This window comes from Ambystoma mexicanum, chromosome 11, assembly GCF_040938575.1.
Source record: "Ambystoma mexicanum isolate Mex_15411 chromosome 11, UKY_AmexF1_1, whole genome shotgun sequence".
In the NCBI taxonomy this organism is placed as follows: Eukaryota; Metazoa; Chordata; class Amphibia; order Caudata; family Ambystomatidae; genus Ambystoma; species Ambystoma mexicanum.
Genome location: NC_090934.1, coordinates 327,759,510 through 327,903,688, shown reverse-complemented (window position 1 = coordinate 327,903,688; position 144,179 = coordinate 327,759,510).

The window sequence follows — 144,179 nt, the reverse complement described above, 5'->3', positions numbered from 1 at the left end:
CCCTCCTGTCGCCCGTCATTCAAGGAAGACCTCAAAGAGGTCTGTCGGCCTCATGGGCAGATGTAAAGGGGGTCCAGATTTAGATTTGTCGAGCAGTCACTTGGGTTTTGCTTTCAACATTTTGATTCCATTATGAACTAATTGTTGAGGGAGCTTAACATTGTAGTTCATGAGTACTTGAAACTCTACATGAATTAATGCCTATGGTTTTTCCATTAAAGGACATATATCAGCATCATTGAGGGTGTGTTTGAGTCTCCTGAAAATCTGTGGCTTGCTATGTCCTGTGGGATACATTTACCCACTTAATAGAATTACCCTCCATCTCCAAGCTGCACTTCAGAAGTTACCAGCAGAATGGCTGCACTGGCTCCTTTGAGCACCATTGCCTGGCATCAAAACTGTGTTTTGCAGCTACAAAATGATGGCTGCACTGTCTTGACAAACACCTATTGGGCAAGAGGAAACCAGTAACACACCGAGAATGGCTGCCAGTGTGTTTCCTTATGTGCACCAAAGAAGAGAATCAAAAAGCGGCACTACTTTGCTGCTAGCTAAAACTTTCCCTTTGAAAAAGGAAATATTTTACATTTAAAATGATGGCGCCCTGATGCTCTTTTCATCTGTTAAACAATATACAATTCTGATCCAGATTAAAGACCAAAGAAATATTGAGGCTTTGTACCACAAAATGAAGTACGCCAATCACAGGTCATACAGAATTCAAAGCAAAACAGATAGCTATCTGGCTCCCAAAACCTCACAGTGGGTACCAGCAGACATAGTGAGGGGTGAGAGTGCTGGACATCTTAACACAGGTTCTTTTATACATTTTTCCAATCATTGTCCAGCCCCTCTCCAGACTAATAATTTGCATGCTAGGGTTCGTACCCAGTTCATATGACAAATATGACAATATTATTTGACAGATTTAACAAGTTTGCTTGGCCATGAAGATACAATGGTAGTATGTGGTCTCTGGCTCATAGTAACCCTAGTTTCAAGAAAGGACACAATATACTACAACCAAAGCACACGGTGTGAGTTTGCTCTACATTGTTCCGTTGTTTAGATGAGGATGAGGCTTGTGAGTGCAGACAACACTTGGATTGTTGTTCATACAAGTCACACGGTTTCTTTGCATAGAACAGTCTGCTTTTGTTCAGCCTAAATGTTGACACAACTCAAAGGTCGTTCGGCTCGGCTGTAGTTGAAAACACAGTCCACCATTTTAGGACACAAAGCAAGAGTTAAAATCAAAATGGTGAATGATTCTTAAAATGGCAGCAAAGTCGATTAGAAATCGGAGCATTTCAAATGCAGATTTCTGTGCAACACAAATGGGCTTAGGCCAATATTCATATCAAGGAGGTATTATACGAATACAGTTTAACAAACCCTTCTTTTGGTCTAAGCCAAGAGCATTACTCAAACATTTGCTTTATTCAAAACCCCACGCCTCAATGTCCGTACATCCTGAATCACATTCTTCAGAGATATCAATCGCCATAAATTCCTTGATAGTAATATCCTTCATTACTAAAACATTAGTAGTTTCCTTGGGCGTATGTACCTTTGGTCCTAGTGTACCTATCATTTGTGCACAACATCCTCCTAACATCGAACATGTTGCAGGGAGACACTGTACACAACAACAAAACAATAGAACACCAAGAACTATCATTAGGACTGCAAAGAGCTTCCAACCCCATGATCATAACAAGTCCCAGAACCAAGCACTAAGATTCCAGTTCCCCACGGAATAATAGAAGCAACATTGAGTTTTCTTCGATTGGCAAAGAGAGAACATCCCAAAGGTGTTAGGACTCATTTTTCAAATTCATTTAGATTTGTCCCATCGAAGTTCCCAGAAATACTATCTTTCAAATGACCAAAGAATAATGCCCTGAGTGAGGCGTAGCATGCAGTAGTTAAAGGAAGAGGATGAATATACCAGCCCAGTCCATTTTCCCCATGTTGTGCAACGTGTGAACACACCCAGCAATTTGTTCTGTTCAGAATCGCATGGGTCGCATTCACGATCATTAGGAGGGTCTTATTATGATAAACCTGTCTATGTTGGGAGTTTCAAGGAGGAAAAGTGGGCAGATGCACAAAAGGTGGAGACACAGTGGAGATAATTTCAGTGGGTAACAAAGTCTCAAGTGGACGCACCCTTTCCATGTAACAGAACCCAAGCGCAAATATGATTATTAAACAAACCAGCATTGTGATTAAAAAACAGTGGGTCCTCATGGACCATGATCTCTGAAGAACAGATTCTTTGTCAGCGACAAGACCAATAGCTTGCTCCACATGAGTGGATATAGGAAAGGACATTGTTTCACAGAGTCCGTTTAGAAACCTCTCCATTAGGCTCTTTTAGTTCATCCGTCGGTGGCTCCTGACCAAGTGGCCTATCTTGCTTGAAGGTTACTTTGCCGGTCCCTACCTCTTATTTATTTTTCAGTGAAAGAGTGAAAAGGGACTGGCTGAACGATGATTCCTTGTGGGCACAGCCGATGCTGTGCTGTGAGTCCGGTGTCTCAATGCAGATCGTACCTCAAGACTCCAGGTACGGTGTGATCTGTGAACAGAGTGTCATTACTTCCTGAAGGAAGTGATGAAGCAGAAGCGAGAGTGCTCAATGGTGAAGAAAGATTGAAAGAAGAACTTGAAGGCAAAGCAGCAGTCTTCCAAGGCCCCACGGGCTCAGGAAGGATTTCCGCTGACAAAACAGGCTTGTGATGAGTATCAAAGTGAACAATCTCCTTCTCTTCCCCTTTGTCGTTGGGCAGAGGAAAAAGAATCTTCTTGATGTGCGTTGCGTGGATCCAGTGTTGTTTCCCTTCCACTCGTACAGTGGTCAGTGTGGCCAAGAGGACTTGGTACGGTCCTCACCAGTGAGGTGCGAGACAGGAGGCTTTTTCAAACAATTTTACAAGCACCCAATCGCCAGGTCGGAGTCAATGACCTGGACCCTCCTATTTTACGGGGAGGGCTTCTCACACCTGTTGATAAATAAAATACATGTTTTAAGTTAACTGGTCACAGTACTCAGAAAGGAGCAAATGCTCTACATCTTTAAGTAGCTTGGGTTTAGGTACATACCAAATATTGGCTGGTCTCCCCATGATTATCTCATGGGGAGAGAGCCCTGTGCTTGACTGTGTGGTCATCCGCATGGACACTAATGCTATTGGTAAGGCATCTGTCCATATCAAATTGCTATTCGCACAGATTGTCGCCATCTTATTCGTCAATATAGCATTATGGCGTTCTACAAGTCTAGCACTCTGGGAGTGTCTGGTCAAATGGAACCATTTACTGATCTGTAATCCAGTGCATACTTGCAGGATAACAGCAGCGATACAATGTGGACCATAGTCCGACCAAATGACTCTCAGCAAACAAAACCTAGGAAAATATTCCTTCAGCATGGTTTTCGCCGTTGTCATTGCTGTGGCATCGTTTAAAGGAAAAGCTTCGACCCATTTACTGAAAGCACAAATAACTACCAGAACATACTTATAATTCTGACAACTCTCCATTTCAATAAAAGCAAAGTGTATGGCGTCAAAAGGCATAGAGCGGGGACCAAAACTACCCATCGTTGTCGATGTACCTTTTCCTAACATTATGCTGTAAGCATGCCATGCAGTTTTGGACTATACGCTCAGCATTTTCGAGATATTTACATCCACCCAGACAGGTTCTAATAGTTAACAAATCTTTTTGGCGCAATTGTGAGTTGGACCATGAGCCATCGTAACCACAGCGGTGACATAAGCATCGGGCAGCATCCATTTTTGCTTTTCATTATCTAGCCAACAACCTTCATCATCTAAACTCGCCAAACACTCAGCCCACTGTTTCAGCTTGTCTGAAGTGGCATCAGCCTGAACTTCTTTCATGCAACCAATCCCTAGGTCTGTCACACAAATGTTAGTGACCTCTCTCATTATATACATTTTGGAATGCAAATCGGTGGCATCTGTTTGGCTATTCTGTCAGCAAAAGCGTTTCCTCTCCTCATATCATCTGTTACATTCTGGTGTGCTGTGCACTTCATTGTCGCTAACTGAGTAGGAAGCGCAAGTGCTGAAAGGAGCCGATCTATCAAAGTGCTATATTGCATCTTAGTTCCATGTGAGGTCAAGAAACCTCTCTCTGCCCATAATCGACTGAAGTTGTGAACCACCCCAAAGGCATAATGACTGTCTGCAAATATATTCACACTAAGCCCTTTGGAAAGTTCACAAGCTTGTGTCAATGCAATAATCTCTGCGGCCTGCGCAGAGTTATGGGGAATTCTTTTGGTTTCCACAATAGTGCTTAATGTAGTGATTACGTAAGCAGCAGTGGATGTACAATCCGGAAATGTGAAGCAGGAACCATCACAAAACATCTCCCATTATGGATATGTTTACAGTGTATCACATAAATCAATTCTGCCCTTAGTCTCTTGTTCTGCTGTATAGAGGCAGTCATGTGACATCTTGTCACTGCAAGCAATTTCTTGCGGAAGAGGCAATAGTTTGGCCGAATTTAGTGAGCAACAGCTCTTAATATGGATATGCGGTGCAAATAGAATCAGCTTGTACCTTGTTAGTCATGCTGATGTGAGATGTTGCATCTGCGTTCTGTTTAATAGAATGTCTACAGAGTGAGGTACCATCACGGTTAAGGAGTGACCCAGAACCATACCCTCACTTTGTTTTACAGATGCAGCGGCAGCAGCAACAGCTCTCAAACATCTCAGCAAAGTGCATGCAACAGGGTCAAGCGTGAAGGAAAAAAAAACTCACAGTCTATTCTTTCCTCCATGATCCTGCATTAACACAGCCAAAGTGCATCCATCACATTCATGCACATACAAAATAAAGGCCTTGTCGTAATTTAGTGTGCCGAAAACTGGTCATGAACACAATGCAGCCTTAAGCAGATCAAAAGCTGTCTGCCAATCCATGTTCCACGGTAAAGGCAAAGAAATGTCCTTTTTTGTCAATGCCAACATTGGTTTTATCATTAATGAGAAGTTAGGGATCCACTGTCTACAGAATGAAGCCATGCCTAGCAAGGCTCTGACCTCTTTCTGTGTATTTGGGAGAGACATGCTAGAGATGCTTTGTATCCATTCAGAGGTCAGTTTTCTCCCATCCTTTGACAGTCGATAGCCTAAAAAGGCGACCTCCTGTCGACAATATTGAAACTTTTTTTAATGAAGCTTTATGCCCATGTTCCACTAGATGGATAAGCAGCAACACAGTGCCCTCCTTGCAAGCAACTTCTGAATCTGCAGCTAAAAGAAGATCGTCAACATACTGCAACAACGTGCAGGTGGAAGGCAACTCAAGCATATCAATCTGTTCCTTCAAAGCTCTACTATAAATGCTTGGACTCTCAGTGTACCCTGGTGGCACACAAATAAATGTAAACGAGCGTCCCCCTAGGGTGAACGTGTACAAATATCTACTGTCAACATGTACAGGAATACTAAAGAAAGCATTCTTTAGATCCACAACACTAAAATGAGTAGCTGAAGCTAGAATCATTGTTCATATAATGGTCGCATCAGGCACAATCGAAAATTGTGGAACAACAATCTTATTGATAGCGCGCAAATCAATAATAAAACGGAAAGGAATTGCATTATCCCCTTTCTTATACACCAGTAATATCGAACTATTAAACAAACTTCCTGAAATGTCCTCAATCACTCCTTGATGTACAAAATCAGAAACAATACTCTTTAAAGCTTGTTCACTGTCAACTGAAATCATATACTGTGGAATACGGGGTAGTTTAACACCTGGTTTCAACACAATTTTAACAGGCTCAATTTGCAAAATAACAACGTCATTATCATCAACCGCCCATAAACACGCAGGAACCTTATCCAATTCATTTGGTAAAGGCCTAGTCAAGAATTGTGAAGCAGAAGTTCATTGAGGTAAAATCGTTAAATGCATTCCATCTGGAAACAGTAAATTACAGAATTAAATTCTTTCAACAGATTGAACTCCAGCACATTTTCGCCACAATTCGTTGTCAAAAGAAATGGACATGAATCGGTGAATGGCCCCAGTGAAATCGGTACCGGCTGAGAAACCGGACTAACCACTGGTGTACCAGAGAACCCTACAGAGATGTTGTTCTGCCCTGACAGTGGAATATCTGGAACCCGCGAATGATCAACGGAATACTTCTGTGCTCCTGTATCTATCAAAAATAGATGCTTCCTATTCCCCACCTTCATTTCAATGCAGGGCCCTTTCTGATCGACGGGAATAGCTACGGGTTCCAGACTCTTCTTCGGGCTGTCCTAATGGAACAGTACATCATCAAATGCAAGATCCTCAGAAAAATAGACAGTCAAAGGTTTATCAAAAATGTTCCCATTATTAACACTATGCTGCTCACTATCCTGTGAAAATGACTGTTGATTCTGAGCGAACTGACTTCTAACAGGACCCCCATCACAGCGCGGCCTCTGGATCATCTACCCCTGGTACCATACGTGTTATTCAATCGCTGCTGAAGGATCAGGCATTGTGCTCGCCAATGACCTTGTTGTCTGCAATAGGCACTTTGGTTCATGTGTACAGGACCCATTTCCGCATTATTCTGTGGTACAAACTGGCCTCTAAACTGTGCATTCCCACCTCTGGTTCTTCTTACTATTTGCTGCAACAATACTTTTGTCTTCAAGTCTCCCTTCTTCTTTTCTATCTTCTCTTTTTCAGTATGGACTCTATTTTCATAATACTAAATACTGAGCCATGTGCAATACTTCAGACTTCAATTTAGCTTGCCAGGCACTTTCGGAAGTCATCATTTGTGATTGGATATCAGGCAATATTCCATGCACAAATTTGTCTACAAACAGCCTTTTTCCTGACTCGGTACTTAAGTCCTGACCGCTGAAATCTGAAAACACTTCTTCGAACCGATTCAAAAATTCCGTAGCACCTTCAGATTTCCCCTGGTTGCAAGCTGTAAGCTTGTCCCAAACTATTCTTCTCTCTGGAACCAAAGTGTTCAATTTAGTTACTATTCTGTCTGGCAGTGTCAATATCACCTGTGGTGGTTTCTCACCAGCATTCCTTTCCCCATCTATCCGTATCAAGTTAACCCATGTGTCACCCAGTCCTGCCTGATCATCTACAGTTCTAATCTGTTTCCATAAATCGGCAGGTGGGATCACAGGGAAAATCAAATCTATAGCACTCACTGTGAAAACGGACAAATTCAAGACAGATTAAATTTCTTTATAAAATCCTGTTGGATTTTTCCTGATATCTGGAATTGTTTGTCTAATAGTATTCACTTTCTGTCTAGAAAATGGGACATGAACAAACTGTGAGACAGAATGAGCTTCAATAGTAGTGGCTGCTGCACCTGTTGTGGCATTAGCTGGAATTTCTACTTTCGGAACAAATGTCGGAGGAACCTCCCTCATTGGCAATTGAGAAGTAGGCAATTCTGAATGCTCATTAAGCAACAAAGCTAAATCAAGTGACAAAGTAACCAAAGCAGTATCAGGTGAAAATCTTCTCTTTTAAATGACCATCAAATCTGCAGGACAACAAACCTTTTTCTTCATATACTCATCCTGTAGGTACTCTACCATTACCTGTAACACTTTCCTTTGCATAGCTAGAGCATACTGACTAAACGTGTCATATACTTCAATGGGAGAAATTGAAACATCCGAAATCCATCGAAGTACATCTCTTGTGGAAATACGCGTCTCTTTACTCATTGATTTACATGAAGGAAGAAATTGTTCCTACATATATGAGGCTTCCAATCTATTACCATGGATTTCATCATTCCGTAACCGATCTAACTCCCTCTTAAACTCAAATACCCTCTCAACATGCTCATGTACTTTCTCTGCAGTGTCCCTTGAGCAAGCTAAAACATTCAAATCCCTCAACTCCTGTGGGACATTCATGTCCGTCAAATCACTCCAAATATCTGCCAAATGCATTCCCATCCCCTCTATCAAAACATTCTTTTCGGGAATACTTTCTTGGTCAGAAATCGCAGTTAAGACAGCTGAATTTTCTCCTTCTATATATTTCTTAGCCCATGCATACAATTCTCTTTTTCTAGCTTTTGATACTGTAATACGAGTCACTATTATTGAATCATCACTTGCCCCTTGAATCTCTACAAGTGGAGCAGAACCACTGGAAAAAGAAAGTTCAGACATTTCTTGTTCAATAGGCAGTGGAGACACTACCGCTGGCGGTAAAGAAGGAATTAAGGGAACAGCAACTGTCAGTAAGGGCGAGGATGCAGAAGGGGTAACAACAACAGGAAGAGGAGGAACAACGGGAGGAGGAGCAACAACAGGAAGAAAAGGAACAACAACGGTAATAGGTAAAAGAGCTGGGAGAGTCACATAAGGAGCTGGTGCAGTAGCAATAGTCCAATGCTCATTGAAAAGCTTATTGATTAGCTCGTCTGAGTTATGAAAATCCTTAGACGGATATATTTTATGTACTCCAAGTTGAAAAGCCCTATCCATACTTCTAATAGATTCCAACTGTTTCTGTTGATCATACAATAATGCTTTTTCAGTATTAGACATATGTCGACATGCATGTTTGTCATTACACTTAAGATGCTGCAAAGCTTCCTTTCTCCAATCCTTAAGTACATAAAAATGCTGCAAGCCTAGCCTTTTCTTTAACAATATAGACTCTCAATACTCTATATGGGCACTTTCAAAACAACCATGAACTGGCCACTGAAATTAGGAACCATGTCTCGTCAGTCTGTGTCAAATATCATTAACTACAATACTATTGGGGCCCTTCTTACAGTACATTAACCAAGCCGGTGAACAAACAGGTGGGGCCGGTTGACCTCATCCCAAAGATTGTCTGTCTCTGCGGAATAAACCCCTGAAACAGACAAACAATTTCTCAGGCATGTCAGATTACTGGTGTTACCTGGCGTTGTTTGTACTCGTGAGTGCAAATCTGCAACCAATATCAGGATTCTTAGGAATCGGGGCATGACTCACCTGATTTCATAGTCTAAGGAGGTGCGATCGGATTACAAAGGATCCTCGTGGTTGTCGATTTCAGTAAAGAGCCTGCCTCGATATGGGGACCCTCATCAAGATGCCTTCTCAAACCGCATGCTCTCCATTCAGGATTCGGATCGTGCAGTACTGTTGAGGTATCGCGTCTCATACAAAGGGGCCTCCTTTTTCTCATTCTTCGATCCCGGTCCGATAGCTGCGTCTTCTTTTCAGCGAGATGACATCATTCTTGAGGGTCCCTATTTGGGCGCCATCTGAAAGACCAAAGAAATATCGATAGTGAAGCAAATAACAAGTGTGGATTTCGAAAATGAAGATCTGTGCGCTGGTAGTCACTACTAGATTATGGTATAATGGTAATTTAAGAGGAGGTGTAAGCAGCACTTCAACTCCCACCAACCAATCCACCCTGGTTGGGATAGAGTTAGGATATTGAAAGAGGAGAGGGGGTGATTGTGCGCTTTTCACCAATACAATGAGAACAACTTGATAAGTAGTTAGATATTTAATTCACAACAGCTGACACGTGTTTCGACACACAGGTCGTCTTCAAGGCTAATAAATAGGTGATGGTACAAAATAAAAAAATAAAAACAACACAAAATTGTAAGGCATACACATAAACACAAATAGACAACCAATGATAATTTAAAATATAAAAAACATGATGTCACATAGATGTTGAAGTGGTCAAAAGAAACAATGAATTGGTTACATTGGATAATTAAACAAATAAAAATAAGGAAGAGATATACCAATATGCGTAACAGTCCAAAAAATGTGGGCAAATAAATAATGAAACGTATACCACATGTCCAGTTGAAAGGGAGGGACAAAAGCAGCAGGGGAGATTGTCGGGAGAGAAATATAATTTGTTGAAACAAAATAAAGATGAGCATAAGCATCATGATCAAATATGTAGGTCTAGGATTATATATCAGTACACATGGAATATTAATATCAGTGATGGTAGGTTAAACATCAAGTAGATAGTGAACTAGGATTTAGTCCAAAGATGTCATGGCAACTGTTACTTTCCAAAAAACGACTGTCAAAGCACCAGACACCAGCAGAAAAGGGTTCATAAAAAACAGAATGAATAATAAGAATTAGCGATAGTGCCTTATTAGCTAAGGACAAGTTAATAATGGCGTCAGTGTGCCATAAAACATTAAGATATCCAAAAAGATGTGGAGTAGAATAAAGTGCGAGAATGCTAACCAAAATGGTGATGTACAAGTGCAAGTTGGGATAATATAAACACTGGAGATCCTTACCGCACTTCATATTCAAACGGATATCATATGGAGCTCCTATATAGATACAAGCAAACAACCATGGTCGGTACTAATGACATGGAGAGGGTGGGTGAAATATCAAGGACAGAAGAGCAATCTGTATTGGTGAAAAGCGCACAATCACCCCCTCTCCTCTTTCAATATTCAAAGAAATATCGAGGCTTACAAGCCATATTCCAGTTGTGCTTTAGCAAAATAAAGCATCTTTCACTGAACGACAGGCTGCGTCAGGCATGATCTGGGAAATCAGCAGAAACTTTACCCTCAGCCGTAGAGAAAAATTCTTGACTTTTGCTACAAAGGGGGTCATTACAAGTGAGGCGGTAAGGGGTTAACGGCGCTGGTTAAGGTGCCATAGCCATCAACCCCTTACCACCTCATTACGAGTCTGCTCGCGGGAACCCGCTAAGGACGCTTGGTTTTACAGTTATTAACAGGCTCGTTGTTAGCACCCTCCCCATTCCCATTGAGCCCTATGGGGGCTCGACTGGGAATGGGGAAGGGTTCCTCGAATGAGGAATTACCGGGTCCTCGAAGGTCAGAATGGCCTGGTAATTCCTCATTTGAAGAACCCGGACCCGGTAGCCGGTAAGGGGGTAGCCAAGCCGCTAATAGCGGCATGGCTACCTCCAAACTTGTAATGACCCCCAAAGTGTCAAAAATAAATGCTTCAAAAGAAACCCTAGCTCTCTGTGCATATGTCAATTTTAGTGGACCTGTGCCTTGAACAGATTGCTGTGTAAGAGAAAGTGACTAGGGCTGCAAACAATGTTTGGAATCCAGAGGGAAGAGAACACCGAATTTGAAAGAATTCACAGCAGAATTCACCATGTGTCAAAATGGGCTTTTGCAAACAAGAAAGATATCTGTTTTAAAAGTGTAATGTTGAATAAGGCCCTGTCCATGTCTAAAATGGTTAAAATATAACATAACATTTTATTCTAACAGCCTTGCCTTGCCTTTTGGGCTCAGGAAACTAAATAAATACGTAAATAGATGCATTGGCTGTACTGGAGAACCAGCGAAACATGTTTCCTGCATGGCTTCAAAGGACAATTGTGTGCTGGCAACAGGAGTGGCCTACCCCCCAAAAGGAGCCACAATACATTTCTGGGACACCAATGTGTTACTTTCTGCCATTGGAAACGTTGAATGACCAAGAGGATGCTGGCAACAGGAGTGGCCTACCCCCCAAAAGGAGCCACAATACATTTCTGGGACACCAATGTGTTACTTTCTGCCATTGGAAACGTTGAATGACCAAGAGGATGCACCTCACATGCTAGTCAGATTTGTGTATGTGCTCCAGCTTGAGGCAATAGATTCTGGGACATCTACGTGTTACTTTTGGAAGTGACACCTACCATTCACTCAAACTGAGAAGCTCCATGGCAGCTCTGGGCTAAACTGACATTTGGTTGTAGCCTGGAGAGACATGACCATATTTGGAGGACAAAGGGCCAGCCCATCTGGCTTAAAAGGCTGTTTTTATTAATAGACTGTAAGACTGTTATTTCTATAACCGGGCAATGCAGTAATGTAAATGTTTTACAATATAAAGGTACTTTTGGTGGCTTTAAAATAAGATATCATGGCTGTCCATAGCATGTATGTGTAACGCTCACCTGGTATCCACGGGGACGTCACTCAGCCTGTTCTGACCTCTTACGACTTCAAACCCTTCCCTGGAGGCTATTTGACTGGAGACTGGGCCTGAAACACAGGATTGGTAGAGTTTAACTCCCTATTGTCTCTGTGTGCTTGAACCCCTTCATCCCCGGGGTCCAACCCTTCCCTTTGATCCACAGCTCACATTCTTTTCTTGGATAGTGTGCTCTCCATCCTGCCTTCAGCTCAGGGGCGCGTTGATTGATGCAGGCTCGTTGCTGCCTAGTTACTTCACTGGCAAGAGTCCGACAGGTAAGTATAATGAGTCTTTTGAACAGTTCTCTAACTGTGTTCCTTTCCTTCCTTAGATGATGGCCGGCGTCCAGGGATGGCAGCATGTTGGTGAGATGAATAGCGCTGAAGGTGAGTGAGAGCCCGATGCTCGATGCACCCTTTTCGTATTTGCATTGAACTGAGTTGTTTTTCTTTTTTCTGTGTCTTTTAGGTGCCGCGACGTTTTCAGCGTGGATGCCGGTTATGAAGAACAAATGCTGTGGGTAAGCGCGGTATGCGGCTCCTCTAGATGTTTCCACGCTTACCTGGAGTGTCTTTTCCCTCTTGCAGATGGATGAGAAGTTCTGGGGACAGAGTTCCCCCAGAGTGGCTGGGATTCAGGTAAGCGTTTGAAGCTTGTACAGTATTTAAAAATAAGCAAAGATTTGCAGAATGTTTACTAATGCCTTTTTTTGTTCTTTTGCCTTTTCCTTAGGAAGCGGCGTGCCGGGATGGGAATGACACCGCCGAAGATGCCCGCACAACAGAAGGAGCGATGACTGATGGGCAGAAGCGCTGCAAGGTAAGGCTGTTCCTAATGGTTCCTAACAGTGTTCTTGTTCTTGCAGGAGCTGAGCGTAGAAGAAAGATGCAGGCCTACTGGAGACCGATCCAAACACGGTGAGTGTCACGCTGCACGTGCAGAAAACGCAAAGCATGTTTCTCAGCCTGGGTGTGGTTTAAATAGTCTCTGGGTATCCCAGGTGCCTCTGGGCTGAACCACACCCAAAAGACTAGACCGCACATGCAGTTCTGTGAACCGAAATATGTGGGGGCATCCATCTTGTCCCCATCAATACACTACAAGTCCAATCCCCAATGTTATCCTATGAGAGTGAGTGAGTCTGGTGCCACAAACGCCAAGTCTGACTCCAAGTGGGTCTTTGGAGGGATGGAGAGGCCCTTGAGGGCCATGTAGGTGATCGTGGCCTGGCTCCAGCCTGACATCTTGGAGGGCTGGGGACATGAGGGGCAGGAATCATGACAGTATGGTACGGAAATGACAGGAACATTTGAATCATGGGACAAGTACATATGGTGGAACGTTAAAAATTAATGGAAATATGCTCTATAATGATATGTACACATACCTAAAATTGTGGGATGTTTGGTGAAGTGTTTCCCACTAAATAGTGTAAAAAATTATTAGAAGGGCGAAACAAAGTACTGCAAACTTGGGAGCTGGACTACCATGTTCTGTCTGAAATATGCAATTTGCCTATGTAATTTGCAAAAAGGACACAACTGTAAAAAGGAGCAATTTATGTCTAATTGATTTGTGGCAAAAATGACTGCAGAATGGCTTTTGCATCTCATAAAAACACAACCCTATAAACTGAGTCTCCTCCTTGAGGAGGCGACCAACATCGGCTTACCTATCTGGTTCGGAGGGGTAGGTCTAGCTTAGTTCTGCCCAACAATAAATCCTGTGATGTCACCCGCCTTATAAATAAAGGGGGGCAGCTCACAGGAAACACTTGCTTCTGAATGTTCCAGCACCTGCGTTTCCAGATATTCCACCTTCACTCTGCATGAATCCAGACCCCACTGCCAGAGATAATTGATCCAGGCCTTCCTATCCAGACAGAACCACCCTTCAGCACTAAACCCATAACAAAATCCCACTAACTTCAGGGAGAAAGGGGGAAGGTGGCTGATCCTGCTTTGGGATTCTCCAGTGCCGCCTGCTTTCCCTGCTTACCTATTCCATCCAGCTGAGGCGTCGCGGTGTCATGACCAGATCTTTGCCCAGCTGTCTTTTGCCAGGAGGGTCCGCCGTGCAGTGACCAGAGCGTTGAGTCCAGAACGCGGTTGGCTGTCCCAAATCCCCAACTTAAGCGCTGATTGTGAGTATTTCCCCATCCCATAACAACACATAGCCTACCCTATCTTGATACGTTTTCTTTGTTCTACTCTCTAAGTTATCCCATCCATACCCTGATAATTTGGTTAAGATAAGTATGAATTCTCTGTGCATCCTTTCCTTGATTTTCTAGTGTTAGCACAATTCTTCCATTCATTTTAGTCTTGAATAGATCCTTAGGCATATTTTGAATTATTTAAGTAATTCCCACATAGAGCTGAATGCGGGGTGAAAAGGTTAATTTGCAAATTAACCTTGGAGCATACCGCGTCTTTCTTTAACAATCTAGTATTGATAATCTAGTATAAGTAAAACGTGTCCTTTTCTTTCGCAACAGATTTTCTCTTTTAAATGTGTTTATTTTCCCAAAATGGAATCTCCTTCCACATTGATAATCTCATCCAGTTATTCAGTCACTCTTCCACTTCTATATTATCTCTCTGATGCGCATCTATCACCCAGCCTAAAAACCACATTCTGATTCTGTCTATTTCACCCATTTTTTTAAAAAAGGTTTTGATATTTAAAACTGCAAAAGAGAGAAATGCAACCTTTCAACGTGTGATTTTTGGCTGCGCTGTGTTTTTACTTTCAAGTTGCTTTTTGAACTGTATGTCCTTTGTTGATACCTTGCCTTGTAGTTGCTAGTGATATTACATCCCTGATACTGTGATAAATCATATTTACCTCATTTTCTGCAACTAGACACGCCTAGCACGTGTGTAGGCGGGTAGCTGTTTTTGTGGCATTTTTCTAAATGTATTATCTATGAAATGGCAGCTGCACTGCACCCGACTAATGCAGGTATGTTGTGTATCCCACAGGCAGGGAAGACAAGTCTTATGTTGAGAATAACCAGGAAGTCTTGATGAGAACTATACGGGTCAAGAGAGTCATGAGACGGGGAACCAACATAGCAATCCCAGATCATGGTTCCCCTATGATCGTGAGGAAGCATTTCCCTGCAGTCTAGGAGGGGCAATGGGACAGTCCCAGAATAAATTATCCTTAGACCTACAATACATGCATAGACCCAAAGATCGTCTGAGGGTTCATTCTTTGGCGGACAAGGGACCTGTGGTCACCCCTAACTGCATGGGCTCCTCAGGGCCCGTAACCCTAGTAGTAGAATAATAAGGAAGCTCCCCCAGTGGTTTAGAAGATCTGCCACTCTTCCTTTCCGAATTACATTCCTGAGACAGTAGTCGAGCTGCATAGTTGGTGAAATCATCTCTGTCAAATTGGCTAATCAAGGAAGTCTAGAAACGTAATCTTTTAATTCTTCTGAAAGACCTTTCCGTAATAGGGTAATTACAGCATTGTCTGGCCAAGCAGTATCTGCAGGCATCTGTTTGAACCTGGTGATGTATGTCAAAATGTCTTGAGATCCCTGTTTAAAGTCCAGGAGAGGCTCCTGTGAAGACACAGGTATCCCCTGTTTTCGAAACATTGCCTTTAAACTATGAACACACCCTGGATAGGAATCTAAAATTTCATCATTTGTGGTTACCAAGGGGCTAGCCCATGCCAGGGCTGACCCTGTTAAATGTGAAATCATGTAGCCTACCCTGTCTATCTGTAACAGTAGGCATTTTTGAATGCACACTGTACATTGCAAGCATCCAAGTATTATTTCAGCTTATGAGGATTATCATTGAATTTACCGCCAGAAAGGGGTCCTGGAGGTAACTCAGAACCTTTTGAAAAATGCCCTACTTGTTGTCATAAATCAACATTACCTTGCTTCAGGATTTGCACCTCTTGAGTAAGAGACTGAACTACTGCAACTAATTGCTGCATCTGATCCATAACCACACTCTGTAACAGGCGTTGCTAACTGTCAACTGCTATGTTTGAATATAATCAATGTGACTGTTACAATATAAATGACAGAATGTGACTGACCTGATCAGAGGCAGAATTGTGGACTGTGACACGCTTTCCCATGACCTTTACAACTCACCCTCCTGGAATATGCAGGAAGAGGAAAGCAGAATTTGAAGGAAAACCCCCTGAGGGAAAATTTCCTATAGCCAGGTTCAGCGATGCTTCAGAAGAATGGTCAGCCTTTTTCTTTCTCTTCCCTGAATGCCAAGGTCAGATCTGTGCCTTCCAATGTAAATAGTGAGAGCCTTGGTGCCCCAGTGGAGCGTGGAAGCTCTAAACAGAGAGAAAGATAGGTAAGTCTGAAGCTGCCAAATAATGGGCTGTCAGTGTGTGGAGTGTAGCGTACCAGGAGTCTCTAAGCAGATGGTGTGTGTGCGTGAGAGAAGCAAGCAGTTCCAATGGCATTCTGATGGCATTCCGTTCTGACACTTAAGAGAATAAACAAGGTAAGAGCGAAGAATGGGCTAGAAATACATAAAGTCTGTTGGCAAAAAGGATAGAAGAGAAATGAACATACGATGCATCTTGGACAGGAGTAGCGACACACCAAGAACATCCCACCAGTAGCATATAACTTGTTCTGCCACAGGGGGAATGCAGAAACCGGAAGGAGGGAGCACCAGTACCAGAAGTTAGACCGGTACACAGCACAGCAGGTGCCATATTGGAAAGGGGACTGAATACCCCACAAATCCCTTTCCATCTGTCCTAAACAGAGCACCGGCAATGCCAGGGTATGACACTTACTCTCTGGTATAGTACTATGACAAAGAGCAAGAGTCGAAGTAATGTAGATTACCAAAAAGTAGTTTGGTAATTAGCATCGCAATCCAGATTCCGCAAGCCTAAATTGTAGTTATCCATTCATGTAAGAAAGTATGCAAACTCAAATTACTCCATGTTCATAATATGTTCAGGAAATTCTGCTCCATCAGGTGTCTCGGAGTCTTGTGCCTGGTAGAGTCATTCTGAGTTAGACAGTAATGGCAAAAAGCAGCAATGGTTTAAATAAGTCCTGTTTTATCTACTCCCCCTTACCCTGAGGTGGATATTGAATGTGTTATGTACTGAATTTGGAGTGGAGAAAACAATGCATGAAGAATTCAATAAACAACAAAAGTGGTACACTTACCTTCTCTACTATATGATTAAGAATTGAAAAACCACCTTGAAACCTCCAAAAATATTCCTGAAATATAGCTCCACCCAGAAATGTGAAGGTAACGGCAGGCGGGTGAGCACAGATCATGCACAATAGCATCCCAGCACCTGCAAAAGGGAACAACTGGCCCACAGAATGTTTAAGAGCACCAAAGATTGATATGCATCCAATAATTATGTTGAAATATGATGCCTATGAACTCACCCAGGACTTCCAAGTACTTCCAAACCACCAACTCCTGGCACTTAGCATAGAAGAAAATGACGAAGGGCAAATCTGATTGGCTTCAGGTGATTTTTATTCTTACTCTGGAGTAATTATTTTAGTTCATGGTAGCACCCTCAGTAGTGCCCCGGTCCCCCCTGTTCTCTGATTCCTTCTGACACAGGTGAAAGCTGTCACCCACCAGTTTCAGTCTCCTTTCTGGACAAGACTCTTCATTTCCAGCTATTCCCAATTTGGCACCCTTCGGGTTGGGCAGACAGCTTGTTGTTAATCATAAAAAGGTGTTTCTTTTCCAGAAACATTTTCCAATTAATCCTATCTACCCTGTGTGAGCAGTTTTTAAAGTGTCAGAAATGATCACTCTTATGTCATAACTATGTCATACTATTTGATTGGTCTGATACTTCCATTGGCATTATACTCACATCCAATCTTCATTGGATGATTATAATTTCTATATTTTTTACATGAACAAGGGGGGGACGTAATTCACTCCTACACTGGTGGATGCCATTTCATATTTCTTCTATAATTCATACCAGCAATATGCAAATTCAATTAAAACAATAATATTAGAATCTGTGCTTGCAGGCACACACCAGTGAATCCAACATGACTATTTGGCATACTCCTTCATAAAGTTATGAATGTTTTTCATTTTAATAAAATGATTACTGTATAAAATTAGAACTTGCTCTCAAAGCAGCTAGGAGTTCCCGATATTCAAAATGCACTAGCTGTTATGTTCCTAGGTCTTGTATTCTTGGGATTATTAATTATATTCACTTTTGCATATAGAGTTAATGATAAATAACGTGACTGGACAAGCCATGTAACTCAACTTGGGTGCTGTACTCAGCAAATTAATTATGTAAACAGCTATTTGTGAAGCCACACTTAATGACTGATCGGCCATTTCTGACAGGTCCCATTCATCTCATTGCAGTAGTACCAGCAAATGGCTGATTATTATTAGAGAGTAGGGTAAAAAGGTGTCATCTAAAGGAAACATTTGCTTTAAGGCTGGCTCACAAAAATAAAACATCTGGTTACACTAGATCTTAATCTTCTGCGGAACCCACAGATTTCATATTCTTGGAATTTTAAAGTATTTTATAACATTCGCCACTGGAAGATTTCCAAAAGTGGGACAGCTAGCTGGCTCTTAGTTGGAAATTAGGTACATTTTATGTCATCACTATACCAGGCTGAATTAAATGTTATTCAAGCGAGTACATAATAATTACTGCTTTTCTAGATATGTACACTGTAGTATATTATTTAAGGCATGCTATCAAGCAGTGGACACATCACAATGTAGACATGTTTCAAAAACCTTTATTTAATATTTTTGTTGGGTTGGTAGAACTGCTAACTCCTAGCTCTAAAATCAGAGTAATCTCGACCATTAAACAAATAACAAATACGTCCACGTCAGTTTGGTAAAAAATAAAAAGGTCTATACTAAGAAAACCTAACCTTGCCCTCCTTCTTAAAATGACACATGTTAAGGGAATACAAAGGAAAATAGTGCCTCCACAAGAAATTTCAGAATGGCTTCAGCATCAACTCCCCTCCTCAGGTTCAACCCCTCAGATTCTAAAGAGTCTCTTAAAAAAACAAAGGATAAGTGGATGGCACAATTCTATCAGTCTTGAACACTTTGGCTTACTGGAACAATTCAACAGTTCAATCGTAGGCTTCCATCTTCTGGTAGTTCAATCACTTAATTTAGGCTTTGCCCACCTTGCCATCAATATTTAGCTCGCATTAATTTTTTTGATTTCTCACAGATCTACAGATGCTTACCTCTGCCGGGCTTGAGCTTGTCTCATTTTCATTTTATCACACAGTTCTGCACAGGCTTCCCTCTGCCAGTCTCAAGCCTGTCTCTCCTTCATGGGGCTCCCTTCGCCATGTTTTATCTGAAGTATATTTTCACCGTCAAAGACTTTTGAAACTGCAAGGAATTCACAGAGACCTCTGCATGACCTCTTTGACGTCTCTTGCAACAATCCTGCAATTCACAATCTTCTCTTGCAGCACTAATACCTCTTGGTACTTGTAGTTCTTATTTTCTTCAACTTGCCTTCTTGGCCTTTTCCAAATTCCTTATATTTTACCCTCTTGGCATATTCACAGTTCATAAAATTCACTTTCCTCTTATTCAGCTTTATTTCTTTGTAAATGTAATTGTAATTGTTTATTTGTAAAGCGCACACGTGAAGTGCTTAAAAGCGCTTCAAATGGGAAGGGAACAAGGGGATATTCTGAATTATCTAACAGCAATAACTAGCATACTAGGCCAGGGTATTTCTACTAGTTTACATGACAACGAGTGGGGGGAGAAGTAGGGGAGGAAGGCATATGCATGCCGGAACAGCCAACAAGGGAGGGGATGTAGAGGAGGACATGACAAACAAACATGCTAAGCCTCGTACATGCAGGTCATGCAAGTGTGCAAACAAAAGTGTGAGGAAAGGGGACAAATGTGCCCAATCCAGCACGGTCCTGGATTAAGTGCAGAGTGGGTGCCACTCTCATGGAATGTATTCCAAGTGCAGTAATGCAAGGCAGAGTGCAGAGGCCCGGAGGCAAGTGCAAGACTGGTGGGGGAGCCAGGGACCTGTGAGGCTCATGAGGTGTTCCAGGTGAGCAGCCAGCTGACTGAACAAGTTGGTGATGAGAACGAAGGAGAGAAGAGAAAGAGGTTAGCATGGCAGAATGAGAGAGAAAGAGGAAGAGAAGAGGAATGTTTTGAGGATTTTCTGGAACTCAAGGAAGTCCGGCTCAAGACAGAGAGAGGTAGGTAGGCTGTTCCAGAGGGAGGCACTTGCAAAGGATAAGGATCTACCACCAAATATCTGTTTGGAAAAGTGCCAAACCGGCAGGGAGTTGGAGGTGGCCGAGCAGAGGCCTCTGGAAGGAGAGTATTTAGGAAGAGAGCGTTGAAGATAGTAAGGGCCCTGGTCCCAGAAAGCCTTCTGGACTATGCAGAGGGACTTGAACTTGATCCTCACAGCCACGGGAGCCAGTGAAGGGACTTTAGAGCTGGAGAGAGGTGATCACTTGCTCTGAGGCCAAGGATAAGTCTTGCAGTTGTGTTCTGGATAAGTCAAAGAGGTCAAAGTGTAGAGGTAGGAAGATTGAGAAAGAGACTGTTGCAGTTGTCCATTCTGGAGAGAACCAGGGCTCTGGAGAAAGGAAACCTCTGGGGGAAGATGAGAAAAGCTAGAATACCTCTGAGGAGGTGCAGCTGATAATGGGACATTTAGGACATGTCTGAGATGTGAGAAGAGAAGGAAGGAGTATTGTCGAAGATGACCCCCCGGTTCTTTGCCTTACTAGTGGGTGAGGGTGCAGGACCAAGGGTGGTCGGCCAGAGTGAGAGTGGTAAAACAGGAACAGGGGTCCCAATGAGGATGATCTCTGTCTTACTGGCATTAAGGCAGAGATCATTAGCAGCACAACAGGACTGAATTGCGGACAGACAGTCCGGGCTGAGTGAGGAGGAGGAAGATGCTGAAGGTACCCTGAAAAAGAGCTGTGTGTCATCCGCATAACACTGAAAGTTGGAGGTGAAGGCAGAGATCATGTAGGCTTAAGGGGCATGTAGAAATTTTGAAAAACTAGGGGGATAGATTAGATCGCTTTGGGACAGTACAAGTAGAGAGAGTGATAGCCGAGAGAAAGGAACCAAGTTCTACTAGGGAAGCATGGTCAGAAAGAAAGGATGTTAGCCACTCTAGGGCTTGATCAGTTATGCCCAGGGTCTCACAGAGATGGGAGATCAGGATGTTGTGGTTTACTGTATTTAAAGCAGAGGAGAGGTCAAGAAGAATGAGGACAGAGGCAGAGTTAGAGTTAAGGTTTGAGAGCAGGTCTTCACGGGTATTCAGAAGACCAGTGTTTGTATTTGTATTTGTATTTTGTTTATTTGTATAGCGTGCTAGGCCCGAGGGCAACCAGGTGCATATCTTAGAGGCACAGGGTACAATACTGGCATTGATACAGTTACAGATTAAATTTGCAGGAGCATAACTTAGGTCACGAGGTACACATTAGGCATAAGAGCATAAAAGCAGGTGCAGGCAGAGTTAACTATTCATGCAAACAATACCAGTAGTTCAAGGGTAGTGAAACATGTGGCTAGGCTGGTAGTGGGTGAGAAGTAGAGGATAGCCAGAGCTTGGCTTTGTGTTTGAAGAGCGTGGCGGACGGGATAGTTCTGATGGACAGTGGCACGGAGTTCCAAAGTTTGGAAGCGAGGACTGGGAAGCTAATGCCTCCAGCAGTCTTTAAGTTGTATTTAGGAATGGTGAGCGATTGTGCTTGGGCAGATCTTAGAGTCCGGGCAGGAATGTACTGAGAAAAGCAGGAAGTTAAGTAGATAGGAGCCTGATGGTTGACACATTTGTGGGTGAGAGTCAGTGATTTGAGTGATATTCTTTGGGCTACCGAGAGCCAATGTAAGCTCTTCCTAGTGTCGGATATGTGCGCTGACCTAGGAATATTGAGGGCTGCTCTGATAGCATTGTTTTGGGAGATCTGCAATTTGTTGAGGTTACGTTGGTTGGTGCCTTGATAAAGTGCGTTGCAATAGTCGAGTTTTGACATCACCAGCCTTCTGGCAAGGGTGATGCAGTTCTGGGTAGAGAGGAATGGGCGACAGGCTGTAATCAACTTACAAGTGTAAGCCGAGGCTGCGGCGACTGCATTAGTTTGTCAATTTAGGGATAGGGTGGCATCAAGGTAGATACCTAAAGTTTTGGTCTCTTTAGCCACTTTGATGGAGTTACCATCAATGCTGAAGGTGCTGAAGGATGGGTCTAGTTTGCTAAGTTTTTGTTGGGTGCCAAGGATGAGGAGCTCTGTCTTGTCGTCATTAAGACAGAGCTCGTGGTGAGCCATCCAAGCTTGTACAACTTGGTATACGCCGTTCAGAGCTTTGGCATCTGCAATGTAGTCACCAGTGATGGGGATGAGTATCTGGGTGTCGTCCGCATAGTTGGTATAGGTGACACCCAGATAGTCAAGCACATCAAACAATGGTTTGGTGAAAACATTGTAGAGCGTAGGAGAGAGATACGCACGACCCTTGAGGGACTCCGCATGGGACCGGCGATGGGGTCGCAGATGCAGTGGGTGAGAATACTCTCATTAGTCTATTGTCCAGGAAGGATCTGATCCAGTTAGTGGCGTTTTCTGAAAAATGGGCAGCCGATTTCAGGTGTTGGCATAGGATCTGGTGATTGACCAGATCGAAGGCTGCAGAGAGGTCCAAGAGTAGTAGTAGGGCTAGTTTGCCATTATCTTTTAAGTCCTCTATTTGAGTTTTCAGATCTAATAGAGCTGTTTCTGTCCCGTGCCTGGGTCTGAAACCAGATTGTCTTGTGCCAAGTAAGTTGTTAGTCTCCAGATACTTCTGTATCTGGAGGTAGGCCGCTCTATCTAAGATTTTAAGGAGGAACGGGACCGTGGTGATCGGTCTGAAGTTGGTCGGTATAGATGGATCAAGTGTGGTTTCTTCAGCAGTGGGATGACCCATGCGTCCTTCAGATTGTTGGGAACAGTTCTGGATTGAAATGAAGAGTTGATGAATGTGGTAATGAAGGGAGCAAGGTCGTGTGCGGATTCCTTGATGATAGGTGCCGGACAGGAGTCCCCTTGGCAGTTGGAAGGTTTGAGATTACTGATTATTTTTTCAACCTCCGGGATAGTAAGAGGATGAAAGCTGAATGGAGGCTGGGAGAAAGTGGTGGACGTTTGAGGTGCAAGTGGTTTGGAGAGGAGAGAGTTTTGTTTGGCATTGATTTTGACTTGTAGGGTGGTTATTTTAGAGAGGAGAGCATTTTGGATACTATTGCACCGGGTGCTATCTTTGTTGCAGGTATCTGGTATAGGTGAAGGGGATTCTAATTCTTTGAGAATTTTGAATGCCTCTGGATGCTCTAAAGCCAGACTGATGGTCATGGAGACAACAAACAGATTCAGTGTGGAGGGTAATGGAGAGATAGTCACCTTCTCCAGCAGTTTTCCCATGAAAGGAGTGATGGAGATCTGGCGATAGTTAGCCAGAATAGTAGGGTCGGCAGAGGGTTTTATGAGAAGACGGTGCACAATAGAGTGCTTGAGGGAAGTGGGAAGACTCCAGTGGCAAAAGAGAGGTCATCGAGGTCTGCCATGGCTGGAGGTTGCGAGTCAATGTTGTCCTTGATGTTTTTGGAGGGGCAGAGATCCACCTGTTTGGAAGAAGCTTTCATAGACTGGACCTCTCTAGAGACCTCCTTGGGTGTGACAGGGGAGAGGGAGGGGAGAAGGGGAATGGTGGGGCAGCCAAGGTGGACCCAGGAGGTGTTGGTGCATGAGTGGGTGCAGAGGAGAGAAAAGACAGGATGTCCTGTGTTTTGGTAGTGAAGTGTACGCCCAGGGTGGTTATTTTCTTTCCTTTGATCTCTGATGCAATTCCTTTCAAAACTCATAACATTTCACAGAGACTTCTGAATGTTCACCTCGTAGGACCACTGTGTTATGTTCTATCCTTTCCTTCCCACAATTGGTCTCTTCATTTGCTCTTTATTGGCAAATGCGCAACCTTCAACTTTCAAATTACAATCCCTTTCCCTTTAACATCAACCCGACTTTTGTTCCCTTCGACAACTCACCAGTCAGGTTAATTGAATTTCTTTCATCTTTTTCCTGCAGCTCGATGCCATTACCAATGCCTCCTCTGTTCCTCTCCAACTCTGCCATTTACCCAGGAGGATCCAGGGGTGCTTTCTGGCAACTTGAAGGTTTCTTTGATCTGCTCACTAGGCTTTGCTCTTCGAACATTCATGGCTTTCTGAAAGCATGGAAATCTAACCTAGCTTTCTCTTGATGCTCTCAACTGCCAATCAGCCCATTGGCCTTCCGAATTCCAAGCCTAGTTTAAATCAGCCTTGGAAGAGCGGTTCCTTCTTGTAAACTGCCTCACTCAAAGTGTGCTTGTGTGCGCCATTTTATATCTTCACGGGGAATGTTAATAAGTGGCAGGTGTAAATTGTTAGACCTAAGTGCCTGACTCTGCCTGGCCTCATTACAGGGACAGGGCCAATGCAAGTCAGGGTAGTTAATATTTCTGGCCTCATTCCTCATGTTCCTTGGTGCAGTACTGTTGTTAAGATAAAGTGGTTAGGAATTATGGGAGTTGTAGTTTCGCATAAAATAAGGATGTATGGGGGTTAAATTAGTTGTGGAAAAAGAGGGATACCATTTCACACCGCTGGGTGCTTCTCCCCCACTCCATGAGGACCCCATACCCAGGTGATCCTCTCTTGCTTGTCCACCCTCAGGGTAACGATCCAAAAACAATGGCCTATCCCTGACCACCTGAGTATGGATTCCCTGAGGACTAGATTGAGAAATACCCTCTAGTTTTTCACAAAGTCCTCTATATCATTATAAGCTTTGAACAATAATCGGACAACTATTTGAGAAATAAAACATTCAGTTAAAAGACTCTGAATGAATAATTATCCATTTCCTTCATTTGATGTACAGTAGGATAACAGCATGAGCAGGCCCCACAGAACATTTGACAACATCCTACCACTGGGCATTTATCATTTTAAAATGTTTGAAACACAGTCAATGTTCTCCAGTTAACAGGGTGTTTTTGACATATTCAGGGATCTTCACACTTTTACAAATGAAGTTCAAATTTAAACTGGTACCCTCTGTATATCCTGTTTTCACTTGACATAGGTAAAAAAAAAAATAGTCTCTGGATGGAATGTACTCAAAGGCCCAATATATCAAATGCTATCTCTCAGGTGTCCAGGTGTTAACACGCATCCCGCATGTGCACCATTGTTTTAGTAGTGAGTAGAAGGTTTATTATGCATTTTTCTGGTGCCCCTCTCACTTAAACTTGAAATAGTCTCCTTATGTCTTTGAGTCTCTCTACACTAAAATAATCAGCCTCACACGTGAAAGAAGCAGTGTGGTTCATAATTAGTTGGCATCAGTTTTCTTTAGGCAAACAGTCTTGGGTTCCTTTTACATTTACAAAATCTCATCATCACTCAATGCTGCACACAGCTTCCTAGATCAATACACACTACTGTGACATGGATGAGAAGTACTCTGCCAAGCTACATGGTGAACCACAAGGGCAATGCTTCATGTGACAAATCTCCGTCATTTGTGGCAGTATCAAAACCCTTGAGACTAGCACAGTTACAATGTTTTGCCAGTTCATCTCCTGTACTCAAGTTGTGGGTGTGTTGGACCAAATGTTTTATTTGATCGCAGCAAATTGACAGCAATTTATCTGTTCAGGACCCAATTTAAACGCAAATGCATTTTTGTGTGTCCCCGCCTCCAATTTTAAGGAAAAGGCGGATACCCCTGCAAACCCAAAATTGCGAAATATCAATCATGGGGCACGGGGACACCACCACAACCCCCTCTCTCCAGGGTTGGTATTTTGCAATATATGTGATCAAATTGCCCCGTGGGCCAAATCCTCCATGCACAATTCGATCAAATTGGTCATTAGGCCAATTGTTTTAGGTCATATAGGCTAATACCATACTTAACTGAAAAAGAAAGAATATGCATACAGATGATGTTGTTAGGGCAAGATAGCAACCCATACTATGTATGTCATGTTTCAACATTCTGCAAGTAAATAAGACAAACTCATATGGCCCGTGTTCATGACACTGGTGTGGCATACACAGAGCCAACTGGTATATTGCTACAATGAAGCACATCAGAGCAAAATTGAGATGACATATGGATCTCTGAGGACATCATATAGGTGCTTGACCAGTTAAGTGGGGTGGATTTGTAAAGAAGGAGCTAAGTAATCCCACCTCAACCACCTCGCGGGGACACCACCACAACCCCCTCTCTCCAGGGTTGGTATTTTGCAATATATGTGATCAAATTGCCCCGTGGGCCAAATCCTCCATGCACAATTCGATCAAATTGGTCATTAGGCCAATTGTTTTAGGTCATATAGGCTAATACCATACTTAACTGAAAAAGAAAGAATATGCATACAGATGATGTTGTTAGGGCAAGATAGCAACCCATACTATGTATGTCATGTTTCAACATTCTGCAAGTAAATAAGACCAACTCATATGGCCCGGGTTCATGACACTGGTGTGGCACACACAGAGCCAACTGGTATATTGCTACAATGAAGCACATCAGAGCAAAATTGAGATGACATATGGATCTCTGAGGACATCATATAGGTGCTTGACCAGTAAAGTGGGGTGGATTTGTAAAGAAGGAGCTAAGTAATCCCACCTCAACCACCTCGCCCATATTGCCTTTATGTTGGATACCAGAATGTGAAACTCAATCAGTACCAGGGGAAGTGCCTATTTCCAAGAGAATCCTTGATGAAAGGTTTCCGTTTAGAACACTGTACCTGCATCCAAGACAGTGTGATGGTTATTTGAATGAAAACTCAGAAGGAAAAGGTTGAATGCAGAAGAGAACAGACTGGTGACGTCATGCGAGAGTCGAGCTAAAGTACAATAGAAGAGATGCAGACACAAGAGGATGCGGATAGTCTATGAGGTAGCAAGAAAGTTTTAAAGATAAGCAACATCTTGGGCTCAAGATAAAGGTGTTTATGCTACAGAAATGATGACATTGTTAAAGCTAGTTCACACATGTAAAGATGCAAAGTAACGCAAGCAGACAAAGTTTTCAAGAGGCTAGCTTTATAGTAAAATAGATTGCAGCAAGCGCCAATTTATACATATGTATAAAGTACGAGTGAGAAATGGAGTTTTCCACCATTCATTATAAGCAGATCCGGACCAAAAGAAGGAAGAAAGATGTTCCTTTAAACGTGTGTCGGAGTAAGAAAATAAGTGAAATGCAGCCGAGTTTCAGAAAGGCGAGGTTGAATGGGCCAAGAAGCCAAGGACGTTTCCAGCTGGCAGGAACAGGAATTAGTTGCAGTTTGTGAAGGAATGAACCACCTGTTCTGAAGGCGTGCATAAGAAAAAAAAAGACGTCCGAGGCTCATTGGAAAATAGAATTTTTAATATGCCTTTGCTCAATTTTGCGGTCCTCAGTCACATGGGGAGAAGGAGTTGGACGAGCAGGATGGTCACACCCATGCACGAGGGCAGAGCGTGCCTCTACTCCCCTGTATCTTCCCGAGCAAAAGAACATTTTCAAGGAAAAGTTCAAAAAGGGCTAATTGACAACAGACCACTGAGGTGATGATGGATGATGTTCAAATTGATGAGGAGCTACAATTATGACCATCTTACCAAGCAGCTGCTCTTTGTGCTGCTAGCGTGGGTAGAAGAGGGCTGATGAAAGTTAGAAATCAGCCAATGATAGAGGGCCGCATTATTAGGAGCCATTTAGTTAAGTAGCCAATAGGACGTCTTATATTTAGTGACATTCATAGTGACCTGTTCTGACGGAAGGGCTTAGTTGCCCCACCTGATGTTAAGAAACCTATTTCCTATGTTACACCCATTAGACTACTATGGATTATATACTTAGATGTTCCTTTGGACCCAACCACACTTTCTAGTAGATTATGTAGTTTGCCACGTAGGATGACGTTAGAGATATGCAGGTTGTATGTCACCTATGATGAGATATTTGTATAAAAGAGTGCTTTTTTGTGACATTCATAGAGACTTTGCTATGATACGTCCGAATGACCTTCGTTGTACTCCCTGTTTTAGATAATTGACATTAAAACAGTTATCTTTTTGCCATTTTTATTATTTATGTTTTGAGCAATCTCTGCATCCTCATTCATCTCAAAGTATTGCGACATTGTCTTAAAGTGCTAGAAGTTCTCCCGTTCACGTGGTAGCAGAGAGAGGATGGTTTAAAGTCTATAAACCTAAGTAAGGTTTAAGGTTGCCGGCAATATCGGACATCCTCTGCAATTTGGCTGAAAGGACATGAGGCTCCCTATAGATAGAGGATAAGAATAAATGCAATGGCTTGCAAGCTAGGGTAGACGGGTTCCCCGGTTTGAACGATAACCCCTCCCAGCATCTATGGGAAGCTGATCAGATGATACTTTGAAGAGTCGAATGAAAGAGACAGACGATCCCGAGGGTCGAGAGCTGAAAAAGAAATAACACGATGGTGAGTACAAACTGAGTGAGTTGGCAAAAAGTGTGAATGGGCAATAAGGGAAGACAGTGAAAAGAGACAGATAAGTAACAATGGCTTGGAAGGGATGGACAACCTGAGAAGATGAACGTTGAGTTTTATTGGGGATAATTAACATAAGACTATGAGCATCGAGTAATTTAAGAAGGATGACTTGAGACAACGAACGTCAAGCTATTAACCCTGTGAGACGAGGAGCATCACAGTGGGATAAACCCAGTTTCCTGAGTTTTAAAGAACGCCAGCAGGATCTATTCACTAAAGTTCTTTTACGGGTGACGTAGAAGACAAACTTGTTTTAAAGAACAGTTTAAAGAGGGATGATCACACTCAACCGGAGTATTTTTAGGGGTGAAGGGGTTGCGTCTTGAAATATAGACTGATATGTGTGACTGGTTGAGTATGCCCGTTTGTCTTTTTGTGTTATGTGATTGTATAATGGTGATGAAAATATAGAGGAATTGGTAAACGTCGAATGGAAAGATGAGAGTTGGAAAAGTTGATTATTTATTTGTTTGAGTTTAATTGATGGTGTTTAGTGAAAACAGAGTAAAATAAGGAAAACGTGATATAGAGGGTTTGGAGCCTGCAACGATTGATGCAAGCTCATATTGTATTCTTTTTCTGAAAAAGTATCTGCTTGAATAAAATTGCAAAGAGTAAAGGGTGAGTATTGACCGTCAAGTCTGATGAGTCAAAAATGCAGGATATTACTCCACTTATGCACCTGTGTAAACAGCTTCTGAAGCAATCACCCAAGCTTAGAAAGTATAGTGTGAAAGGGGTTAAGGTCACGGCAGATAAAATGTTTATGCCGTAGCCATAAGGGGGATCATTATGGAAGGCAGTTTTGCAGCATATAACAACATATTTGCACGCTGCGTACATGAGGAAAAAGTTAGACAAACGACTAGCGAGCTTAAAGATCTGGAAAATGTATCAGGAGGAGAGAGAAGAGCCACCTCCTATAGATTGGATACTTAATGTATGCACAGAGGGGGGTGAAGAGCCTTCTGCTCCACCCGCCACACCTGAAGCAGACAGTGATACTAAGAAAGATGACGGGCTGTTCCCACTAAGGGAGCTCAAGGCAACAACAGGGTATGATAACCCGGCTATGAGTCACCTGCGCAAAGCAGTGATGAGGGTCCAGAGAAAAATACTGAGAGAGATGTAATCTCTAAACTGCTGAGGGACAAGGAGAGACGGTACAAGGAGAGAAGTGATAGACCAAGTAGATCTCTAGATATAGGAAGAGAGATAAAAAAGATGGAAAGGGGAAAAGGATAAGGCTGATGAGGTAGCACTTTTACAAAATGAATGCATCAGAGTACAAATTTTGCTCAAACTCGATGGTAAGAGCATCGATGACGTAATGCAAAGGAAAGATCGTGATGAGCAAGACAAAATAAATAGAGAAAGAGAAGAGCAGCTCATAGAGGAAAGGTTACAAAGAAAAGGTAAACAAAGATGGAAACAACTGTACCAAGATGAGCAACAGTGAAAAAGGGAAAAGGCAGAAGAACAGAGGAGATATGATAACAGACAGAGGGCAATTACAGAATGAGAAAAGATAGAAAGGAAAAGAGAGGAACAAGAGGAACAAAAATTAAGGGAGAAAAGAATACAGACGCAGAGAGATGAGAAGATACGAAGGGCGTATGAGAGACCAGAATTGAAAAGGAAAGAGGAGGCAAAATTAAGAGAGGTAGCAAGGAAAAGTAAAGAAATTGATGATGATTTAAAATGAAAGAGAAGGCAGAGAGCACCCGATATTGATCTCCTGGAAAAGTTGTATCCTGGGAAGATTTAGAAGAGTTCTTCCCAACACGAGAACCATTACCAGGTCCATCTGGAGTAAATCTGGAGTTTGACTCTAGGAGTCTTGGGGACGCAATGGATAAAGTCTATTATGAGATGAGGGTGAAGAAGGATTTAAATGGGAAGGGAAAGAATGATCGACTTGAAAGTACGCAGCTGTACGACAAAGAGGGAGGCTCATGTAGTTTTGAGCCTAAAGAGCTTTCTTTAGACAGACTGACTCAATAGCGATGAAGAGGAAAGATGTTATACGAGTTGGGGACAGGAGATGTCATATGAAGATGCGGACGCCATCCGTGGGGGAAAATAAGTTATAACAGGTGGTTCTGAAGGATGTTTTTCTATGGATAAGGAAGTTAGATGTTGGATCCAGGCCTCCATATCTCTCGGGCATCAAAGTCCTTAATGCGGCTGGGTCAACCTAGAGGGTGTTCCCATGGTGAGAGGGGGGATTCACCACCTTATGTGAGCAGGTTACGATCGCTGCCAGGAAGAAGGAAATGCGGAACCACTGTCCCCATTTTGGAAAGATTAACTGAAGGGGACGAATGCGAGTTTGGGATTCCTCCATTTCATTTACTAGAAAAGGGTGGGGCTAGGCCGCAGTATATACCATGGCTAAAAATGGATAAGAATAATGTGAGGTGCAAACTCCCGAGTTTAACTTCTGGTGCTGGGAAATACATACATGAGTTAGAGAAAATGACTGGAGGAACACGTTAGCTATAGGGGACGGGTCTTCAGATTGCCATTCTTGGAGAAAGAGCTGATGATGTTTGGTCGAGAGCAGGGTATTCTGGTGTAACTACAGTTAGCACTGCCCATGATGGAGCACCGTTCAATAACTGTAGGGCGGCAGTCTAGAAAGTGCTTAGAGTACTGTATCCAGACACGTCCGATATGGGACCTATAATGACAAAGAAGATGCAGGAAGGGGACGATCCTTTTGTTTACGTTCAAAATGTCCAAGAGGCATGGCCCTTGGAGACACGAGAAGCTTGGGGGAAAGCTATACCTGTGTTTGATCATATATTTTGCCAAGGGCTGCCAGAAGCAGTACAAAAGCAGCTCAAGAAGTTAGCGGGCATAGAGGCTGAACCATGCTCGGAAATACAGCATTCATTACTGTAGGCTTCTGTAAGAGAATAACCGAAAGAAGGTTGATGCTAGAAAGGGTGAAGTAGCTAAATTAGTGCAGAAAAAATGATCTAAGTATGCCATTGAAGGGGCAATGTTGACCAGTGGGATGGATCAAGCAGCAAACATGCCGCAGATGAATAATCAAAGGCATTTTGACAAAGGAAATAGTGGATTTAGTCCACGAGGAAGGGGAGGCTTTTGAGGCAGAGCCTTTGTGAATAATCAGGAAAACTTCCAGAATAACCAAGGTGGGATTCAAAACTTTCAGAATAATGTTCAGAACATGCAGGAGGGTCCAGTTAGGAGACTTCCTCCTATATATTGGACATGTGGTATATCAGGACATGTCTCACATGTGTAATAGTCAGGGATGTGTGCAAAATGTGCAAAATGGGCCATTTTCAAGAGGGGGACTTCAAACCCGCATGCATATTCACATCAGAATGGAAATGTGTTTGTTCAGGATCAGACAGCACAGCAACCACAAGCGCCAAGAGTGCAACAAGGCTTTCAAACAAGGAGATATCAGTTCATCCGCCACACGTGCAGTCACAGCAGTCACCCATGCAGATACAGCAGAGCACATATACAGGACAGTTAATGACTCCTAGAATAGGGGCTGTCACTGTCAATGAGGGGAATCCCTTCACAGCCACAAGGATGAAACTTTATCCACAATAGGATAGCTCACTGGGAGTCTTAATGTGTTTAGTACTATCTTTGATGCCAAATCCTCAAGAGGAACATAGGGTTGTTTTTAGTAGACACGGGGCAATACGATTGTGTATACGAGAGGGGACATTTTCTATGTCTGGAAATGCCATGAATACTCAAGGTATTTCACAGGAGCTACAAGTAGAGTTCCTTTTACTGAAAACTTGCCAATCTCTATAGGAGAGTGTGACATGTCTGCACCGTTGTGTCTGCACCGTTGTTATACTCAAGGTTGACACTTATCAATATTTTGGGTAGAGATTTAATGACTAAATTGAATATGACAATTTTGTTTACTGAAGAGGGCATAGTGTGTTCAACACCAGGAATGCATTATTTATACTTATGCGAAATGATCAAGGCATTTACAGAGTGAATGGCCATGTGAGCCATACCACTAAAACCAGAAGTTTTCCTCTATTTAGTGTGCATTCTGTTAATATGGTTGCCAGGATTAGTGGGAAAGACTGTAAGAATTCCTGGTGAAATTCTATTCAGGCCCTTGATACCTATAGAGGAAGAGGAAGGACAAGGCTTTCTTTTAAATATTGAAGCAGCTATAGTAAGGGGAGAACTAGCTATGCCCGATGCAGTTGACCATGATGGCAGACAATGATGCGCTGTAATTGCCATAGAGGAAGGTTACAGATTAACCAATGTCACTGATGAGAATGTGTTTGGTGACCACCCGGCAAATGACAAAGTATCAGATGAGAGGTCCTTCAGAAAATGATGGTAGTGCGGAAACCTCCCGAGTATTTTGAGGAAGACATGGCAAAAGTGCCAATTTCATTATGGACCACAGGCCCGTATGACATAGGTCTGTTGAAGGGGGTTGGAAAAGTAAAGATTAAATTGAAACCAGGAGCAATTTTGCCTCGAGCACGACAGTATCCTATGTCTCGAGAGGCGGACAAAGTTATTTTTAAGACATTGGGCCCCATTATGACCCTGGCGGTAGCCGTGCACTTATTAAGGGCACGTCTGCTGCCGGTAATGCATTTTACTGGAGCCCAGAAAAGGGCAATAACCGGGTCATACCGACCTTGGCAGACCCGGTAATTGCCCTTTCCTGGACTCTGGTCAAAGTTAATCCCCATTCCCATTTGAGTCCAATAGGGCTCAATGAGCATGGGTAGGATGCTAACAACGGGCCTTACCGGCACTGTTCATTCCGCAACCGCCAGGGTCGTAATGAGGCCCAATATCTGCCATGTTGGAACAAGGTATTTTAGGGACATCAGAGTCACTGTATAATACAACAGTTTATCTGAATAAGAAATCAAAAGGAGGGTTGTGGCATCTAACTCAAGTTTTAAGACCAATTAATCAGATTGTAGAGGCTGAGATCCCTCCAGTTCTTAATCCTGCCATGATTTTATGTAATATCCCTGCTGAGGCACAGTATTTCACTGTGTTTGACTTGATAGAGGTGTTTCTCTCAATCCCATCGCATAAAGACTCACAGGGTCTAACGTCATTTACATTACGACAGGCTAAACTGAAAAGTACTCGCTTGCCTCAGGGGTACTGTGAGTCTCCGTCAATTTTCAATAAAGTCCTGCAGATGTACTAGAGCAATATTGACTTAGAAAGTGTTGTATTGCAGTACGTGGATGACATATTGGTCTGTAGCCTCACAGAGGAAGGGTGTCAACATGATTCAATACAACTAAAGATTATTCTAGCAGAGAAAGGATATAAAGTAGACAAGGAGAAATTACAGTTCTGTCAGGAGGAAGTACTGTATATAGGGCAGTAAATCTTGCATGATGGTAAGAGCATTACTCCATAGAGAGCTGAGGCTATTTTATAAACAGCAAAGCCACACACAAATAAGCACATGCAGACATTTCTGGGACTGTGTAATTATGTCAGAGCTTGGTTTTTTATTACAGTACATACACAGGGCCCTTGTTGCAAGCTTTAAAGAAAGCACAAGCAAATGGGGATAGAATTATCTGGACTGGGGAAATGGAAGAAGGGGTTGATGAGTTAAAAAAGGCAATCTGCACAGCACCAGTTTTAGGGATTCCGAACTATGCAGAGGAATTCTTTTTATTCTTGCATACAAGGGGTACAGTGATGATAGCTGTGCTCACGCAGAGAACCATGTTGTGGTACAAGCCACTGCCCAACTACAGTGATCCAGTAATGAGGGGACATTTTCTGTGAGAACAATCTTTGGCGGCCACCGCTTTTGCCATTGAAAAGGCTGCCAGCGTGGTAATGGGATGTTCTATGACATTATTTGTTAAACATGCATTGTTTGCTATTTTGGAAAAACCTAAGGATACGTTGACGTCCCAAAAGGCTTCAGCCTATGAGGTGGTCATATCGAATCCAGCAATAAAACTAGTTATATGTGAACCCTGCCATGTGTGTAGCAGAACCACTGGCAGAAGGTGAGCAGGTACATGATTGCTCAAATTATGAAGAATTCTATGATGAGCTCCCGAGGATAAAAGAGAATGCATTGGCTGCTGGGGAGATTCACTATATTGACGGTTCTTCATGAATCGATCAAAATGATGGGCAAAGATATACAGGTACCTCTGTGGTAAGGCACACGGCCAATGGAGAATTTGAAGTATTGGTAAGTGTAAAACTACCGTCTCACTTTTCGACATAGGCTGCAGAATGAATGGCGCCGATTCTCGTGCGTGAGAAACATGCAGAACAGGAAATAACAGTGTACAGTGACTATGGGCCTCATTATGACTCAGGCGGTAAGGGGTTTACGGCGGCGTAAACAGCGCCGACCCTTACCGCCTGATTCCGAGGTCCCTTAGCGCCATGGAGGTTTTAACACCTGCTTTTAGCAGGTGTTAAAATCCATGGCGCTAAGGGACCTTGATGTTAATTACGCCAACGTAATTTACGGTGGCGTAATTAACGCCTTCCCCACTCTCATTATGCCCTATGGGGCAAAAATGGGAATGGGGAAGGGTAAATGGGGATTGGGGCCTTACCGCCCCGCCAACCTCGGAATGGGGCGGTAAGTCCGCCAACCACCATGGCGTAAACGTAGTTTACGCCATGGTGGTAAAGGTTCGACCCAGGCGGTAACTTACCGCCTGGGTCGTAATGAGGCCCTATGCCTATGTGACGTCGACAGTGCATGCAGGGCTAGCACATTGGAATTGGAGGGGCTACCTCCAAGTGGACGGCACTCCAGTGCAACACGCAGCTTTATTGGATAGACTCATTAAAGCGATGCAACTGCCAGTAGCTATCGCAGTGGTTAAATGTGCCACACATACTAATGGAGCAGATTTTATTTCATGAGGAAACAAAAAGCAGATGAGGAAGCTAAATGTATTGCATGTACAGATGATGTAATGACTTTTGAAACACCTGATGTGAATGAAATAACTGTGGTAAAGATGAGTGTGACTGAGTGCTATAGTAATTTGTCTAAAACTCAGCTTATGGAGGCCCAAGGGGAAGCGTCTCAGGATGAGAAAGACCTGTCGACGCAGAGGTAGTGTTCTTTATCCCCTTCCAAAGCACTGTGGCGACAGAACAGCACAGGTAAACCGGTGGTGCCTGTAGCCTTATTGAGCTTAGCGTTGGAACAGCTGCACTACCCTACGCACATCACTAGAGAGGGCCTCGCCGCAACTATTGCAGAGGAATGGTTTGTTCCAAAAATTTGGTAGAACACGTTGCATTTTATACAGTAAACTGCATTGTTTGTCAAAAGTTTACCGCTGGGCACACACTGCACATTAGAGGAGTTATTCCAAGGCCTCATGGCCCCTTTCAGCATTTACATATCGACTATATCGACATGCTGCAAGTCTGTAATGCATAAAGATACATGATTGTAGTAGTTTGTCCCTTTTCAAGGTAGATCGAAGCTGAACCGTGTGCTCACCCCGACGCCACCTGTGCTGCTAAATCTTTTTGTGTGAGAAATGTTTCATAGATGGGGAATATGTGAAGTATTAAGATCAGATAATGGCCCTCATTTTGTTAATGATGTTTTTGAGCAGATAAGCTTGTTACCTAGCATAAAGCATAAGATCTCGTCTGCTTATCACCCACAGGCAAATGGAATCTGTGAGAGACTCAACAGCTTGCTTAAGGAGAGAATAGCTAAATTGAAGCTCATGCTGAAGTAAGGATGGTTGCATTGTCTACCACTGGCATTGTATGCATTGAGAAATCAACCAGGGCCAGACCACCATCTTACCACCCATGAGATAGTGACAGGGTGGTGAATGACGACACCCATCACACCTCCATCTAGCACCAGAAGTGATGCTCAGTCAACCGCAGAATTGTTAGGAAAGTAGCTATGTGAGTATCTTACATTCATGACTGCAAGTATCACTGTAATTTCAGATCAGCTCGAGCGACAGGGGTGTAGGGCAGTGCAGAACACCGACAAAGATGATCCAATGATCGAAGTTAAAGGACTGTGTCTTCCAAAACTCTTTCCTGAAGCCGAAATTCTAATTCGTAACTTCACAAGGACGTTGCATGAACCGCGCTTCAACGGGCCTTTCATTGTGGAAGACCTCACACCGTCTGCAGTTAAAGTACAGGTCAGACGTGCTTGGATCTTCCTTGGCGACACAAAGATCTATGCTGGAGAACTCCCGTCATCCGAACCCCCAACGAAAGTAAGCAGCATGTGCAGACTAGGTCTATGATGAGGAAGTAGGATGCAGAAGCAGCAAAATAAAAAAAGCAGTACATTGGACTGTGGCTTGTTGCAGGACTCTCTTTTAAGTTACAAAAGAAAAGAGTTAAGGAAAGTTATTCGTTCTTGAGCCATAGGAGCTTGATGACATTGGACTAAGCCATGTTTACGTCTTGATCGAGAAGGAGAGTTTGCTAAATTCGAAAAGCTCCCTATCTCCTTTCCCATTGAAACTCTCTTTGGAGGTGCCCATGGTGGTACCCAATGACAATGCACATCAGATGGGTCTTGCTCTATTTATCTACATTTTGCGCTCTTATCCTTCACTCATGGAAGAACTTTTGACATACTAAATTTTCTGCAAGATTCTAAAAATGGCCCAATCGTGAGGAGACTGCTCACGGCAATTGTAAGAGTAAGTAATCCAGCTTCCTGAATATCGTTTGAAAAACAGTGCAGGTGCCCCTATCTGAGGACAATGCACAGATACTGGTTGGTATGGTCCTCTATTATCTTATAGAGGAATGCCCACATCTCGTTGGACGATCGACTGATGTCCAGATGTTTCTGAGAGACCCCAACCATAATGCATCGCTGAATCAATTGCTAAGGGACATTGTTGTAAAGGTGAATCATTACTACGAGAGAACACTGAGATTCGAATGAAGCTTCTGAGTGTGGACACGGAGAACATACTTTCTTTTGTCTTCTACTATCTGATGGAGAAATATCCACATTACGTTTGGCAAAAAGATGATGCTTTTGTGTATATTACAGATCATCCAGCAATCAGCCAGCTCATCGAAGGAGCTTGTAGAAAAGATTGAAGAGCTTCTTGAGTACTGTACGATGTTGCCCCAATAAATGTCATTTTTTCCTCACATAAAAAGAGTAAGAATGGGCCGCAGCAATAGTACCTACATAGTGACCGACATCAACAGACGACCATGATGGGCAAGAGACCATTGCTGCAAGAAGTGGACCTAATGTATTTGATTTATTCATGCATTTTGTTTGCTGTGGCACTTCTTTCACTTACAGTACGCATTGCATATTATTTTGATTCCAATAAAGCAAAAGGTCTTGTTCGTCTTTTGCCCAAGGAAGTTACAAGTGTGGCAACTACTAGACAACCAAGACTGTATGTGATTAATCCTACTGTAAAGGCACATGTGCAGGGGGTTAAGCCTGAGATAAGAAAGCCATGGCTTCCTTTTAAGGAAAGGTTGCGTACAGAGCCTTTAATAGACTATATATGGTCATCATTTGCTGATGCCTGGAGAAGGCATCAAAGTAGGCAGGGGCTTCTAGAACTCTCTCCTACATAGGTAGCACATGTAGGCGCACCCAGTTTTCTGACAAATAGTAGTAGAATTTGTCCAGTAAGAAGAACAAATACTGAAATACTTCATGATTTGATTACCGAGGCTCATGAGAGAAAAATGAGACCTAAAAGAAGCATCAGGGGGATGATCATGAGTTAAATTATTACCTGGACAGTACAGCACATTTGGGGAATAACATATTGTATCAGCGTATGAAAGAAGTGGGAAGCCGGGAATAACATATGGTATCAGCATATGAAAGAAGTGGGAAGAAGTGCTCGAAGTACGAATGCTTTGGATGTGCACTCCTAGCTTATGGTATGGGAAAGTCTAAAATCCTCATAGCCATAGAGGTAGACGTTCCGACTGCACATTGTCTATCAGACCTTGCATTCTGTCGTACAAGAGGCCAGTTCATGGGTCGAGTTGGCAACTGAAAAGACAGATCCAGATGAAGATGATTATGTCCAGCATACGAAGACAAGAAATAGGGTGCACACCAAGAATCATGTAATCAGGTATGAAGATCCTGGAGTGAAAGGTGCAGGAATCAGTTGGGAAGTAAACCGAAGACTTGAGAGTCAGGAAAGACTGCTGAAGACATTCTGATATGGAAAATCAGAGGCCAACTGCAGGTCTGGGGATCAGTGTTATCGCCAGATAGCTGGGAAGAAGAAGTGGTTATCTACAGAGCCTTGATGATAACTAATCTCCCTGAATCGACTGTTTGGAATGCAAAAGTGGCATTTAAGTTACTGTAGCCAAGACTTGCTAAATTACTGACCTGGGTCGAAGACAGAGGAGGACCCTTGCAGATAGTGCCTCTGGAAAAGTCAAAACTATGCTTCAGGAATAATGGCACCAGAAAAATTGGAGCAAATCAGAACTGTGGGCGAATCTTTGAAGCAACAGGAATGAATGTTGGAACAGCAGTGATCATGGATCACTATTGGGTTTATGGAGCCAAGGCTTCCATAAAGCTACCCGAGGATTGGGGAGGATTGTGCACACTGGCGAATGTTCATGTTCCAGCATTAGTGATTCCAAAACGTGGTTTGAACATTGACAGCTTCCTGACAGCAGACACTCACCTGAGGAAGAAAAGATCTGTGGGCTGATAAATCTAATGAAGAGTGAGAACTATTTCTCAGCCAAATCAATAGAAGCTTTTGACTCTATTCCTTATGAGCACAAGTTGTTCAGCCAGACTTTGTCAGTATTCACGATGATCTTCATGCTGAGAATCCAGGTTGGAGCAAATACCAAATGGCTGCAGATCACCAGATGGGAATTGCTGCAGATGATCAATACGACCATAAAGGGATTCAATGCTATCAAGGAAGAATTGAGAGCTGTAAGACTGATGACTCTTCAGAACAGGTACATCCTGGATATGATTACAGCTATGGATGGAGGTGTTTGTTCAAAAATTGGAGAATCATGTTGCACATTCATACCTTCTCATGATGACGAGAATGGCAATGTTCAAGTTTCTTGGAGCACTGATCTTGTTAGTGTTGTTAGGATTCTGTGTGATCGAGATAATAATCACACAATGCAAGAAGACAACAAATAAAGCCATAGGGATGAAGATTATGATCAATGTTGAGTCAGGATGGAAAGTCAATGACTTGACAGATGAAGAAATCAGAGACTTCGTAACGTCCAGTATTCATGCACCAGAGGGAACGAAATTCCTGTATCCAAAGGACCATAAGAAGTATGTGGTAAAATTGACCTACGCAGTCCAAGAGCACAGTGCATGCTTATGACCTGGAATAAGGATGAGCATGTGAAGACAGCTGGATGCCTAAGAGTAGTCATAAAGATATAGGTCCCAAAGAAGCAGTTCTTTAAAAAAGGATGTCTGGATATGAAGGATGAGGGAAGATTGGTTGATGAATTGCCCATGAATTGAGGGGGAGTCGAGAGAAGAAGCTAAGTACCCCCACCTCAACCACCTTGCTCATTTTGCCTATATGTTGGATACCAGAGTGTGAAACTCGAGCAGTATCAGGGGAAGTGCCTATATCCAAGAGAATCCTGGAGGCAAGGTTCCCATTGAGAAAACCGTACCTGCATCCAAGACAGTATGATGGTTATTTGAATGAAAACCGAGAAGAAAAAGGACAAATGCACAAGAAAACAGATTGGTGACATCATGCGAGAGTCGAGCTGACATACAATAGAGGACATGCAGAAACGAGAGGATGCGGATAGTCTATGAGGCAGCAAGAAAGTATCAAAGATAAGCAACATCTTGGCTCAAGATGAAGAGGTTTATGCTACAGAAATATTGAAATTGTTAAAGCCAGTTCACATGTGTACAGATGCAAAGTAGTGCAAGCAGACAAAGTTTTCATGAGGCTAGCTTTATAGTAAAATAGATTGCGGCAAGCGCCAATATATATATATATATATATATAAATATATATGTATATATTAATGGAGTCTTCCACCACACATTATAACCAGAGTCGGACAAAAAAAGGAAGAAAGACGTTCTTTTCAAAATGTGCCGCAGTAAGAAAATAAGTGAAATACAGACGAGTTTCAGAAAGGCGAGGTTGAATGAGCCAAGAAGCCAAGGTTGTTACCGGCTGGCAGGAACAGGAATTAGTTGCCGTTTGTGAAGGAATGAAACACCTGTTCTGAAGGCATGGATAAGAACAAAAAAGACGTCAGAGGCTCATTGGAAAATAGTCTTTTTAATATGCCTTACCTCGATTTTTTGGTCTTCAGTCACGTGGGGAGAAGGAGTTGGACAAGCAGGATTGTCACACCTACGCACGAGGGCAGAGCATGCCTCTACTCCCCTGTATCCTCCAGAGCAAAAGAACATTTTCAAGGACAAGTTCAAAAGTCCTAATTGACAGCAGACCACTGAGGTGATGATGGATGATATTCTAATTAGTGAGAAGCTATGGTTATGCCACGCTCGTCAAGCACCTGGCAGTCTGGCCTGCTTGCTGCTAGTGTGGGTGGAAGAGGGCTGACGGAGGTTAGAAATCAGCCAATGATAGAGGGCCACATGATTAGGAGCCCTATAGTTAAGTAGCCAATAGGACGTGTATATTTAGTGAGGTTCATAGTGACCTGTTTTGAGGGAAGTGCTTAATTGCACCACCTCATGTTAAGAAACCTATCACCTCTTTTATGCCCATTACACTAGTATGGAATATATACTTAGATATTCCCTTAGACCCAATCACACTTTCTAGTAGGTTTTGTAGTTTGTCACGCAGGATGACGTTAGTGATACGCAGGTTGTACGTCACCTATGACAATATATTAGTATAAAAGAGTGCTTTTTTGTGAAGTTTATTGAGACCTTGCTATGATACGTCTGAATGACGTTAGTTGTACTCCCTGTTTTAGATAATTGACATTAAACCAGTTATCTTTTTGCCTACTTCCTGAGTCGTTTTTAATATTGATGTTTTGAGTAATCTCTGCCTCCCCATTCATCTCAGAGTATTGCTACCTTGTCTTAAAGGGCAGGAAGTTCTCCAGTTCAGATTCATATACAGTCAAGAAAGGCTGGGCAAGATTATCCCTGTACACTGCATGCTTAATATCATGTGCATAAGTCTGGTGCAAAAACAATTCAGTGTTACATTCTGAAAGGCAGTGGTGATGAGAATGGAGGAGGCCACTAAAGACATGCAATCAAACTGAAATGCTGAATGACTCAACTAGCATGAATTGATGTAACTTGATTGCTAAGGCCATTGATACTTATGTCAACTACTCTGCTTCCATCACCTTGAATGGCAAAATATGATTGTGGGCTTTATTCAAAGAAACAATGTCACTTGAGTGACTACAAATTATCTTCTAACAATAATCTAACACCCTATATGGTCTTGTAACCTGAAAAAGCATCCCCCAAACAAGCCCCTTAACACATCCCTTACACTTTACACAGCACAACAACAAGAATAATAACACTCCCTTCCATTCACCACCAACTAAAAGAAAATCCATAAAATAGCCTCTCCAGCTTGAATCCCTACCCCAGCAAAGACATTAACTGACCTGTTCGATCATGAACCCCAACCTTAATTAGAACCATAAAATACCCACTGAACTCTCCACCCTCATCACGACAAGACCCTAACATCCCCTCCACCATTCACCTTCGAACACAATAAGAAAACAAACACACTCCGCATTCTATACCACCACCCCAATAAGACACTTAAGGGGCTCAATCCAACATCCGCCTCATCCCAGCAAGACCACTAACATGCCCTGACCCTCACTGCAACACAACTCTCACCCTCAGGGGCTTCTGATGACCAAGTCCTCAGTGAGCGCCACAGATGAAGAGGCTGTGGATTTCCCATGGTCACCTTGTAGGTCATAGTGAGGGCTTATCAAATCCATCCAACTCTGTAGGGTAATTTCCACTACCTATTTTATTAGACACTGCCTTAATCTCTGCCTGCTTGACTTCTTTACTATCTGTACTAGGGCCCCCCAAAACCCCAACCATTCCAAGGTATATCTTTTCCAGGACAAATTAGTACTGATCCATGGTACACAGTTCAACGTAACAGGAGAGAGGGCGGTGCTGGCAGAAAAACCGCCATCTGCTCCATGAACCCATGCCATTTTCCCTTCTGGTGGGTGGTGCTGGCAGTAGGAGGATCACACACCCCTGCAACATTACAAGGTTACTGGCACCACCATCATCAGGGCTGGTGGTAATGCAGTACTGAGTAGGATGATGGTGATCTTCTGTGCCCTGCCACTTTAGATGGCTCTGGCCTCCTGCCACAACTGCAATGTGTGCCTCCTCCTCCACCTTCCTTCCCACTTCCACAATCTTCCCAGGCATCAGGCAGCTCAGGGCCTTATTTCTGATGAATAGTGGGGTTTGTGCAACCACATTGTTGTGGGTGGTCATGACCAGATAATCCATGAGGGGGATTCTGATATAACAGATGCTGAGGCCACACAACAGTGGTTGCTGCAGCAGACATGGAAAGGGGGAAGGATGGGTATGGTTATCATGGCAGTGCTGGAAGCACATCAGATGGCAGTTCTGACCATGGTAAAGTGGGATGTGTTGGAGGTGCCAGTTACAGAGGTTGGGGAACTATAGGGGTACAAGGGTACGCAACATGTCTAATAGCTTAATCTGTAAAGGTGGATAGAATGGCATTGGGGAATTAAAGAGTTGTACAAATAAATAGATCCACTCGGATACCAGCCGATGCCATTAGCAATGCAGTGCCAACAGCATTGCTGCTGCATTGTTGATGGTATCAAGTGGTTTCTGTTGCCTGGCAGTCGTGTTGCTGTCACTGGTCCCTCAGCATTACTTCCACTGGATTGGATACCTGTTATAAATGCAAATGTTATTGAGTAACTAGATATACAATAATTGCTCAGTGAGCAAGATGCTAACGCCATTTGGTGGCCTTCACATGGCTGTTCATTTCCTTTGATACACATGCTGCTAGCATGTTTCAATAAGAGGCCATTTCTTTGTCGTAGCTACACATGCATCATCACTACATGATGGAGATATCCAATTGTCAAGCGATAAAACACTAAATGCTATACTTATAGTATTGCATAGTATCGCAGCATGTTGTACCAGTGTACTAATAGTGTATTTTTCTCAAGATGAGAAATGGAGTGATAACCATTTCTGAACCCGAGAAAAAATGAGATAAAAAGATGGCCACCATTGATTAGGGAGAAAAAAGGGAACTACAGATAGTCCCGTCTCCATTTCCATGGTGGCCATTCGGGAGTCGAAGATGTTCCCAGCGAGGAAGAGGGAACTACAAGATAAGTTGGGAAGGGATGGGTAGGCTGAAATATGTGGAAAAGGGGGGTAGGGACATGGGCACACTTACCTGCTTCCCACCGAGGGAAGATTGTAGGATCAAAAGAAATATCGAGGTTTAGTATAACCAAAGATGAAATACGCCATTCACGAGTTCAAAAGTACATGTACAGTTTTATTGGATAGATAGCTAGCTGGCTCTCAGCGCCTCGCAGTGTGTACCAGCAGACACCATGAGGGGGGAGAGTGCTGGACATTACAAAGTCATGGGTTCATATAAACTTGGCCACAATCCCGGTTACATCATCCAGCCCATCTTCGAGTTACATATTAATTAAGGGTTCGTAGCCAGTTCACATAACTAATACAGAATCAATGTTTTCCTCAAACACTAAACATGTTTTTCTGCACACATAGTACAATCGTAACATTTGTTTTCAAGCTTAAAGTAAGTCCAGTTTCAAGGAAGGATCACAAAGATTTCTGCAAAGGTACACGGTTTTAGCTATTCACCATTCTGTTTACTGGGCCTCATTACGACCCAGGCGCTAAGTGGTTAACGGCGCCATAAAAAGGCTGCGGCGCCGTTAACCACTTAGCGCCTTACTACGAGGTCCCTTTGCAGGACCCGACCTGAACGGCTGGTCTGGACCAGCCATTAAAGTAGGCACCTGCAAAGGGACCTTGCAGGCAATTACGGTACCGCAATTTGCGATACCGTAATTGCCGCCTTCCCCATTCCCATTGAGCCCTATGGAGCGAAAATGGGAATGGGGAAGGACCATGGTGAAATGGGGAAATACCGGCCCGCCAACCTTGGAATGGGGTGGTATTTCCCCATTTCACCATGGCGGACTTGTTACAACACCAGAACCAACCATGGTGCTAATAGCGCCATGGTTTAGCGCCGGTGTTGTAATGAAGGCCACTATTTGCACGAGGATGATGCTATTGGTAGAGACAACATCTAAATTACTGTTCAGTTCAACTTTAGTTTAGCTCCAAGGTTTCTTAGTTCAGGACAACCAATCCACTCTCAGCAGCCACAACATGTTTATCTGTGTTGACACAGTGCAAAGTTAATGTTTCCCTGCTGCAACTGAAAACGCAAAGTTTAACATGAGGCAAAAACAGGAGTTAAACAAAATGGTGGATGATTCTAATATGGCGGAATAGTCAGCCTTATTTAGGTTCATTTTAATGTGATTTCCAGAACGATGCGAATGCGCTTAGGTCAATGTTCATTATCCGGCGGTATTATGTGAAATATACTTTAACAAACCCTCCTTTTGGCCTAATCCAAGAGCATTAAACATTAGCATCATCCGAAGACCATGAATTTATCGTCTGAACATCCCGAATCACTATTTTCAGAGACATTAATCACCATTAACTCCTTGATGGTAATATCCTGCATTACTAAGGCATTAAAAATTTTCCCGGGCATATGTGTCTTGGGTTCTAGTCCAACTATTGTCTGTGTACAACTTCCTCCTATCATAGAAAAAATGACAGGCAGACATTGTATGCAATAACAGCAAAACAATATAAGGCCAAGGATTACCATTAAGACTGCAAAGCTTTTTCAACCCCAAGATTGCAACACGTCCCAGAACCATGAACTAATATCCCTGTTTCCCTCTGGAACGTGTACTTCAGTACTGAAGACATGAAAATTCTTAATCGCCTTAAACATGGTGGGGGAGGAATCAGGTACAAAAACGCAACATGCATATCCCACCATTTTGCATACCCCACCACACTCAGCTAGAATTATGTCTAGCACCGTCTATTTTGGAGAGCCACTAATCTAATAGCCTTTTGCTCTAGCATCATGTTATTCAAAATGTCAATGTTCTAATTGATGGTTTTCTCCAGTACCCTTGCCAATCGCCTAATATCTTCAGAAATCATTATCAATCCTCAGAATGGCACAAAGGATTTGGCAACATCACCCAAGAATTGTGAAGGAGTATCACCATCCCCATCCCGCCTGGGACGTGTTTTAGAGATTTCAGCGGTATTAACGCCTTGAAACACTTGTGTATAGACTGGTTATTAATGTCATATCATGTCATATCATATCCTACTCCTGGTAACAATATACCCAAATAACAAGTATCTTCCCAGTCCCTGGGTAACCACGGATATGCCTCATTGCCGCAACCAAAGTAAACAGGATCTCCTACATACAAAGGTCTATCCTCACCAGTTAAAACGGAAATATTTGTACATCGCTAAAATATACCCATTGGTTGAGAACCTTCCCTTTGTATGCAGAATGGAACAGAGTTTGGACTATGATTGATGGTATAGGAAGGAGGCATTGCACCCATGTTGCCTACGAGAGCCATCTTGAAGGAAATCAACGATTGAAAAGTTCTAGAGCGTCGGTCAGACGGCCTAATAGAAGCAACATTTAGCTTTCAAAATGGGCATTGTTGAACTGGCCACCAGGGGGCGCACGGATGAACACCACCTGTGCGTGAGCTCCAGCACCCATGGTCTCTGAGGCGACCTGAGCCCCTGTCTCATGACCCCCCCACCAGTTGAGTGCTGAGGAGCTGTAGGAGGGTCCCCCCTCACCTGGGAGCAAACGCGATCAAAATCGGATCGGTAGAAGCAGAGTTACCACCGTGTGAACATCTAGGCCCGAAGACGGCCCAGCAGTGACAGTGAGACCGCACCCTCGCATCACGACAATCCGGCGGAAGACATCCTGCGCCCACTAATCGTGTGGGCGGAGCTTGGAAGGCGAATCTCCCAGCCCCCGCTGAATGTGGATGGATGTGCCCCTCAGGTACGGAATGTAGTAATTAAGGAGGGTCCAGCCACTTTAGCGCGCTCGTTCCCCAGGAACACCATGCCGTCAGAATCCCGAGCGGAAAGCCTCGTTCTTGCCGGCCATAGACTGTGGCCCAACCCTAACATCAGGCTACAGGGTGAGGATCCGAGTTAGTAGTTGGCACCCTGCCTTGCCGCCTAGAAGCACAGCCTTGTACCAGTGTATGAACGCCCCCGGAACTTAATTGCCAGTGACACACTGGAGAGGGTAAGGCCCCCGACTCAGGTGCGTGTGCCTCCTCTCACCCCGGACCCAAGCCCCGATCGAGGAGCATGAAGATCTAGTGCACCACACTACAATCGTGCCTTAGACCCCCGAACCCAGACACTATTAGGCCCCACATTGAATACGCGTTGGGAGCGCCCTTGCGCTTGAGTCAACAGCCTGAGAAAGAGGAACCGCGGCATGGTGATAAGTAGTACCCAAGCCGCACTGAAAACCATCCCGACATCACAAGCGAAGCATCCAAATTTGTCCTGTTCTTAGGACCCCACGCGACCCCGCAGAGGGCAAGGCCCCCGATCCAGGGGCGTGTGCCTCCTCTGACGGTGGGTTCATCTTATGAACGTGCAACATAGACTTTCCGGATTCGCATACACCCCATCCTCTCCGACTGTTCGACACATCTCCACCATGTCGCTGGAGGCCTCGGAGGCGGGAGCCGCGGCCACTAGGGGGGACATTGCGGCACTACTAAGTGAGATCAAAAGAATGGGCTCCAACCTTGGTGGCAAAATCGATAAGATCACCCAGAGAATGGACAGCTTCGAAGAAAGATTGGAGGGTGTTGAAAACAATCAGGCGTCGATCGATACACTCGAGATACAGATGGACATGAGGATACGGAACATTGAGAAAAAGGAAGAGGAGATGCGCCTTAAAATGGAAGATTTAGAAAATAGGGAAAGAAGGAATAACCTGTGCTTCTTTGGAATCCCGGAACGTGAAGGGGAAACCGAAAAGGATCTCAAGGACACGATCCACGATATCATAAAAATTCTAACGGCCGATGAAGAAATCGATGAGCCCAAAACTGAAAGAATACACCGAGCTGGTGGACCCCCCGGTGGCCCCCGCTCGGTCCTGACCAAATTTCATAGATACCAGGACAGGACTAGGATTCTTGAGAAGGCCAGAGCCGGAGGCCCACTCACGATGGGAGGGGCTCAAATTACGATCTTTCAGGACCTATCTGCGCTTACGTTAGCACTTAGATGCCTTTGTAGCCCCCTGACAAAATGGCTCAAGGACCAGGGCATACGATACAGATGGGCTACCCGTTCGCACTAACTTTTGAACTCGGAAGTAGGAAAATCGTCCTTAGATCAGAGAATGACATAAAAGAATGCATCACCGACCTTCTGAATACAGGCCCGAAAGACAACGAAAATGGGGATGAAGGACGAGACGGAATGCAATGGGAACAACAGGGACCTAGGCGCAAAAGAGTAAAAGGATCCAGAAAATACCGACGCCCCAATAACACACCTGATAACGAAAAGTGAGGATGTTCCTCCTGAATGCCATGACCAGAAGCATTAGTGCTCATGGTTGAAGCACGAGACGCTGGTCGTATGGAGACCGAGAGCTGGGACGTCAAGTGCTTGGGGGACGTTGGAAGTAGACCACCCCTCTGAAGTAAGAGGGGGTAGGAACCCGAGTGAGACGACCCAGGGAATGCACGTAACGTTATATTGTTATATCTTTGTATGATTATTGCTGTTACCACTGTTGTATTACATGAAGCGAGGGGGGGGGGAGTGGGAAGGGGGCTCACCCTTATGTTGTGATGGAAAATTTGAATGGGACCGTGAGGTAACGGTCCCCACTGATGGTCCGACAATGGATGGAACACTGTCACCAAGTCTGTTTCGGACGCCGCCAAAAGCTGCTGATCCAGCCCCCTCAGTTCTTGGGCTTCCTTGAGCCTCAACAACTTATGAGGGAAAGGGATGTGGGAATAATGAAAGCACCATTTGGATTCGTTTGCAACACCAACGTTGATATGGGCCTTGAGAAGTGAGCAATTGCCTGGCCAACAGTCTTGAGAGACACCTCAGAGACACTCGATGATGGCGTCTTTTGATAACCCAAAAAAGAAAGACTCAGCCAGAGTGGCGTCCATTAATGTAAAAGGGCTGAACTCTCCAACTAAGAGGTCATTAGTAGCAAGGGAATTCCGCAGATCCAACATTGACATAATGCTCGTGCAAGAGACCAAGTTTGCCAAGCGGAGTAGAGAAGCATCATCGGGAAGCGAGGGGGTCTGGAATTCTGGGGCTCAGGCCCGCCGAGGAAAGGTGGGGTTGGCATCCTGCTCAAGAGGGGCATCCAATTTGAGGTAGAAAAGACATGGTCTGATGTGGCAGGTCAGGCCCTTCTGATCACGGGGAAAATAGCCAGAGTAAAAGTGACTATTGCCACTGTATATGCCCCAAACATTGGTCAGACTGCATTCCTACAGAGAGTAATCCCAAAAATAATGATGGAGGCAACGGGGCACGTAATTCTGGGGGGTTACTTAAACCAATGGCCAGACCAAGGTATTAATTGGAAACCGGGGAATCCAGACACAAGGAGTCAGATTAAAGAGGGACGTACCGACCTTGTCGAGATAATGGACCTGTAAAACATGGGGGACATATGGAGAATAATGCATCCCGGTGTAGCCGGATACACCTTCTATTCAAATCCCCACCACACTTTTACGCGCATTGACTATATATACATGTCGAACGACCTCATACCAACCACATAGCACTCAGATATTATTCCAATAACCTGGTCGGACCACGACATGGTGCAGGCTGACATTGCTTGGGAGGACCTACCCACCATGGGAGGGAAATGGCGGTGCAATGAAACCCTCTGGAAGGACCCGGTTTTCAAAGCGACTATGGAGACCGAAATCGAAGAGTACTTTATAATTAATGACGATGAGGAGGTTTCCAAACAAGTGATCTGGGAGGCAGGGAAGGCCACATGGCGAGGGACTCTAAGACGGCAGGGGGCTGCAAAGAAAAGGGAACGGAAAATTATAGAGCTAAAGTTGAGGGCCGATATAGGTCTGTTAGAAGCAGAGATGAAAAAAGAACATAGAGTTGACCCGGACAAATTGAAAACTGCGCAGTTGAAAAGGGAAGAATTGAGGCTCTTGGAGCACAATCAAGTGGTGCATAAATTGCAATTTTTAAAACAGAAATTTTATGAAAAAGGCGATAAGGCCGGCGCCTTATTGGCCGCCAGACTTAGGGAACAGAGAGCTGATCGTAGAGTGAACGAAATCATCGAGGACCCTGTCCCCCGTCCCCATACCCCGCCCAATATCCCAGAATCCTTTGCCAAATTTTATGAGAAACTACACCTCTGAGATAATTCCCGGCCAACCTGACCCATCAGCCTACCTATCTTCAATCCCTATGCCCACGATAACGAACGCAGAAACTGAGTGTCTGGATTCCCCGATTAATGAACAGGAAGTGCACGAAGCGGTCAAAAGGCTAACACTAGGTAAATCCCCGGGTGAAGATGGCTATACCGCCGGTTTCTATAAGTCCTTTGCCAAACAGCTCTCGGTTCTATTTAATGTAATATTAGAGACAGGGCAGGCCCCGGACTCCTTTAAAAAAGCCTTGATAACGGTGATTCCCAAAGAGGGTAGGGACCCCAAAAGCTGCGGATCTTATCGCCCTGTTTCCCTTCTCAACCTTGATGCCAAAATTTACTCCAGGGTATTGGAGGATAGATTAGAAACGCTAGTGCCCCGCCTGGTCCATTCAGATCAAGTTGGGTTCATACTCGGGAGACAGGGAGCCGACTCCATGCACAAAACATTGCACCTCATTCATGTGGCCAGCAACCTCCCTGGGGACCTCGTCCTGCTATCAATTGATGCCGAAAAGGAGTTTGACAGAGTCGAGTGGGATTTTCTGGGAGCCGTTCTGCAGAAGGTTGGAATAGGCCCCAAAACTAGGAGGGGCATACGGGCGATATATACATCTCCTACAGCATCGATAGCCGTAAATGGGGAATATTCCCGTTGGTTTGAATTACAACGAGGGACTAGACAGGGATGTCCCCTCTCCGCGATCCTCTTCGCCCTTTCATTAGAACCCCTAGCACAAAGGATAAGATCTGACCCTGCGATAGAAGGAATCCGACTAGGCCCAGTGGCATATAAAATAGCGCTATATGCGGACGACATTCTCTTACACATGACCAATCCCACAGAGTCAATTCCCCAAATCCTTAGACTAATGGACGAATATGGCCAATTCTCCGGCTTTAGAGCAAACAAGGCAAAATCCATTCTCTTCCCCCTTCAGGGAACCAGGACGGAAAATGACCCTATGTTTCGCCCGCTAGGTCTAAAGCTAGAACACCTCACACTACAATACTTGGGTATACAGATCACTAGGAACCTGAATGACTTATTTGAAGCTAACTTCCCTCCATTCCTCCAGCGGTTCACTGCGGGCCTTACGAAATGGGGAAAACTTACGATCTCTTGGCTTGGCCGCATCAACGCGGTTAAGATGACATGCCTCCCACGCTTCCTGTACCCATTCCAAATGCTACCAATCGAAATACCCAAAGCGTTCTTCAGGGAAGCTAAGAAGATCTTGATGAGAATTATATGGCAGGGTAAGAAACCTAGAATTGCATACACCACATTGATACTCCCCAAGGACAGAGGAGGGGTCGGGCTCCCGGACTTGAGATCATATTACATCGCCTCCCAATTACGAGTCATGATTCCCCACCTCAGAGAACACAATGACCTCCAATGGGTCCAAATGGACAATCATTACTTTGCACCGGCCACAGTATCAGAATGGCTATGGACCCCGCACAAAAGGATACTACGGAAAATCAAGGGCCATCCTATACTGAGCACGATCTGGAGTGTATGGCGTGCGAATCGGGAGTGCGCGGGATCACCACCTGGCCATCCCCTCTCAGCCATCTATGGTCTCCTGGCATGAACGATCGCATACCAGAGGTTGGCAGATACCAATCCTGGTACGAGGCTGGCTTAGAGAGAGTGGGCCAGCTCCAGAGGAAGGACTCCTATATCTCCCTCCCGGAACTGATGGAAGCATTGGGCATAGGTACACTATCCGCATTCCAATACATCCAACTGAAAGGGGTCCTGACGAAGGCTGAATGTAAGGGCAAACTGAACAGAGAATTGACCCCATTCGAGAAAATATTGGACTCTAGAGTGGAGAGGAAAGGTCTCATATCAATAATGTACAAGGAACTAATAGCAGCGGGAGACGGCTCCACGGAGCCTCTGAAGGCTAGGTGGGAAAAGGAATTTGGGGAAGAAATAGACCTCCAGCAATGGAATGTAATGTGCAGGGCTGCCTCCAGAACATCGCTATCGTGTCAGTACAAATCGCATACCATCAAACTTCTGCATAGGTGGCAATACGACCCCCTCAGACTATCCAAAAGGTCTCAGTCAATGAGTCTGACATGCTGGAGGAAATGTGGGCAAATGGTTAATTATTGGCATATGTGGTGGGGTTGCCCGCGCATCAAAGTTTTTTGGAACGAAGTACTGGGGTGGATCAAGGAAATCGATGGTATTCAGAGAGATGCTGACCCCTACCTGGTGCTCTTTGCCTTGGAACGAGATGCGGACAAGTGGAACAGAGTGACAGGCCTGACCCCCAACTACTCCTGGCCGCCAGGGCCCTCCTGGTGATCAAATGGAAATCCGGTATAGTCCCTAGGAGAAGTGAATGGATTGCCCTAGCCACCAACATCTACCTGATGGAAACCATAACGGCCGCTCTGCATGGAAGGGCAGCCCAATGTGAAACTCTATGGATGGACTTTAAAAGTCGACACCTAACGCCAGATAATGAGTCCCTATCAGATGAACCTAATGGAGACCTAATGGAAATCCAATGCCCAGGTAGCAGTGACTGGAAAAAAAGAAAAGAAAAAAAGGGAAAATCTCTTGATACAAGCGAGCACTGTGTGGTCAGACATTGGAGTCAGAAACATTGCCCTATCAACGTTTCGACGCTCTAATTGCGAAAAACGAACTGGTGCCAAGTTAAGTGAGGAGGTGAGGGGGGAAAGGGGAGTTGTTTTTTCTTTTTCTTTTTGAGTATTAGGAAATGCACCTGCGTTGAGAACTGAGATAAATGTATGACACTGTGAGCTGACATTAAGCTTTTCTTTTTTTTTTCTCTCTTTCTTTTCCATACCTAATTGTGTCAACCGGTGCATTATTTCGTATGTATCTTGATGTTTCTTCATTATTCCTTCTTGTTTCTTTTCTTTGTTGTATATGATAAAACCAATAAAAGCAAATTTAAAAATAAAAAAAAATAGGCATTGTTTCTCAGTGTCCTTTAAGAAGACTCACTGTTAGGCTTTTTTAGTTCATCCATCAGGGGCCCTTGACCACGTGGCCTATGTTGATTGAAGGTAACTTTGTCGGTCGCCGCCTCTTATTTGATTCAGCAGAGGAATGACAAGGGACTGGCTCAACAGGGGTTTCTTGTGGGTTTCTTGTGAGTATAGCATAGCTGCACTTTCCTATCCTATTTACATTAAGGTAAATGTCAGCAACTCTAAATCTAAATCTGATTCCGTGGTCGCAAATCGTACCTTGAGACTCCAGGTACGGAATGGTCGGTAAACAAAGTGTTGTTGTTTCCTGAAGAAAGTGAAGAAGCAGAAGCAAGATCAATCGACGGGGGAAGAAGAAGTTGAAGAATAAACAACAATCTCTCCAGGCCCCATGGGCTCAGGAAGGATTTTCGAAGACAAAACAGAAGTCTCCCGAGGCCCCATGGGCTCCTTGACACACTGGGTGTCGATTGTGTGCTCGTTTTGAGCGTCAGGATCATCAATTCCCTTCTCCTCACCTTTGTCGTAGGGCAGAGGAAAAGGAATCCTCTTCCAATGTGTCGCATGGATCCAATGCTTCTTGCCGGACACTCATACGGCGGTCTGCGTGGCCAAAAGGATTTGATGCAGTCCTCTCCAGTGAGATGCAAGATGGGAGCCCCTTTCAAAATTCTTAAGTAGGACCCACTAGCCAGGTCGGAGTCGATGGCATGGGCCCTCATATTTTACTGGGAGGGCTGCTCATACCTGTTGCTGAATCAAATACAAGTTTTGAGTTAACCGGTCACAGTAGTCAAACAGAAGCGGATATTCAACATTTTTCAACTGTTTGGGTTATGGAATGTTCCATATATTGGCTGGTCTCCCCATGTTAATCTCATAGGGGGAGAGCCCTGTCTTTGATTGTGCAGTCATCCGCATTGATAATAAAGCTATTTGTAAAGTGTCAGGCCATTTCAAATTACTATGTGCACACACCTTTGCTATCTTATTCTTTAGTATTCCGTTGTGGCGTTCTACAAGTCCGGCAATCTGAGCTTGCCTGGCCACATGGAACCGTTTATCGATCTGTCATCTTGTGCATACTTGCAGGATAACAGCAGCGATAAAATGTGGACCGTTATCAGACCAAATGACTCTCGGCAAGCCAAACCTAGGAAAATATTCCTTAAGCATGGTTTTCGACGTTGACATTGCTGTGGCATCTTTTAGTGGAAAAGCTTCAGCCCATTTACTGAAAGCACAGATGAATACTAAAACATATTTATAGTTCTGACAACGCGCCATCTCAATAAAGTTATGTATAAGCTCAAAAGGCATGGATGGGGGACCAAAACTACCCTTCGGTGTCAGTGTTCCTTTTCCAATATTATGTTGCAAGCATATCATGCAATTTTGGACACAATGCTCAGCAGTTTTCTGAATATTAGTATTGTACCAGACAGGATCTAACTGTTTGCAAATCTTTTTGGCACATATATGTGTTGGACCATGAGCCATGGTAACCATACCAGTAACATAGGCATTGGGTAGCATCCATATATGCTTTGCACTATCCACCCAACAAGCCTCATCATCTAGACCCACTGGACCCTCAGCCCACTGTTTGATTTCTTCTGGAGTAGCGTCAGCCTGAATTTCTTTTATACAACCAATTCCTTCATCTATCATACAAGTGTCAGTGACCACTTTTGTTGGATCTAACAAATGCATCTTTGAATACAAATCAGTGGCAGTCTGTTTAGCTATACTGTCAGCAAAAGCATTTCCTTTCCCTACATCATCTGTCACTTTCTCATGTGCGCATTTCTTTATTGCTAACAGTGTAGGAAGCACAAGTGTTGAAAGTAACCAAACTATTAAGGTGCCATGCGAATCTTTGTACCATGCAAGGTCAAGAAACCTCTCTCAGCACATAGTCTACCAAAATTGTGAACTACCCTGAAGGCATATTGGCTGTCTGTGTATATATTCACACTAAACCCTTCAAAAAGTTCACAAGCTCTGGTTAACGCTAAAATCTCTGTGGCCTTTGCAGAATTATGCAGAATTTGTTTGGTTTCCACAATAGTGCTTAATGTGGTGATTGTGTAAGCAGCAGTGGATGTACCATCTGGAAGTTTTAAGCAGGAGCATTACAGAACAGCTAGCCTTGTGGATTATTTAAGGGTGTATCACTTGAATCAATTCTGCCCTTAATTTCTTGTTCTGTGGTACAGAGGCAATCAAGTGAAATCTTGTCACTAAAGTCTGTTTCTGGCGGAAGAGGCAATAGTTCCGCCGGATTTAATGAGCAACATATCTTAATTTGGATATGCGGAGCAAATAGAATCAGCTCATACCTTGTTAGTCGTGCTGATGTTAGATGTTGCATCTGCAATCTTTTAATAGAAAGTCTATGGAGTGGGCCTAAAACCATACCCTAACTTTGTTTTATGGATACAGCAGGTGAAGCTACAGCTCTCACACATCTCAGCAAAGAGCATGCAACAGGGTCTAACGTGGAGGAAAAATAACCGCACAGTCTATTCTTGCCCCCATGTTCCTGTGTTAAGACAGCCAAAGCACATCCTTCACATTCATGCACATACAACACAAAGATTTTTTCTTAATTTGCTGTGCCCAAAACTGGTGCTGAACACAACGCAGCCTTGAGCAGATCAAAAGCATTCTGGCAATCCATGTTCCATGGAAAAGGCAAAGAAATGTCCTTCTTTGTCAGTGCCAACACAGTATCATGAATGAAAAATTTGAGATCCACTGCGTACAGTATGAAGCCATGCCTATTAAAGCTCTAACCTCTTTCTGTGTTTTTGAGACAGACATAGTAGAGATGTTTTGTATCCGTTCAGGTGTCAGTTTTCATCCCTCCTTTGACAGGAGATAGCCTAAATAGGTGACATCCTTTTGACAATACTGAAACTTTTTCAATGAAGCCTTATGCCCATGTTCCGCAAAATGAATAAGCAGCAACACGGTGCCCTACTTCAGAATCAGCAGCTAGAAGTAGATCGTCGACATATTGCAATAACATGCAAGTAGATGGTAACTCAAGCGTATCAAGCTGTTCCTTCAACGGTCTACTACAAAATGCTTGGACTCTCAGTGTGCCCTTGTGGCACACGATTGAATGTAAACGAGCATCCCCCTAGAGTGAATGCTGATACATATCTACTTTCAACATGTACAGGAATACTGAAAAAAGCTTTTTTAAATTTTTAAAACAAAAATGTGTAGCTGAGGCTGGAATCATTGTCAATATTGTAGTAACATCAGCAAAAACCTTATTAATGGTGCGTAAGTCAATAATGAAACAAAAAGGAATCGCATTAACCCCTTTCTTATAAACTGGTAGAATCAGACTATTACACACGCTCCCTGCAATGTCCTCAATCACACCTACGTGTACAAAATCAAAAATAATACTCTTCAAAGCCTGCTCACCTTCAACCGAAATCTTACATTGCGGAATATGCAGCAATTTAACACCTGGTTTCAACACAATTTTAACTGGTTCAATTTGTAAAATGCCGACGTCATTATCATTAACTGCCCATAAACATGTTGGAACCTTATTCAATTCAGTTGGTAAAGGTCTAGACAAAAATTATGAAAACAGAAGATTGCTGAGGCGAAATCGTTACATGCACTCCATCCGGAGAACAGTAAATTACAGCATTCAATTCTTTTACATTTACATTCATATTAAGTTTACTCGGAAACAAATTATCCATAAACCATTCACAAAATAGAACTGCATAGTAATACAAAATCCAATTCAACATTTTTTTTAAAAGTCCAGGGTATAAACTTACAAAAATATATATATATATATATATATATATATATATATATATATATATATATATATATATATATATATATATATGTATGTATATATATATATATATATATATATATATATATATATATATATATATATATATACTATATATATATATATATGTATATATATATATAAGTTAAAAAAAACTTTGTTAAAGGGACATTGTGGTTAAGTTGCCTACTAAAAACCCATAAAATTCAATAAAAAAAAAAACTTTGTTAAGGGGACGTTATGGTTAGGTTGTTCTAGCAAACCTGTGCACTTCACTAAAAAAACTTTTCAAACGTGCCATTATGGTTCAAAGTAAAACCGAAAAACCCGTGAAATTCCCCAGTTATGGTAGGCTAAGCGACCATAACTGCCCCCACCACTGTCCTCTGCTAACACTAACACCCAGGACATGAAAGATTGCATCACAAATGTCATTAATAACATCATTGATAATACCACATGTTATGGTAAGCTAAGCAACCATAACTCGCACCACCACCGTGCACTGCTAAGACTAACATCCAGGAAATCAAAGATGACATCAAAAAAGAAAACTGTAACATTTTAGAATGTGGAAGAGTGTAGATGTGCAAAGTATTAAAGTTTTCTACGGAAAAATAGGATCTCTGGATAAACAAAATCCTTTTTCAAGATGGCCACCATCGAAAGGAAAGGCGGTTGTTCTATAAATAGCCCCTATTCCCTTTCCATGACAGCAAAGAAAAAGCAACAGTATGTACCATGATGCAGAACCTGTAAATAAACGTATAGCGACGTATAACGTGGTACTTTCCATTTCAAAATGATACACGTGATTTTAAAAGAAAACAGTTACATTTTTGAATTTTGAAAGTACTTTTATATAACAAACAACTGTCAGAGATGAACGGACTAATTGCATTTGGAAATAGTTTGTAGCAATGACTCCAAGGGCCAACAGTGAAAATGTTCATGGAGAGACACATGCAGTTAATTTTGTATACACAAATTATGCGTTTCTGTTGAAGCACTCCATCTGTTTGCACAGGTATTTCCAACACGGCGGCATCACTGTTGCTTTACACCACCATAAATGATAATAAGTCGCTCCTTGTCGCTAGTTCAGCGTAGGGACAGAGCGGCCCTGGCCTTTCATCCCATAACATTATAATGGACAGGCACCCGGTCACCAGCAGTTGCATCTGGAGTGGAAGGAAGCCTTCACTCGCCATCTGGAAACCGTGGCACTCACAGTACGGCAAAATATGGCTATATGGAAAACGTAAGACAAAATGTGTGTCAATACCCAACCTTTAGACAGACACAAAGATTGTGGAAAATACTACACAAATGTAAGTGGCCAAACATGACATTTTAAAGAAGTATTAGAGTTCACCATGGGGACATATAATGACACCCTAAAAATGCAGATAAACAGCACTCGCCGTAAGGGTTAAAAAAAGGACAACTACACAGTGACATGGTAATTTGGCTATGGATGCAGCATGAATGGACAAGCAAGACAAATTACATGTCATAATGTTACACAAGACCAAAAGAATGTGCAAACTGTAACAAGACCAAAAGAACATTTCAAAGAAAAAGAAATAACGTTCACCAACGGTGTCTCTAGTCTTAGCTTGCAAACGCGAACAATGTACACTCTCTGGTATTGGAGGAAAATTACAACTCCCCAAAAATATAATACTTCAGTTACATTGTCACAATTAGTGTACAGTCGTCAACATTAAACTTACATCATCTTCACAGCCTCCATTATTTTTGGCAAAGTAACACAGCAAACTGTTCACATCAAAGAATATTCGTGAACTGATATCTCATGTTCCTTACAAGCGTTTTAAAACTATAACCTTATCAAATAGTATTTTTTTTTCAAACTTTGATTCCTTGCGTAGCTTTTAAAGTTTCACTTTCGCTCAAGGTCAAAAAACAATAGCCCCTTATGAATTCACTTGAATGCGTGGGCCTACTGAGATTGCAACCAAAAAAGCAAATTAACTGAGCTTCATTCAGAAGGCACATACATTCTCCCTTTGCAACAACATATGAACATCCCCATCAAAGACACCAGGTGGCCGCCAGTCTGACTTCAATATTAATCTGAAAACATTACAACACAGAAGCAGGCATTGCTCGCTGTACATTGAGCATCAACTTCCACTTTACTGTATAAATTCGGTGGCAGGAAATCTGCCCACAACCAACATGCACCCAAGACTGCAGGCTCCCCCCACAACCACCTGAGTGATGTGCGGTAGTACGGGTGTATCTATAAGTGTGGTATGCTTCAGTGGTTGTGGCCAAAGGCTACACTCCTAGCTGTATGTCCACAGATATTACAATGTATCTGTGTGCAGTGGCTTATACCTCCAGTGGCCAGGACTCTACACACTCCCCACAACCAACTGATTGATAAGCAATACTACAGGTGTATCCATTGCTGTGAAATGTGGCGGTGGTAGTGGCCAGGGGGTAGTGTCTTGGATGCCTGGCCACAACCACTGCAGCATGTCACACCCATGGCTGTACGCCATGGCCACAACCACCGCAGCATGTCACACCCATGGCAGCGTACAAATGAATAGCACACTCATAGGGAAAAAATAATTTAATTACAGCATGTACTCAATTTCAATGTTCGCTACCACTACGCGTGTCCTTACAACAGTAACAAGGTTCCTGTGCCTGCATGGACTGAAATGCTACCGTTATTACACCCCTCATTTTCTGTGCGTACAAGGTGGCCATAGAATATACAATGTGAAGACCGACCCCCAGAACAAATGCATTGATCACCCATGTTTTACTGTTTGAACCTGTCCCAACGCTCTGTGACACAACAAAAGAGTTTTATAAATATAGCATGTGCACGCTGGTTGTTGCTCCGCTATCAGCGGATCCAAGATGTCGGGCGCAGCCAAACAATCTGACGCAGCACACGTCTCGCAGCAGCCAATCGGCAGAGACGTTGCGTGTCTGCGGTCATGACGCGAGCCCATTAGCCAATCGTTATCTTGTCCGCAGAGCGAACAGGGAAGTGTGACCGCGAATAGACATAGATATCACTCATTTTTTGAGAAATACTTTTTGTTCGTTTTAAAGAAAAATACTGGGCGGATTGTCACCAAATTTAGAAATGACCGCTTTCTGGACCAAGCCCCTATACCTGCCGCAAATTTCGTGAAAATCCGTCCAGCGGTTTGACCTGTAGCCGTGCGCAAAGTTTTTCCCCCATTCAGTCTATGGGAAAAAAAGACGTTTTGGAACCCTCCCTGTAACTCCCCCCCTCGACCAAACATCACTGATCTTTGCAAAAAAATTCAGAGTGGCAATCTACTTTTTTTGCAAAGTTTGGTGAGGATTCGTCCAGGGGGAGCAGAGTTATAAGCCGCCCAAAAGGTGCTCTTCCTATGGAAACAGCAACTTAACCATAACTACTGTGTAATATATATATATATATATATATATATATATATATATATATATATATATATATATATATATATATATATATATATATCAAAATAAAAAAAAAGATTAAAATGTACATGTGTGTAAATCAAGATAAAATCCACAGGAAGCGTCCAAACGATTCAATAAAATGTTCAGGGTTCGATCATATTTTGGACAGTGAATGTAGTTCTCCAATACCAGGCCCTTCTCAAGCAGTCCACCATGCCCCAGGCCACTGGCATCGTAGCGCCTGAAAGCAGATAACATAAAGCAGGCCTAGCCTGAGACAAGCCAGCAGACCTAAGTAGTGGCAGAAGTGTTTTTTGTCTTAGGTCTGTGTAATGTAGGCAAAACAACACAAAGTGTAGAAGGTCCTCCACTGGCCAAAGACAGCAGGTGCAAGCTGTAGGTTGCACATTAGGAGTCCAGCTTTTTGTTCGTGCCCCTAGCCATATGCAATCAAACCGGGCTCGGGTCAAGGCCCAGCGATCTGCAGGATTATCACTGTGGAGCAAGTATGGCTGAATAGCGTCTGCAGATGTTAACACAATATGCCTTCTGTTTACAAGAATGCCCAAGGCAGCGGACTCCTTATTTGCCACCAAGATGGAATTAAACATATGTTTGTGTGCCCTGACCACACATGGGGTCAAGAAGATTGAGGGGCATACAAGATTAGCACAATTTAACTGTTATTCAATTCTTTTAATAAATTTAATCCCAACAAATTTTCACCACAATTTGACGTCAATAGAAATGGAACAAGAATCAGTAAACGGCCCCAGTGAAATGGGTACCGGCCAAGAGACGGGACTAACCACTGGTGTACCACAAAACCCTACATAAATGTTATTCTGCCCTGACAGTGTTATATCTGGAACCCGTGAATGATCAATAGAACACGTCTGTGCTCCTGTATCTATCAAAATAGATGCTACCTATTCCCCACCTTTCTTTCAACATAGGGCCCTTTCTGATCGACGGGAATAGGTACCGGTTCCAGACTCTGCTTCGGGCTGTCCTAACGGAACAGTATATCATCAAATGTAAGATCCTCAGAAAAATAGACAGTTGAAGGATTATTGAAAATGTTCCCACTATTAACACTTTGTTGCTAAATCTCTTGTGAAGGTGTCTGTTGATTCTGAGCAAACTGACTTCTACCAAGACCCCCTATGCCAGGATAGCCTCTGGATCATCTACTCATGGTACCATATGTGCTATTCGATCTCTGCTGAAGGATTGGACATTGTGCACGCCAATGGCTTCCTGTCTACAATATGCACACTGGTTCATGTGTACAGGACCCATTTGTGCATTACCCTGTAGTGTAAATTGGCCTCTAAACTGTGTATTCCCACCTCTGGCTCCTCTAGCTATCTGATGTAATAATACTTTAGTTTTCAAGTCTCCCTTCTTCTTTTCCGCCTTCACCTTCTCTGTATTAACTCTATTTTCATAATACTGAGCTTTGCTTGTCAAGTCTTTTCAGAAGTCATAATATGTGATTGGATTTCAGGCAACAATCTGTGCACAAACTTGGCTACAAATAGCCTTTTTCCTGATTCTGTACTCAAGTCTTGACCACTAAAATTCTGAAAATACTTGTTCAAATCTATTAAAATACTCAGTTGCACCCTCCGACTTCAATTGTATGCAAGCTGTAAGTTTATCCCATATGATTCTTTTCTCAAGAACCAGATATTTTAATTTAGCTACTATTCTATCTGGCAACATCAGTATCACTTGAGGCAGTTTTTCACCGGCATTCCTTTCCCCATCTATTCGTACTAAGTTATCCCATGTATCACCCATCCCTGCCTGATCGTCTCCAGTTATAATCTACTTCCATAAATCAGCATGTAGGATCATGGGAAACAACAAATCTATATCACCCAGTGTGAAAACTGAAGAATGCAAGACAGATTAAATTTCTTTATAAAATCCTGTTGGATTCTTCCTAATATCTGGAATTTTTTGTCTAGTGGTATTCACTTCCTGTCTAGAAAATGAGACATGAACAAACTGTGAGACATAATGTGCTTCAATAGTAGTGGCAGGTGTTCCTGCTGTGGCATTATCTGGAACTTCTACTTTCGGAACAAATATCGGGGGAACCTCCCTCATTGGCAATTGTAACATTGGCAAATCTGAATGCTTATTAAGCAACAAAGCTAAATCAAGTAACAAAGTAGTTAAAGCAGTATTGGGCAAAAATGCTCTCTTATAAATGACCATTAAATCTGCTGGACAACAAACCTTTCTCTTCATAAATTCATCTTGTAGATACTCAACCATCACCTTTAACACTTTCCTTTGGATTGCCGGAGCATACTGACTAAATGTGTCATGCACTTCAATGGGAGTAATTGAAACATCCGAAATCCATCTAAGAGTGTCTCTTGTGCAAATGCACATTTCTTCACTCATTGGTTTCAATACAGGAAGAAATTGTGTCTGCACGTATGAAGCTTTCCAACCATTACCATCCATTTCATCTTTCTGTAACTGATCTAGCTCCCTTTTAAACTGAAATAGCTTCTCAGCATGCTCATGTACTTTCTCTGCAGTGTCCCTTGAGCGGGCTAGGACATTCAAATCCCTCAACCCCTGTGGGACATTCATGTCCTTCAAATAACTCCATATACCAGCTAAATGCGTTCCCATCCTTTCTATTAAAATAGTCTGTTCGGGAATATCCCCTTGGACAGAAATCACAACTAAAACAGCTGATTCATCGGCCTTTTCTATGTACTTTTTAGCCCATGTATGCAATTCTCTTTTTCTAACTTTGGATACTGTACCAAGAGTCACTATTCTTGAATCAACTCCGGCCCCTTCAACTATTAAAGGTGGAGCAGAACCACTCGGTAAGGAATCAATAGGTAACAAAGGCAATACCGCTGGAGGTGCAGACGGAATTATGGGGATGGCAACTGTCAGTAAGGGTGGAGGTGCAGGAGGAGGAACAACAACAGGAAGAATAACAATAACAGGAAGAAGGAGGAACTAAAACGGGAGGAGGCACAACAACGGGAGGAGGCACATAAGGATAAGGTGCAGTGGAAACATTTCTACATTCATTTAACAATTTATTAATCAACTCATCTGAGGTATGAAAATCCTGAGATGGATATATCTTTTGCACATCAAGTGAAAAAGCCCTATCCATACTTCTAAAAGATTCTGACTGTTTATGTTGATCATGCAATAGTGCTTTTACAGCATTTGTCATGTGTATACGTGAATGTTTTTCTTTACTTTTAATTTGCTGCACAGCTTCCGTTCTCCAATATTTATTTGCATAAAATGCTGCAGGCCTAGCCTTTTTCTTCAACAATATAGATTCTAAATACTCTGGGCGGGCAATTTTGAAACTGCCAAAAACTGTCCACTGAAGTTCGGAAACATGTCTAGCCTGTCTGTACCAAATTTCATTCAATACAATAACTCCTAGGAGGTACTTAAAGTACATTAAACAAGCCGGTGACCCAACGTGTGGCGCCGGTTGGCCTCATCCCAAAGATTGTCTATATCTGCAGAATAATACCCTGAAACAGGATGACAATTTCCCAGCCATGTCAGATTACTTGTGTTACCTGGCGTTGTTTGTACTTGCAAGTGCAAATCTGCAACCAATATCAGGATTCTTAGGAATCGGGGCATGACTCACCTGATTTCAAATGCAAAAGTGTCCGATCGGATTTCAAAGGATCGTCGTGGCTGGTGATTTTGTTGAAACTGGCCTCGACATGGGTACCCTCATCAAAATGTCTTCCTAAACGCTTGCTCACCGTCCAGGGATTGGATCATGCAGTACTGCTGAGGAGTCCGGTAGCTGTGTCTCTTGTTCAGCAATATGACGTCAGTCTTGAGGGTTCCTATTCGGGTGCTATCTGTAGGATCAAAAGAAATATTGAGGCTTAGCACCCCCAAAGATGAAATACGCCAGTCACGAGTTCAAAGTACATGGACAGTTTTATGGGACAGATAGCTATCTGGCTTTCAGCGCCTTGCAGTGTGTACCAGCTGATACCGTGACGGGGGAGGGTGCTGGACATTACAAAGTCATGGTTTTTTATACACTTGGCCACAATCCCTTTACATCGTCCAGCCCATCTTCGAGTTACATATTAATTAAGGGATCATAGCCAGTTCACATAATTAATACAGAACCAATGTTTTCCTCAAACACTAGACATGTTTTTCTGCACACATAGCACAATAGTAACATTGGTTTTCAAACTTAAAGTAAGTCCAGTTTCAAAGAAGGATCACAAAGATTTCTGCAAAGGTGCACGGTTTTAGCTATTCACCATTCTGTTCAATGTTTGCACAAGTGACGCTATTGGTACAGACAACATATAAATTACTGTTCAGTTCAACTCTAGTTTAGCTCCAAGGTTTCTTAGTTCAGGAAAAACAATCCACTCTCAGCAGCCACAACATGTTTATCTACGTTGACACAGTGTAAAGTTCCTTTTTCCCTGCTGCAGCTGAAAACACAAAGTTTAACATGAGCCAAAAACAGGAGGTAAAGAATATGGTGGATGATTTAAAAATGGGTGTGTAGCTAGCCTTATTCACGTTCATTTAAATGCGATTTTCTGTGCGATGCAAATGTGCTTAGACTAATGTTCGTTATCAGGCGGTATTATGTGAAATATACTTCAACAAGATGGCAGACTCCCACACTGAGGAGACTCAGAACAGGGTTTACTCCATGTGGTAAAGAGCCAATTAAGAGCCTCCTCTTTGGCTGGGAGACAGCCACACCCCCTTTGCTGGGTACTAATGTTCATTAAATCATAGAACACGGGTATGCACATTTTAAGGCTAATCCAACAATCCACTTTTGGATCTAGGGGCTCTTGCACTAAGAATGTGACATATCAAGCATGGTCTCCTTTGTTAATACTATCTTCACAAGTCAATTCATGTGGAGCATTGCTCTTTTCATTCTGGGACTACTTGTCTTTCATTAAGAGTGCAACCCTCGCGCCTATCCCGCCACACCACAGACATCATGTTTTCATTTTATTCAGGCGTCGATGTATGAGTAATACAGATTCAGTAGTAAACTTTAATGGTGTGGAACCTTAAGAATTCGGTATCTGGTACCTGTAATTACACACGTGAAGGTCAGGGCACAATAACAACACCACTCATAATGAGGGTCTTAGCGGTACAGGATCCTTCTCTTAAAATGGGTGGGAGAGACTAAGCATGCCGCCAACAATGATACATTAAACACCTCCCTTTTTCAAGATTGCACACTCAACGCAATATTCTACTTATTCTACTTTGATGGGCTTTCCTCAGGACTCATATCCGACTTGCACCTGTTGATTCAACTCATACTCCGAAAGGAAGAGTGCAGGAAGCACTTGCCACCCGAAAAGTATCCTTGCACTCAAGTACCCCATGCACATCTCCCTCAGGAATGTCATTTAGGAGTCGCCAGAGGTCGCATCTGCGACCGTTGAGGTCTTCTTTGCGACCTCTGTGGTCTCCATTGGGCCTCTAAAAAAAAAAAAATGAAAAAAGTGTTTTTTTTTTGTAATGCAAGCTCCTGGGCTGTGGCCAGCACCATTTGGCTCTTTACTTCTGGAGTGGCTGACTTTCTTGTTCAGGCCCCTTTAAAAAAGAAGAAAAATAAGAACAGGAGTGCCACAAGTCTAACACTTTCAGCACTGACCCTAAATAAGAAAGAATAGGAATACCAATGTGTCTTTCTAGAATTCTATACAATAATTGCTATACTCATTAAAGGTTTATTTCAGGCACACTTCAGGGGGTGAGTCACTGATTTAGTCTGTTCTTAAACGCCTCAACACAGCCTTTCATCATCCTGAGGTCGATAAATTAGTACCAACATAGGCCTATACACACTGATCTTTAAGATACATATGGCGATCCATTCTTCTATGAAAGCTACATCACATTATAGTGATATCGTAACAATGTTTTTCGTAGTGTACAATGCTCTGTGATGCCACTTCCTGTTTTGTCAATGGGTGAAAGGTTGTGTTCCATCCCTTCCGGCGATATCACTTCGGGGTGGGGTCAAATGACATCACTTCCTGTGATATCATCTGGGGTTAAGGGTCGTGTGATGTCAATTCTGCTACCCCTGGAATTTTGGTGAAATGACGTCCCTGATCTCCCTCACCCCAGAGCTTTACACAAACTACAAAAAAATACACAATTAGACGGTTTTGTTGAATCTGTTCCATCACCTCTTGGCAGGCAGGATATTTAGTAGAAACGGCTCTGTTGATATCATTTATTTTGGTTTTAGAAATGGGAGCTATAGGAGCTTATTTTCATAAATGCACAAGGTAGAATTGTTTTGACAGTCGAGAATGTAAGTGCGATTTGGACATATCATCTATTTCTCTGTACAGAGAATGACCCTCGACTCCTATTGGTCACCTTTCCACATGTTCCAACACCATAATATCTACTTCCGCCAACCACTCTCTTTGGCGTAAAGACGCCATCTTTGAACTGACACTTTGTGGTAAGGGTGAGCTAGCCTGTCTATTCACCATAAATAATGCATCTTGAACTCACTTTATTATGAGTTTTGCTCCATGGTGTAAAAACAAATGTGCTCGATACAAATAGATATGAAGTGATTTGGTAAAATGTGTTACAATCAATTACCCCTGTTTTTGCTTCATACAAAAAAATGGATTTCCGGTGCCACTTGAAGGAACGCGTATTTTAGAGAAAGCAGCACCGGGATATTGATTGGGTGAGCTTGGAACAAAATGGGCCCATAAACTTGAAGAAGAAATGTGAAAAGGTGGATCTGGGGAAAGATGCCTGAGAAACACATGACGAATACAGTCAACGAGTGATGGAAGTGAAGCGATAGGGGGGCTGAAAGCTCTGGCCTGCTACGAAGGGAAACATTTTACATTATAAATAATTCCTCTCACAAATGATCTTGCAATTCAATACGCATCTGAATATTAGAGTTTCATTTAAGGGAGAGAAAGAGGCGACAACATTCCTTAATTTACATCTTAGTTGATTGTCCAAAGTGACCAGTTGTGTCATGTAATCATCAGACAAAGTCCTTCAAAACAGGTCTAAAACACATTCCCTGCAGACCCCATGAAGGGATGGCCAGATTTCTCCATCAATCACTTCCTCGTGTTTTTGATCAGTCCTGCATGTCCCGTGGTGTGGAAGAACATGCACTCTTTCGTTAAGTAATTGCAGTCATTTCGTTCTCCGCTGGGTGCATGTTCCTCATTGACTACCCTGAAAGAGCGAGATCTTCTGCTGAAGGAATAATGTGCTGTTTTTGAAACTGTGTGCATTAGTGGACTGTTGAACCTAATGTGCATGTTCCCTTTTCTGCAGTGCAGCGCACTGGTTTTTCAGGCAGCGTGGATATTTCATAGCAGGCAGGTGCCACTGAAATGGAGGTAGGACTGGGGCATGTATATTAGAACATTAAAGAAGTCTGGCGTGGTATGTTAGGGTGTGTTTGTTAAGCCCCACGTCTGCAATTTGCTTGGCACCTACCACTGTGTTTTGTGTTCACGGACTACATGACATTATTAGCTGAAGTTAGTCTGCATGTCGACAGTAATCCTCACAATAGATTCCAATTGGGGATTGGGATTCATGAGTGTGTCTGTCATGGGAGGTGTTGAGATTGGGCCAGTGGGTTTAACGGTTAGGTGGCATGTGTTGCAGCCTGAACCAACTGTGTGTGTCACTGTCCCCTTGTCATTGAATGTGTTGGGCCCCCCCTTCTGTCTCCTGGGTTCCTCAGAAGACCGGCTCGTCTCTGAAAATCGTGTGGGCTGCCTCATTTCTATACTGTGTGGCCTGATGGCTGAGCTTCCTCAGAGTTAATTGCCTGGGACCTACAGGGGTCCAGCTAGCCATTGGACCAGTCTCACGTGACCAGAATTCCCATGTTACAGAAATTCTGGGGCCTAGTGCAGACTTGCTATGAAGGCTTATTGAAAGGAGGTTTGTATAATGGTTGAACCTCTACTTGTTCACCAAACTCATTCTACCATCCACTGTGAACAGTACCCTGGGACCTGTAATCAGTTGTTGTCCTCCGGGGTAGCTGATCCGATAGCACAGCCAGTAGAGCACACGCTTTGACATTTGTGCAGAGCCTGCTGACGCAGGTTCGAATCTCAACAGAGCCAAACTCAGCCTTTCCTCCTTCCGGGGTCGATGAATGAGCACCAGACACCATGGGTAATAATAAGCAGCGCTCAGATGCCTGGGTTCGTAGCGCTATATAAATGCTAATTTATTATTAAGTGAGTTATCCCATACAGTGCTTGTTTTGCCCTAGCACTTCAGTCACTCTCACAACTTGTTTTGCATCTACAATTTCTGTTTGCATCTCCTTTTAACATGTTGTCCTCTCTGCCTTTCTTTTTTTCCATCGTGACATACCACTAGCTTGGAATGTCAACCTATCCACCCTCCTCCATGTTCCCTACTTTTTCCAGCCCGATCTTTGACTGCTAGCCCATCGCATATGCTCCTCTGGCCAACACCAGTCACTTCTGGCTTCTTTCTCGTCACTCTATCCTCCAACCACAATCAGTTTACAGGACCTCCCCTTCCCACCCAGTATCTCATGTCCCCCTCCGTTTGCCTCTTTTGCTGACCTCCATAATCCCACTTGCACTGCTGTTCCAGCAGTTCCTATCTTCGTACTTCAGGTCTGCCAATCTCCACCTGGTCGTGAAGTGGAGAGGTCTATGTTCTTACCCCAGCTGCTGGCATTAATTCTGCTTTTCCACTCCTACTCAAGACAGTTTTACTTTCTCTCCTCCCTTTCTATGTATCTTTATTTTTGTGCTTTACCTTGAATGTGGTGATCTGACTCCCTGTTGCTCTCTCTACATGCTTCATCCACACCCCATAACTCAGTGGAGACTAGTGAATTATTTAATTGGAGTGTGAATGAATGTGCGTGTGCAACCGATCGTAGAGAGGAAGCAGCCACCAGCCAAGGTGCCTTTAAGGGGAGTGTCCCTTCTGATTATTTTCACAAATAATTGGTGCATTTTACACCACGTGTTCAATGAAAAGTTGGTAAAAAAGCTGCAGTCTAAAACCAGTTTTGCTCCAGTGCATTTTCATGATGTCTTTGCCACAAAATAGTATAGTATTCGGCTGTAATCAGGCATGGTGACTGCACCAATAAATGCCAGTACCCTCATTCAAGAACATACTCATTTAAGCTTTACCCATCATGCCGAAAATGATATGGCAAGAAAACATGAACATGTTGTTTGGCCAACATACTGCCGGTATTCCCACTTAAGAACACTCATATTGGCTTTGCTCATAATGCCACAATAAAGTATGTAATGTCACTTCAAGACAATATGTCCATGTTGGTTGTGCCAATACATGGCATTATCCCCATGTAAGAACCATGATCATATTGTTGTTGCCCATAATAGTAAAAAGTCATGATGCTATAATAACATCTAGTTTTATATAGCACTACAAGCCAGGCATCTATGCACTGAGATAACAGTCGATATTATTATCCCACAGCTTGGAACTCAATTTATCCACCTCAGAAGGATGAAAGGTGGAGTTGGCCCTGCTGGGATTCCAACCTGTCACAGCAGGCTTCACACAGATGTCAGAAATGGGCACTCAGCTCATTGCGCTATCTGACCGGCTTAAAACATGTCCATTCTGGCTGTACCAATGAAAACTACCATCCCCACTTAAGAATGCATACCATATTGGCTTTTACCCAAAATGTCAGTAAACATGCAATGTCACTGTAAGAAAACCTGGCCATGCTGCCTGCAACATTGTATACCAGTGCCCCAATGTAAAACCCATCATGTTGGCATTGACCATAATGGCAGAAAAAATATTTAAAATATCCAGCTTTCAGTTTGGTGCTGGACCTAGTGAACTCAACACATCTTCTATCCTGGTTCCTGGCATGCACAGTGAAGTCAGTGTGTCATCACATCTCTGCCTCTACTCAATTGTTCTAGGCCCTCTTGAGATGCAGAGTTCCGAAGGAGAACCCCCCTAGAAACATCTGGAGCTGGAATAGACTAGCCTGCATGCCCAATGGGCCATTGAAGGCTGGATAACAAAAATCCCCTCCCCCTTCTGCCTTCCCTGGCCAGCAAGGGATTAGGGTTTTCACTTGACTTGTTCTGCACTTTAATAATTGGTGGTGGATCATTGCCTTTTCGACCATTATGTACATGCCTCCACTTCCCTATACTTTACTTCTGAATGATCAGGTGGTTTATGTCAGGGTTGCCTTCACTGAGACAGTCTTCATTAATTCTGATAATTCCATGTTATTGGAATTTGATTGCGAGGCTATATTACAACAAAGTTATTGTGAGTTCCCGTTGTGTGTTTTGCTTGCTGATCTGTCTGCCAGTATTCAGTCACTGTGTGTGCCAGCTTTTTGTTTCTTATGCAATATATACAGTTTGACACTGACCTCTGTTTACCTGCCTGTTAGTAATGCAATTTAATGATTTCTCGGTGACAGCGTCACAAGCAGCTGACTTGACTCCAGTGACTAGGTTGATTTGCAGTGCAGCTTCACCCAGATCGTCAGCGGGTTATTTCCTCTAACTTGCTCACTCAATCAAGAGCTGTGGAGGAGCTGTGCAGGGGACACAAATGTATTGGAGTCTCTCCAAGTTGCCTCCAAGTTGCCTCTCCAAGCTGCGAGGGGGCCGACAAGCAGGCCAAGTGAAGTCAAGTGAAGCAAAGTAGCCATGTGAGGTGACTTGGCCAACTGGCTTTTTAGCAAAGGACCAGAGGACGTGGTACTGTGAGGAGTCGTGTGCATTTACTGTGGGAGCAGCAAAGCATTGTAGGCCCCCAGAAGGCACAGAGTAGAACCCCTAAGAGCCCTTAAGAGCTGTGGGAAGTCTGGGAGGTCTCAGTTGGCCTGCTGTGCTGTGCTGCGGTAACGTGGCAGTGGGTTGGAAGGAGCTTTACTTACAGATTGCCGGTGATTCTCAGTAAGTGCAAGGTGCACTCTGAAAAAAATAAAGGGTCAATCCCAGCTGTCCACAACTCAATTCAGGCAGCAGTTGACCATATTTGTTTGTTGTCTCACTATTTACTGCCTTTCTAATGTTTTTTTTATTTTATGTTATTTCATTATTTCTTTATTTTTTGTTCATCTATAACAAGCTTAATGTCAATGAGTGGTTTCTAAGCACGGAATCGGAATTCGTACCTGTGTTGCGCCATATTGTCTTGCTTCCAAGAAAAACGTGTTGCCCCCTGAGCTATCCGTTCTCCCCCACGCTGCCCCAGAGCTATCCTTTCTCGCATTATTACCCTGCTGTCTTCCCTCCATCCCCACTGTCTCCCTACCCTGCCACCCCCTGCCCTGCCTTGTTTGTGGCTGGAGGCTCCGCCCCGTGTGCTCCATGTGAGTTATTGACAGGCAGAGGGGGGCTGTTGGTTGCTGGTGGTGACTGTGGCAATGATTGTGGCGGTTGTGCTGTTTTTTAGTGACCAGACTGGAGAAACGGTAACTTACGAAAGAAATAATTGCTATTTGTGCTGCTTAAAAAGTATCACCAGTTGTCGACATCAAGGGAGAAATGGCTTGAAACTTATCATTCATCATCTATCGCCTGACATTCAATGGCATTCAACATCAACAATGTCAACATTTAACAACAGCCCAACGATAATATAACAAACACAAATATAAGACATATAAGAAATGTATGAGAAACAACATCATCTATATAGCACACAAACTGAAGTGCGATAGTATGGTGGCAAAACTTTGTGTACGGAAGGCTGTCACAAAAAAGGGGGGCATTTCAGCTATACAACTCAGCAAATAACGTAGGCAAGCAACTATTGACTGGGTGGCCAGAAGCAGGAAGGCCAGAGGCGAGTCCATGAGCCATGCCCACTACCAGCCCAATGCAGCAATGGCGGAGGGTGTTGCTGAGTTGGCTGAGATGTGGGACAATGCTATTGTTGCAATGCCCTATCATCCAGAACTGGCTGTGAAAGTGCTGAAGGCATCAGTTTAGCCCCAAGAGAGAGGTCTGACACAGAGGAGGTGGTGATGAGGGTGAGTAGAGTGCAGATCCCACCTCCAAGAAGGGAAGAACAACAGGGGATTGACTATGTATAATTTCAGCACCCGATGTGCAACCACATATGGCAGCTGATCTGACACATAATCAAGGCCGTGAGTGTGGTCCTGTTGTAACGGTTGAGCGAAATAATGTGGAGCCCATTTTGGATCAGGACCTTGCAGTTGTGGTGGCAGCTGCAGTTGGTTAATTGGATAAATCATCTTTGGCAGCGCTGGAGCGCTCAATCGACCAGTACTATGCAGAAAACTGTCCGCTTAGGGCAACTGGGGACACGTTGGAGAGGGTGGAGTATCATACCCAACAAGCAGACATGAACTGTGCCGAGATTGATATTGTAATGGCTGACCTAGCTCAACTATAGAGTACGTGTCGACGCTGGTTAATACCCTGGTTGGTTGGACAGAGGATGGGAGTAGCAAGATGGAAAGTAGCTGATGGATGAGAAAACACCTTAAAGAGCTCCCGCCTATTACTATGATGATCTGGGATCTCTCCTGCGATCACCCTGTACGGGCGTATAAAGAGGATAGAGCAAGACGTCCAACGTCGGGGCAATTTTTGGCCCATTCATCTTGTAGGGAGCCTGAAGATTGTATACTTGGCTGTCCAGATGGGAGCATAGAGGAGGATGCATCACGTCCATCTGGTCTGTCTCGCCACTCTGGGTCCCAGAAATCGTACCCATGGGCTCTCATGCACTTAGTTTCATTCTGGAAGGTGAAAAGCTTGAAGAGCCAATTATGAGTACACATATGGAGAACATGCGATATTGTTCAAGGAACATAAACAGAGTCTCTGATGCGTACTTGGAGCTGAAAGATGTATATAGACAGCTTTTGGATAGATCTGAAAGGGATGCTGAAATGTTGTATATATGCTTTGGAGATGTTAGCACTCTGGCACAAGGTATGACACATATATTGGCAGGAGACAGCACTGCTAACAAAGGGGCCTTGGCGGTGCACGATTACATTGGCATATATGCACCTAAGGCTCCCATGGGCAACTTAGAGGCTCAGACAGTGGCCACATCAATGTTGTAGCCAGAGGAGGGTTCAGGGAAACTTAGAGAGGGTGAAGGAATAACTGAAGGAGCAACCCCAGACAAGAAACTCACGAATTAAAATATTAATGTCCTACAGCAGCCCAGAAAATTGAGAGGGGTTAATAACAGCAATCAATCAACAAGAAGCAACTCTAATTAAAGGTGAAGGGATGCTTCAAGAAGGAACTGTGATCCAAATGTATCCCACCCAGTGGGAATCTACTATTTCTCAAGTTGAGGAAAGTGCTATTAAAGACGACCCCCTGGCAGGGTGGAGGAACATGAACTTAATTTGCTGTTTTAAGGGCCTCAGACATGTTAATAAACATGGCTGTAAAAGAGCATTGGCAAACGCCTTTTCACAGGCATTCAGTGTGAACGACATCTCATTTAATTTATTTCTGAACATTTGCATTTTATCGAACTATATGTTTTGCATGGGGTGCAACGTTCGCTTTGTTTTTGTGAATCTTAATTTTCGCATGTGTATATTAAACTGTAGAGATGCCCTAGCAATGGAAGCGATTGAGGTGTTTGAGGGCATAAAGGCAGAAATATGTCACCTGCATGACTCTTGGTATTCCTGGCATATAGGTGGTATTTTAGATGAGTTGCAATGATTAACTGAGAGTGTGGCTTTGAAGGAGCAAAAAGAAAAGCGTGTTGATCCTAGTCATCTAATTATTGACCTGACAAGACCAGAATTAGAGCAGAGGCTAAGACTGGCTATTATTGTGGATTTCCAAGTAACCAAGCAGGCACTAGAGAATGTTTATGCATTTGTGTCACAGTCCCTGCCACTAAAACAGTTCAAGTGGAGCTTAAGCCCAAAGGGAATAGGGAGAATAAGGTTGGGATAATGAGACCCTATGAGGAAGGGACCTGAGGTTATGATCTCAGGGGCCATATTCCCATATTGTACCAGGTAGTTACTCGGCTGTGGGATCCCCAGAATGGTGCTATTGTCTCTCTATTATCATGCAATATAGCATGGGCCAAGTCCAGGTTTGAAAGGAAAAACACAAGAGACCTAATGAAGCAATTTGAATGTATTTTCTTCCAGGAGACCTAGCTACAAGATAATCTCTATTTTGGATGGTTTTCAATCATTCCAAATTTTGGCGCTAACTAATACACAGGGCCAGTCCTAAGGGGGAATGGCAGTATTTGTTAAGTCCTTGTATGAGTGCAATCATGTTGAATTAAATGCTCAAACCCATTGATTACAGGTGTTAAAAGTTCTAACAGGGGGCAGTGCTTGATTCAATTGAAGCAACTTTTTTGATGAACATATTTCTGACTTGGACCAGGGCAGACATATGGTCTTGCTGGCGGGGGACTTTAATGTAAAATGTGGCAATGGGCCCCCACCATACCTACTGGATTATACAGAGGATCACCTCCAGGGAGTCCCAGAACTGATGGATCGCAGAATGTGTGGGGAAGGGCTAAAGTTGACATCCTGGTTGTACCAATGAGGCCTGAGAACAACTAATGGTCACACTAAGGGTGATAGACCAGGAAAAGCAGGAAGTAAGAGGAAGTAACAGATCACAAATATCAACTAGTGTTGCCTCCCAATACGTTTTCAGAATAGGACTAAAGAATTCTATATTCTGGAGGATGTGCTGAGTGATCACCATCCCTTAGTACTGGAGTTTGTGATCACCAAGGTGCAGGTGAATAGTACCATCCTGCACCTTGATGAAAACATATTGGAGGGCACCAAACACACAATAAGGTGGTGACTGAACAATAAAGATGTATTGCTGCAGAGTATTTATAACAATGTCATACCTTTCCTTAGTCGCATGATAGAGGAGCTGGCTGAACCCTGGTGAGGCACCAACGTCTTAGAAGATTTTGATTATTTGTGCAGGACATTTTCTGCAGGGTGCCAGAAGGAGGCCATTAAAACTGCCCCAAAAAACAAACCTCCTGGTCTAACAAGGAGAACAAGTAGGCAACATTATCTTTGCTTGGTATGTTAAAAAGGAAAGAGATAAATAGAAACCTGATTAGGTTAGCTAGAACAAACTATAAGCAGGTAGTAGTGGGGCGCATGTGAGCGCTAGATAGGGAAGCATGAGATAACTTGGTGGCGGCTGCTAAAAGCTATGATACCAAGTAGTTTTGGGACCTAGTCTCCTTGAGGCCCAAACATAAAACACTGGATAATGGGCTAGAAACCAACATTGCGGATCAAGCACTTTGCTGCACTTTCCAATCCTTCTGAGGTGACAATGGGTGTGGAAAACACACCGATGTTGCACCTATTTATTCATTTTTTTTAAAAAAAAATGTATTTCTTATATTGCACCCCATGAGCCTCAGGGCGCACAGGTAACAAGATAAGACAAACAAACAGATATCACAGCTAACGGTGATCAGGACCGAGAAAGAGAGTGCCTTAGACAGGATGAACCTATTTTTGGCCTAGGTTTAGATTAAAGAGGTTTTAACTGCCGTTTTGAATGCCAGCAGGGAATTACAGGCTCTGATCGGTAATGAAAGGGCATTCCAAGCTTTAGGGGCCTGTCCTGGAAAGCAAATGCCTCCAAATTTAGCCAGCATGGAGCAATGCTGTTTGAATTTGAGGTCTGTCACTAGAGGGATCGTAGTGGTCGATCAACCGTAAGCCATTCTGAGAGACAAGAGGGGGCAGTCAGGGTCCAGCATTTATAAGAGTGTGCTAGAGTCTTGTGCAGTATCATGTGCTTAATGGGCAGCCAGTGCAGAGCCCTCCTGGAATCAGAGATGTGATCCTGCTTATGGAGACAAAAGACTGCCCACACCACATTGTTCTGTTTGGTCTGGAGAGCTACCAGATTGGTCAGTGTCATCCCACTCATGAGACTATTAGAATAGTCAAGTCTTGTGTTGACTATGGCATATACTAGGATGGATCTGTTGTTGAGTGAGATGTAGGGCCTGATTTGGTTGAGTAGCCTTACCACATAGCCACATGACGAGTGTGTGTGTGAAACATGAGTCTTCAAGTTAGGTCCTACATCTAAGTGGATTCCTAGGGTTTTGACACAATCTGAAAGCTGAATCTGACCATTTCGAACATTGAAACTCTTGTAGAATGTATCAAGTTTCTTAAGTCCTTGCTTGTTAGCCACAATAAAAAGCTCTGGGGTTCATTACGAGTCAAGCGGTAAGGGATATCGGGCAACGGTAAGGAGACTGGTGCTGGTAATTCCTTACTTCCCGATTCCAAGCTCCTTTGGAGGGAACCGTAAGGAACGTGTGGTCTGACCACACGTCCCTTATGGGTCCGCTAAGGGACCAGAGCACTGCTAACGGGATTGCCATTCGCGAGCCCATTATTAGCACCCTCCCCATTCCCGTTGAGCCCTATCGGGGCTCAAATACGAATGGGGAATGTTTTTTTCAATGGGGACTTACCGGTCCAGCCAGGGTCGGATTGCACCAGTAATTCCCCATTGAACAAGACCGGACTCGGACACGGTATGGGAGGCAGCTACCACCCACCTCGTAATGAGGCCCTCTGTCTTAGTGTCATTCAAAGCCAAGGAATTTGAGACCATCCATGTATGTATTGCAGCATAGACACTATTCAGAGTGTCAGAATCCTTATCATGATTGCCTATAAGTTTAACTACCACCTAAGTGTCATCAGCATAGTTTGTGTATCTGACAACCAGGTGGTTCAGAAGGTCAAGCAGTGGCCTAATATAGATATTAAAAAGAGATGGTGAAATGCAAGATCGCTGTGGGACTCCTGCATTAATGACATCTGGAGGTAATTGGACATTGTTCACTGTCACTCTTCAAAATTGAGGGCTGAGGAAGGAGTAGATCCAGTCTGACGCCTTATTGGAGCAGCCTGCTATATTCTTTAACCGATCAGCAAGAATGGAATGATCAACCAAAGGCCGTGGAGAGATCCAACAGAATCAGTAATGCTGGCTCCCACTTTCAATTATGCTAGTGAGAGTTGTTTTATGGTACAAGAGTGCTCTTTCTGTCCCGTACCTTACTCTGAATCCAGACTGATGATTGCCTAAGATGTTGTTTGTTTTAGGAAAATCCTCAAACTGAAGGTAGGCCGCATTGTCCAGGATTTTGAGCAAAAAAGATATGTTGGTTATGAGACGATAGTTCTTTGCTAGAGAGGGATCCAAGGAACTTTTCTTCAGTAAGGGATTTACCCACACCTCCTTAAGCAAAGGTGTAACTATGCCCTCACTAAATAAGAGATTGACCATGTTAGTGATCCAAGGTGTCAAAAAAGGAAGTGATTCCTTAAGGATGGTGAATGGGCATATGTCGCCCTTACATCCTGTGGGTTTAAGATTAGTGACTCTTTAAAATATTTCTGCTTCCGTACATTGTTAGAAGCTGAATTCGGGTATCTGGGGCCTAGTATTAATGATGTTAGGGGGAGGCCTATCATCTGATGTGGTGTTAAGCTTCAGCTGCTGTATTTTTTCCTGATGACCGAGAATTTTATTAGAACATTTGTCTTGAATCATTTGGCACCAGGCTGAGTCTTGATTGATGGCCTGTTTATTGAAATGTTTTCTTTCGATTTCCTTCAAAACTCTGAATAGCTCGCTAGAGCTGGATTTAGCGTTATTAATCCTAGAGTTGAAATATTCAGATCTTGCCTCAGTAATGGTTGCTTTGAAGATCTTAACTGCAGCTTTGTAGTTTGTAAGGGTCTGAGTAGAGGGATTTGTCCACCATTCTCTTTGTAGTGCCCTTTCCTTTGTTCATGACTGAAGCACTTAATTAAACCAAGTATTATTTAAGGTTTCGGTTTTATTATGTTTATTATTTTCTGGGGCTGAGGTTTCTATAGCACCCAATATGATGGATGACAAATGAGTGACCAGAACAGTGACGTTTTTCAGAAATAGTCTCTAGACATAAGACAACAGGGAGAGATACAGCAATTGGTGTCATTTTCCATTAAATAAATAGCAGATGCAATTGCCCATCAGAAACTTGGCTGTTACACGGGATCGGATAGGATTTTGGCTGACCTGTTTAGAGGAAATGTAGAATTGTTTGCCCCAGTACTAACAGCCAGTTTTAACGCCATGTGTGCAAAGGTGCAATTCCCGGAATCGTTGGGGAAAGCAATAATTCAACCCATTTACAAAAAGGGTCCAAGAGATATTCCGGCCTTGTATAGACTGATTTCTCTCCTTGACTCTTTGTTCAAGATCTTTGGAAGAGAGTTGCTGGGAAAAATGTTTTATCTTGTATTGATACCAGCAGAACGTTTGTCGAGAATCAGCTGGGTTTTCACCCAGGACTAGGGACAAGTGAACACATTCTAAATCTGAACCAATATATCTTGCCTTCATGGACCTGATCAGAGCCCTTTGATATGGTCAATAGGAAAAAGTTGCGGGTTGTGCTCAGATCACAGGGCTGCCCGGTGGGGTTAACGGATTTGCTCATTAGTTTGCATGAAAATACCCAGGCCTGTGTGAGAAGTGGTTCTTTTGGCCATTCCACTCCTTACTTTCAGGTCAATGCTGGAGTACAACAAGGATGTGTAATGGCTCCTGTTTTGTTTGCTCTCTACATTAATGGGCTAAGGGAGAAATTGATGCAGACTAGCATGAATGTGCAGAAAATTATTGGAAAGCTTTACCCGGCCTTGGCATACGCTGATGACACTGTCCTGATTGGTTGTACACCAAGAACCATGTTGGACTTTGTCACAGCGCATACAGAGTTTATGACATCATTTGACTTGAAAATTAATGCTGCCAAACAGCTGTTATGTCGCATTATCTGTGTAGGAATAGCCCGAAGATGGCACCAATGCTTATGAATGGTGTAATAATCCCAGAGAGTGATGTCTTTTGACTATCTGGGGATACATCTCACCCCCAATTTGAAACCTGCACCTCGTTTAATCAAGCTCTTCGGGATGTTAGGAGATTTATGTCAGTGTCCAATAACAAGCCACTATACTTGATGAAGACTGTATAAACTAGCAAAGCAAAAGCATCCGTAAATATGGAGCATCGTTATGGGGCTATGGTAACACACAAAGCATTCAAGTCTCTTAGAATTTCGTTTTAAATTAATTCTTGGCCTTCCTCAATGAGCCCCATATTGTGGTGTCCATAATGAGCTAGGCATGTTGTTTTTGGATAATGAAATGGAGCTGGAACCAATTTTACACTGGCTCAGATTATGATTGAATCCGAAAGTTGGGATAACACACTCACTGATCAAATATTTGTTGGCCAGAGGAGGATTTAAACATTTTTCATGGATGTCATATGTGAGGAAGTGGTTGGTAAAATTGATGCTGAACACCATTTGATCAACCCTATATTAATTACTAAAATTGCTGCGACCCAACTTAAGCACCAAGTGCTATTCATCTCCAGAGTTGAGAGAGAACACACGGAAATAGAGAAGGGCACACCCAGAAATTTGGTAACTATTTCAATTGATGCATTTCAAAACGATCTATTATGGGTAAATAATCCTGCCGAGAGAAACCTTTTGACTTTAGCACAATTTAATTGCCTTCCTATATGATCTACGTTGTCCCGATGGTCAGAGGGCAGGGATGGCAAAGCATGTTCCTTTGGTTTGAGAGCTAGAGGAGGATATTCTGCATTTTGTGCTCTTATGTCCAGTCTTCAAAGACATTAGAGCAAGATTGCTGGTCCACGACCTGCCTTGCTATAGCTTCTCTGGGCAGAGAACTCGTATGTGAGCTAGTTGCTGTTATCCTTTTTGAGACAAGCTTTAGGTAGAATGGCATCTGTCTTATCTATTAATTCTACCTGATGGATGTCCCACACCCGTCTAGCTCATGAATACAAAGAGGGAAGACATGCATGACTGTGTGCAAATTAAGGAAATAGTAAGGGGATGTAAAACATTTTAGCAAGTTGTTGTTTCTTATTTATCTTTCTACTGATAATTTATGTATTTTTTACTTTTCTGCACTGGTATGGACAAACAGATTGTGTAGCTTAGTGTTCACAGAATCTTTACAAATGTTTTTGAGACTTGTATTATTGTTAATGTTTGCATGCATGGTTTTATCCTTTTATGTCAATATTGCCAACATAAAGTGATTTTTAATTTGTTATAATTTAGAGCTATCTCACAATACGTATTTATTTAATTTATTTAATTGTGTTTTAATAATCCTCCTAATACTATACCTGAGTTTGGTTTATAAGCGCGGTTCCGGTTGCTCTGCATGGTCTTGCTTCAAAGACAAATACGTTGCTCCTCTCCTATCTTTCATTCACATACCACATTCTCCCTTATTACCCTGTCCTGAAATCTATATATACTGCTTAACAGCAACCATCTTCTCCCCTATGTAAGAGTGTCTTGCATTAGTGACATTGGGCCTCATTACAAGTTTGCCGGTTCACAAATAAGGTTGACGGTAGCAACGTGGCCCACCCTTTCCGGACCGGCAGACTGCAACTCTGCCTTCTGGGACCTCTGCGCCCGGAAGGTCTGACCTACCAGGCACAACTGCCCCAGAAAGCAGAGTTGTCATGGAAGCACCGGCATTGTTAGCTATGGTGCCGGTGCATCTGAGTCCCCATTGGACTCCACAGGAATGGGGACTTACCAAATCCTGCCGCCTGACCTATAATATCCTGGTGGCACTGGGAAGTCAGGTGGCGGATACAGGGTTACGAGGACAGCAGCAACCCACCGGTAGCACAGGTGGGTTACCACCATCCATTGTCTACTTCAGATTACCCTTTCATCTAAACCACACCTTTAATCTCAGTTTCTTCTGCAATACTGACTCTGCACATGTGCTACACGGTGGGCCTCAGTACGACCCTGGCAGCCGCGCATTAACGGTGCCGGTAAGGTACCGGCACTGTTCATACTGGGCCGCCACATTACAAGTTTGCTCGCGGGTGCTGGTATACACATCTGGTCTGGCCAGACGTGCATACCGGCACCGGCGAGCAGACCAGGATACTAACAACAGACCAGTAATTAACGGATCCGTTGTTAGCATCCTCCTCATTCCCATTGAGCCCTATGGGGGCTCAAATGGGAATCGGGACGTACCGGGTCCGGGTCACGAAAATGGGATTTACTGGGCCCGCAAATGTCGGAATGGCCCAGTAAATCCCATTTTTCGGGACCCAGACCTGAGTTTGGGGGTAGCCATGCCGCTAAAAACGGCATTGCTACCTCCAAACTGATAATGAGGCCCACTGTTTTTGCAACATATTTCTCATTAACCAATTGTTTTAACAACATTCCCACCTTTGATCCTTGCCACGTGATGTTTTTTGGCACCGCAGCCACTCATCTCTTTCATGACTACTAATATATCTACAGTTTTCATTAACTGCTTTTCAATTGTTTGACCCACTGACTGCTCCTTTAAGGCTGTCATGATAACATTCAAGAAATTACATCTCAGGCTTAACCCTAGGCTGCTTATTGTGGACAAGTATACACACGCTCTCTCTAGAGAAACAATCACAGGCATCTTTACTTTTTTATGGCGCACAAGCATTGCACGTTTACATCAGTGGAGTAGGGGTTAGAAGAAAAGTCCACTGAGATTTGCCACTGTATCTGGTAGTTAGCAAAAGCGATACAAAAAGGACACTCATGACACAAAGTAGCCACAAACATCTCTTGTCCTTGATTCTGCCACAGTTGCTCTCCCCAGCCATAGTAACTCCTGGAATCTGGCTTCTCCTCATCCCACCTTGCCTGCTGTCATGTTTCCTATCTCTGTACCCCTTGCCACCTCCTTTGTTTCTTTCCCTTTCCTCCACCTCATGCCTTCTCTTCCACCTGCTAAGCCTATTCAACCCTAGAATTATATGAACCTTTGGATGCTCAATACCGTATGGCCAATAAGCATACTACCAACATGAATGATCTCTTAGAAGAACGAACTATGGCTGTTATGGGTATGACTGAGACTTGGTTCACTGACAACTAGGCAACTCTAGTTGAGATACGATCTCCAGATTCTAAAGTCTATGTCAGCAACCAGCTGTACACAATTGGTGGATGAGTTTTCCCCCATCATCTCCTCTGCCTACATAACAGTTATCTAGATTGTCAGCAATGCTGCAATCATATTTGAAGGTCTTGCTTGAAAGTGCCTTCTCATTGCCAATAATTGTATCGTTGCTGTTGTCCTCCACCAAACCCGAGGTGAAGCTTCCAAGTTCTATGCAGAATGGGAAGAATGCATTGCCAACTCACAAATCATATCAACAAGAATATCGTTATAGCACTTCATTACATCAATATCATCATGAGGGGATCTGAATATCTGGTTGGAAATGCCATTACATGAAACTACTACCCTCTTCTCCAGTGAATACAACTCATGTTGATGTCTGTCTGGCCCTCCTCTCCCACTCACAAGTGTGGTCAAACCAGTGATGCCATTGTCTCCCCTAATTTACTTCTCTCTTACATTCTTGCCAGATGCCCTCCCAGGGCGGATCATCACTTTCTCTAGGTTAGGTTGGCCAGAACTGATAAGCAAGCTCAGTATTCTAAAGCGACTGTTGATTATATGTTAGTTGACCCTTTGAAAAGAGTAACAGTTGACATTTTTGATGAAACATTTGGCCATCCTAGAGGAGTTTATAATAGTAAGATCCATAGACGGGCTGGAGCATGAATTCTAAAAAAGATAAATCATCCCCATAAAACAACAACTGGTATGACACAGAACTTGGCATGTTCAAAACAAAAGGCAGAACTCTTGAGCACAAATGGACAACATTTCATTATCTCATTCAAAAATTGGCCTGACAATCTGTATCAATGTAGATACCATGCAACCATCAAAAATAACCAAAAAGAAACCATCACCCACCACCCACCACTAACGTTCAACCACGTCATGTTGCGCCTACGTCCATGCATCCAAACCTTTAAGAACACGAGGATCGGGCGCTCTTTGGCAAAGCTCTCGCAGTACAAGGCCTTGGTGTTGTGTGACACAAGTGTTTGGTGCCTAAGCGGTAGCGGAGGAGTGTGTGAGCATGTGGTGCAGCCAGCGACCAGTAGCGACTGAAAAAAGTAAGAAAGGTGCTCTGTATTACATTTTCTGGCCTTTGCGTATACTTCCACCTAACCATCTGACTAAACGTACTCAATCTGTACACAACCCGAGGCTCTCCCCTTAGCGGTTACCCGTACTTTGTGTTTTGTGTCCTTCACTAGGTCCCCCTCTATTGCAGTTCTCTCCCACTCTCTAGGTCCCCAGTCACCTGTGGTTATTGTTGTGCTGTGAACTGTGTCCCATTAGGCACTCTCCCACTCTGTAGGTCCCCACCTAGCTTGGAGTACTGTTTCTACTGTTGTGTGTCACCAGTATGCTCCTCCTGTGTGCTCCCTTCTGTGTGAAACCCCTCTGTGTATCATGCACTGTGCAGCACTGGGCACCTCCTATCTCTTCCTCTCCCATTAATGGTGGCACTCGGTGGGAGGCCCTCTTGGCTTCCTTCCTCTACTCCAAGATCATCATTAATGTCTATTTGAATGACACCATCTTGGTTCAGGGCTCTCAGCCCAATCTCCTCCTTTTGGGTAGGCGTCTCACATATTTTATCAACTTCCTTCCTTCTCCTGCCACTACTCCTACCATGTCTCAGGCTCCCCTGCCACCTACTTTTTCCGTCACCTCTCTGGCACCTTCTTCCTCCTCTCTGGCTACTATGCCACCTCCTGCTAGCACCTCTGCCAACTCTCAGGCCTCCCACCTCTTCTGCTGGGTGTACCTCAAGCCTGTACACCACCCTAGAAGTCTTTTAAATGTGTCAACCTGCTCCACGTTGCTACTCTTTAATCTTGCTCTGCTTTCAAACACTCCTCTGACATCTATCACCTCCTTGAAGAACTTGACCTGGATGTCCTTGCTCTCCAAAAGACATGGTTCAAGGCCAGCCCTGTCATGAGTTTTGATACTTTCCTCCCTGATGGCTACAAGGTCCTTTCCGAACCCAGGACCAACTGACCTCTAGGTAGAGTAGCCCTGATCTTTGCAGAGTGGGTTCCTGCTTCTGTAATTCCTATGCAGGCCTACTCCTCCTTTAAATGCCTGGTCTGCAGGCTCTCTATCTCTCCTGCCCTTTCTGAAGCCTACCTTCAAGTGCAGCGCTTGGTATGACTCTGACCTCACCGCCCTGAAACGCAAGTGCAGGGTGGCTGAGAGGACGTGGAGGGCTTCAGGCACTACATACTCTCTGTCCTGTCCAAGAAGAGAGTCCATATCCAAGCCTGCATCTCTGCAGCGTCTAACAACATGGCATAACTCTTTAAAATCTGCCAGGAGCAGGCCAATCCTTCTGCAGTGTCCACCTCTCCTGTCCCCTCTCATGCCCTCTGTATGGCTCTGGATTCTCACTCACCACTAAAACCCTCTGGCTGCCTCTCCCTCTCCTCCTCCTTTCTCCTATTTTTGTCCAACAAAACCTGATGATGTTTCTAGACAAGTCCGATCTATGAAAGTGTCATCCAAACAGGTGCTTCCCTGCTCTTCCAGAACCATCAAGGACCTCATTGACACACTTGCTCCAGTCTTAGCCGATTCACTTATTCGCCACTGGATCCTTCCCCTCTCTCCTCAAGCACTCCCTTGTTCATCCCTCCTTAAAAATCCTTCTGCTGATCCTACCTGTCTGGCAAACTATCACCTGATCTCTATAACACCTTTCCTGGGCAAATTCTTTGAAAAGCTGACCATCTCCCAGCTTAAACTCCACACTGACTCTGTTGGTTATCTCCAGGACCATCAGTCTGGCTTCAGAGCAGCCAGAGGCACAGAAATCTCTCTTATGAACACCCGTGAAGATTTGCTCACTAATCTTGATTCTAGCCTTCCTTCTGTCCTCATCCTCCTTGTCCTTTCATCTGCCTTTGACACAGTCAGTCATTCCATCCTGATCAAATGAGAGAAACTGGGCATCATGGATCAGGGCATAGAGTGGTTGATCTCCTTCCTCCTGGACCAACCCTCCCAGGTTCAACTTGGGTCCTTTCTCTCTACCACATCTCTCTCCACCCGTGGTGTTCCCTAGGGCTCTATTCTCTCACCCTTGCTCTTCAGTGTCTACTTGGCCCCTTTGGCCCACCTGATCTCTACCTTCTGCTCTATCGTTGAGTGTTATGCAGATTACATGGAGCTCTCTTTCAGGCTCTCCTCAGCCTCCTCTTCTCTCTCGCTTATTACTGACTATCCATGATTCAGGATTGGTGCACCTCCAGTGATCTCTACCTTAATGACAGTAAGACAGAGATCCTTCTTATTAGGACATCTGCTCCCGCTTTTCCTCTCTCACTCTACCCACCCTCCTTGGGCCCTCTTCCTTTGCCTTCCTATGATGTAAACAAACTTTGGGTCATCGTGCTGTGCCTCCTCAGCGGTATTCTTCCTTTTCTCACTTTCCCCCAGAAGCTCACTGTCTCCAGAGAACTGGTTATCTCTAGTCTGGACTACTGCTGCCTCTTTCTCAATCTACCTTCCTCTACTCTCCACCCTCTGCAACTAATCCAGAACAGGACTGCAAGACTTGTCCTTGGCCCAGGGACCGTATATATCCAGCCCTGTACTCTATCCATTGGTTCCGGTTGGCTGCAAGTATCAAGTTCAAGACTCTCTGCATCATCCAGGCTTTTTGGGACCGGGGCCCACATTACATCCAACTTTCTCTTCCAAAATACCTTCCTTCTCCAGCCCTTCGCTCAGCTACCTCAAACTCACTGAGGGTCAGATGATTCTTGAAAGCAAGTCCTTTTTACTCACCATCCAGAATAAAGACAACCCTCTGGGGAAATAGGCCAGGAGATAGTGTTGCTAGGATAACAGACGTTTAATTGTACAGAATACAAAATATCAGCCAAGAACTCTGCTGCTCGAGAGCGCTCTGGTTAATCTAAGGAAAAACAGAAGCTTAAAAATCCATGTGTGTCATCATATACAGTAAGAACTGGTGCTACTGATTGGTAGGACCTTATAGATAGGCCTGTTCCACAGGGGATGCCAGACTACAATTGATTAGTTCTGTTGCTGTCGATCAGTCTCCTCGTGGGTCAGCTGGGCTCATCTCAGTCTTGGGTAAAGGTCAGGTTGCTTGTATAATACAGCATTACATCTAAACTAACACGCTAAGAGCCATATTCCATGACTGTGGCATGCACCTGGGCAGTGCAGAGAATGGTGGCAAAGGGAAGGGAGGATAAAATACAGTCAGGCTTACCCACATATTCAGGGCTTCATTGATACTGCACTTCCCGCACTCAAGATCTCCACCCTGGGTTTGATCTTTAATTTAACCCTCCCTGTGCCTCGTGTTGCAAGGGGGCTGTTTTATCCTGGTAGAAATACAGCCATGCATGCTTGGATCTTTTATGGACACTTGGTTTGTGTTAGGACAGGAGGGTCACCTGCCTAAAATGGAATGCAGAGGTGTGGGGGTTGATTCAGTGGTGTGCTCCTAGCTTTGGGGTGGCCGGGTGTCGGTTAGGGGCCTATTGGCAGTTTAGTGTAGATGGATGGACATACTGCAGCACCTGGGGTTGTCTCACATTCTTGCAGGTGCATTCCTCTGAAAGATACTAAAGGTTTGCAACATTGGAGGGACAAGGGGGAAGTGAACTTCTGTGAGAACTGGCTACGCGGATTCATTCTGCCATAATGAGTTTGGGCCTTGTGAACTGGGTTCATGGAGTTTGGAGGGTGCAGCGCGATCATGCAAGCCTGTGCTTTTTGGCCTACTGCAAAATGGTGTTTTGTTCTATGTGTTTTCTAGTGCCACACATCTACTGTTGGCAATCCATTACTTCTAGAGTGTGTTCAAAGGTTCAGTTTTCTCTCTGCTTATACACTACATCACTTCAATGGGGTTCACCTCACCTGAAAGCACCTAGAGGAGTGGGATATGCTCAGTTCCATCCCAACAATCCCCCCTTTCGTTACTTCTACAGTAACAAGTTCTCCTGCCCCATATTTAGATGCATTGGCCCTCCTTTCTGCTTCCTCCCATGCAGGTGTTCCCTTAATTGGCATCCAGGCTCTGTACACATGTCGGAAGCCTTCCCCCTTTATGTATATTGTTCAGGTGTACATGTCATGTAGACACACCCTCCACTGCCTGCCATATCCACCGATACCTCTTTATAATTTTCGGTATCAGGGGGAGGAACAATGGTTGTGTGGTATAAGTTATTAACTATATCTCCAATGGGTAATAGGACCATGTTGTGTACTGGGTGGTCAGTTTGCATTTCTACTTCCTTTGTATCACAAGGCATTTTAGTGTTCCCAATAGTAACCATCATCATTGCGCTATTAGGTACTTCTTTGACACAACACAGGAGACCCAATTGGCATGTGGAGAAAATCACAAAGATGAACACGATGATGGGCACCAACATTTGCACCAATGTTCCAAGCCATGATGGGACCCAACTGAAGGCCATGGTGAACCAGTCTTCTTCCAGAATTCCAGCTTCTTTTTTTTCATCTTTACCCCTAGTTTGTGTACTGCTGCAATGAAAAGTGACAATGTCCCGTTCACAGTGTTTTCCGAAGGTATAAATGTGTAACATGAACTCTCAATCTTTTTGCAAACAACTCCTTCCATGGCTATCAGGAGGTCCAGTACGTATTGGTACTGCATTGTTTTAGGGCTCTTAGTTCCACTCATATAACACTGAACCCCTGTTCTGTATCATTAGCCAACTGGATCAGCTCCCACCTGATGATCTGCAGCCCTTTTACATTCACTCAGGTCTGGATGCTGGGTATTAGGGATGCAAATAATGTCTCTGCTGAATTATAGTGCGTGTATTCATCAGGTATCTGTGCAAGCAGGTCAGATGCATCTTGAGATATATAATTTGAGGATCTCCTTTTTTTTCCCAGCTGGTCATAACGTTCTTTCTTGGGAGGATGAGCAAGTCTGGGGGTGGCATTGTGTTCTGCACTTTTCTTGTTGGGGGCACTGTGGGCTCTCCTTCAGGCTTCAGGTGCTCTTCTGGTACCATCAAGAGGGCCGAGTGCAGTGTTTCTTGTGAACAATAGCCCCTCCAAGAAGGAAGGAGGTGCATGTACGCTTGCTGGCCGAAGCCCAATAATAATCCATCGGTGCTGCTGTGCCTATCGGAGATCTGGGATTAGTATAGTTCTGATACACCATTTGTTCAATCCCACTGAGATAGTTCCTTCCCTGTAAAATATAGTTCATATTTTTCTTCTTGGTGCACGTTCACTGGTTTTTCAATTGCTGCGATCCATGTTAGCTTTGTGACATGTCCTGTCCATATTTGTGCACATGCTTGTTCTACGAGAGCTAATATTGTTCTCTGGCTATCCTACAAGTCCTTCTGCTTTACACACAAGAGTTATCTCTTGCCATTAGTTGTCTGTATACTTTGCCCCCTGTATTGCCAGGCACACTTCTTTAAAGCAGTTGGGGTTGGTGGAACTCGTTTTGCATTTTCGAGTGACGGGGTAGACAAATTCTAGGTGGACTTTGCATGCCTGGAAGGTGCCTTTGATCCTACATAGAGCAAGATGAATTGGGCATTGTTTTTGTTTTATCGGTACTTCCTGTGGTACTAAGACCTTGGGCTCCCCAGATGCATGCAGTATTAAGGAGCAGACATAGCAACTCCCATTAGTTGTACGCCTTCCCATTGTACTCATGTCCGAGTACCAACTGTTCGAGTGTTTGGGATGATGATTATCTTCCACTGCATCTAGTTCTAAGCCATGATATGCATCATATTTTTATGATGGTTAGCTTCCCTTTTCTTTCTGTTATTACGTATCGTGTGCCTTTTTTCCATTGAAATTTTGCTGCTAGTAATATTTATAATTTTGTGGGAATTACATAAGGACATTTTTACACTCGCCATTAGTATTTTGAAAATGTTTCTATTACATATCGTGGTTTGGGAGATGCTACTCTTTACACTGGTCACATTATACATTGGTCCTGCTTTCATTATAGTGTATTGCTCTGAGATATTCACAGGCATTGTTTCATTCATTCTTTCATTTGGTTTTTGGTTTGGGTTGGAACCTAGCATTGTTTTCATGGAGAATACCGTGCTCGGGATGAAGTGAGGTAGATCAGAACGTGCAGGGATCGATTCAGTGACATCAGAAAATACTTTAGTTACATTAAAAAATGAATCCGTTAGATTAGAAGGTAAATCAGATAAATCATGTACCAGACTCCCTTGGTCCCCTCCCTCTTTCTTTTAGATAGCCTGCCCAGATAAAAGACATCCCCCAGTAAATTCCTAATGCAACCATCAGTACTGTGAATACAATTTCTACAAAATGAAGCCCACAGTCATAACTGTACATCCTAGTACTACTAATGCTATTGCTATCACTATTCAAAGAATATCTCAGTGGTGGCATCTCCATCTGTGTTGAACCTGCAGATTTTGAAAAAAACAGGGAAGGGATGGGAAGAAATGTAAGGTGTGGGGAAGAGAGAGAGAGAGAGAGAGAGAGAGACAGAGAGAGAGAGAGAGAGAGAGAGAGAGAGAGAGAGAGAGAGTTAATGTATGTAACTCGTGCTCTAGCAGCAATGCATGTACTGTAAAAATTCTCACATGCACTAATATGGACAGCATAGAGCTACGCAATTGACGTTGTTGTTTGTTGCTCACTGTGGACACTTGGTGTCGCGTCAGGTGGTGCCCTGTGGATATGAGAGAAGTGTTCCCAGTATTTTAGCCCCTTCCTTTTACTGCTACAAACTCGCTCATCCCAAACACAGATGGCAGAAGTACACGCCCACTAAATGTTACTATATTAGAGCCGAGTGCATTACTTTATTCCATTATCCAACTGAAGTGATCCCTTTGCGAGGCGAACGTCACATTGAAAATGCACTAACACTAGCTGAATAATGCAACAGTCGTCACTGCCTAATACTGAATGTAAACTGATATTGCTAGGCCAAACGCTACTCTGCAATTGTACACAACTAGCATACTATTATTTTGTTTTGTCTGGATATGCATCAACGATGACTCACCAGCGACTACTGTCTTCCCACTTAGGATTACCATAATATGATTAACGTCCAATAACTAAGCATGCTGCTCGTACCAGACTATCCAAGGTGAGCACATTATAGGAATTCTGCTTCCTACATTGACATAACCAACAACACTTCTAGCCTATCCTGTTAAGTTTTGACTCGCACTTGCACTACACTATTTTGTTATACTATACCAGTGCAAAGGTGAAATAGCCTACTTTTGTTATACTATATCAGTGCAAAGTTGAAATAGCCTACTTTTGTTATACTATACCAGTGCAAAGTTGAAATAGCCTACTTTTGTTATACTATATCAGTGCAAAGTTGAAATAGCCTACTTTTGTTATACTATACCAGTGCAAAGTTGAAATAGCCTACTTTTGTTATACTATAGCAGTGTTAAGTTCCAATAGCCTATTTTTCTCTCAGCTAACGCTTGCTATACTCCTGCATTGCTTTGCCTGTCATACTAGCACTGAAATTGGAACACCCTACCTCCACTAGTATAAGCGCCTGGCACCTGCCCACTGCTACTATATATTGAGTGGCACACCCACAGGTACCATTGCAACTGAACCTTACAGCATATGATGTTTGCCACCACCCTCCACCTAATGGCTCTCATGACTACACTACCCTCAACTGCGTGCTGGACTACCCAAAACATGTCACAGAATACCATGATTAGCCACTCCCATCTAGTGACAATATCTCCCCAGGCTAATACACTACCTAACGTGCCCAGAACACATGCCCCATATGACCTCTTGCACAGGAACCTCATACTACGCTCAATACTACCTAAATTATACGAACCACCAGCCAGACTCTCGACTAGTCACACCCTTTATTCCAAAGATACCCATACAAAATCGAGTACCACTAACTCAAGTACCAACCTCAAAACGACTCTGAAACCAGCTAAACCTAACGCATTGTCACATCACAATGACCCACAGACACAGTAATACCTGGTCTACTTGAACATCAGCCTTACCTACCTATCCGCTCAAAGGAACACTTATCAACACAAGATCTCAAGTAGCACACGCTACTGAAATTGCTAATATGATAGAAACAGAGAACTCTGACTTCCTAGCCATCACTGAATCCTGGCTGCATCAGGCAGCAGGCCCAGCTTTGATTATTGCTGTGCCAGCTAATTACACAATCATAAGAGAAGATAGAGCTAACACCCGTGGTGCGGGTATAGCAATTATAGCTAAATCTAGACTAGCAATACGATTAGCAGCTCCACCGCATGTAAACTCCTTTGAATCCCTTACACTTAAGTTACCTATCTCAGATTCACAAACTATTACTATACATCTAATCTACAGGCCTCTGGGCCCCATTGGCTCCTTCGAAGAGGACCTATCCATGATTCTGTCAGACAGTCTAAAAAAATGCATCCCAGGTTCTCCTACTAGGAGACATGAACTTTGGTACAATGACCCTAATTATACTCAAGCCACAACCATCGCTTTTGCAGGAAGAACTTGGCTTCCTGCAAAAAGTAACTCAGCCTACCCATGATAAGGGCAGGACTCTCGACTGGGTGGCAGATTATAACTGTAACATCAACATCACTACCATCAGCCCTCAGGCTTGGACGGACCACTCACTTATAGCCTTCACTATAGAATCTAAAATCAATCAATCTTAACATCAGATAGACTCTTACCACTCATACTCTTTACGTTAAACTCACTTTCAGACTGACTTGATCCATCTACCTTAGTGAATGAATATAACAAAGTTATATCAGAAGCCCTTGATACTACTGCCCTCTTAAAAATGAGGAGCAGTAAGCCAAGAGCACACTTAAATGCCTGGTTTACACCATTCCTTAAATCACTGAGAAGAGAAAAACGAAAAAGTGAATCCATATGGAGGTTAACACCATCTGAGGTGTATAAAGTGAACCTTAGTAACATATCCACAAAATACAAAAATGAAATACGACGAGCAAAAAAAGAAAGCTATGATAACAGGATACTACAAGCCAAATCAGGTACTAAGGAACTTTTTGCTATACTAAAGGAATTAGAAAACCCCATCCCTGCACCTGATAACTGTGTCAAAGACAATGGGCCTCATTACAAGTATGGAGGTAGCTATGCCGCTTTTAGCAGGATGGCTACCCCCATACCAGGTACCGGATCTGGGTTCCTTGATTGGGGAAATACCTGACCATTCTGACCTCGGAATGGCCCGGTTATTCCCCCATTCAAGGAACCCAGACCCGTTACATCCCCATTACCATTGAGCCCCAAAGGGCTCAATGCGAATGGGGAGGATGCAAACAACGGGCCTGTTAATGTCGGGCCTGTTGTTTGCATCCTGGTCTGCTAGCGGGTCCCGCTAAGGATGCCTGGTTTTATCAGATGTCCTTAGCAGGTCCCGCCAGCAAACCTCGTAATGAGGCGGTAGAGGGTTAACGGGGCTGGCAGCTCTACCAGCGCTGTTAAACCTCTACCGCCTTCCTCGTAATGAGGCCCATGGCGTGCTGACATACAGAAAGCACTCACTGACAGAATTGCCACTCTTCAAGTAAAAATAGTCAAATAAAAATAAACGTACCATCAACTACTATCCAACCTAGAAATGTATCGATCTTACCTAAACCAGAACTCCACTTCAACTTCACCAAAACTACAATAATAGAAGTTGAAAAAGTAATACTCTTTCTCAAGCCCTTTAACTGCTGAGGAGACCAATGTCCTGCACAAATTATAAAAGACGCCGCAAGTGATTTCTCACCTTTCATCTCCAAGCTTATTAACGCGTCATCCAGCTCAGGCACTACCCCAAGTAATCTCAAGGAATCCTGTGTCCTCCACCTTCTGAAGAAACAAACACTTGGCCCTGCTATACCTACAAACTACAGACCAATCACAACATTGCCATTCCTCCTCAAGATATTAGACAGGGTGGCGTTCTTACAGATTCAGAAATTCTTGGAACAGAACAAACTCTTGGGTACCTGGCAATCAGGTTTCAGACCTCAGCATGGAACTGAAACGGCACTCATTGACCTCAAGGCCCAAGTTGACGAGTTGAGAGATCAGGGTAAATGCGCCTTATTACTCCTCCTAGATCTCTCAGCAGCGTTTGATTTGGTGGACCACACTTTTCTTTGCAACCATTTAGAATCAGCTGCACACTTCTCACAACACGCCATAGCCTGGATTCAATCTTTCTTGAGTGAAAGAACAATGAGAGTCTTCTCCACATCAGAAGCAGCTGATCCCATCCCTATCTCATTTGGTGTTCCCCAAGGTTCGTGCATCTCCCCTACTCTGTATAATATATTTACCAAGCCCCTGTTTGTTAATCTGGATTATCTTCGTGTCACCTACACTATGCAGATGACAGTCAGATTCTCTTCCCATTTATAGGGGATTACAACCAGGATTTGGCCTTGGTGAATAAGATATACCTCATCATACAGGCATGGATGGCACTCAATGGCCTATGCCTGAATGATGATAAAACAGAACTCATCATCCTGGGGACCACACCAAATATCAACAAAGTTGGCCATAAATATACCTCCTTTGACATAGGTGGCAGCATGATTAATGTGATGACGGAGGTAAAAACGTTAGGTTTTTACCTTGACTCTGGTCTCACCTTGACAAAACAAGTGAATGCTATAGCATCCACCAGGGATTACAAGTGTAAACTGATTAGATCAGCTAAACCCTTCCTCTCAACGAGCAGCTGTACCACATTGGCAAGAACACTTGTGCTATCTAAGTTGGACTATTGTAACACTCTTTACTTTGGAGATAACAAATACATCACCAAGAAAATTCAAATACTCCAAAACAACGCCTTGAGAGCGGCGTTAGGAATGACCAAAAAAGATCATATCTCCACAGAAAGGAAAAATAATAACTGGCTATCTACTTTTGATTAAATCAAACTTAAAACTGCCTGCCTAACTTTCAAATCCCACAACAATGCAGCACCTCTTTACCTCACTGAGAGGTTCCACAAAAGACCGACACTCCGACCTACGAGAATGACCTACACCAACTGCCTGCCAGTTCCTCTATTCAAACGAGCTACCATTGGCGGAAATAGCTTTCCTGTCAAAGCTTCCCAACTATGGAACGCCATGGCTCCAGGCCTGAGGGAAACCAAACATACCGACATTTCAGACTCACCATTATCAACTGGTTTAAATCAAATGATCTCTAAATCCAGACTAGAGAGAGAAGGCCCTTTAACCTCTCCTGTCTCACCTGCCGTTCTATGACTTCTCTTTTACCCTAATAGACCCTCTTGACTTGCCATATGTAGATATCATTGTATTTTATTTTTGCGTGTAAATTGCCAACACTGCCAACCTAACATCTGTGTATTCTGCCAACTTTGCTATGTTCTGTACTATAATCTGTATGTTCTATGCTGTAACATGTAATATGTAATTATGTAAATTCCTTGTACTATATTATGTAACTTTGTAAGCCTAAAATATCCTTGTCTTCACGCCCTGATACCTGACGTGCGCTACAAATAACTAAACAAACAAACAAACAAACTGCAAGGTGGTGGAACACATGACCTCATAGGGCCCATGGAACTTGGAATTGTTCAATTTTCGCACAAAGCTTCTGACATAGACCAGTTTACCTGGTAACAGTGGTTGCCCAGGTGTGGCACCAGGGTGTGGCGCAGTTGAGGTTTGGCGTCTTCTGTGTGTGGCAGTGCCATTTGTTTCGCAATACTTTTTATTGCACGTGTCAGTTGAGACAGATATTGTTTAAACTCCTCCGCCAGATTTACTACTGCTCTACGAGCATCTGATGCTCTTTGTACCGGTTACAGAGGTGTTTGCATGCGTCGACCAGTCACTATTTCATGGGGGAACAGGTGGTGGTCCTTACTGAGCTGTGTGCACAGATGAAACAGGAACAGGCAATACATCCAATTATTCTTTAGGGTGTTGCATAGCTTGGAAAGTCTGCTTTTAAGGGGGCCGTTGATCCTCTACACCTCCCCATTGGCTTGTGGGTGGTAAATTGAAGTCACACGTGGCTTCATTACGAGGCTGGAGGTAGCTATGGTGCTATTAGCACCATGGCTACCCCCTTACCGCATTCCGGGTCCGGGTTCTCGGAATAGGAACTTACTGGGTCATTCCAACCTTGGAGGACCCGGTAAATTTCGATTCTGAGAACCATTCACATTCGAGCCCCCATAGGGCTCAATGGGAATGGGGATAGAGCTAATAACGGGCTCGCTTATAGCGGGCCCGTTATTAGCTCCCTGGTCCCTTAGCGGGACCCACTAAGGGACCTCGTAATGTGGTGGTAAGGGGTTAATGGCAACGGCACCCTTAACGTTGCTGTTAACCCCTTACCGCCGACCTCGTAATGAGGCCCACAATGTTTATTTCCCAATAGTTTAGTTATTTCCTTGAAGAGTTCATTGAAAAAGTGGGTACCATTATCTGACCTTAAGACGACACACACTCTCCAGCGGGCAAAGACCTCTCTAATGAGGAATTTTGCAGCACACTTGGCATCTGGGTGGGCACATGGGCTGGCCTCAACCCACCTCAAGAATGGACATACAACCACAATCAAATATCATGCCCCATTGCATCGTTCTCCCATGTCTGCGTAATCAATGTGCAGTTCATGAAATGGACTGAAGGGGCCATGTAAAGTTCCTCTCAGCGTTCTCAGGGTCTTGCCTGTGTTAAATACTTGACAAGTTGTACATTTTATCCACCATTGTTGCTAGGTGCTCTTATATATTTGGGATAAACCAGCCCTCGTGAATGTCTGCTGCAATGTGTTATTTCGAGCTATGGGATTGGAAATGTAATTGCTCAAACGCTGTGGCAATAATTCCACATTTTTCCACATAATTCCCTGTGCTCTGCTGTCTCCATAAGAGATCCAAGGGAGATTGCATGCACCCACACGTGAGCCATTTGTCATGTTCTTCTGGTGGTGCCCTACACTGTAGATCAATTAGCTGTGCCATAGGGAGAGCTATGTAGGCATCTGTGTCTGGCCTGGTGTTTGCTGTGTTCATGGCATATTCAGCTGATGTTCGTACTGAGAGATATGCTTTTGCATATCTTTTGCTTGCTGCATTGGCGGCAGAATTTCCCAATGAGATTTCGTCTGTATTGTGTGTATGTGCTGTGCATTTAATGACCACCACCAAAGAAGGCGCTGCAAGGGCAGAAATCATTGTATAGAGTAGGGCAGCATGCTGTACTCATAAGCCATCTGCTCTTCTAAACCTCATTCTTCTCCAGCAAGACAGACCTGCATGCACCATGGTAGTGACATAGGCAGAGTCTGAATGGATGGTAACATAGCACCCACTATAGGCCTGCAGGGCTTCTATAAGCGCTACTAGTTCAGCTGCTTGTGTGGAATAATGCATGGGTAGTCTTTTCATAACCAGTGTTACATATTCTCCCTCCTCTAGGTGCACCACTCCTGCCCCAACATGTCTCTCCCCTGTTCTTTTATCAATGTATGCTGACCTGTCAACAAAGAGAACCTCTCCCTCTTCTAGGGGGCTCTCCTGTGCTTTGGAGATATCATCATCTTGGCTTTCATAGGATACACAATCATGCTGCTGTAAATCTTCAGCTGTGCATGGCTGAGTGAGGAACATGGCTGGGTTTACTGTCTTACACCTTAAGACATGGATGTGTGGGCTAGACAGTATTATCTCATATGCTGATGCCCTCTGTGTCGTGAGTTTGGACTAGAATTTTAAAAACTGAGTGCTCCACATACAAAATGTTACTGAGCATCCCATAACAATTGGGGAGCTCTTTTCAATGGCAAAGGCTGTGGCAGCAAGAGCTTGTTAACAGGCGAACTGTCAATGCATGACAGAATCGAGTCTACCAATGTAATATTCTAGTGGGTTGGGACCCATTGTGCTTTTCTGTGTGAGAACTGCTGCCATGAGGGTGCCATTTAAGTAGGAGAACATGTACATTTCCTGTGCGTAATCTGGGGTGGCAAACAGGTGCTGTTGAAATAACTTCTTTTTAAGTATTGAAATTAGTTGTCATCTCTGGGGTCCATTCAATTGTGTTCTTGAGGCCCTGTAATAGGCGACCTTGTGTATGCTGCATAGTCTAAGCTCCATGCCATGAAATAGTTGCATAACCCTAGGAACTTGTCCTTCACTGTGAGTGGTTTGGAAGTGGCACATATTGTTGCTATTCGATGCATAACCATTTATTATTAAGTCTCATTAAGAGATAAAATGTCACCAAAACATCTTAAGGTTGGCAGAATCAAAGAAACATGTCTCCCATTTGCATATGAATTTGATAAAAATGTGTATACCTGATTATTAATGTCTGTGGACATATAGTTAGGATGTGGTCTAGAGTCTCAAGTGAGTCACTCTCCTGACAAAATCTGCATTTTGTTTTACCCCTATCTGCCCGCTTCCGAGCACCTTCTACTTCCTTAGTGGCTAAGAGACTCAAACAAAATTTAGGAATTTCTTCCTCCATTCCTCACATTCTTGTCTCTTCTCAACTTTGAAGAAATGCAGCCCCGTAGACAGTTTTAAAGCTAACATCAACACTCTTGCAACATCGCTTGCAGAACTTGTTTACGTTCATTATCCTAAGGCGGTTTCCTCCATTCCCTACTAAAGAAACCTTCTGATGATCTTGATAACAGGCCCTACCAGCTAATTAAAAAACATGTATTTCCTAGGCAACATCCTGGAGAAGGTGGCTAAGCATCAATGGATGGGATACTGTGAATCTCACCAACTTCTCCATGACACCCCTTCAGAGGTATCATATATCCACTATTGTTCATGAGGGATGAATTCCTGTTTTCTGGGCAGCATTTTGCATGCCATCCTTATCGTACTGTACATTTCACCACTTTTGATACCATTAATCTCAATACTATTGCCAGTTGGATGGAAGGCTCCTTTTACATCGAAGGCACTGCTGTCAAATGGATTATTTCCTTCCTGCATGACCCTGATGTTGAGGTGTCTTCTTGCCCTTTGTGCTCTGGCAGACACACTCACAATTGTGGCGTACTGCAGTGTTCAGTCCTCTCGCTCAGGCTCTTCAACACTCACCTTTAACTTGTTCCAACGCTGTGAATGATCAGTCCTTACTTCCTCATCTTGAACCCCCACCACCTTCTTCTCCTGGAGCACTACAAAGCAACTTTGTTCACAGCTATGGCTGAATCAGCAATAAATAAATACATACATGTGTTATGGGTTTTTGTAAGGTATGAACGTGCATGAAGCATCTTTGCTGCCATGTTGTGTGTTGCGGACAGAATCGTACAGAGCTCTTTTTTGCATTGCAGAGGTTGGGATTTAACCCGAGACTTTTCATTTCCATTCTTTTGCTGAAAAGCAACGTTCCACATTTGTATACAATACCATTAGCCCTGATTTGAGAAATACGGCGAGTCCGTCGAAACACGTGTTATCACAAAGGGCACTCATCCTAATCAATTATTAAACCTCAATCATTGTATTCCAATTGAGTGGAGTTTCTTTTCTATATTATAACTTGGCGCATGAAGGAATAAGCGCAACCACATTTTTTCATTGTGTGCAAATAGATTGGATTTGGTCAGGATCTGTCAAGAGTTTACGTTTCTTGAAAGATATCCAAGGTAAATTATGAAGTTCTTTCACTATACAATTATACGTACATTTCTTAAGTACCTGAATGTTGGTTGCACGGTCTATAGATGATCTTCTGTTGGCTAATGTGGGCATTGGGATTTATGTGGGCTTTGATGTGTGTGAAATTTGGATTGGTGCTCCTTGCGAAGAGTGATTTAGGTGTTGTGACCCATAGGTATGTATGAGCAAACTACACAGCATATAGGAGTCCTGATCCTGTGGCTGGAGCCTTATAGTTATGGATATTATTAATTAATTACCAATTGTTTTTGTGTCATGGAGCCTCTTTGGAAGTCAGATTGAGTGTGAAGGATGCTGTTTCATATCCTTAGCAGGACACTGTCTCGGGAGGAGAGCTCAGCAGCAACGTGCTCGCCTTGGAAAAAAGACGACACGAAGCAACACAGGTTCGATCCCCGGTCTGCGCTTGGAAACCTCTGGGTATTTTAAGTGTGTTATAAATACACCACTAAGACAGGTTCCTGTAACAGCGCCTCGATGCCCCCAGCTGTGTGAGCGTTTTATAAATGCAAATAAATTAATCTGTATTCTGTTACCAGTAAGCAGCGTGTCGATGTATGGGAGTTCTAATATAGTGCTATGACTCTCATTATGTATGTCTTCAATTAAAACCAACAAATGCAGGTGTATCTTGGTCCATGTATGGTTTGTTTCTGAGTATGAATCCCTTTCGGTGTGAATTCCCCCGATGTGTGGATGTGGTGAGGTGGGTTTCTAACATGTGCACACAAGTGAAATTTCAGCTATGGTGGGTTTTATTTATTTATGTGTATGTATTGTGCATTTGTAAGACACTTATACATCAAGTGAACTGTGTTTCAAGCAGGGAGGGAACAAGGGAATGAAAGGCAATTATAATAACAATGATGAAAGATAAAGGCAGACATACTAGACCTTGTGAGCATTCAGTATGTGCAAGTGCAGAGAGAGAGAGGGGAAGAGGGATAGTGGGTACGTGCTTGGAGTGCCCCAGAGGAAAGTGCAAGGGAGTGGGTTGCAAGCAGCTGATAAGTGCCTAGCAAAGATCACTTGGTAAGAGTGGTCAACTGACAAAGACAATAAGAGCAGGCCTGTGAGATGGCACCGGTCAATGGAACCCAATGGCAAGTGCTAGAGGTGAGGGAAGGCAGGAGCCAGAAGGACACATAAGGGTCTTGGTCACCAATATCAGCGACTGGATTTTCGCAAGGGAAGGAGAGAGGAAAGGAGGAGGTAAAAAGGGAAGTCTTGAGGAGCTTCCGGAATTTGTGAAGATCCGTCTCAAGACAGAGAAGAAGGGGTAAGCTGTTCCAGAGGGGTGAGCCAGCTGATGAGAGAGACTGCCAGTTCACTGTTTAGAGAAGTGCTTGACATACAGAAAGTTGGCGCCAGAGGAGTGTAAATATCTGGAGGGAGAGTATTTGGTGAGAGCCAGTTGAAGATAACGCGGTCCCTTGCCCCAGACAGCCTTATGGATGATGCAGAGGGATTTTAATTTGATCCTTGCAGCAACCGGGAGCCGGTGGAGAGATTTTAGGGCTGGAAAGATGCGGCCGCTGGGCTTGAGGCCAAGGATAATTCTTGCAACCCTATTCGGTACAAGCTGGAAGGGACGTAGAGAGGAAGAGGGTAGATTGAAGAAGAGGATGTTGCAGTAGTCCAGCCTACATACAGAGTACCAGAGCTTTGGAGATATTGAGCTTCTGGGGCAAAGTGAGGAAAGGAAGGATTCCTTTGAGGAGATAGAAAGTGGGCCTCCCTGGCAAGGTCCTGGATGTGAGGAAGGAAGGAAAGAGAGGAGTCAAAGATGGCTCAGAGGTTTCTGGCTTCAGATGAAGGCGAGAGGGAAGAACATATCAGAGTGCTTGGAAGACATAGGGAGCATAGGGAGCAGGAGACCCAATGGGTAGAATCCCAGTCTTGCTGGCATTGAGGCAGAGATCTTTGAAAGCACACCAGAACTGGATGGCAGATAAGCAGTGAGGAATGATGGAGGAAGTAAGGAGAGGGTCAGAGGGTAGTTGTGTGGCATCTGCATAACACTTGAAGTAAGCGGAGAAAGTGGAAATTAGGTTTGTAAGCAGAGTAAGATAGATGTTAAAGAGCCAGAGAGACATGTTAGAGCCCTGGATAATACCACAAATAAAGATATAGGTGGCAGAGGAGAAATAGCCCAGGATAACCTGTGAAAGGCGGTCATAGAGGCAGGAGGTCAGCCAGGCCAGTTCCTGTTCTGAGATACCAAGGGTATCATGGAGCCTTTTATGAGGATGGAGTGGTTGACTACATCAAATGAATGCAGAAGAGAGATCAAGCAGAATGAGAACAGCTGGAGAGTTAGAATCAAGAGATGCAAGCAGTTCTTCACGGGTGTTCAGAAGAGCAGTTTCTGTGCCTCTGGATGCTCGGAATCCAGATTGATGGCTGTGTAGGCGACCAACAACTCAGTAGGCTGGGTCAGTAGGGGAAGCTTCTCAAGTAGGTTCCCAAGTAAGGGAGTGATAGAGATGGGGCGCTAGTTAGCCAGACTGGAAGGGTCAGCAGAAGAATTTGTTCAGGAGGGGGTGCCCAAGAGAGTGCTTGAGGGGGGAGGGGAAAGAACCAATAGCAAAGGAGTGATTGCAGAAATCAGCAAGCAAGTGCAGGGGCAAGAGAGTCAATATTGTCCTTAATTGTTCATGAAGAACAGGGGGAGACCTGATTGAAGGGCAGATGCAGGGGCAAGAGAGTCGATATGCATCCAAATATACAGGGCTGGGTTTGGGGAAGCTAAGCTATCAATTTAGAATGCACTGAATCTCACCAAGCCCAATTGTATCAGCGCAGAGGACCACTCTTGGGGTTTATTTGGAATGCAAAAGATGTATGTTTGTAACTCCTAATCATATGATGTTTTTGTTGGGCAAGGTCTTATGTGTTCTATTGACTGCTGGAAAAGGAAATCTAGTTTTCCAGATGGCTGAGCTAAACCCCTGGGACATCAAGTATAGTTTGTCTTTCCAATGCAATTTGAACTGAGGTTTACCTTATATTAGACGTACTGAAGAATGAGAACATTGGTTTATTTACTGACTTATATTTCAATATGCCTATTTCCTAAATTGTTGAATACACCGACTATTTCCTGGTGTGATTTAAGCTGTGGGTCTTTATTTATAATTACATCACAGTGCTTTCGCTCCCAAGATGAGCACAGAAAATTATAGTTCACTGGCCACTTGTTCTGCTGGCATGGAAATACACATTTTTCATCTGCTAATATTTGAAATGCTTTGAATGCAATACATTACAAAATGAAAACAGTTTACATTTTGAAACATATATTGATTACGATAGCAATTAGTTCAGGATTCAGGAGAAGTAAATGTATTCATTGATAAAATAATGCTGCTCTCCATTTGAAAACGCAAGACATGTGTTGGCTTGTGAAAATATCAGTGACTTACTTTACTTTACTGGCATATTGGGGGCTCCCACATCATCCACAGTGTGGTGCGCCCCACCATCTCATGTTATGGAATGACCCGTCAAGCTTCAGAAATAAATCTTTCCTTTTGCAAGTTTCTGATGTTGGATAGCACACACTCCAACTTCAGAAATTGAGGCATGGGATCGAGGTGCACCGGTTCCAGCTTGCATGACAGGAACCAGGAAGCTCTCCCTGCTTCCTTTTGGCATGGTGGAGGCTGGGGTGTAGGAGTCTGAGGACTTTTTCCTCCAAGAAGGAGTCCCTCAGGGAACACGGGTTTGGGAAACACCAGGTAATAAAACAGAAATATTTGTTTAAGTGTGTATGCACGCATGCAATGGTGTTGCATCTCTATTATGTATCTGTGTCGTCTTTTGTGCGTGCATGCAAGGGTGTCATATATTATGCACTATGTGTGATTGAGTGAGTGTATGGTGTATTGGTGGCTGAGTGCAGGTGTACATGAGTGAGTTTATGGTGTGAGTAAATGAGCAAGTAAATGTGTGAATGGTGTTTGTGTTCATATGTACTGGGGCAGCTGCTGAGGAGCAGATTTTGTGGGTGGAAGGTGATGGGCTGGGGTAGGGGCACAGTGTGCTTAAAGGGAATCCATTTCTGATAAAGAAAACATGATATGTGTTATTCTTTGGCCAAACTGGCAATTTGGTGCTCCAGTTTAGCCATTTCGTACTGTGGCATGATGTTTTTTACTGGTCATTTATAATAGAACAATCATAAGTGCTATTACATGGCTAGACTGGCATTTTGGTGCAGCCAATCTAGCCATTTGATACTGTCGCATGATATTTTTAGTGGGCATACATCCATGATAAAGCAAAATGATACGTGTTAGCATGTGGCTATACTGGCATTTTGGTGCAGCCAGTCTAGCCATGTCTTACTATGGAATGCTTTTTTTAGTTGGTATCTGTAATAAAGGAAGCAGGATAAGTTGTTATTACCTGGCTAGACTATCATTTAGGTGCTGCCACCGTAGCCATTTCTTACTGTAGCATGCATGTTTTACTGGACATCTATGATAAAGCAAACAGATATTTGGTATTATGTGGCTTGACCGGACTTTTAATGCAATCAGTCTAGCTCTTTTGAACTATGGCATAGCATTTTATGCTGGCCTTCTATGAATGACGTAGCATGATTAGTGGCTAAACTGGCATTTTGGTGCAGCCAGGGTACTATTTCTTATTGTGGCATGCCATTGTTTTTCTTGGCATCTATCATAAAATAAGCATTATTAGTATTATTACATGGCTAGAGTGGCACTTTGGTGCAGGCAGTTTGGACATGTTTTCTTATTGTGGCATGGCATTTGTAATGGCAAAGCCAACAGTAGTCTGTCCTTACATGGGGTGTGAGAAACCTGAGGGTACCATCACACCTACTCCCCGTGGATCCTCTTCTCATGTGGCCAGGGAAAGGTCATTGCTTTTGGATCCTGGACCTGGAGGTGGAGATGCGAGGGAGGATCACCTGGATGGAGGGTCCTTGGGGATTAGGGAGAGGATGTCTGAAGGTGAGACATGGTATCCCCTTTTCCTTATGATAATCAACCTTACCCTCCCCCTGCTTTTATAGGATGTTGCCAACCACTTCTCTTAATGGGACAAGGAAGACGCCACTAGTAGTGGTACAAACTAACATGCCCTTTCACCACTCTGGTACTGAGATGAGGAAGGTGCCGGCAGACTGTTGTTAGGGTCAGACATGTCTAACTCTACTCAGGCAATTGGGTTTGAGGACTCACACCTGCAACCCGTTAAATGGTTTCCGGTGTACAAACGGTCGAGCCAACAATCACAGCAGGAGAGAGCTATTTATGCAAATTGTTGTTATTTTCCTTGAATGGGGCATGCATTATTTTCGCTGATCAGTATCTCACCTTGCCTTTTTCTTTCACTTTGTTTTGCTTGGATGTTTTGGAACCAGCTGACTCTACTCCACTTTTTCTTCCGATTTGTTAGCTTGACTGCTGTCCGCTTTTTTTTTTAATCATTGTTTTTTAAAATCAGGGCAACAGTGCTTAAGTACATCGGGCCCAGCACAATTTGTAAAAAAAATAATAAATGACTGTGCGCTTAACCTAGCAACAAATGTATCAGACAGCCTGGCATTAGGTTTTGATGCACACTCCTTTCAGGAATGTACTGTTACTTTATTGATGTGTATTTTTATCAATTCAAAAGTGTCTAATTGTTTGACCATCATTTTTAAATGTTTGCAGGCACAGGATCATTGCACAGGACACGCCCATACTGGCATATCACGCAGGAAGGGGGCTATCGGGAAGTGAGTTTAGAGGGATGGAAGGCAGCGAGTAGGTGACTGAATGCTGCCCCCTTCCACCCATGATGGAGGAGTGGAAAATGTACACAATGCTGATCGGTCTTGTGAGGAATTGTGTGGGGAAGAGGAAAGCAAATAGGGCTGAAGGGCATTCCTGCCTTCAAAGTGTTGGGAAGGAAATTAACCTTTCCCACCCCATATGCTCTTTAGAGTGAGGTGAGTCCCATAAATAAGGCATGCAATGTACCAGGGGGGAGAGGGCTGTTCTAAAGAACCCTGCACAAACACAGTATTGCATGGAATACAGATGTATAGATGTTGTGCACACATATAAAGAGCCGCCATCTCTGTAGTTACGTTATGTTATGTTAATGAAATGTATAAAGTTCACGTTCCCCCAGGAGGTATCATGGTGCTCATCTAACAGACATGGGCATAGAATGAAAGTAGCATGAATTTAAAAGAGGAGCGTCTTCAGAGCATGACAACAGGATAGATGGTTAATAGTTGCCCGGAAGGCCATAGGGAGCGCATCCCATGCCTTTGCTGCCGCCACAGAGAAAGCACAGCTACCAATATGAAAGAATCTCACCCGAGGTATTTGAATCATCAAAGACGATTCAGAACGAAGAGCTCTGAGAGGAACATAAGGGGAAAACTTGATTTGCAGATATTGAGATATTGAGCACCAGGTTGATCAAAAGTTTTATGAACGATGCAAAGGGACTTAAACAGCACCCGCTTCTCAACAGTAAGCGAGAGTTCTCATGCAGGAGGCAAAAAAGATAGGCAAGTTGGCCAGATAGAGTGTGTTGCTTTCACAATACCACTCAGAACAAGAGCAGTCACCACAGGAGCATGACATTCGGAGGGGATAAAGAGTACATCTTTACAAAGAAGTGTAAGGCAGATATTTTTATCCCCAAATCCTTCACAGATGCTACAAGATAAAGGGCCAGAAATCAAGAGTCCAAAAAGACAGAGGATAAGAAGAGCCAACAACCAGTACCTCTGTCTTCTCACTGTTCAACTTCAGCCAGTTCTCGGCCATTTACCCACCCGCCTCCTCAAGGCAACCTCTAAGCTGAGCAGCTGTGTCCTGTCAAGAGATATCCAGACAGATTATAATTTGTGTACCGTCAGCATAGGAATAGCACATGAAGCTATTGTAGTGAATAAGGCTGAGAAGTGAAGTGGCTGAAAATACGTGTTGAGCAATGTGGTGGATAAAGCAAAGCCTTCAGGGACCCCACAATACAGGGGCATTGGTTTTGAACAGAAAGGGGAAAGATACACAGACTGTGAGCGACCAGCCAGAAGGGCAGAAAACCAGGCAAGCACCTGGCCTGACAGACCCACTGAAGACAGACAGGCGATCAGGGTGGGGTGGTCTATGGTGTCAAATGTGGCTGACAACTCTAATAAAATCAGTGTCCCCACACCACCCTGGTCTACCAGGCGGGCAAGATCATCAACCACAGACACAGGAACTAACTCAGTCCCCATATCAGTTTGGAAACCCGACTGGAAAGGAGCAAAGAATTTAGACGATTCGAGAAAGGAGCCAAGCAGAGGAGAAATCAGAGACTCAAGTAAATTCATGAGAAAGAGAAGTGAAATAGGACAACAATTAGATAAGATAGAGTCTAGTAAGGTTGTTTTTTTTGTAACAGGGGAATTACCAATGCATGTTTCAGGTCACTAAGAATTTTACTTGAGGAAAGAGAGGCATTGACTGCCATATTAATCTATGTTATAATCTCAGCCGAGATCTCTTTGACCAAAGAAAGAGGGATAGGGTCAAGAGGTCAGGCAGTTTTAAGATTGTTGATGGCGGTGGAAACATCATGATCAGTAAAAATAGGGAAGGTAGACCAATTAGCATTATAGAGTTGGAGGAGAAATAGGTGGCTAACAAAGAATGTGAACAAGCATTAGCAATATTTTGGTGGATAGAATCAATTTTATCTGTGAAGAAACTAGACAGAGTTACGCAAAACACCTGAGAAGGTATAATCCCAGAGTTAACTTTGGTGGGGAGGACAGGGAGTGTACTAGATTAAAAAGTGCTTTTGGCTGGATGATATCACCCTAGACTTTCACACTAAGAAAGGATTGTTTACCAAGCAAAAATGGCCTTCTGATAGCTAGCAGTAACTTTGAGAAAATGGATTTTATCCGCAACACAGTAACCCGCCATCCACTTCCATTTAGCTTGTCTGCTTAACAATTTGCAGGATTTCAACTCATCGGAAAACCATGGTTTCAATGGGCGGTCTTTCCTTTTACAAGAGGGGCAATCGAATCGGCAACACTACTAAAAGCTCAAGTCAAGGTCGTCAGAGAGCAGGAGTCGGTGAAAGCACAGTGTGAAGCGATACGAGCCACAAGATGTTGCCATGAGACACAGTGCCAGTTAAATTTTCATTTATCCTGTCTCAGAGCAGGAAGAATAGGGGTTTGGAGAGGAATCAAGAAAGGTGCAACATAGTGGTCTGACAAAATAACAGGAAATGGAGGAAAGACAGAGAAGCCTCAAGGGCGAAAGCAAAATCAAGAGCATTGCCCACCTGATGTGTAGGATTAGCAAACTGCTGAGAAAAACCAAGATCTGACATAGATGACAGAAAAAGAGAAACTGGCTGTTAACTTATCTTATTAAGCAGGAGATTGAAGTCACCAACAATCGGCAGGTTAGGATGCTTCAACTGCAGCTCAGTAAAGGGCGGTTTTGGGGGAGAGGGAGGGGGCTGGCTGGAATTGGGATCGGGACAACATTAGGATTCACACATGTAAAGGGTAACAAAGTAACATTTATGTTTTTGTGATTTTTTTTGTTTTTGAGGTTTTGTTTGTTTTTTATCTTTTACAAAAAGGAGGAAACAATTGGCACATATTTTCTTTTTTATCCTAGTGGCAGTGGGCCTGGTGTTCTGTAATGGCATATGCCCATCCACCTAGGGTGACATCTGCCACCGTGACCCAAATGTGGCATTGTCTACACAAAAATGTGCAGTCATTCAGGTCTGGGGTGGGCAGCAGTTGGGGTGGTGGGGTCCCAGTGGAGTTGGTGGTGGAGGTAGATGGTGTGGAGGTTTCTGTGGTGGTTGCTGCTGTAGGAGGTGATCACACAGAAGCTGTTCGACAATACACAGAGTTCTCCCCATGTCTCTGTGTTTTGTGTTTCTCATGGACCGTTCACTAGTCTTCGTAAATGTCGTTCTAGTGGACTCTGACTAAGTGTTGTATAAGGACGGATGTCTCCATGCTCTATGATATACGTTAGAAGGTCCATGGCATAGCTTTTTTTTGCATTTTGCAGATCCTGCATTGCACCTGTTCTGTCTCTTTTAGGGAGTGGTGCTGCTCCACCGTAAAAAGTATCTCAAGCTGTCTGTAGTTTTTTCATGCTGCACAATTTTTTGCAGTGGGTTGATCATTTTGGCACCCACATGACCTCATCACCGCTGCTACTGCCGTGTTCATACATTTTGGACAATGTCTGAACTGGGAGGAAAATGTACTACAATCAAAAAACACATGACAAAAAGAACTATGTCATTAAAAGTGAAATAATTTAAAAAAAGAAAATAACCAACTAAAAATCGAATTGACAAACAGAACAGATGACAGGACAAAGGAAAGAGGTAAATGGACAAAGGAGGTCAAAAAAGGATGCAAAAGAGGAGTTTATTGAACACCTTCTTATACTTTACAGACAAGCTGCTGAGTAGTCAGAAGAAAAAGCAATGAGGAAAAGAAAAGGTGTTGTCTTTGGGTGTGGTGAATATTATTGGCTGCACCCAGCAACCAGTCAGGTGCAGTGGCTTGTATGAACCACTATGATTCATGTGTCACTGCGTTACCATGGTGTCAATTCTGCACATGTGGGTTATACTCATAGCCGTGTCTACGGAAATCGACACATAATTGGTTGAGTTTTAAGACTTGGCTACGAATCATGTGTAGGTGCCTAAGCAGAGCATGAAATCTGAATGGTCGATGGTCTAGGCCTGAATGCCTGTAGCCATATTAACATACCACGCTACCTGATTGAACCCTCTCATTGACGCAGTAACTGGTCATGTGTAGGCATGTAAGTGGAGCGTGAAATCTGATTGGTGGATGGATTAGGACTGAATGCGCGTAGCCGCATTAACAAACTGTTCCGTCTGTTTGGGCCATCTCGTTGACACGATTATGGGTCATGTGTTGGTGCATAACCGGAGCATGAAATCTGATTGGTGGATGGTTTAGGCGGGATGCGCATAGCCGCATTAACTAACTGTGTCTCCTGACTGGGCCCACTCATTGATGCAGCTATATAGCATGTATAATCTGATTGGTTGGCGCAGAAGGTGTGAATGTGCATAGCCACGGTAATGATCACACTGCCTGATTGAGCCTTCTCAGTGACATGACTATATAGTGCACACAATCTGATTGGTCAGCACGATTGCTCATAGCCATGTTAATGAACTGTGCCGCCTGACTCGTCCTTCTCGTTGATGTGGCTATGAGTATGCGTAGGCGTGTAGGCAGGGAGCATAATCTGATTGGTCGATGGTTTAGGCATGACTACATCATTGCGCCAGGGAGTAGCCACGTGTATGAAAGTCGTGCTTTGATTGGCTTATTGGTGTAGCCACGGCTATTCATCACATCCAAAGAAACCTCGCTTTTTTTTCTCACTGCTTTTTGTCTCTTAGTGGATGAACTTGCTTGTGAACCTCCAGGAACTTTTAAAGAGCAGTATGCACATATTTCATTAATTTTTTAGAACTCTTCTTCCTATATCTTTCTCCTTTGTCTAGTCATTTGTAGTTTCTGTTTTTTTTATGTTAGCTTGTTTTATTTGTTTTGTTCCCCATTTTAAGTTGCAGAGTCTTTTTTGTGGTGTATTTTTTTACAGTTTTATTTTTTCCTTCCCGGTGCAAAGTTTAAGGTATGTCTGGGACCAGCTGTGATGAAGAAGTGGTGTGGGTTTGCACTGCCTTACCTCCATGGAAGAAGCAGTTTTCTGATAGCTGGCAATATGTTTGTGTGAAGGAGCAACACAGTAAGAAGGCGATTGAGGAAGTTTGGTGTGTTTTCTGCAGAAAGGTGTCGTGAAGGGGACCTTCAAATAATCCATTGCAGATGTGGGAACGTCTACTTTAATTCCAAACCACTTCTGTGTCCTTTAGATGTGGAGGAACTCTATAGGAAGGCTAATTTAGATCACACAGTGAGATCCTATGGTGCACAATCTGCCTGCACTCGATCTGCATTACTGCCAGGTAATGTGTTTCAGATGTCTCAACTGGATCATGGTTTTCAGTTAAAAAAGTGGACAACAAAAAACACAGACTGTATAGATGGATCAATAATCCTTAAAGTGTTTGTTAAACAAAGCAGACATGTTTATGTTTTATTTTAGCCACGGTTATCCTTTATGGTAGCTACTGCTATAATTACAATAATTACAGTAGCCGCAGTAACCATGAAAGTTATGTTGTGCAATGTTGTCTCATAAACGGGGGCTATGAAAAAAGTAAAAAAGAATGTTTACATATGAATATTTGTGTGTGTTAGATAGTCCTGAAATACTATTTTATTAACTACATAGAGTGTAGTATTGGTGCAAAATTAGTGTAACACTAATGACTTTCTCTTCATCTATAATAAATATGATTGTAAAAATGTTTTTTTTAGTTAAATAAGTATAAAAGCAAAGTTTTGGTACAAATATTTATTTGTGGTCAAACATAGCTTTATTCAGCTGTAAAAAGCATAACAGCAACAACACAGCACACATTGTATATATAATAATAAAACAATAGACAATTCATCATCAGACCCAGCATAAATGCTTTCAAACAGCAATGAAGAAATAATTTTAATATACAATGATTTAAGAATACTTATTCTTCTTAACCAGGCCCCGAAAAACATATTTCAATATAAAATAAACTGCATTCAGATCAACGTGGTTTTGCAAAAGAAGTACAGCTGCAGCTGTCAGTCTAACATCGCTAAACCTGAAAACTGGTCCTTGTATACTGGGCAGAACAATGGAAAATATATTATTGATTCCTTGGGGGTATGCAAGCCTTGCATCGACAATCATTAAGACATGACTACTTATCTGTAAATGTAGGCAACTTCAGTGTGTTATTACGCAGGATATATAAGGCTCAAACGTATCCAGGACCAACACAGTCTAGATAAGGCTCTAAGCCATCTGTTTGTTTTACCTCAATATACAAAGAACCAGTACTCATTTTGATACCAGCCTGTCTAATGTTATTAATGGTTGGTTCATGGCACCGATTTTTCACGATCTCCTTTACACCAGAAGTCAAACCTGCAGGGCTTGACCAGAGCGTGTCCATGTCCAAACTCAGTAAGCCATTGCGAATATAGCTGAGCCAGGGCAAAGAGCTTGATCCCAAAACATTCAACAGGCTGATGATCACATCTCGATAAATTACCCAATTCAGGTGCACATCATATTCTAGACAAATATAACAATGGTTTATTCACCAATACCGCAGATATTGGCTTAAGGTCACATTCCCACCACAGGCTAGCCATGGGTGTTCCTTTGTGTTGCATGAGTAGGGCTCTTAAAAAATTATCAACTACATTTAAGGGGGCATTTAAGCAGTCCTCCCACAAATCGGCCCCATAAAGAGTTGCCGCACAGCCTTGGGATGTATACAATTGTATGGCAGGTGAGACTGCATCCCTGCCATTATTTTAATAACAGTGACACACTCCTACACTATATTTCTCTAAGGTAGCCCTAGCTTTTGTATGAAGATCCAGCCAGGTCAGATCCTCAGAGAACCTGATCCCAAAGTAATCACATAAGCTCACCTGTTCCAGAACACAGCCATCATTTACAATTTTCAATTTAGTTTTCTTACTGGACTTCTGGACATCTACCATCACTTTGGTATTTTCTGAGTTGAACACCATAGAAAGTTCCTTGCTTTTCCCCACAAAGGATTGCAGGTTGTTCCATAGGGGGCCTATCCTTCCCCAGTTTTGGTGGGTCGAGGCTGCAGACTAACAGGTCCTCAATGATTACATTAATGTATGTGCAAAATAGGAGGGGGTCTGGCACACACCCTGGAGGACCCCCTCTCTACACGAAAAGGTTCTGTTGGCTCCCCTCAACTCCCCACCTTACTGATGCCCTATTAACAGAGTATAGGGACTGTATATTAGCCAGAGGATACCCTGGGACACCCTTATATCCTAGAACTGACCACAGTTTACTGCGTAAAACACAATCAAATGCAGTTCGTAAATCCACAAATATTGCATATATTTTCAATGCTGTAGGGATACATTCATAACCAGGATTGCTCTTAACTCAAAGCACTGATCCACAGTGCTGATCCCAGTCTGAAACCCAGCTTGTAGATGGTTAATATGTCCTATTTCAAATGCGGAGTATTGAAGGCGAACAGAATATACAATGGTCATAGCCGAAGGTTGTGGCTACTGCCCAGTATTGTGCTGAAATCCATGGCTAGTGGCTGGTTACTGTATATAACTGTAGGCCACTGCCCAGTATTGTGCTGACAACCATGGCTAGTGGCTGGCTACTGTTTATAACTGTGCTGAAGGCTTAAGCCACTGATGAAGGCCAAAAGCTGGTTGGTGCTTATTACTGTTTTAAAATATACAGTGGGCAGGACTGAAGGACATAGTCAGTGTTCATGAGTTCATGACCAGTAGCCCATTAATGTGTTCAAATATATTTGGCCATTTCCACTGACCATGGGCCTCCTTACGACTTTGGAGGTATCCATGTCTGCCTCCAAAATTGTGTTCGGGTCCGGTCTGGTGGAGAGGGGACTTACCGGGACATTCCGCCCTAGGGGCTCAAATGGGAATGGGGAGTATTTTTTTCCAGGGCTCGGGAATGGCCAATTACCCAGTCTACCGGGGCTGTAATGACCCAGTAATTCCCCATTCCCGGGCACCGGAAAAAAAAGACTCCGGCGGCAGCCGTGCCAGTTTTACCGCCACCGCTACCGCCGGAGTCATAATGAGGCCCAATGTATTGCTTACCTTAATGGCCCTACAACTTTTTTCCTTGACAAAAAAATATATATAGTTATAGAACATACTTTCCCTTTCGGGATGTGTGATTATGCCTCATGAGAATTGAAAGGATGTGTTTGTAACATCTATACATTATATATTATAGTGTGGCAGTCGCAGCACTATAGTTCAAGTGAGTATGAAGTTCCATAGGAAACCCAAAATTGAAGTGCTAATAACTTTTGACTTGCATGACCGATTTGGCTGAAAATTTGCAAAATAAATTGTACTCAGCCCCCCGACTGTATAATTTGGGAATGATCTGTTAGAAAATAAAAACGTTATTAAGAAAGTAAAAAAATGCTGTTTCAGTTACTCGGCATTCAATTTCCAGTAGAGAAATGTCAACATTTTGCTCCAGCACCCAACCAAAAACGCTGTGCGTAATTGGACCAGGTAGGAAATAACACAACGCGTTGACTCGATTTTTGGTGTGGGCGGTTTGAGGTTGTTCCATCCAGTAGTTGTTACAATATGTAATGGAGAAGGGGGAGCCCCCTTCTCCCAAAACTTTAGTGATATCTCTCATGGTGATTTGCAGCAGAGAGGCTGACAAGATTTTCAGAAATGAAAAAGTGGAAAGGTTTTCCCAAAATCCTATTGCTAATAACTTTTGCTTTGTGGATTTGGATGAAATTCTCAAAACAAGCAGTTTGTCAAGTACTGCCCCCCCGCACCACCCAGTATCAAACTGGAAATGTTGGGAACAGTATGTTATAAAATGAAAAAAGTTATTAAGAAAACAAAACATGGTTTCACAGTTTTCAGCCAATTTATTTTCCCATAGAGAAAAAATACAGTTTATGAACAGCCGTAGCGTGAAATGCGCTGGGCAGATTTGAACATATAAGAAACAATGTGGACACAAAACATTGGCTTAACTTTCTTGACTGGTTTGGTGTAACTCCATCCAATAGTTTTTTAAATATTTGACAGAGAAGGGGCTGCTTCCTGCTCCTTAAAGCATTTATATCGTCCTTGTTGCCTTTTACAGGAGCAACGCTGAGCAAGGCAAACAACGTTTGACTTGCTTGACGGATTTGGATGACATTTTCCAAACTGTTTATCAAGAGCTCCACTAAACTGGACATCGTGGGAACAATTAGTTAGAAAATGAAAAAGTTATTTAGAAAACATAAACCGCTGTTTTCAGCCTTGTCGCATTCGTTTACCCATATAGAAAAAGTGCAGTTTTTGAACAGCCATAGTATGAAAGCTGCTTGGCAGATTTGGACCAAATAAGAAGCAATTTGGATACAAACTATCCAGTAATTTGTAAAATATTCAACAGAGAACAGGGTACCCCCTGCTCCTTAATTCCTTTATATCGGTCTTGGTGCTTTGCAGCAGAGAGACTGAGAGAGGCTTAAAACAAATCTGGGAGAGTCTGGGGTAATTCCGTGCATAAAATAGTAGAAGGTGTCCCCAGCTCCTAAAATGATAGCAATATATCTATCACACAATGCATTATCAAGGCTTCTCAGAAATTAAAAAGCTGCCTGTTACGCTCGCCTGGTCTCTGCGGAGGAATTGGGGCAGGGTTGCAGCCCTCCCTGAACTTGAATCACCCTCTTTAGGCCTCTTCCTCAGTAGAAAAACTGTGAGAGGTGGTACGTGGTGATACTGCTCCTGTGAATTATGGAAGATAAGCTCTCTGTCCTGCTACTTCTGGCAGCGGTGCGTCAAATGGGATCTAGTTCCTTCACTGATCCCTGATAAGGATTAGTCCAGTCCAGCTGTGACTATGCTTCTCCTTATGATTGGTAAGTCTTTCTTGAGCTCTTGTGATGCTGTTCGTTCTGTTTAAGGTCTTTATATGTTGCTCCTATATATTTCTGCAATAATGACTCTCTTCTGTTTTCTTCCCTTAGATGAAAATGCGGCCTCAATGCAGCTGTGAGATGCGAGACACGGCCGGATGGAGATGGATGCTACCGCAGTGTTCGTCAGCAGGGAAGTGATAGTTTAAGAGAAAAACGCTGAGTATGTCATAGCGCAACTTTAAACTGACTGTTTTTTTTATATATAACCTTGTCTTCTGTTTTTCCTTGCAGGTGCTGTTGTCGACGATGGAGCGTGTCGTGCTGCCAAGATGAAGATTTTGGCGTTCCAGAAAGTGTAAAGATAAATACTTGCTTTGCCGAAGAGATGTACAGGTAAGAACAGTTTCCCCCAGTTGGTAAGTATGCTGGCCGGAAGCAGGATGTCCAGGAAGCAGGATCTTCAAAGGTAAGTCTGACCTCAGGCGATGGTGGGCGTTACGCTGCTTGCAAGTACAGAATAACGCGAAGCGTCTGTCTTGAGGATCGGGGCAGCTTATAAAGCTCAGATCGTGGGCCCGCCCATTAGGGCCGGCTTACCAGCCACACCCCACCACTCCTAGAGAGTGAGCATGTGCAAAGGCAATTCATTAGCAGCCACACCCAAGAATACACTTGGGGCTGCCTAATGGATGGAATGTTCAAGGTTAATGCATCCTGCTTAATGGATGGAAAGTTAAAGGTTAATACATCTGAAGTGCTATGTCCATAATAAAAGCTTTTTGTGTTAAATGGATGTAATTGTTTACTTATGTTCATGAGCCTGGCGCCAAAGACACCAGGAAAGTGTCCACCCAGGTCTCCTGTGCATGCAATCCCTGCATACCTGTGCCCCTGACTTCATGACCATGACAGCACTCCCCCTCAAGGCTCCTCTCAAGGGTGGTTCTCCTCCAGGTCCTGGTTTGGTGGGATTATTGTGATGGAACTGTCTGATTTAACGCGGAGCATGGACGCGTTCACTGGGTGACCAAGTTCGGTTTTGAGGTCCGTAACCTTTCCAGTCAATTAGGTAATACAATTTTGATCGAACCACCTTGGAGTCCAGAATGGACTTGACTTCATATTCTGGTTCAACATCGATTACCTCATGCTCTGGAAGAGAACTAAGCCATGTATTGGATTTCATTGGTTTGAGGAAAGAGACATGAAATACGGTGTGCATTTTCATGTGAGATGGTAACTCCAATTTCATGGCGGCAGGATTGATTATGGACTTTATAGTATAGGAGCCCAGGTTTCTGGGGCGGAAAGCTCTTGGCCCCTTCAGGGGAATATATTTGGATGCTAACCACACCTTTTCTCCAATCTGGTAGGTGGGAGTTTCCTTCCGATGTCGATCAGCAAACAGTTTTTGTCTTTCCTTAGCCTTGATCAGATGCTCTGTCGCCTCCTTAAGAACCTGAGTGATGGTTTTAGTACATTTTTTTATGGCTGGCATTTCCAGGGTATTGGTTGGCTCAAATACTGACGTTCTCTGATGATTTCCATGCACAGTGCAGAATGGAATCTGCCCTGTGCTTGTGTGAACTGAGTTGTTGTATGCATACTCAGCTATCCAGAGTATATTTTTCAAAGAATCCTTGGACTATTGCAACATACACCTGAGATATTCCTCTAAAGTTTGGTTGGTTCGTTCAGTTTGCACATCAGTTTGAGGGTGATGGCTTGTGGACAACCGGAGATCAATTTGGGCAACCGTATAACACTTTCTCCAAAAGGCAGAAACAAATTGAGATCTGCGATCAGATACTAATATTGATGGAAATCCATGCAATCGAACAATTTGCTCTAGGAACACAGAAGCGAGAGTTGACGCAGTTGGGAGTCCCTTTTGGAGAATAAATCCACAACAACTAATATGGTGTTGTATCCATTCTAGGGTGGAAGATCTGTGATGAAGTCCATCGACAGGGTATTCCAAGGTGCTGGCGGAACTCTTAGGGGATGTAGTAAGCCAGCCGCTCAAGAAGGATCCGTCAACGACCCAACAACAAACTCTGCTATTCCAGGTACATTGGGGTTGTAGAACTATTTCAGAAGGAAATAAGACTCTTTTGAACAATTTATGGACTGGGCGTGTACACTATATCTTTATTAACAGGTTGCCCAGGTGGGGGATCTCCACACAGAATTGTGCCTATTTGGTAGGGGTCTATATTCTGCCAATTGTACTAACCAACTGCTTTCCACCTTTATCTATTGTTGGTTGCTTTTATTCCTTGATCTGTCTGACATTTGACCAGAGTATAGTTGATGCACTTTAATGAGATCTGATAATAATTGCAGTGCCACTTTAAAACTGTATATATTTGCCATTGTAGATTTTCTTAGCACAAAGTGAGTTATTGTGATAGTGTACATAACCTTGAATATTAATTATATAAAGACTGTGCTTTAACTAATACAGTGTGTGGACATTCCTTTGTGGGGGTTTGGGGACTACACTGTACTTAATAACCAGCCTGCATCGCCTCCTGAGAAGCTAGGCCTTGATTGCTCATCCATTGCTACCTTATAGAGAATCTTGGCTGGGGTCCTCTGTGCCTCTCCTCTACCATATAGAGAGCAGAAGTACAGACCCCCCCTCCAGTCTTTAAACTGGTGGCAGTGGTGGGATGCTTATGGTTTTAATAATCAGTGTATAACCGTGCCACTTACAAAATATCTGCACTTTGTTAAATTGAGGTTTAGTTGTGTACAAGATAACAGCATTACAAGCAATGGAGTCTATTGCAAATGGGAAATTGACTAGGATGAGCTTATATGGAGGAGGGTTCTGATATCCTCCAGTGGATTGAAGCATTTGAGATGGCGTGTGCAATTCATGATGTTGATAAGCGAGATTGGACTAAGGGTTTGTTAAGCAGAGTGCCTCAGACACCTACCCAATACCTTAAAATGTTCAGGGATTTTAAGAAATGAGAGAATGTCTTGGATTGAGTGGGTAGTGCTGCACACATGAACATGATGGGGTGGATTGATGGTTACAAAGTGAAAACGTTTCTTGAATTGTCCCACCTTTTGTTTTTTGAGCATTTTTCTAAAGTCAATTCACCAGAGGTGCGTCAGTATGTTGCTGACCAGAACATTTTGGATCCTTTTAAGCTGGCTAGGTTGGCTGACAAGTGGGTCTCCCACCGGGTATCCCCTAAGGGCTCCAGTGGGAAGGACAAGGCCAAAGAAAAGTGGACCTCTCAGAAAGCTGAGGAGTCCCAGAAGCAATCACAGTCGAATAAACCAAAACCTTCCTCTCAAATGACCCAAAATTCTAGTGGGGATATGTCATCTTTGGGTGGGAATAAGAGTAGTGGTCCACAAAGCAGGCTCCCAGTGGTTCCAGTACTTTACCCCGCATTCCTGGCACTTGTTGGGAATGTGGGGCTCTGGATCACAAGAAGGGTGTCATTTTATTATTCGCACTGTGTTGGGCAGAGTTGGTTGGAAAAAATTCCCCTGGCTAGTTTATGTTTCCTCTAAACTGGGGGAGGTTAATCTAAGTGCCCTTTTTCCAGCGGCCTCGATAATAACAAAGAGTGAGGGGGCAGCATATAAAGCAACACTGGGAGAGATTGTGGTAAGGAAAATAATTTTCTTAGAGTATGGCCAAAAATCCGGCCAATTCCACACTAGTATTAGCAGGTTTACCAGAATTCAACCATATTTGACATGGAGCCCGTATAAAAAAAGATAGATGGTTGATTACGAGGGCACATTTTGATTGCCTCCGGTTTCAAGGAAACACTTTTAATTGGAAAGGCTTTCCCGACTCTACGAGTTGTCCGGTCTGTGGCCATATGCGTGAGGATCTTCCGCATCTGCTGTTTTTTTGTACAGGGTATGTTGGTATACGTAGAATGACTTTGATTCCTGTCCTTAAGAAGAAAGCGATCAGCACGCATCGGGCCGCACTTGAGTTTCTCTTGAGTTCCGATACAGTTTTCACATCCTGGGCTCTTCTGACGTTTTTGAAAAGAGCAATGTATTTCAGAAATAGTTTAGTAAAATTGCAAGGTGTTGAAAACTAGTGTTGTGAATCACAGAACATTTTCTGCTAATGGGTTAATTGTATGACCTTTGCTCCCTGCTTGATTTTTATCTAATTTTAATGGGGCCACCATAAATTAATTAATGTGACATTCAATTTTTTGCATGCTGTTTAATTAATTGTCCACTGACCTTTTATCTTTTTATACAAATAGTGATTTTCTTATGTGTATAATTGTATTTTTGTCGTTTAATGGATTTTTTAATATTTCCGAATAAACATGTTTGATTGATTGATTATATAACGGTAAGGCACTTGGAGTACAGGCTGTCAGCCTGAGCTACCCTTACCCCATGTCTGAGGTGAAGGCCACCGTCCTCCCCTCCTCTACAGGAATCACCTTTGGTGCTCCTGCAGAGATTTACTCAGTGTCCCTGGGGCCTGGGACCAGTACGCGGAAGTACTGGTGACCATCCCACAGAAAACCTGTAGGTTTTTGAGAAGTGTCCTCTTGAATGGCCAGCCTTCTACTGGCTTGAGAGACACTGGGGCAAGCATGACAGTGGTGGACAGGACCCTGCTAGAGGACTATGTAGGTGCTCCTCCGAGAACCACCAGGTTAGCTGGTGGTCTCCTAAATTATCGCCTGTAGCCTTAGTCACACCCATGATTGGAGACAAGACAGCAAAGCTGTCCATGCTAAAATTTTGTTAGGTAATGATTTAGTAGAGTTGGGGTTGATCTCTGATGGTCTCCCCATGATTGCTGCTACAGTCACTAGGTCACAGGTGACACAGGGTCTGACTGTGAGTCAGGTACCCGAGCTAAAGGCGAGGCCTAAGGCAAAAAGACAGAAGACCAAGAAGGCCACCTCTGTGAAGGGGGCTCCTTCTCTTCCTGCTGTTCCTACAGCACCCATTAGGATCCATGCTCCATACGGGCTGGGTCCAGTGGAAAACCCAAACTCAACTCCTGAGGGAGAATAGACAGAAGACTCTCCCGTGGGAGAGGTTCTCAACCCGGAGGACCACCCCGATCTTCAATGTCTGCTGGCTGAAGGGGCACCCTCCCAGGAAGACTTCTGTAAGGGACAGAGAGAGTGCCACTCTCTCGAGGGTCTGAGGAAAAAGGCCCTGTCCCAGGCACAAGGAGAAGTGCCTGGGACATTCCGGATCTATTGGAAGGGTGACCTCCTTGTTAGTGAGCCCACTAAGCCTGAACCTGGTGCCCTCGAGAGGTTTGTGGTACCCCAGGTTTACAGGCCCTTCCTGCTGCAGTTGGTGCATGAGGTGCCCTTAGCCGGTCATCTTGGTACCAAGAAGACTAAGCAGAGGCTCACTGCCCATTTCTACTGGCCTCAGATGGGAGTCGAAGTGGAGTCCCACTGCAAGACCTGCCCAACTTGTCAGTTGTTGGGCAAGACTGGAGGCAGTGTCATTGCCCCACTGCAGCCATTGACAATGGTTGGCACCCCATTTGAGAGGGTGGGCATCAATATTGTCGGTCCCCTTGACCCTCCCACTTCAGGTGGACATTGGTTCATCCTGCACTTGGTTGATCATGCCACCAGGTACCCTGAGGTTATACCCCTTCAGACTGTTACTGCCAAGGTGGTTGCCAGGGCTCTCCTGGATATTTTTTACCCAGGCTGGATTCCCTAAGGAGGTTGTCTCTGACAGAGGATCCAACTTCATGTCTAGTTACATGAAAACCATGTGGAAAGAGTGCAGGGTAACCAACAATTTCTTCACCTCTTACCATCCCCAGACCAATGGTCTGGCTGAGAGATTTAACAAAACTCTCAAGGGCCTGCTAGGTGCTTTGGAAGAGCCCCTACGGAGGAAATGGGATTGCCTCCTGCCATGCCTGCTGTTCGCTTACAGAGAGGTACCTCAAGAGGGTTTTGGTTTCAGCTACTTTGAGGGGGCCCGTGAGGGGGCCCCTTGCCTCAATCAGAGAAGGTTTGGAGGCCACCCCTCCAGGTCCCGCCAAGCAAGTTCAGGACTATGTGTTAGGCCTCAGATGGAGGTTGACACAGATGATCAGCAAATCTGAAGGCCAGCCAGGAATTGGATAAGTACTGGCATGACCTTAATGCCTCGCAAGTGGATTGGACTCTGGGACAGGCAATCCTCGTGATGGAGCCTACCAAACCTAGAGCTTTGGCAGACAAGTGCACTGGACCCTTCAGGATCATCTCCAAGATGGGCCAAGTCAATTATATGGTTGACATGGGAGCCCCGGGGGTAGCCCCTCAGGTATTCCATGTTAACAGGCTCAAGCCTTTCCAGAGGCGAGCAGAAGTCTCATGTCTCTTGCTAGCTTCAGAGCAAGAAGAGGATGAGAGTGAGCCCCTTCCTTATTTGCTGAATAGCAACCCTCAGGATGGCTCCATGGAGGGAGTACATCCCTCTCCCGATCTGACGACAGAGCAGCAGAGGGCCTGCAAGGCTTTTCTCCGGCAATATGCCTCTCTGTTTTCACTGACTCCAGGCCTTGCACCGTGGTGTAGGCACGAAATTGACACTGGTGACAGTGTGCCTGTCAAAAGCAGGTGCTACTATATGTCAGATACAGTTAAGAACCACATCAAGGCTGAGGTCGCCAAGATGTTGGATCTGGGTGTTATTGAACCCTCAACCAGTCCCTGGTCCATTCCAGTGGTCCTTGTCCTCAAGGAAAGTTCGCAGGCAGGTACCAAGGATTGGAGGTTCTGTGTGAACTACAGAGGAGTCAATGCCATCACCAAAACAGACGCGCACCCATTTCCCCGGGGTAATGAGCTTGTTGACACCATAGGTGCTGCCAAATTTGTGAGCACATTTGACCTTACCTGAGGCTATTGGCAAATAGCTCTGATGGACCATGCCAAGGAAAAGACAGCATTCTCAACACCTGAGGGACTCTACCAGTTTAGGGTCATGCCTTTTGGGTTGAAGAATGCACAAGCCACCTTCCAGAGATTGGTCAATCATGTGCTCAGTGGGCTGGAGGCCTTTTGTGTGGCTTACTTAGACGACATTGCCGACTACAGTTCCACCTGGGAAGAGCATTTGACACATCTGGATAAGGTGTTGCAGGCCTTCAAAAGGGATAACCTCCCTATCAGGGCCACCAAGTGCCAGATAACTCAGGGTAAAGTCACATATCTTGGTCATGAGGTAGGAGGGGGTCAAATCCAACCTCTCCCCAGTAAAGTACAGGGTATACAGGACTGGGAGACTTCCACTACTCAAACCTAGGTGAGAGCCTTTTTGGGACTCACTGGGTATTATCACAATTTCATAGCAGACTATGGAACCATAGTTGCACCCCTGACAGCTCTGACTTCACCCAAATAGCCTAGGAAGGTTAATTGGACTGAAATCTGTCAGAGGGCCTTTGCTAGCTTGAAAGAAGGTCTGTGTAGGGAACCTGTGTGAGTGCGCCTGATTACAGCAAGCCCTTTATCGTTCAAACTGACGCAGGCGACACTGGAATTGGAGCTGTCTTGTCCCAGTTAGATGACAAAGGGAGGGAACATCACATCTTATTCATCAGTAGACAACTCAAGGGTAGAGAACTGAGGTGGGCTACTGTTGAAAAGGAATATTTCAGCATAGTTTGGAGCCTTAGGCATGTTAGGTCCTACCTTAGAGGGTCTACCTTCAAAGTCCAAACTGAAGGGTGAGAATCTGAAACTGCTCAGGTGGTCCATTAGCCTGCAAGGGCTAGACTTCACCATAGAGCATAGACCATGGAAGAATCACGATAATGCAGATGGCCTTTCCAGAAGGTATGTTGACCGTCTGGATGAGGGTGTCTATCTCGTGGGAGATTAGGCACCCTAATCTCAGTCTGGGGGGGTGACTGTGATGCTGGAAATGCATTGGAGGGACAGGGCCTCCGTATCCTTGTAATTTACTGTTTTTATCGTGTGTTCTGTTGTGCTTTCCATGCAGGAGTTCATGTGGGACTCCAGGCAGTGCAGCTCTCTCTTTTGGTTTGGTGTACAGACCCATGGGATACCCTTATGGCACCCATGAGTGGGGGTACAACCCTGTGGCCCTAGTGTATGTTTTTGGGCAACTGTGTGTGGCCCACATAGCAGGGTACGGGCTGGTGGCAGCTCTGTGCTGAATTTTACAGGTGCTCTGAGTATCCTCCATTCTGGGATGGCCAGGCCCTGCCATTGGAATCAGTAGATTCCTGATGGAAACAAGATGGCCCCCATGTCCTCTTGCCTTCCATTGCCTGTTACCTTGTTTTCCCAAAGTCCTGGGAAGCCCTGACTCTGTCCCTTCCCACTGACTGGATGTTGGGTGGAGGTTCCATATATGGTGTTGTTGTGAAGTCTTCCCAGGGACTGTCTGTTGTGGGTTCGCCTGTGGGTGGGACCTAGGTGAATGGAGTGTGTGACCAATTGTTGTGGATGTCTGTTTTCTGGTGTTTGACACAATGACTGAGACAGCCCTGCCCGAAACTGGTATGAATGCAGTGTAGAGTGTTGAATGGCAGGGTACTTGTCCCAATACACATAACTTGTTGTGAGTGTCTGGAGAGAAGTGAATGGCCTGAATGCACTATGCACCTGATTGGCTGCCTGCCTGCTGAATGCCCTTCTGACTGATTGGTTGCCTGAGTGTGACCCAGCAGAATGAATGGAAGATCAGCTAGTATATCTGGGGCCTCTCGCTGCTAGAAATCGTGTTCAGAAGCTGAAGAGAAACTGGAGTTGAAACTGAAGCTTAACCTTGAAGCCCTGCTGGAAGAGAAGTCTTGCTGTTGCTCTACTTCATCAATCTGAAAGCTGCTGTGTCTCCAAGGACTGACCCAGAGAGGACCTGGTAAGGCGCCCTCTTCCCGAGCTACGAGGGACCATCATGCACCAGCTTATCTTTGCCAAAGCTCCCTGGTAGACAGACCTATGACAGGATGTCAACTGGAGACGGGGACTGCCGCGGAATCACAAAGAGAAGCGCCCGGACACTGTTGTCCATCATTGTCGATGACCGGAGCCGCTGTGCTCCCTTTGCCTAAGTAACATTTGATCCAAGGAAGCTCTCGCCTGCACCATCGATCGCTTTGTCCCACTGGAGAACGTTGAGACTGCCGACACGCCCAGGAGCATCCGCCGGTTGGGTTCCCACCACATGACGACCGTAGAGACGCCGGACGACTCGACGCCCTTGCTGGACCACAGTTCTTCACAATCTCTTTGTGGTCTTGAACTATCGTCATTGAGGTGCCCCGCACGCCTCTTCCTGGCAGGACGCCAACGCTCAAGCACAAAGTGAGTTATTGTGATAGTGTACATAACCTTGAATATTAATTATTTAAAGACTGTGTTTTAACTAATACAGTATTTGGACATTCCTTTGTGGGGGATTGTGGAATACACTGTACTCAAGAACCAGCCTGCATCACCTCCTGAGAAGCTAGACCTTGATTGCTCGTCCATTGCTACCTTATAGAGAATCTTGGCTGGGGTCCTCTGTGCCTCTCCTCTACCATATAGAGCCCTGAAGTACAGACCCCCCCTCCAGTCTTTACACCGGTCGGCCACCAATAGTTTTGTTTTACCTTATGCCTGAGTTTTGGCTAATCCTAGGTGTCCTTCCACTAATGAATCGTGGTAATTTGTGTTGATTTGCTTTTGCAGTTCTTGGTCTTGGACATATAATCGTCCTTGGAAATACGGTAGATTGTCTTCGATGGTGTGTTGGTCACCTTTTAACAGCCTGTGATTGATCCATCAGGGATTTCAAATTGGTTCTTTGGTCATCCACACACGTGGTGGCAGCTATTCTGGTTTGAATCCTTTCCTCAGGAATTATGGCCAGGGTGTTGGATGCTAGAAAAGCCTCTTTTTCTTCACTCATGCATGATACAGCATCTGCTTTCCCATTGCGTACTCCAGGTCTATAAGTGATAATAAAATCATATTCCGTGAAAATGAGCCCAACAAAGTTGATGTGAGGATTGTGCTTTGGCGGTTTTCAAGTATTGCAAGTGATGGTGATCCGTGATGACAGTGACCATATGTCTCGCCCCAAGAAGGTAATGTCTCCAGGCCTTGAATGCTGCTTTAATCACCAGCAATTCCTTATCTGTGATGCATAGTTCAACTCGGGGGCTGAAAACTTGCGGGACAAGAATGCGACAGGGTGTAGTTGTCCTGTTTCAGGGTCTAGTTGTGACAATACTGCTCCCATGGCTATTTTTGAAGCATCTGTCTCAACTATGTAAGGTAGGTCTGGTCGTGAGTGTCGAAGGACTGGTGCTATAGTGAATGCTAGTTTCAACTTCTGGAAGGCATCTTAAGCTTCTGACGATTAATGGAACTTTTGATTTTCCTTTAACAAGAGGTAATTGGATGTACAATTTGTGAAAACCCAGGTATAAACCGACGATAAAAGTTGGCGAATCTGAGCCCGCTTTGCACTCCTTTCGGGGATGTTGGTGAGGGCCATTGGAGGATTGCATCCACCTTTTTTGTATCCATTTGTACGCCTTTTGGTGTGAGAATGAAACTGAGAAACTCGACCTCGGTTACGTGGAAGAAACATTTTTCCAAATTGGCATACAATTGGTGTTGTGGAAGCTTCTCTAAGACTGCCCGGACATAACCTACATGTTCTTCCATGGAATTTGAGTAGATAAGAATATCGTCAAAGTAAACAAGAACGCAAACGTCCAGTAGTTCACAGAATACATCATTCATAAAGAATTGGAACGCCATGGGGGCATTGCATAGCCCAAAGGGCATGACCTGGTATTCAAAGAGGCCGTACTTTGTGCAGAAGGCCTTTTTCCACTCGCCGCCCTCTTTTACTCTTACAAGATGGTATGCTCCTCTTAAATCCAATTTTGTGTAGATTTGAGCATGTTTCACTTGGTCCAGGAGCTCTGGTATAAGTGGTAAAGGATATCGATTTTTTACTGTGATCTGAATGATGGCTCTATAGTCAATGCAAGTTCTTAAGTCCCTCTCCTTTTTAGGCATGAAGAATACGGGCGAGGAGGCAGGTGACTTGGACGGCAAATGAAACCGTTCACCAGGTACTGATCCAGATAAATTTTAAGATGCTGATTTTCCTGCTCTGTCAGAGTGTAAATTTGGCTGCAAGGGACCTGGGTAAAAGATCTATTTGACAATCATAGGGTCCGTGCGGGGGCAGAACGTTGGCTTGCTCTTTTTTGAAGACATCCTGGTAATCTTGGTATTCAAGCGGTAAGGTGTTGATGAGGCCCAACACGATTCCTTTCTTCAGTTACAGATTGGTGTCATCTTTTTTATAACATGTGTCATGAGGAAATGTCAGAACTCGTTTTCACTAGTTTATCCTAGTATTGTGGGTCTCCAGCCAGGGCATTCCCAATATCATCTGGAACTGAGGAGCACCGATGAGATCGAAAGTAATGTCCTCTTGATGCCTGTCCTGACACAGAAGCTTGACTTTCTCTGTGTATTGTTTCACCGGGCCAGATGATAGCTGAGAACCATCCACAGCAGTGACGTTTTCCGATTTCTGCTTCTGTCGGAGAGGAAGGCCTATTCGGAGAGCCAAATCGTGGTCAATGTAGTTACCCACAGCTCCAGAATCAATATATGCCTCCAAGGCATGTATTTTTGATGGTTGCTTGTGATTCACCAAAAGCACAGGAAGGACTAATGTGAGGTCTGTATGGTTTCCTTTTTCATGCTCGACAAGCGGACTCCTACACTTGCTGGGCATTGGCGTTCCCGAGTTCTGTTGATCTTGTTCATCAGTTTTGTCTGTTGCCCCAACCGTTTTCTAGGGTCGTTTTACCAGGCAGTCACGGAGGAAGTGACCTGCTTGTCCACAATATAAGCAAAGCTGTTGTTGTCTTCTTTTTTCCCTTTCTGCTTTGGTAAGTGGACTTCATAATCCACCAATTTGTATTGGCTCAGACTGTTCATGTGGTTTAGGCTGAGTCTCATGAGGTCGTATGTAAAGTGACCATCCCTTGATCTCGCTCGATGCATTTTCCAATTCTGCAACCTATGATAGAGTTGCACCGTCAGGTCTATGTAGTCCTCACACCTCTCAGGGGGATTCACCACTTGCGTCAACACATCCTTAAGTTATCCACATAACCCTTGCCTAAAAGAGTGAAGTCCTCTTCTCTTCTGGCCAGTTGGTCTGGGATATGAGATGATTGAAGGTTGCAATATAGGTTAATAGATCTTGACTCCCTTGTCTGAGTGACAACAACTCGTTGTCCAGAGCATGTCCTTGAGTATGACGGGCAAACAATTTCTCCATCTCATGTTGGAAATTCCCAAAGTTCCAGAGTAAAGGGTCATCTTAATTTACCAAAGGTATAGACCAGTCCACCGCACTACCTCCTAAATACGAGAGTACAAACGCCACTTTGGCTTGGTCATTAGGAAAGGCTCCTGGTCTGCAGAAGAAATGAAGGCAACATTGGTTCATAAATACAGCAAACTTGATTGGGTCGCTGATGAAGCGTTCGGGAGGGGCTAGAGGCACTGCTCCTGGAAAAATCACCTGAACCGGTGCTGATTGTTGTGGTGTGGAAGAATGAGAGAACGGGTCTCTCCAGGCAGTAGAACCTGTCCTGCTTGTGCTTGTAGCATTTGTCTTGCCAATTCGTCAGTTCTTTCTCGAGTTACACTAAGATCCCTCTGTAATGCACTGGTTTCCTGTCCTGAAGCATGTACTCCAGCGCATAATTCCCTAGTAAGAGGGCTACCTGAATTGTTTCTGAAGTTTCTATAACGCCCAGCCAGAGAGTATTAGAGGCTTTGTATTCTGTTACGCTCACCTGGTCTCTGCGGAGGCTTTGGGGCACGGTTGCAGCCCTCCCTGAACTTGAATCACCCCTTTCAGGCCTCTCTCTCAGTAGAAAAGCTGTGAGCTGTGGTACGTGGTAATACTGCTCCTGTGAATTATGGAAGATAAGTTCTCCGTCCTGCTACTCTGGCAGGGGCGCGTCAAATGGGATTTAGTTCCTTTACTGATCTCTGATAAGGATTAGTCCAGTACATCTGTGACCATGCTTTTCCTTATGATTGGTGAGTCTTTCTTGAGCTCTTGTGATGCTGTTAGTTCTGTTTAATGTCTTTATATGTTGCTCCTATTTATGCCTGCAATAATGTCTCTCTTCTGTTTTCTTCCCTTAGATGTAAATGCGGCCTCAATGCAGCTGTGAGATGCGAGATGTGGCCGGATGGAAGATAGATGCTACTGCAATGTTCGACAGCAGGTAAGTGATAGTTTAAGGAAAAGCAGGTAGCGCAACCTTAAACTGACTGTTTTTTCGATGTCTAACCTTGTCTTCTGTTTTTCCTTGCAGGCGCTGCTGTCAACGATGGAGCGTGTCCTGCTGCGGTGCCAAGATGAAGATTTTTGTGTTCCAGAAAGTGTATAGATGAATTCTTGGTTCGCCGAAGAGATGTACAGGTAAGAACAGCTTCCCCCAGTTGGTAAGTATGCTGGCAGGAAGCAGAATGTCCAGGAAGCAGAATCTTCAAAGGTAAGTCTCACCTCATACAACGGTGGGTGTTAAGCTGCTTGCAAGTGCAGAATAACGCAAAGCGTCTGTCTTGAGGATCGGGGAAGTTTATATAGCGAAGATTGTCGGCACACCCATTAGGGCCGGCTTACCAGCCACACCCTGCCACTCCTAGAGAGTGAGCATGTGCGAAGGCAATCCATTAGCAGCCACACCAAAGAATACACTTTGGGCTGCTTAATGAATGGAATGTTCAAGATTAATGCATCCTGCTTAATGGATGGAATGTTCAAGGTTAATGCATCTGAAGTGCTGTGTCCATTATGAAAGCTTTTTGGTGTTAAATGGATGTTCTTGTTTACTTTTGTTCATGAGCCTGGGGCCAAAAGCGCCAGGACAGTGTCCACCCAGGTCTCCTGTGCATGCGACCCCTGCATGCCTGTGCCCCTGACTTCATGACCATGTCATTGCCATGTTTTATTTTGCTCAATGCGAGAGATAACCATGGTTAGAACGGGTATATCCAGGGTTAGGCAAAAGTGGAAAAAATGCCATTTTGAGGTGGAAAAATGATGAAATTGAATCAAGCTAGAGATGGGGAGGGGGTCATAGGGAGGGAAAAAGAACTGGGGGAAGCATGGCAAGAGGAAGGGGACACTTGTTTCGTGCCTAGGAGAGTAGGGAAGAGTTTGGGATTTTGCGTGCTTTTGATGAATAACCCTGGTTATTTGTTTGTGTTTACGGATATCCACGGTTATCTAAAGTACACTGATAACAGCGGTTATGGAGAAAAGGTTTTTTTAAGAAAAAAGAGAGTACAAAATGTGGTTAAGACACAAAAAGTGGGAATTTTAAAGCCACACTGAGGTGGTTCTTAATGGGTTTGGTTGAAGGCTATGGCTACTGGGTTACTTTAAGGAACTGAATGGGGCAATATGGGGCAATATTGAAAGTGGCCAAAGCCCATGTCTAGTGAGCCCCAAAGGCTATGGCCACCTAGTGGGTCCAAAAGAAAGATTCTGGGGGAACATTCATAGTGGACATGGTACCTACTGGGCATAGTGGGCAACATGTCACACGTCGACCATGGCTAATGTGCCTAAAAGAAGTCTAGTTGTGTGGCCCTGACCAAAGGCCATGGCTAGAGGGCCCATTTAGGAAACCTATTGGAGCAATACACTGACAAAGCTAGAAAGAACTATGAATTCAAGTGCATGAACTTTTTCAATACACTGGCAAGGGGCTTAAACAGACATCTAGTTTCATAAGTCGCTATTCGAAATAGCAGACTTTTACTTTGTCCACCCATAGAGATACAAGGATCACATCATTCAGACCTGACATTTTCAATCATTCTTTCAAAAACTGTTCACAGACTCTCAACGTATACTGCACCAGCCCCACCTTCCTCTGTTAAACAACAAATGATTGCCGGACTCCCTAAAACCCATCCCCATCAGCCCTCAAAATGTGCTGGCTGAAAAGCTTTCCAGAGACTTGTCAGGACCCCTGTCCCTAGTCAAACCCTACAATTTTCTCTTTATTGTGGTGTATCACAATCCCAATATGGTATTTGACACAAAGTTACCACACTGGACTCCATGAGTCAAAGGCCTAACACATAACTCTCTGTGTATCCCCTCTTTCAGACTTCTAGAGGCACAAGCCTGATTTGCTGATGATTGTGCTACCACTGTTTGTGTGCAGAGACTGGCCTGATAAACTGAGTTTCAACTGGACTGCACGTGGAATGACTGACACTAAACCATCCGCTCTTGCCTTCCTGAAAGCACACTAATAGCGTGGGTTGATTTTTTGTCTCCCTGCTCTTCAGTACACATTGTACCATTTAGACCATGAAGGTCGCAATGTGTGGGTGAGTTGGGTATCCAACACATGCCTCTCTGAGGAAAACTACAACAGGTACAGACAGGAACAGATAACAGGGTATTTCCAGTAGGGGCTATGTAAGCTGTAATACTGTGATGTTTTTCAAAGGCTTTATTTTAATGGTATCCTGGTGTATGTGCTAAAAAGTCTTAATTCAAATACACAAACATGTATTCGATTGAATGAACACGGGAAGAGTGTTTGTCCCAATTCCGATACTTAAAGGGGTGAAGCAGGGATTCACGATTGCGCCACTGCTCTATAATATACATTTGTCTGATCCCCCTGTCCGATTTTTCCCAGGTATTGGCTGTTGCACTAATAGAGGCGGGAGATCCATCCCTTGTATGCTCTACGCTAATCACTTAGTTATGCTAAATTACACCTATAGCGGAGCCAAAGCCATGTTTGATACATTGATTAAATAGGTGGCTGAAAATGACATGAGTATTAATATGGGGAAGACTAAGGTTATGGTGGGCTCCGCCAAAAGGGAGAAGTGCCCCAGTTTCATTACCAGACTGCGTTGCATCATATCCATACTTAGTGTTAGAAATGAGTGCCAGTAGAACATACTCTTGCATAAAAGCTGTTAAGAAGGTCAAGGCTCAATGCATGACCCAACTGATTGGTAATGTCACAAGAAATACTGCTTGGGTTTTCTTTGGGAGGGATAATTACCCTATAGAGCCAATGCTTTTGCCCCACGGTTTCATATGGTTTAGAGGCACTGGCCCTCTGGGACTTGCATTGACTGGATTTGATTGAGGGTTCTTTCTGGAAGCGCATCCTGAGGCTAAGCCCCTCTACCACAGTTGAATATCTCCGACTGGAGTTGGGGCTGGTTTCACTTAAAGGCCAGATGTTGATCAGACATGGACTCTTGCACTTGAAAATCCATCCCAAGCCGAAATGTTGGTTACTTTTGCTGCTTGTGCTTGGCCAGAATTCTTGTCATAGTCTCAGGGAAGAGAAGTTCGACATATGGATTGCTAGGTTACATAAGAGTATTGGATGGTGTCCCAACTTCAATGGAGGAACTAGGTATGTCGTTTTAAAACGTATCTTTATACGTACATTGAATCAGTGGCATTGGATTAACAACTATGCCCATTTGGCTACCTTACGTTCCAATACCTATGTTTCAGGGGTGGTGCATAGATTTCTCCAACCTCAAAGATACCTGAGACAGTGCCTTAACCCAGCGGTGCAGAGTTTTCAACTGAGGCTATGAATAAACCAGTCACCATTGTTTATTTTTCGTGGTGCCCAGCTCGGGCTACAGTTCCAGGACAGGGGCTGTCATATATGCAAATTGCCTGGTTTATTGGAGATGGCAAAGCACCTTTTCACTGAATGTGCAACTCTGGGTGATGCATATATGGCCATCTTGGTCAGCATGGTACACAAGTCGATAAGGGAGGATGCATTTTGGAACTACTACCTCAATACCGAGACCGAAAGTGTATACATTGCTATGTACCGTTTATGTTGTATCATATAAAAAATGCCTTTATAATTCTAATCGATTTGATTTTATGGGGTTGGCCCTTTTGAGCCAACTCTGGTCTATTTTACAGCAATTTTACGTTAATTCTATGTCTACTATGTATTGTTTCATGTTTTGTATACACAATCTATGTACATTATGCATTTATGGTATGAAATGTATATATGAAGATTCATTTTAGTTGATTTTAGTTGGCCCACAGTGATATCTGGAAGATTGTTTATGTTAGACTATGAATTGATTAGGAGTAGCTAAACAAGAGACAATGTATTACCTTAACCTGTGTACAACATGAGTATGACTTGATGGAATGTTTTTTAGACAATTTGGGATTCTGTGATTTCCTCATTTTTGAGTTGTAATTTGTAATGTGTAAAGGTTCTTCTGGAACTGAATACAAATAAAACAAATGCATTAAAAAAATGTATTCCTTCCCTGCCTGAGGAAGTGGAGACATTCCACAAACGTGTACAAATAATTAAAATAAATGATTTTGTTAGCCTAATTAAGGTATCAACTGGTATTCTTTTGCATCGACATTCTATTCAACCCTTGGCTGATATGCAGTATATATGAACGAACATGTACCGTATATGCACGAACGGTACATTCTTACACGTTTTAATTTCAAAGTGAATGCTACTTTGCATTCACTTTGAACATACAAGAGGTCTCCGATACATACATGAAAGTGACAATCTCACTTTTGACATGGCATGTACCTGTAAATTGTTGTGCGTCTCATATGCATGCAACAATGTGACGAACAACTTGGATCTCACTTGTCATATGTGTAAGAGTGAGCAGGGTAATGGTGGAGGAGATAGGATATCAGGGAGAGACTCTAGATGGGAGCCAATCATGGGGCGCCCCCATGAGTCATTGAATGGAGAAGAGGCAGACTATTAAGCCTCGGGAAGAGAGTAGTTCACATGACCGAATTCTTTGCACAAAGAAGAACACAGCTTTGTCAGCAGCATTAACCCCATGTGGGGAAAATAAAATAAAAACTAAAAGCAAAGAATCAACTATCAACTACACCTCCTTAGAGGCATTCTACCCTTTCTCACTTTCCCTCAGTGGTTCACTGTCTCCGGAGCCCTAGTTCTCTCCAGGCTGGACTCCTGCAACAGCCTCTTCCTCAACCTCACTGCTTCCGGCCCTGCGCCCTCTGCAACTCATTCAGAACAGAACTGCAAGACTTATCCTTGGCCTCAAGCCCAGGGACCGCATCTCTCTGGGGCTGAAATCCCTTCAATGCCTCCCAGTGGCTGCACGGATCAAATTTAAGACCCTCTGCATTGTCCACAGGGATTTCTGGGCCTGAGACCTACTTACTGTCATGATTCCTGCCCCTCATGTTCCGAGCCCTCCAAGATGTCAGGCTGGAGCCAGGCCACAATCACCTACATGCCCCTCAGGGGCCTCACCATCCCTCTAAAGACCCACTTGGAGTCAGACTTGGTGCTTGTGGCACCAGACTCACTCACTCCCATAGGATAACATTGGGGATTGGACTTGTAGTGTGTTGATGGGGACAAGAAGGATGCCCCCACATATTTCGGTTCTCAGAACTGCATGTGCGGTCTAGTCCTTTGGGTGTGGTTCTGCAAAGAGGCAGCTGGGATACCCAGAGACTATTTAAGCCACACCCAGGCTTAGAAACATGCTTTGTATTTTCTGCACATGCAGCGTGACACTCACCGTGTTCGGATTGGTCTCCTGCATCTTTCTTCTGCGCTCAGCTCCTGCAAGAACAAGAACACCATTAGGAACAGCCTTACCTTGCGGCGCTTCTGCCCATCAGTCATCGCTCCTTCTGTTCTGCGGGCATCTTCGGCGGTGTCATTCCCATCCCAGCATGCTGCTTCCTAAGGAAAAGGGAAAAGAACAGAAAAAAGGCATTAGTAAGCATTCTGCAAATCTTTGCTTATTTTTAAATACTGTACGAGCTTCAAACGCTTACATGAATCCCAGCCGCTCTGGGGGAACTCTGTCTCCGGAACTTCTCATCCATCTGCAAGAGGGAAAAGACACCCTAGGTTAGCGTGGAAACATCTAGAGGCGCCGCATACCACGCTTACCCACCGCATTTGTTATTCATAACCGGCATCCACGCTGAAAACGTTGCGGCACCTAGAAGACACAGAAAAAGACCTAAATTCAATGCAAATACCAAAGGGGTGCATCGCACATCGCGCTCTCACTCACCTTCAGCGCTACTCATCTCAGCAGCACGCCGCCATCCCCAGACGCCGGCCATCATCTAAGGAAGGAAAGGAATGAAGTTAGAGAACTGTTCAAAAGACTCATTATACAAGTAACTAGGTAGCAACGAGCCTGCATAAATCAACGCGCCCCTGCGCTGAATGCAGCATTGAGAGCACACTATCCAAGAAAAAGAAGGTGAGCTGTGGATCAAAGGGAAGGGTTGGACCCTGGGGAAGAAGGGGTTCAAGCACACAGAGACAATAGGGAGTTAAACTCTACCAATCCTGTGTTTCAGGCCCAGTCTCCAGTCGAATAGCCTCCAGGGAGGGGTTTGAGGTCGTAAGAGGTCAGAACAGGCTGAGTGACGTCCCCGTGGATACCAGGTGAGCGTTACAGAACACAAAGCCTCACATCAAAATCCACCTGTGCGTCATGGAAACGCAGAAACCGACCAGTTAGCCCACATGTTGGGGCAGCTACGTTCCGTAGTACATGCAGCCAGGCAGGAGACCAACACCCTGAGGAGAGAGCTGATAGTAGCCAAAGAACGCACTGATGATTTAAGCTGGCAACTTCTCCAGTCACAAGCAGGGCATGCACCATTGCCGGGAAGCGTGCCCACGATGCCAGCGCCACCAGCCAATCCCATTCAGATAACCCTTCCTGGGGCAGTTTATTTATTTATTTTATTTATTTATTTATTTGTTACACGCCCAAACCCTCAGGTGTCACGGCGAGGATATAAGATGCCTTAGGAATTAGTCATATTCATACATTATATTAGTTGCTTTACATGATATAGGTTACAAACATATTCACAAAAATATACAGTGGCCTAAGTGTTCACAGCAGTATCCGGTGGGAGGGGACCTATCTTTGGGTGCTAATATTGGTTGAATAGCCAGGTTTTTAGCTGTTTCTTAAAGATCGTGAAGGAGGATGCTTTTTTGATGGTGGTGGGTAGGGTGTTCCAGTGTTTGGGGGCTAGAGTGGTGAAGCTGCTGCCCCCTGCTCTTGCGGTTTTGAATCGGGGGGGGTCCAGGAGGAGTTTGTCATTGGATCTCAGTAGTCTTATATTGGTTTTAGGATGCAGAGTGTTGTTGAGGTAGATGGGTCCTTTTTTAGTGATGCATTTGTGGGTGATGCATAATGTTTTGAAAATGATGCGGGCTTTGATGGGGAGCCAGTGGGCATCTTTCCTGGTCTTGGATATATGGTCTGATTTTTTTATACCTAGCGCTGCCCTCAGGACTTTGTTTTGCAGAAGTTGCATTTTGGCTAGGTTGGTGTTGGAAGTGCCCAGTAGTAATACATTACAGTAGTCCAATTTCGATAAGACCAGTGCTCTGGCCAGGGTGAGGCAGTTAACTGGAGTCAGAAATTGGCGGCTGAGTGCAATTAATTTGGAAATGTAGGCCGTGGAGGAGGAAAGTACATTGATCTGTTTAGTCATGGTCAGGCTAGCATCGAAGTACACGCCCAGTGTTTTTACTTGTTTTGATACTGGAATATTGGTGCCGTCGATGTTGATGGTTGAATATTCTGGCTGAAGGGTTGCTAATTTGGCTGGAGCTCCTACGATGAGGACTTCCGTCTTCTCATCGTTAAGACATAGGCTGTTTAATGCCATCCAGTTTTGTATGATGGCGTAAATTTTATTGATGGTTGAAGTGTCCTGGTCATAGTTGCCTGTAAGGGGTATAAGGATCTGAGTGTCATCCGCAAAATTTGTGTATATGACACCCATATCGTCGAGTGCTGAGAACAGGAGCTTGGTATATGTGTTATACAGCGTGGGGGAAAGGCAAGAGCCTTGGGGCACTCCTATGGGGACTGGGATGGGGTTGGCTGCTTCTTTGCCTATGGATACTCTGGAGGTGCGGTCAGTTAAGAATGATTTCACCCAAGCAGTGGCTGCCCCAGAGAAATTAAATTCACGGGCAAGTGAATTACAGAGTTTGTCATGGTCCACCAAGTCGAACGCAGCTGAGAGGTCCAACAGCAGGAGAATGCAGAGTTTCCCTGAATCTCTAATGGCATCCATCTGGATTTTGAGGTCCAAGAGAGCTGTTTCAGTACTATGGTTGGGCCTGAAGCCTGATTGTCTGGTACCGAGGAGCTGGTTAGATTCTAAATGGGCTTGAATTTGGTGGTAGGCTAGTTTGTCGATGATTTTGAGTAAGAATGGGACCGTGGTTATGGGGCGATAGTTGGTTGGAATGGTGGGGTCTAGATTTGGTTTTTTTAGAAGTGGTGTGACCCAGGCTTCTTTAATGCAAGTCGGAACTGTATTGGAGTTGAATGAGGCATTGACAAATTTAGTGATGAGGGGGGTCAGGGTGGGTGCACAGGCTTTGACTAGTTTGGCTGGGACAGTATCTCCTTTGCAGTTGGATGCTTTTAGTTTGGAGATAGTCTCGAGTACGAGATTGTGGGTGACTGGTGTGAATTGGAAGGGGGGGTTGGAGTTGTCACTGGAAAGGGTACAGGGATTAGAGGAGGGGGGGGGTTTTGTAGCTAGGAGTAATTTTTTGGAGTTGATTTTGTTTTGTAACATAGTGATTTTGGAGGCAAGAGCATCTTGTATAGTGGTACACCATTCTTTGCTTGTGTTAATGGGAGTGTCGGTCGGAAGTGGGTTTTCAAGTTCTCTAAGGATAGAGAAGAGCTCTTTGGAATCAGATGCTGCATTGCTAATGCGAGCATTGTAGGCGTTAGCTTTATGTGAGATGATAGCTGATTTGTAGAGGGTATTTGCGTCTTTGAATGCTTTAGCTGAGTCTGGGGAGGGATGTTTATTATGGGCATGCTCAAGAGAGCGTTTTTTCCTTCTAAGGGCGATTAGTTCCTCGTTGAACCAGAAGTTGGATTTTTTATTGAGGCGCCTTAGTTTGGAGGTTACCGGTGCTATGGTGTTAATCGCTGTGGAAAGGCATGTGTGGTAGTACTCAGCGATAGTAGTTGGGTCATTACTGAGGATAGATTGGGTATCTAGCAATTTATTCAAAGTGGGATCGAAGTTCTCAGCTGTGAGCTTTTTAGAATTTCTACTTTCGATGATGTCCATAGGTATATTCTTGGGTATGCAAGGTTCGTCACTAGTGATTGTAAATTCTATGCAGAAGTGGTCTGTCCAATTCAGTGCGGTAATCGGGCCTAAGGTGATGTTGGTGTTGAGGGTGAGGATCCAATCGAGGGTTCTGCCCTTGGTATGGGTGGGGGCATTGACGTGTTGGCAGAAGTTCATGTCATTTAGTGCCAGGAAGAGGGCGGTTGCTTTGGAGTCTTGGTTATCATTAAAACCTAGATTCAAGTCACCAATGATGATACATTTCGTTTTAGGTTTGAGGAAGGGCGCCAGTATTAGTGGGATGTCTGTTTCTGGGTGGCTGTTTGTGCTAGGGGCTCTATAGATGACAACTATGTTAATTGTGGTGTTTTCATTCAATGAGAGTTTGGCGAGTAGTAGTTCGTACCCTGAGATCATTTCAATGGAACTTGATCTAAGTTTGATAGTGTTTTTTGCAATGATGGCCACACCGCCTCCTGGAGTGGTGGTTCTGTCAGATCTGAGAATGGTGTAATCTGGTGGAATAGCCAGTGCTAGCAGAGGGCCTGAAGCTTGGTGTAGCCAGGTTTCTGTAATTACTAACATGTCAAGGTCAAGTTCGATGATGAGGTCATGAATATCAATTGGCCCCGCCCAAACGATTTACGAGGGATCCCAAGAGGTTTGGAACATTCATGAACCAGTGCCGCCTGCACTTCCTTTGTAGCCAGGGGCCTTTCCGAATGACCAATCACGGGTCACTTTTGTGCTATCCTACCTGAGTGGTAGCACCGCGGACTGGTCTGTACCCTTTGTGGCCCAAGACGATCCTTTGCTGCATGACTTCAGGGGCTTTTGGTAGGAGAAGGAAAAGCTGTTCGCCCATCATACTCATGGGCAGGCATTAGACAACGAACTTCTGTCCCTACGCCAAGGGAATCAAGACCTATTAACATACATATCCAAGTTCAATAGACTCATATTTGAAGCAGAATGGCCAGTGGAGAAGAGAACCACGTTATTTCATCGGGGGTTGCGGGGTGAGCTCAGGGATGTTCTCGCACAAGTAGTGAACCCCCCAAAAGATTTCTCAGAATTCATTGACCTTATTGTTCAACTGGATCATAGGTAGCAGGACCGAAGAGCAGATCGAACCAGACCGGACCCTCGCCCTATGTATGTGCGTTCCAAGGACAATACTGCCCTAACAACGTAAGGTTCAGGAGGACCAATGCAAATCGTGGGGGTCAGATCCCCTTGACTAAAGCGGAAAGGGATAAAAGGAGACAGCAGCAGTTATGTCTGTACTGTGGAAGGTCAAGTCATTTCCTTAAAGAGTGCCCTGTGAAGCCACCGAAGAGCACGGTAGGGGCCACGGACAAGGAAGATACCAACAAGGAATCGGAAAACTCCTCAGCCTGTCAAGTGTAGGGGTCCACTTTTTGAGCAAAGAAAGTGAACTACAGACCTCCCATTTTGCATCTGTGGTCTTGATCAATCACCAACAACCATCTTGGATCCACGCAGTAAGAGCGTACATAGACAGTGGAGCCGTTGGGAATTACATCGACCAGGATCTTGCGGCAAAGATGGGGCTTCCGTTATGCCCTAAATCAACCACCGACACTGTTACCACAGTCGACGGCATGGAAATAGCTTCTGGTCCAATATCCCAATGCACTGCAGCTGTAACCCTTCTGTGCCAGGATGGACACCAAGAATCTATCGTTTTCAACCTCATTAAGGCACCACAGTTCCAGTTGATTTTGGGAATGCCATGGTTGGTATCTCACAATCCTCAAATCGATTGGCGAGCAAAAGAATTGGCCTTTCCCAAGACTTGCGCCCACACATGTTATCGCCAAGAGAAACAACCAATAGACACCAGAACCTCCACTATTGCGACTGTGGCAATCGGCACCCTACCAAGTGAATAGCAGGACTTTTGAGATGTCTTTCAGAAAGAACAGGCTAATACCCTGCTACCGCATAGACCATACAATTGCCAAATCGACCTGATACCTGGTGCACAAATCCCTTGTGGGCGAATTTACCCACTCACGGAACCAGAAAACCAGCACCTGAAGGCCTATCTTGACCAATACCTGACCAACGGCTTCATCCGTCCCTCGAAGTCTCCAGCAGCCAGTCCTCTATTCTTCGTACCGAAGAAGGAGGGGGACTTGAGAACGTGCATCGACTATCGCGCACTGAACCAGATTACCGTAAAAACTCGCTACCCCCTGACACTGATCCCTGAAATGCTTGATCAAGTCAAAGATGCCCATATCTACACAAAACTAGACCTGAGGGGGGCATATCACCTTGTTCGCGTAAAACAGGTGGACGAATGGAAAACCGATTTTCACACCAAATATGGCTTGTACGAATATCAAGTAATGCCCTTTGGCCTTTGCAACGTGCCTGCTGCATTTCAATACTTCATGAACAATGTCCTACGGAAATTGATTGATATCTGTGATCTAGTGTACATCGACGATATCCTAGTATATTCCGCATCAAAGCAGGACCACGTTAAACACGTCCGATCCGTATTGGAGAAACTCTGTCAACACCAGCTCTACGCCAAGCTTGAAAAGTGCTCATTCCACGACTCCAAGGTGAAATTCCTGGGCTTTATTCTCAGCCCGAATGGAATCCGAATGGATGTACACAAGGTAGATGCTATCCTGAACTGGCCATCCCCAAATTCATTCAAGGGGGTTCAAAGTATGCTGGGTTTTGCAAACTTCTACCGCCGGTTCATCCCAGGATTTTCGCAAATCGTGCATCTCATCACGTCATTACTAAGGAAAAGCAACAAAAAGTTCCAGTGGACAACAGAAGCTGAGGAGGTTTTCCAGGAACTCAAAGCAAGATTCACATCTGCCCCAATCTTACGCCACCCTCGCCCTGATCTCCCATAAATGGTGGAAACGGACACCTCAAGCATGGCTATGGGAGCTGTCCTCTCACAAAGGATCCCAAAACGGGCCAGTTACACCCTGTTGCCTTCTGGTCGCGTAAATTCGCACCCCCTGAACTCAATTACGCTATCACAGACAAAGAACTCCTGGCCATTAAGTCAGCCTTTAAGGCATGGCAGCACTACCTCTTGGGCACCAGGCACACAATCACCGTAATAACTGACCACCGGAACCTCCAGTACCTAAAAACGGCAAAGGCCCAATCCTCACGACAACTATGTTGGGCTCTTTTTTTTGCTGAATATGACTACGTGATTACATTTCGACCAGGGATGAAAAATGGGAAGGCCGATGCCATTTCCCGTATGGGGGTGGAAGAGCAAGGTATCAGACTCCTGACCCAATAGCAATCATCCCGACTGACAAGCTCCTAGGAATCACAGCAACCATAACTCAGAAAGAATTACATGAAGAAATCCAAAACCTGATGAGTCCGGAGCAATTACAAGCGTGGAGTGCACAAGGAGAACATTACATGATAAAAGATCAGTTGCCCTACTTCAGGAATCATTTATTCTTACCAAACCAAGAACTAGGAGAACAAGTCATGTCCAGTTATCATGATTCCTTGATTGAGGACCACCCTGGAATCGCTAAAACCGTAGCCAAGGTAAAACAAAATTATTGGTGGCCCACTTGGCGTAAATATATTATCCAATTCATCCTATCTTGTGGAGTGTGTGCTCAAAACAAGTCATCCAAGCAGAAACCGGCTTGGCTATTACAACCATTGGAAATCCCACCAGCACCCTGGCACACGTCCATCGATTTTATCACTGACTTACCACCCAGTCAAGGGTTTAACACTATTCTTGTGGTCGTGGACCTATTTTCAAAAATGGCACATTTCATTCCTCTTAAGGGGCTCCCAAATGCTTCCACTCTGGCAAAGGTATTTCTTGAAGGCATTTTACGACACCATGGGTTTCCTTCAGGTTTGGTCTCAGACCGAGGTACTCAATTCGTATCTAACTTCTGGAGTAAATGCTGCTCTATGGCCCAGATCAAAATCCGGCTATCCACCAGTCACCATCCCCAAACGAATGGTCAAACTGAGAGGACAAATCAGACGCTCGAGCAGTATCTGCGTTGCATGTTACACCAAGCTGAAGGAAGCTGGTTCGACCTATTGTGGATAGCTGAATATGCTTATAATAATTCCCTACACACCAGCACTGGGCAGACACCCTTTTATACCATGTATTGCAGGCACCCACGTACTTCTGAGTTGGACGTTCCTACAACCCTGGAAATGCCAGCAGTCAAAACCTTGCACACGACCGTTTCTCAAACCTTTAAAAGGGCAGCTGAACACCTACTTCAAGCTAAGAATCGCCAAAAGAAGTTTGCTGATCAACACCGAGCAAAGGCCCCCAACTACCAAGTGGGAGAAAAAGTCTGGCTGGCGTCTAAAGACGTGTCCATTAAAGGAGCACAAACTTTCCGTCCAAGATACCTGGGTCCATTCACCGTCACCTCCGTGATAAATCCTGTGGCGGTCAGACTAGCTTTGCCGTCAAACATGCAAATTCATCCTGTGTTCCACGTGTCTCTCCTTAAACCTGTTCAACCTGGGACCCGGGTAGCAATTCCACCGCAGTCAGTATTAGTCGCCGGGGAGCCAGAATTCAAAGTCAAGGACATCCTAGATTCAAAGTATGTCAGATCCAAATTATACTACTTACTAGACTTGAAGGGGTATGGTCCACAAGGCAGGACATGGGAGCCTTGTGAGTACATCCATGCACCTCGCTTGCTTACCTTGAGAGGGGCCTTGGGGGGGAGTGCTGTCATGATTCCTGCCCCTCATGTGCCCAGCCTTCCAAGATGTCAGGCTGGAGCCAGGCCACAATCACCTACATGGCCCTCAAGGGCCTCTCAATCCCTCCAAAGACCCACTTTGAGTCAGACTTGGCGCTTGTGGCACCAGACTCACTCACTCCCATAGGATAACATTGGGGATTGGACTTGTAGTGCATTGATGGGGACAAGATGGATGCCCCCACATATTTCAGTTCCCAGAACTGCATGTGCGGTCTAGTCTTTTGGGTGTGGTTCAACCCAGAGGCACCTGGGATACCCAGAGACTATTTAAGCCACACCCAGGCTGAGAAACATGCTTTGCGTTTTCTGCACCTGCAGCGTGACACTCACCGTGTTCGGATCGGTCTCCAGTAGGCCTGCATATTTCTTTTGCCTCAGCTCCTGCAAGAACAAGAACACCGTTAGGAACAGCCTTACCTTGCGGCGCTTCTGCCTATCAGTCATTGCATCTTCTGTTCTGCGGGCATCTTCGGCAGTGTCATTCCCATCCCAGCACGCCGCTTCTTAAGGAAAAGGGAAAAGAACAGAAAAAAGGCATTAGTAAGCATTCTGCAAATCTTCGCTTATTTTTAAATACTGTACGAGCTTCAAATGCTTACCTGAATCCCAGCCGCTCTGGGAGAACTCTGTCTCCGGAACTTCTCATCCATCTGCAAGAGGGAAAAGGCACTTCATGTTAGCGTGGAAACATCTAGAGGCGCTGCATACCACGCTTACCCACCGCATTTGTTCTTCATAACCGGCATCCATGCTGAAAATGTCGTGGCACCTAAAAGACACAGAAAATAACTCAGTTCAATGCAAATACAAAAGGCGTGCATCGCGCATTGCTCTCTCACTCACCTTCAGCGCTACTCATCTCAACAGCACGCCGACATCCCCGGACGTGGCCATCATCTAAGGAAGGAAAGGAACGAAGTTAGAGAACTGTTCAAAAGACTCATTATATTTACCTGTCGGACTCTTGCCAGTGAAGTAACTAGGCAGCAACGAGCCTGCATCAATCAACATGCCCCTGCGCTGAAGGCAGGATGGAGAGCACACTATCCAAGAAAACAAGGTGAGCTGTGGATCAAAGGGAAGGGTTGGACCCCGGGGAAGAAGGGGTTCAAGCACACAGAGACAATAGGGAGTTAAACTCAACCAATCCTGTGTTTCAGGCTCAGTCTCCAGTCGAATAGCCTCCAGGGAAGGGTGTGAGGTCGTAAGAGGTCAGAACAGGCTGAGTGACGTCCCCGTGGATACCAGGTGAGTGTTACACTTACCTTCAACGCTGCCTTCCTAAATACTGTCCCTCGCGAGCCCTCCGCTCATCTACCTCCAACCTTCTACGAGTGACCCGGTTCTCCAAGAAGAGATTTCGAGGGAGAACCCTTTCATCAGCTGGTCCCTCCCTATGGAACAGCCTCTCTGCCACCCTCGGTCTTGAGCCTAAAATTCTCAAGTTTCGGAAACTCCTCAAGACCTTCCTCTTCTCCTTTTCATTCTCTTTCACCCTACCCTGCTAACCTAGGTCTCTGCTCCTCCTTCTCTCCCTCCTTCCAGACAGCTTATTGACTGGCCGCCTGGTGTACCTCAGAGTCTCACAGGTCATAGGCACCTCTTCCAGTCCCTCTGCACTTGCCGCAACGCCCTGCCCCACACTACACTTGTAATAAAAAAAACTGAGAGCTTCACTCCACGCACTTCTCTAATCTCTACTGATGCAGTTGGTGCCCTGCCCTCCCGCACTTGCACAATCTGTATACAGCCCTGCCTGAAGATCGTCTGTCTGTTCTTCCTTGTCTTCACCCCTTAATGAGCACTTGGAAAAACCGCAGAATCGCCGGAAGGCCTGTTTGCTGTATCTAAACTGTTAAATGTTTCATATTCTCTTATGCCTGTGCAGACCGTTATCGTCTCAGAAATTCAAGGGCTCTGAGAGACTGTTGTTTTTTCCCTGTGTTCCCCCCCTTCCTTGAGCGATTTGAAACACTTGCCTGTTTATAGGCGCTATATAAATAAACATTACCATACCATGCCAAGAAAATAACCCAGGGAGAAAGGGGCACAAATAATAGTGGTGCAAATAAAACTAGAAACAAAGAAAAGAA